The sequence below is a fragment of the Diuraphis noxia genome, unplaced genomic scaffold (genome assembly GCF_037042655.1).
Source record: "Diuraphis noxia isolate RWA-SAM2 unplaced genomic scaffold, SU_Dnox_SAM2 contig0001, whole genome shotgun sequence".
In the NCBI taxonomy this organism is placed as follows: Eukaryota; Metazoa; Arthropoda; class Insecta; order Hemiptera; family Aphididae; genus Diuraphis; species Diuraphis noxia.
The window spans coordinates 36402044-36546222 of NW_028301711.1; the positions used below are offsets into that span (position 1 = coordinate 36402044).

Below are 144179 nucleotides of genomic sequence, written 5' to 3' on the forward strand. Positions count from 1 at the left end.
TCGACTGTATAAAGTTTGATTAAAAAAAAAAATCATATTATAAATCTTAAATTTATATTCCTGTTAAGAGTGTTAAGACATTTCGTTATTTGAGTTCAGGCAAATTTAACAAATGGTACATTTACACATAACATGATACATACATACAAAGCATATATTACCGCTATGTTTCTATGACTTATGTATGTAATATACAATATTTGAGTACCTACCTAAGTATTAGATTGTAGTTAAGTAAAATAAATATATTAATCTAAAAAAAAAAACGATAAGGATTTTATAAAACCTATTAAAAAGAAATACTACTTATCACTCATCCTTCCCCTTTAAATTTCCATTTCAAATAATTTCGTGTGCTTAATTTTTGGTAACAGATAAGGCTCCAAAGTTTATAATATATTAGTTAAACAAACAATATTACACGCATATATTACTTATTCTATACCTCTGCGAGTTATGATTAAATGTTTTATAACCAGGTAGATGTTGGACATGGTAATATTATTATGTAGTGAACTGATCGTGTAATACAATTTAGATAAAAAAGTATTATATAACACATTGATTAGCATATAATAATATACAGGTGTGTGCCGTTACCCGGGCCACGAGTCATTTTTATAACTTGTTTAGCTAGTTCAATAATTATAATGGTTCTGGTCCAGTTATCAGATACTATCTGTTATTGTTACTTAGGCAGTAGAAATCACGCATCATGTCACTGGTTATAATATAATAAATATAGTTTAGGAAAAAAAATAAAAAGTGATTTGGTCAGAGTATGCCAGATTTGAGGTCACCTTCACTTAAATGCGGAAAACCAATGATAATTACAGTTTTACCCGTTTGCCTAGACATCACATTATGTATATAATATATGATTCATAATATTCTGAGATAAAAAATGGTTTTTAAGAGAAGAGGACCACGATTACCAAGAATACTGATTGTATAAAATATTATCAAAACAGTTAGTTATAATAATTATATTATATTAACAACAAAATCATAAAAAAAAATATATATATATATATTTTATAAAAAGTCTACATATAATTATGATAATAATATTTCGTATATTACGATTTACATAAATGATAATTATAATATTTCATATGTTATGATTTAAAAATTATAAACAATAAATAACGAGTTTTCGTAAGACCTTTACTTTTTCATATAATACAGTTAAATAAATTATCATGACTATGCTTGGTTAAAATTTAATACAAAAATTTAAGTGGGTACCTAATAATAACATACAAGATTGACTAATTTCCGGTCTTGGGGATTTAAAACTGTTACCTATAGTTTATACGGTATTGTAATTGAATAAAAGCGTATGGTGATTTAAATGTGATTGCGCGTATGTCAATTCGTTTGTCGTCGTGGTCGCATAAATAGTATTATAATATGCTGTATTAAAGTCAGGAAAGTTGGATACAAATATAGGAAATATATATGCAACCATGTATACCACCACGGCTGTATTGAAAAATATACGATATTTAGATGTTTTAACCTTAGATCATCGTCATATAGACGAAAATCGTTTTTAAATAATATCGAGTGTGTGTTAAAAAGTGTTAAGCAAAGCCCGATAACCAATATTAACCATATTGAAATTTCTAACCTGTGTAGACAAATGATTTTTAATAAAAAATATTCCAAAGACGGCGCTTATAGTAGGTATCTAATCTCGAATGTTTAGTGTAATATTATATATATTACCTACGGAAATTGACTATTACTGTTCGATAGTGGTTTAAAAAGCAAAACGTAAGTTACATAATTACAATTAAATAATTCTGGTATATTGGAGATAATAAAGAATTCTACTTCAAAATAGTAAATATTTATTAAAAAAAAGAATTAAAACTGACATATAATTATTCCACGATAAAAAAATATTAATGTCTTATAATACTCTAGTATTCTAAACTGATCCAATATTGAACGCTGATCGTGAACGTAGTCTTTTCTAGTTTATAAATTTCCACCGTGTCATCACCAAAAAAGAATCAAGCAATATAATAATTATTCCGTGTCAATCGTGTCATCGTTAGTTTCGGTGCAATTTTGTTACCTAAGACCTAAGTAATATATTTTTATTTTTATCAAAAACCGTTAATATTTCTATTTTTAATCCCGTCGAAATAGTTTTTGATAATTTACCTACACTTAGATGATAATTTCTTTGATTCGTATATTATATATCATTATGTGTATAGTATATTGCAGGGATTTGAAACCCATTGACTACACTTTAAATGTTCATATTTTATTTTTGCACAGTTATATTTTTCATATAATTTTCAATATAATTTAGCTATTTTGGCTAAATAAATAAAATAAAATGTAATCGTTTATTAATAGTTTTATAATAGGTATGTTCTATACAATTATTATTATTATCTGGTCGGATTTTCTCTTAAAAGCATATTTTTTTTGGATATTTTAAAATTTTTTACTCATATTTCCATGTAAGATAAACAATAATAATAGCAATATACTAATCAACTCGATTAGTATTATATCAAATCTAAATTATTATTTTTAATTTGAAAAATTGTATGGATGTAATTGAAAAAGTTATTAACCCCTAACAAACAGTATGAAGATTATAGCAAATTGTTTAATATGTAAACGTTAAAATTTCAAAAATAACATTAAATAATGTATTTAACATATGAATTTTAGTGTAAAACAAAGTCTAGGCGTACTGTTTGAGTTTCCGAAGACTGTGAGTGATTTAATTCATGTCGCATACGAGCTATAGAAGATGAGTATAGTTATAAATAGAAAAATTATGGACAATTAAGTATAATTATACTGGGCAGTTCAAAAGTGTAAATCCGAAAACTGCTCAGCAAACATAATTCACAGGTAAACGACCCTTATATAATTATTGTAAGCATTAGACAGTCGAGTTTATTAAATATTTTTTTGATTCTTAGCTAATAAACAGTATATTACTATTAGCGTTTGTAATGATTGATGAATTGTCGACGGTTGATGACGGGATAGACGTAAGAGAAAAATACTGCATTTATATTTATATACCTATCGGAATAATACAAAACACTTGATCAAACTCGATTATTTATTACTACTAATAATTTATCCTAATATCTTCATTTTTGAAAACAGACGAAGACTATTGAATGACTCTGTACAATTAAATATGACCACGTCTATATTTCATGCAATAGTGACGAGTAAACTTAGAGACCATATTACATTTTGTCATGGGAAGAGGAATGAACATATAATAATAATATATCCCTAAATTATCATGCATCATGCTGCAACCCTGATCCAGACCGTACGATATATGCCTACGAGTATACCGTCCTCCAAAACCACCCTAAATCTCCATCGATGTCATTGTCCTTATATGGACACCCGTTTCATGGACAGCAGGGGTTGTTCGGTCGGCGGACTGTTGTATACTACGGCGGCCGCTGCTGCGGCATTTGCGGCCGCCCTTTCCGCCGGCCGTATGTCCCGGTTGTAGTCGTACTGCACTGGCCCCACGCACGTACATGAACAGACGGACACCTGGTCCACGTCGTCACCCGCGTCCCGACCAACTGTGTGCCCGGCCAAAAGTTTTCCATTGACGGACGTCACCGCTTCTCCGTCAACGGTGATGACGTGTTGTGACACGCCTTGCAGCTCATTGTCTTCACGCCTCACCTCTTCTGCGTTCCTGAAAAACATAACAATTATTATTATTTATCAGGTATGCCTCTATATAACATTATATTGTTTTAACACAGTAAAGGCTGGGTTTACTATCATAGTTCCTCGGTTACGCTTAACCCATTGATTTTACCAGCCGAATTCCGTGGTTTTAATCTTATTTCAACTATTTTAAATCGAGCTCTAAGATGGACAATAAAATAATATTAAATTTTATTTTTGAATATTATTTTATTTTTTAATTTCAATAAAGGGAGGCTTTGAATTAGGGACGAAGATTACAAGGGAGTAAATGCCTCATTATATCATAATAATTATACAAAAAATATTTAAATATATATAAATAAATTAAATTCTTTGCGGTAAATATTGCAATAATTATAATTACATACATTTTGAACTGCAAGAAGGATCTGGATATACAACTACAAGTGGCAAAATTATTAATCTGATGGGATGAAGCATCAATCTCCAGACCGTGTTGATTAGATATTGATTAGAATTAGACATAACGTGACATATTCGAGTCACAAGTTCCATTTTACAGAATGTACCTATTTCATGTTTAGAGCGAACCATATGACAAAATTGTTAAATTGATAAAATTGTCTCGTTTAGTCACATAACACTATATTATTATAACCTATTATTTATAGTATCATACATTTTTAAAGAAATGCCTTACTTTATTTATTTACAATTTAAATGCTTTTTACACTTCGAAGTAAAAGAATAAATAAATAAAACTGTACCTATAATACTGGATAAAAAAATTGTATTGAAATAATGGTATATATTCAGGTATAATATTATATTAAATTTGAATTTTGGCGAAATACCTTCAATCACGGTTCTAAATATTTATGAATAAATCAACCTGCGTTGACCATCATATTATATTAATAGGAAATAAAGTTTATGTTTACATATAATAAGTGTATAAACTTATGCTCTTTTGCTAGGTTATTATTTTATATTTTTAAAACATCCAGATATCTCTAAAAATAACGAAAAGTGTATGTTATTAAAATGTTGGGAGTTTGTAATTTGCATCAAATTAAAGATATGTAATTTGCACCACTGCAGGTAGTCAAAAATAGTGTTTGTAATTTGCACCAAAATAAGGGTATGTAATTTGCGCCACCCACAGGTAGTCGAAAATAGAATTTGTAATTTGCACCAAAATGATTATTTATTTGTTCGATTATCGTTTATCAAATATTCGATTATTTAATTTCACTTATAATTTTTTAATTGGCTAACTTTTTATATTTATACTAATTCGATATCAATTATATATATAATTTTTTTAATTAGCTAACTTTGTTTTATTTTCATAATAATATGACTTTAATCATGCATATTTTTTTTTTGACCAACTTTTTTTATATTCAAAATTATACGATTTTATATAAATTTATTATGACAATTATATGTGCATAAGCTCAGCTATTTTATAAATAAAAACTAAGCTACATTTATATGAGGATATAAAAATTTGTAAGTTTATACTATCGAAATACTATCGAAAAAATAATCGATTTTAATTTTGGTGCAAATTACAATTCCTATTTCTTACTACCTGAGGATGGGGCAAATTACATATCTTTATTTTGGTGCAAATTACAAATGCATTTTAAAAAAATGGTACGAATTATACATGTTGTAAATATTTTGGGTCAATTTTGGTGCAAATTGACTAGGTACAGGCAAAATGTTTAGTATATTTTACAAAATGTATATGCTTTAGAAGACTGTCGATATTAACATTTATTTTATTTTAATATTCAAACAAGACAGCTGGTGTATGTGTTTACATCCATACTACCAGTAGATCTAATATGCTGGTGATAAAAATTAATTCTCGAATGAAAATGTAATTTAAAAATATGAAAGGCAAGTGGTATTCTTTATGTGTTTTGAATTAATTGTGTTTTGTTTTTATATAATATATCAGACCCTTAACCAAATAGTACCTTTTCTGCCGCAACCGCTTGAATATTTATGTTCCTAATATAGCCGAATGCGCATTATCCGATATTTACACAGATGACGATACTATGCTAATGACTACCAGGACCATTATATGATTCTCACCTTCTTCTGACCGTTGCAATAAGTGTATTTTATAGTTATTAATGCATTAATACATATTATATACGAAAATATTGAATGTTAAAAATATCAAATATCTACCCACACAAAAATTTATACAATGACATGATGCATGTCTATAAAAAAAGTACGGTTATTTGTTTTATATCTACCATTTTGATGTAGTTTTATAGGGATATGAGAATTGATTGAAATCATAGCGAAACGTTTAAGTTCGATTAAATGGTACCTAAGGATAATATTATTGTTGTAATGGAAATCGGCGTGGTGGGCTGATGCGGTCTAAAATTGTCAATCAGGGGAGGAAATTAAACCTTCCCCGAGTAATATGCTTTATACATATACATATAAACACATACACATATCGATCCCTGTATTTAGAAGATATACCGAGTCGCCGAATTTATATTATAATTATTATTTACTCAATTGCGCAATGTAACGTTGATTGACGACTCACAAAATTGTTTGTGACATCAATTCGATTATAAAGTTGGTCTCGGCCATTCTCACAGTATATATTAGATAAATTGTTTTGTAGTTATTTGGACACGTTTAGACACGTGAACAACATAATACGATAAAACACAGCAGTGTCGTCCCTTTAAACATTTGTATAGGAAAAGTGTATGTGTGAGTCTGTGAGTGTGTGAGTGTTCAAATAAATAACTCTATATGACAATAAAGATTTAATTTTTTTTATAATATTGACGGAATTCACACTAAAATATATACACTCATTTTTAGAGGCGAAAAGAAATAAATTACCGATATAATTTTCTATTATTATAAATAGAATCCTAAAAATGACTAAATCTGAATATTGGTAGGATGTTTATGCGCACATTTTTACACAAAGCTTAAAATTGTTTATCATAATACAATATAAACGAATGCATTTTTTAAGGTGTGTTTTGAGAGAACTTTGTACCCAAATGTGCTATCTTTGTCTTACTAATAGATAACTATTAGCATATTAGAAGTGTCTGCAGAATAATCCATTTAAATATCTATTTTTTTTTATATATATAAGTCAATTTAACTATAATCAGATTTAAAGGTAAGAATATTATATAGGCCTCATCTTTTCTCGGCTTTTTGATATTTTCATTTTGAAGCAAGTCACGAGTATTTAAAATGTTGATAACTTCTTTTATAATTAAAATATAAAAATATATTTACGTAGTATCCTTAAAAATGTTCTTACCTTTAATTTTCCTAACGATCAGGTGAATTTTATTTTAAAAATAAAAATCTTAAATAAGCTATATTACGCGATAGTTTGACGGACATATTACATAACGGGTACCAAGTCCTCTCGAGAGGTTAAAAGGAAGGTTAATTAATTAAATTTATAATGTCTATAGTGGTTTTTTATGCTTTCTCCGCGCTAAAATAACAAAACATAAAATTCTGTCTCGGAGTATCAAGTCTTAATTTTTTCGTATTCAAAATGCATTATTTTGAATACACTCCACCAAAACATTTAGGATTAATATTCAAATATAGATTAACATTTAACATAAAAATAATCAGAAATTCTTAGGATATCTCAAAGGATTTGAGGATATTACTTTTACATTTTATATAGTCAATTTTAATTTTTCTATGTAAGACTTTTGTAAATTTATATTAGACGCTTTGCGATATAATATTATAAATATGTATGTTATTACATAAATATAATAAAGACGGCTTGTATACATACTTTATAAGAAATGTAATTATGTTATATTAGTTTTAAAATATATTACACAATTAAATTATTTTATTTTCCATATTTGAAGGATTTAAAAAATATTACTAAAAAAATCTTATATTTTTTTTAGTTGAAGGAGGAAAATAAATTTAATATTTACAAATTATAATATTCATATTCGCTTTAAACGATTCATGTTTAAAATGTTTTGAACAAACGGCTTTTATGTATAACAATATAATATTATAATATTATCAATTCAGTGAGTACCGGACGTTAAGGTTATCAACAAAATATAGAAATCTTAACTTATGTTGTTGATCGATGTATTTTTTTCTTTTTGACTTAATTTTATCATCAAACCTTAAATGTATTATGTTAATCATTTTTTTTTTATATTGAAATTCTCGGAATGATACTTTGTATACCTATTTAGTATTTATACTATCATAACCGGTCAGACAATCAGCTGCAGAAATGAGTGTATAATATATTATGATATAATATTATATTAGGTATGATATAATATTATATTAAATTATAATATATTATGGACACGTGTAAGGAACTGGTACACGAGTAAACCATGATAATAACAAACACTACAATTCCGGTCAATGAACTATATACACTTTTAGGACCGAAAAAAGAGGAGTAACCTTTTACATTACACAACACATATAGTGGGTGATACGAGATTTATACAGAGTGTGATATCATACAATGGCCCATACACAAAATCACAAAATAACTGACGTATACTTATAACATTGTGTTTGTGGCCATGCAAAACGTGTGATTATTTTTAATTTAAATGTAGTATTATAATTATTATTATGATGATGATGATGTATACATTCCAAATCAGCGTTGGTTTCAGAGTCATAGTGGAAGAAACCATGAAATATATTTTGAGAGGACACTATTTAATTTTTGCTAAAATGTTGTTCTTTCTTTAACAATAATTTATAGCATTATTTCCTATGGAATATATAGGACGCAAGTATAGTATTCTCCCAAGAATAATTTTATTTTAAAATTTAATTGTAATTTTTTTCTTATATAAATATAAGAAAAAGTAGTTACTATTAATTTTGTATTTTATAAAAGGATTTGATCCTATGTGGCAAAAAATATACAGTTAAACTTCTAAATAGCGGACACTCACTGGACCATAAACATTGTCCGCTTTTGTTATGTGTTCATTATTAGCAAACATAAATTACCTAATAAAAATATAATTTTTAATGACTTTTCGAAAAAACACTTTTATCAAGATATATTATGTAGGTTTTGATTATAATTAGGTATAGATACAAACGGTAAGACTGACGATACCTAAATTTCAATTCGGGAATTCATGTAATGTGTATTTTCGTCATTATCTATCGTTCGTTTAAGTTTTTTGATTGTATAAAGATATTCTACTCGTATCCATTAAATTGTAAAGCTAAGTTTTTATTGGAAGTACAAAAATAGCATTTGTTATTAATTTATTATTAATTTATTTTTACAAACAAAAAAATTTTTTACATTATTTTATATAACACAAATTATATAATCATCTAATCTCCTTCTTTAAGCTTAAGATTGTAAATTGCTTATAAATATATAAAACATATTATGCACTATTCGAGTAGGTTAGGTAGATTACCTAAATAAATATGTTATTATTATATTATTATTTCAGTTATCTTTTTCTTTTGAGCATTTTATTTTCAGAACCGTTGATATTACCTACTGTTTTAAATACCAAACCTTGCGAAAATGTAAACTATTGTACGATTCAATATCTTACTGCTCAAAAACATTGATAGGTACTATTTATCATTTTTAGATACCTATTATTGTATATTATTTTACATTCATACCTACTAGAATACACTGTACGGATTACGAGTTTATTTGAACGTGTGTGCGATATGATTATTAATATTTAATAACAATAATCAATGATGATAATAAATAATAATAATAATAATAATATAGGACTGCAGCCGAGTTGCAAACAATAATTATTTTCTAAGTATTTATTTAGGTAATTAGAGCCTTTAGAGGTTGTGTGGCTATTTCTATGAACAAACGTATCAATACGCGTCATAACAAATTTGAGTACACTAGTCTCATCTGATTGGTCGTCTAAAATCATTCTAATATTTAACAAAAATAAGATAATATTCTAGAGTTATTATCATAAATTACCTGGATAACTAGATAAATGGTGTGAATAAATCTGACGTAAATTTACATTGCTATCTACTATGATATGCAACTTCAACTTATTCCAATATGAACATAGTATCAAATTAGCTGCTGTTTATTCAAGTATTATAAAAGTTAGAATTAATGTTAATAATTTTAAAATGACAATGCGCATATAAAAAATAATTTACATTATGTCAGCTGGCTACGAGGTTTCATGTCTTTACGAGAAATATTTTTTGGAATAACAAAAATCGTGTGGTAAAAAGCGATTTTCGTTTAAACATCTATTTTTTAAATTATTTTACTGCGCATTGTAGTAGTGCAGTATATATTATTATTTTACGCTAATGTTTTTACGTATTATTTAAAAGTCGTTTATGATACTAACAAATAATTATAAAATAAAATGTAAATACATTTTAAAGAGAAAAGTGAAAAGAAACAACAATAATGTTGACTTTTTCATTTCTTGTTTTTAACCACGTAGGTATTCATTTTAATTTAATTTGACAGTGATAATAATATTCCATCGTGAAAATAACGAAATTATTATTAAAAAGGATACAAGGATATGCATTGAAACTTTGAAACACAAAAAAAAACCTTTAGAAAAATGTGAGTATAAATGCTTTACAATAGCATAACAATATAACGAATAATGTTCGTCGTAAGAACTAAATTTCGATGGAATGTCACTTATAGGGCTTCGTTTTAATTAAACGCTTGCGATATAAAATAAACAAATGTCAAATTTGGGACGTTTACCTACAGACAATTTCAGTGGCGCAACCAGGATTTTTTTAAAGGGGGGGGGGGTCCAAAAATATAATTATTTTAAATTAACATGCAAATTTAATTATTATTTTATTCTTTGTTTAATGTAAATATTGTTATTATAATGTAAAATTGAATGATAGTTAAATGTAAAAATAAAGGCAGGTATGTACAATGTTGTAGAGTTTATAAAATGAAATATAAGCGATGTTTTGTACTTGCTTAAATGATTTATTATTTCCTCAGGTGTTACACTGACTTCGTATTGGACATTGAGAGCAGCTAACTCATTGAGTCTTTTTTTTTGATGTGGTATTTCTCAAGTAACTTTTGATTCTTTTAAGTGTGGAAAATGATCTCTCCGCCTCACATAAAGTAATTGGAAGTGTGATAAGTATTTCAATAGCTTATATACATTTGGGAAGAAATCGAGATTGTATTCATTAAGTATTTGAATTACACTATTATATTGGATAATACTGTCAGTCAAATAACGATTCCATAAAATGGTTTCTGATTTAACTCGATCAAAATCATCAACATCGTTAGCATAAAACTCAACAAGTTCTCTAAGTTTTTCTTCATCAAACGCTGATCTTTTAAGTAACATTTGAAATCCACATATTATATTTTGATGATTAACAAAACGATCATTTAATTGTTGAACAAACAAATCAAGAAATGGTAGAAACAAAGTAATTCTAAAATATACTTCGGGATCTTTTGTTGGAATATTAGCTCGGATTTGTTGACGGTTAGGTATCATAGGCATTTCTATAGAAAGTTCATAATCATTTAATATTTTATTAATCTCAACATATAGTTTGTTAAATTCAGTAGTGGCGTTTACCCTAATAAAACTCAATAGATATTTTACTAGATTAATGTGTCCAACAGCTTCCACCAAATCAATATTTTTATTTTGTAAATATAGTATAATATAGATTTTCTAGATGTTGAATTTTTTCAGCATCAGTTAATTTTTTACCAACCAACAGCTTTATGTCAAAAACACTATGCATATTTGAAGTGTCTAGACCCGATTGTATTTCTGAAGTTTGGATTTCCAGTAGTTCTTCGGGTTCTTCCACCCTAGGGAGCTTATCCGGTACATTTGATGTTATGAAATCACTACTTATGCTTCGTTTACTCATATTGTATTTAATTAGTAAAGTTAAATTTTTATATAATATTATGCCAAAAAAAAATATGAAAATAACGTAGTGTACTTGAGTGGTAGACGACAACCGAGCAATAATGTGGCAATAACATCAATTATTATCTATGCAAGCATGTGATTGGTGAATGGTGATACTCAGAAAGTCAGAACAGGTACATGGTATAATGGTAATCATCTGTAACGGTGACTTCTCGATCCGAGCTTGCACGTTCTTTATTCTTATCAACTACCTATCATGCGTTTTTATTATCACAATATCACAGAAGCTCAGTACTGAATCGAATCAATTATTCATTTTTGTCAAACATTTTTATTATTTTAGAAAGATACGAGACGGTTCAAGTGGGGTCCAGACACCCCCCTCCCACCGGTTGCGCCACTGGACAATTTCAACCCCGTCGTCCTGTTATAGTGTCCAATTAACAGTGACATTTATATAAGCACACACACACGAATTCAGCATAATAGTTGGTTCATTCGTATAATAATATAATTTAAAAATACACACACAAATACATAATCACAGATAAATTTGATTTTATACGCGCGCGCGCGAGTACTTTCGGAAATCGTTCTTTTTCTTATTTCAACAGCGATTCACGCGTTCACCATATTTTCTTTTTCCGTCCCAATAGGTAGGTAACGTACCATAACTACGTATTTGTTTTTTTTCTACGACGTCTCCTCTTCGTCCATGAATAATACATAGCATACATTACACTCACTATTTTTGTAAACGCGAAAAGCGGCGGTTCCACTTCGAGTGACCTAACAGTTTCGGTAGTAGGTATATTGCGGTGTCATGTAAAAAAATTACATACGAGTGTTATAAATGATAATACCACAAGAAGTGTGCAAATATTTTTTACGATAAATTTCAGAGCTCCCGAAAGAATCGAATGCCCTAAGTTTGAGCTCTGACAGTGTGATGATGGTACAGGTAACCTGATTAATACCGTTATCGATTTGGATTTACGCGGTATTTTACTGAAAATCAATTGAACGCTAAATTCAAAAACTTGTTCTGTCTTCTGTTTTTGTCACTTAAATATTAAAACATGTCAAGGTTATTTAATATAATAGATCAAAGTGCCTACTTAAAATTTTTCATTCAATGTACCAAATACGTTTTATACCAAAAATAAATAACTCTTTATACCAATTACTGACGAAGCATTCAGAAAAACCGCTTTAAACATTTTATTATAATGAAAATAAAGCAAAATAATAATATATAAACAGATATTGAAATTAGATTTTTATGAAAATATATTATATGTAGATTAAGCAGTTGCTACGTCTGAGTGACATTATTTTATCGCATTTAGAATAGATATAACATTAATAAATATTATTATTATATTAGGTATGTAATAAAATTAAGAAATAATGAAAACGAAATATCTCTCAAAACGCTCCGTTGTATATATATAATTGAATGATTTTTTCTTTTATAATAATCCGAAATTAATGAATAGTCATCGAACACACCGACATTTGGTAGTTTATAAAGGGTTAAAACAGGTTTGAAAGCATCTAAAGATTATACATATTATTTTTAAAATATCTTTAGATTGGTGCTGGCGTTGTGGATTTTTTTGAATAAATATAGTTGTCCTGTTGTTTGATTTATGTATTGTATATACATAATAATAGGTGTTTAGGTAAAATATGACTAGCCTTTTTTGGATAAGCCATTTCTCTGAAAACTTTGATTTTTTTTTTCGTATGGCGCTATGTCCGGGAATAGGCATGAAGGCCTAGTTCGGACGCCTATTTGGCAGAATTTTTATTGGGGCACCCGTTGGTTTCTGCCATGCCCCGGAGTGGGAGATGATGGAACTTGTTCTCCACCGTGACCTACCCGGAAAAAATGTCGCCCGATGGTCCCGGTGAAGCCGGTCCGGCTGAGCTACAGCCGACGCGTTAGACCGCTCGGCAACCTCGTCCCCCTTTGATTTTTAATCAAACAATAAAAATATGTTACATGTTACGTATATATTTATTTATTACGTTCACCATTCATGTGCAACATTCTACAGTATAATGTATTTTTTAATATTAAACAAATATATAGTGCCGCATAAGTCTCAAATACCTTACATTCTGATGCAAACGCATGGTATAATGATCTAAGATTTGTACCACTTAAATATTTTGATAGCTATATAATCTATCAACTTTGTTTAGTTATATTTATATCTAGCTGAATTATCTGTTTTTTTTCTGATAAAAAAAGTTTTAAGATATTTCTGGGGCAAAAATAAACTTTTTATTATGTTATATATTTCATAATGTTTCTAAAAATGTCAATATACTGCTACCAATTATTAATACTACGACCCGTTACATTAGAATTTTTAAGATTAAAAGATGTGTAAAAGGTGTAGTGGGTACAATTTTTCGGTAAAATACGATTGCGCGAATTTTACCTTTTTCATAACACGATTGCGCACGTTTTAATGGGACAATAGAATATACATTTTGGGTGAAATCTATGTACAATTTGCTCGCACAATGTCATGCGACGTTGACAAATCAGATATAATTTAATTTAGTGCTTGTAGCTTATATTAGAAAAAATTGAAAGTAATTTAATTTTGCTTAAGCTAAGAGTTTTTAATAATTTAGTCCAAATTCATACAGATTCAATGCAATTAATAATAAAATAGACGAACAAATCATAAAATACATAAAAGAATTACATTGATATGTTAATTAATGTATACCTACCATCAACAGTCAAAAAATAAAACGAGATTATAATATTATTTTAACAATTACTTAAGTTTAAAAAGCTGGATAAGTTCACTTAAATAAATAATTAATTCGTCAGGGGTCTTGTTATTTTTATAATATTGTTATATAAACGAATAGTTTTATTATTAAATAGCTTATCTTTTTTTGCTATTTTATTAATAGAACCTTTTTGGACGATCAAATACAATTTTGTGGACGTTTCGGCTTGCGTTCGAATTAAAACAGAAATTACTACTGGAACAGTAAAAACTTTTCGGGCCATTTGTAGTTCTTAAATTAAAAGTGAAAATGTAAATTTCAGTTTGAAAAAAAAATTTCTTCATTCAGAACGCACTTTGTTTAATGGTTCCATGATGATAAATGATATTATTACAGCAGATATTAGTTGGTAACTCAACTACATTCATGTGATTATATGATGGGAATTCAAAATTATGATAAAAGATGAGATAATCAGATAAATACGACATTAATTATCTTAGAATTTGTATCATCGTGTTATTAAATTTGGCAATATTGCACAATCGTGTAATCGTATTAATAACACGCGCAATCGTAAACCAAAAGCGTACGTGCGCAATAGTAATGCGCGTAATCGTATTCTACCCCAATTTTTTGGGGAACTCGTGTGCTTTCACTGTTCTATACTATACAAGTTTATTGAAATTTCCAAACAGGCTTTCAGTTGATGATACACAATTAATGAAAGCCACAGCTTGCTGAAAATGGATTTAAATGTAGCATGTTTAAAATTCTATAACCGTCACATTAAAAAATATGGTATTGGTTTTTATTCAAAGTCTATAGAATATATTAGTACACTCATGAACCATACATTGTATGCTACCTCTGACCCATGAAAAGCGGTTTAGGCGGGACCCCTATTCATACTTATAATAATGCGTGTGTAGATCTAGACGCATGTACCGCCCTTCTCCCACCCTGATCTTAATCAAACTTGTATATCTTGATGCTTTGCCGTTTCACGGTTTTCAATAGATAGAATCACATTAAAATCCTCGGACCCTCGAGCAGGACGCGTCCGTAACAGTCACCCCGGGGGACAGGTGGTTTCGTATATTATTACAGCTGAAATGTGGGGTTTTGATGCGATGAGTTTTATATGTGCCGTTCAGATAAGTACATGCCGCGTCTATAATGTGGGCCTACAAAATATATTTATAGTATTAGTGGCAATCGACCATGAACGTAATACATTGTATTCTGTAAATACAAATGTGTTTCTAAAGGTCTGTATAATATTGTTTCGCACAGTTGATATTAAAGGCACATTGGTAGTAACAATAAACAAATAATAAATCCCAACAAAATATGCTGCGCATGTTACAGTAAATAATTAAATTCAAAACATAATAAAACTATATTTATATAAATGTTGTTTTTCAATATTTAAATCGCTTATTTAAAATCTTCAACGTTTAAACTTTTTATTTTACTACAAAATCATCAAGTACAGGTTTACTGTTTAGACAAGAAATAGTTATCAGAAACTGATGAGGTTTGTCTAGAATTAGGGATAATCTCATCTTTCTATCGGAAATCGTTTTTCTTAGGAAAATCTAGAAGGTATTAATTATTAACAAAATAGTGGGAATAAGTATGTTACTATTCTGAAATTGCATGTGTCGAGTGTACCTCGTCAATAATATTTTTAAATCACAACAATAAAATAACTAAAATCGTTATTATTAGTTTGAATGTATAATTATACCGTATTTTAACTTAGTCTATAAAAAATAATTGTGGAAGAAAATTCTATGAACTTTTAACTATAGTTACTAAATAATTTGTATATATTTCGATATTAAAATTTCTAAATGTACTTTTGATATTTTTAAACGATGTATGAATTACTTATACTGAGACCAAAAATCGAAATTAATAGAAAAAATGGTTTTAAAAAATCAAAAATATGTATTTTGTTATACGAATTTAAAACTTTTTTGAATAGGTTCGGAATAAAAACTTTTTTTAACGAATGAAAAATTATTATTAATTATAAAAAAAATATTACATTTTTATTTGAATACTAATTAAGTTATAACACAGTAGCTGATATGAATAGGATGTCATACACAATGATTTATATTTTTATCATTATAAACATCCGAAGACGGTTGTAATCGATTCTGATTATCTGAATACCTGTATTTAAAATATTTATATTTAATATTGTATAGACTCCACAATACATGTGTTCAGAAAAAAATCTTTGGTCTAAGCTCTCAAGGACACCATGTATAGTATACCAGTGGTATATGTATTCAAATTGTTTTGTGAGAGATCGTATCTACGACCTGTAATGTATGACGTCATCAGCTGCGGTGTCATAGTTTTTCGACCGCTGCATAATGTAGGTAGTTTATATATCCTAAATCCTTTATATGTTTACTGATCAATAAGGTAAATTTATAATCAATAGTTTTGACTTTTGACCTTATAATGTTAATATGTTTAAGATTTTACAAGCATCGTCAATTTTAATATCAATAGCTGGTTGATTGTAAAACAAAATAATATTAATATTTAATAGAACCAGCTACTTTCGTTCAGTTAGTTTTTTCTCGTGACTACAGTAACATAATTAGTGAGCAAAAAGGAAGGGGGTGATGTGGGAATAATCTCACAGTTAATTGTGAATTTAACCGTACTCACGAATGAATCGATTTTTTTTAGTTCGTTAATAATTTGATTTTTTAGTCCCTAAAATGATGAGTTTAACATCCCTATGATATTTTTAGTTTTTTTTACGTTTGAGTTCAAAAAAAAAAAAATATTTGTGTAATTCATGAACTTTTCCTACAATACTCTTTCCTCACAGAATATATCTTGTCTCCTTTTAAATATTTTTTTTTACTATTCTTCACTAAATTCAATTGTAAATTTTTATATTTTTAATTATTATTATTAAAAATGTAAGCATAAAGTACTATTATTAAATAGTTTTTTCAATTGGCCAACCAAGCCCTTTTATGTATTCCTGCATAAAAAAAGTTCTTGCGTAAAAATATTTTATACAAATTGCACAAATTAAAATAAACAAAACAAAAAAAAAAAAAAACGCGGACCGTTTTTTTTATAGAATTTATGTATTAGAATTTTTAATATAATTATTCTATTTGGCCCTTCCTAAAATCCTAGTGAGCTGCTATTTAGTGTAGGCAGCACTATAATATTAGTTATGTCCCAAACAATATCACTACACCACTGATTGTAAAAATGGTATCCTCCCGTGACCTTTCTTATGTAACAAAATTATATTTGAAATAATTCAGTATTATATTTTTTTAAATATACTTTTTTAAATTAAAATAAAATTACAAATATGCATCTAAATAAGACAAAATCACAAACTAGTATAATATTGAGATATTTTTAAACGTATCTTTTCATTTAACAATTTATGTCTTCATATATTTTGAAACTTTTATGATACTATTATTTTAAGATCGTTTTTTAACAATTAACATTTTTTTCTCCGATTCCCTTTAAAAAAAAATACGAAGTGGTACGAGATAAAAACAAAAACACATATACCAATAACAGCCGTCTCCAATTACCATATTATACAAAAGTAGGTATGTATTGATTTTAGATTTTTTCGTTAAGACTTACAAAATAATAAAACAGATCTCTAATATAACTAATTTTTACCTAAATGGTTTTATCTAAAGCTGATTATTATTGATACACACTGATCTGATTTATTATTGATTACAAAATATACTATACATTTATAAGTAATTGTAAAATTGTATGATCAAGCATTTAGTGGTATGCCTCTGCATTCCGAATAATTACTACATTATTGTATTTTAATACAATATTATACAAGTAAGGTCCAAAAAAAAAACTATAAATACAATGGATTAAACATTTAACAACATTTAATCAAAAATATTTTAAAACGATAAAGAAAATAAATATATTTTTTTAAATATTTATTTGTTTATTAATTTATTAATTATAAGTTATAACTAATCGGGAAATGTTAACAGGAGTACAATAAGACATTTTCAACAATACAATAATGACAAAATTATTATTCATAATAATTTACAGCCTTATAAAATAATAAGATAATATGGAAGGTGAAAGAGACTATTGGGTTAATCTTAGATATAATTATATAGGGACTAATTAATTATAATTATAGGGACTCAGTTGAGGTTAAAGGTTCGTATATGCACGATGCATAGGTACAGCCCCTTCCTCACCACCATGGGCAATTTGTTTGTAATTCAATCGTTAGAATACGTTATGACGAATTTTTTCACAAAAACGTTTTTACACATACATGCAGTCATGTACAATGCTGCGAAAACTTTTAATCCGTATTTTAAAAGTTTCCAGCACTACACAACATAATATAATACACAAAAGCGGATACGTAGGTAGTTAGTTAGTAGTTACATAATATACATGATTATATATAGGTATATATTTTATAACTATCATAATAAAAAGTTACTATAGCTTAACAATTAATTGAATGTAGATACCAAATAAGGATATAATAATATTAAATATAGTTGTGACTATATTAATAATAATAATGAGATGTATTATGTACTTTAAAATATAAATAATGCATATTATATATACTAGATTTTAAATTTATAAATTGAAATATTAAATATGTATGGCTAGAAACCAGGAAGAATAGTACCTTTAGATATAAATGTATTCATAACAGAAGAAAGATGGAAAATTAGAGGAATAATGATTGAAATTAATTGTGAAAACATAATATGATTATATTAGATATTATAATATGGTTAGGTAGTTAAAACATCTGTAAGAATGTAAAAAAATACAAAGTTTGATACTTAATTAAATTCATATATCGACCTTTTAGATTTGTGATTTGATAACAAAAACACACCTACCCCTTGTTATATTTATATTAAAAAAGGTAATATTGTATACACACACACACTTGTACTGCATACGTTTACATTGAAGACGATTTACTTTTATCACAATCATCATTTTTTTGTTATTTGTGGATCATGTATTCACCAACAAGTTTTTTTTTATGTATCTTTAGTTTGAGCAACATTTTCGTCCAATGACTTAGAGACGTTTTTTAGATTTCATTATTATTTGTGTTTTGAACAAAAAACGTTATTGTAACATTTCAAAGATAACCAACTTATCCAATTAGTTACCTAGGTACATTATTCAAATGTTTTCCAGTAAATAAAACTTATTTTTGTACAAAAAAATTTCACTTAAATGACATTTAAACTTTAATTAAAGCGTTTCTGCAATCTAATATAACTTATTTTACCGATTGAAAATCAATAAATTATACACACACGCAAATATGGAATAGAAAAATAGCAGGGAGAAATAATTATCGGGTATTTTGTACAGGTTTTGCAGGTGGTTACAGTGAAAAGGATAAACGTACATCCCATAGACATAGAAGATTCTTTAAATCTTACAGATGCAATTTAATGTATAAAAATCTACAACATACACAGGTACATACAATCTGGGCGTTGGTATCTTCGGGTAGATGGCAAAATTGTAATTATATATATATAAGGGTGGAGATGGAGCGAGCACACATAATGTATAAAATATTTGTTATTTAGTTGTTTTCTGTACGATTCGATAAAATGCCTCAAATTATTATTTATAATAATATTCAAATGTGTATCGCGCTTATATTCGAGACAACATTTCGGGTTGCAATCGTCTCATATTAAATGGATTAATTTTTTTTTTATCGTGAGATTTATAGTTATTATCGCTTATATCAATTAGAAGATTATGTAATATAATTTATCGTACCATAGCAAAGTACGGTATGCTTGTGGGTATGCTAATGAAAAATAAGATAAAAGGTAAATGAATATCATTTTAAATGGTTTTAGATCATTAATAAGTGTATTTTATAGGTGATTCTAAACTTTTAAAGCGGATTCCTTTACTATATGTATATTTTATACTTATATTAATATTGCTCTTCTAATTTTTAATTTTTTTTAAACACAATCCTACATAATTAAAACGTATAATATGAATTACCTACTTAACTTATTAGGTAGTTCAATACCTACATTCTGCAATTAAGTAGTCTGGTAGATGCCAATGTTGTTACTTTTTAATGTTGATTATTGGCTTACCCTTATACACGTTAAGTAAATTTAATTGTTAATATATAGTTAAGATCAGTACTGGAATTGGGAAAAATTAAGTAGTAAATCTTAATCCAATAGTTTAAAACTACGTTCCTAGTAAACAATTATTTAACACAGACCCGTGTGGGGCCTCAATCTTACGTATATATTTTTGAGTATCACTTTTAGCTACACAGATATTTAAATTCTAATTCTATTGTATTTTGATCACATTCTAGTCCACAGATATTATGTACAATAAATTATAGAAAAAGAACAGTGTCATATATTATTATAATTCAATGATAAGAAAATAATAAAAATAAAGTTTAGGACCATAGAAATGATAATAAATTAATACCTAAATTATTTTCAAAAATAATTTTGATACTAAAAATTATGAAATTCGTTATCGTTACATAATTGACGTAGGTACATCGAAATCCATATTTTAATAAAAAAAATATTTTTGACATAAGTTCGTGTTGAAAGGTATACAAAAAAAATATTAGTAGAGCACCCACCCCGATTCGAGCATTGGTTAAGATCAATATTTTAAAAATATGACTAACTCAAGTAAACATTTTATTATTGTTGAAAATTATAGTCTACTTTCATGATAAATTTGAATATAATACATAAAACAATATAAATTTAATAAGGATTATGATTATACGGTTTTAATAAATTATCTTAGCTTCAAATACATTCCTCGTAAAAATTTGCGGGCACGTGCTCGGAAAACTGCAACTTAATGCTAAACCTAATAGGTGCGGATTCAGGTCAATTGTAATTTGGTGCATGGCCCCACAGCTATGTGGCGTCGATGAAACCGATATTACTTTAGGAATAATATATAAAATCAAAACACTCAGAACACCGGTCATAGCTGTATTACTTTATAGTGGCGCATTTATTTGTTAGGTGTTATAAATTAGTAGAGATCAATGAATAAATAAAATATATTATGATAAAATGTATAAATTATTTATTGATAAAGGAATTTCATATCAACATAAAAGTGAACAAAATTAATGTCGTAGTCATAATAAACAGTAAACATGAGTATTTATTCAGAGTTTATGAACCCCAGAAACTAGTTGACTATTTAGATACGTTCATTATTAATTGTGTTAATTAGTATCCGACATTTTATACATAATTGTATTTCGGAGAAACATTAATTATTCTTATTCATTAAACAGACGGTATAAATTTCCAAGAGTACTAAAACACAAATTTAATATTCTAAATTATTATGCACTATATAGTGATGTAACACATACAAATTATACAGAACCATTTTTGAAGACTAGTACCGTTATATCGTTTAGAAATAGGTACATTTTGATTACTAAAAATTAAAATCTAATAACGTAAAAAAAAAAGCGGGTAAGTCGTGGATGTCGCTCTGCTGTACAGTAGGTTACTGTAATGGATGGGATTAAATTTGAATGCAATGATAGGTATCATTGTATACGAAAAACGATTCTGAACGGAGATGATTTGTCAGTCTAGGATATATTATATTTAAATATTGTCATATATTCTATTTTGAAACAAATATTTTATTTTTCAATTAAACGCATTTTGAATAAGACATGGTTAATCAATTAATGTAGTTATCATAATTCATAATACCTTATATATACGAATACCTGGTTTGAAGATAAATCGTTATCATTACGCGATTTCATAAAAATTTAAAACTTGAACGCTAAAACATTTTTCCTATAATGACGCTTCAAATTTTCTCTATAGCTATTTGAAGCAAAACTTGTGGAAAACTTGGTGTTAAAATTTATAACCTTAGATATAAATACAAATAATATTATATGAATTTTGAACTACAAAATAATTTGCAAATATTCATGGTTTTGACGAATTTTTGTCAATATTTGAAATTCAAATGCTAATAAAAATTTAATTTGAAATTCCGGTGGACATTTTTTTTGTGATAAAGATTGAAAAATTTGTAAGGAATCTTTCATTAAATTTTCAAATCTTACATTTAAAAAGAAAATTTTTTATGGATTTCTAGCTTATAATAATTTGCGAATTTACGTGATTTTTACGTATGTTGTCAAAATTAAAATTTAAATGCTTGTAAAAAAAAATGTGACTATACATTTCTTGTATTTTTCAAATGCTATTGTGAAAATATTTTAGGAGCCTTGTATTAAATTTTCAAATCTTAGGTATAAAAGGAAAATTTTTTATGAATTTCGATTTAAGATGATTTGAACATTGCCGTAATTTTTATGTATTTAGTCAAAATTTGAACTATAAATGCTTATAAAAAAAAATGTGTGACTATATATTTATTTTATTTTTCAAATGCTATTGTAAAACTATTTTAGGAGCCTTGTATTAAATTTTCAAATCTTAGGTATAAAACGAAAGTTTTTTATGAATTTCTAGGATAAAATAATTTATGAATTTTTGTGATTTTTACGTATGTTGTCAAAATTAAAATTTGAATACATGTAAAAAAAAAATTGTGGCTATAAATTTATTTTATTTTTCAACTGCTATTGTAAAAATATATTATGAGCCTTGTATTAAATTCTCAAATCTTAGAATTAAAAAGAAAAACTTTTATGAATTTCTATCTAAGATAATTTGAACATTGCCGTAATTTTTATGTATTTAGTCAAAATTTGAACTATAAATGCTTATAAAAAAAAATGAGTGACTATATATTTATTTTATTTTTCAAATGCTATTGTAAAACTATTTTAGGAGCCTTGTATTAAATTTTCAAATCTTAGGTATAAAAGGAAATTTTTTTATGAATTTCTAGGATAAAATAATTTACGAATTTTTGTGATTTTTACGTATGTTGTCAAAATTAGGTGTGTTACCCTGGCACCCCAAGTTCAAAATTTCGACTTGAAAACTATTTGGTATTATGTTATTTATTATGTAACATTTTGTAACCGAAAAAAAAAATTTTGTAACCCCATCGGTGCCCCGGAAAACGGCGATACATGTTCCGGGTGCCAGGGTAACGTTACCCCAGCACCCCAAACATTAAATAATTAAAATTTCGACTTGAAAACTGTTTGGTATTATGTTATTTATTATGTAACATTTTGTAACCACAAAAAAAAATTTTGTAACCCCATCGGTGCCCCGGAAAACGGCGATACATGTTCCGGGTGCCAGGGTAACGTTACCCCAGCACCCCAAACATTAAATAATTAAAATTTCGACTTGAAAACTGTTTGGTATTATGTTATTTATTATGTAACATTTTGTAACCGAAAAAAAAAATTTTGTAACCCCATCGGTGCCCCGGAAAACGGCGATACATGTTCCGGGTGCCAGGGTAACGTTACCCCAGCACCCCAAACATTAAATAATTAAAATTTCGACTTGAAAACTGTTTGATATTATGTTATTTATTATGTAACATTTTGTAACCACAAAAAAAAATTTTGTAACCCCATCGGTGCCCCGGAAAACGGCGATACATGTTCCGGGTGCCAGGGTAACGTTACCCCAGCACCCCAAACATTAAATAATTAAAATTTCGACTTGAAAACTGTTTGGTATTATGTTATTTATTATGTAACATTTTGTAACCACAAAAAAAAATTTTGTAACCCCATCGGTGCCCCGGAAAACGGCGATACATGTTCCGGGTGCCAGGGTAACGTTACCCCAGCACCCCAAACATTAAATAATTAAAATTTCGACTTGAAAACTGTTTGGTATTATGTTATTTATTATGTAACATTTTGTAACCGAAAAAAAAAATTTTGTAACCCCATCGGTGCCCCGGAAAACGGCGATACATGTTCCGGGTGCCAGGGTAACGTTACCCCAGCACCCCAAACATTAAATAATTAAAATTTCGACTTGAAAACTGTTTGATATTATGTTATTTATTATGTAACATTTTGTAACCACAAAAAAAAATTTTGTAACCCCATCGGTGCCCCGGAAAACGGCGATACATGTTCCGGGTGCCAGGGTAACGTTACCCCAGCACCCCAAACATTAAATAATTAAAATTTCGACTTGAAAACTGTTTGGTATTATGTTATTTATTATGTAACATTTTGTAACCACAAAAAAAAATTTTGTAACCCCATCGGTGCCCCGGAAAACGGCGATACATGTTCCGGGTGCCAGGGTAACGTTACCCCAGCACCCCAAACATTAAATAATTAAAATTTCGACTTGAAAACTGTTTGGTATTATGTTATTTATTATGTAACATTTTGTAACCACAAAAAAAAATTTTGTAACCCCATCGGTGCCCCGGAAAACGGCGATACATGTTCCGGGTGCCAGGTGCTTGATCTTATACTATGCGACCATGCAGATAAAAAATAGGGCTCGGAAATTTTAGGATTTCGAATGTTTTTAAATAATCATTAAAAACATAGTCAAGTAATATATAAATTTGTTTACTTATAATACGAGTTTATACTTAAAATGTATAGTTGCATATTTTGCATATTTGACAATTATTTATATGAATGAGTAAGTTTTTAATTCCCAACTTAAGAAAATATCTAATAGTTCAATGTAATGCTCAAGTTAATTAGTACTGTATTAAAAATAAACAAATATATTCAATTTAAGTTGTTTTTTATTTAAAAAATTCACATCGACACAGCGCATGGAGCTTTCACAGTGCTTCGCTAAAATTTATTTTTGATTCATAAGTAAGCCAGTTAATATTTGTGTTACGCGTTATGAAAACAAGTGTTTCGAATCACAAAACGATTTTATTTAACGTTTATATTTTATAACTAATAACAATATGTGCTATATTAATTAAATAATTTTTACATTTAAGAACAAAGAAAAAGAGAAGGACGACCGAATACGTCCGTTACGCCGGTTACGTATACCGACGATTATCGAATTTCGTGCGAAATGATCGCCGATCTGAAATTATACCTTATCGCATACGACCGATAGGTACGTACCGAACAATTTGTTCATAAGACTTGCACTACATTTTTATGTTTATTTGACGTTTTATGTGGGACGTATTAAAAAATAATAATAATAAATAATATAAACGATAAAGCCATGATAGATTTGTATACTTAAACATTTTAATTAATTTAATCACAATTTTCCAGGGTACGTTACACATTTTTTTTTGTGGTTACAAAATGTTACATAATAAATAACATAATTCCAAACAGTTTTCAAGTCGAAATTTTAATTATTTAATGTTTGGGGTGCTGGGGTAACGTTACCCTGGCACCCGGAACATGTATCGCCGTTTTCCGGGGCACCGATGGGGTTACAAAATTTTTTTTTTCGGTTACAAAATGTTACATAATAAATAACATAATACCAAACAGTTTTCAAGTCGAAATTTTAATTATTTAATGTTTGGGGTGCTGGGGTAACGTTACCCTGGCACCCGGAACATGTATCGCCGTTTTCCGGGGCACCGATGGGGTTACAAAATTTTTTTTTGTGGTTACAAAATGTTACATAATAAATAACATAATACCAAACAGTTTTCAAGTCGAAATTTTGAACTTGGGGTGCCAGGGTAACACACCTGTCAAAATTAAAATTTGAATACATGTAAAAAAAAAATTGTGGCTATACATTTATTTTATTTTTCAACTGCTATTGTAAAAATATATTATGAGCCTTGTATTAAATTCTCAAATCTTAGAATTAAAAAGAAAAACTTTTATAAATTTCTATCTAAGATAATTTGAACATTGCCATAATTTTTATGTATTTAGTCAAAATTTGAACTATAAATGCTTATAAAAAAAAATGAGTGACTATATATTTATTTTATTTTTCAAATGCTATTGTAAAACTATTTTAGGAGCCTTGTATTAAATTTTCAAATCTTAGGTATAAAAGGAAAATTTTTTATGAATTTCTAGGATAAAATAATTTACGAATTTTTGTGATTTTTACGTATGTTGTCAAAATTAAAATTTGAATACATGTAAAAAAAAAATTGTGGCTATACATTTATTTTATTTTTCAACTGCTATTGTAAAAATATATTATGAGCCTTGTATTAAATTCTCAAATCTTAGAATTAAAAAGAAAAACTTTTATGAATTTCTATCTAAGATAATTTGAACATTGCCGTAATTTTTATGTATTTAGTCAAAATTTGAATTTTAAATGCTTATAAAAAAAATTGTGCCTATTAAATTTTTCCTATAATGACGCTTCGAGTTTTCTCTATAGCTACTTGAAGTAAAACTTATGGAAAACTTATTGATGTATTCTTAATCATTAGTTATAAACACAAAAAATTTTATGATTTTTCAGCTTCAAAATTACTTGCAAATTTTCACATTTTCGACAGATTTCGTAAAAATTTGAACTATAAACGCTTATAAAAAAAAATTGTGCCTATGTATTCTTATAATTTTTTAATCACTTTAAGAATAACTTATGAGGAACTTTGTATTAAATTTTCAAGTATTTTGATAGGGCCAAAAAAATTTTATCGACACTTCAAAAAAAAATTTTCAGACAAATTGAAAATTTCAGTCGTCTATAAATATCTCAAAAAAAGTCAAAATATTTTGAAAATTTAATCATGTAAAGAAAATACCAATCCTAATAACTGGTAAAATTTTCAAGTATCTAGGACTTATACTTTTTGAATAATAACAAATATTTAAAATCGTTTCAGGATAAATCGTTATCGTTACGCTATTTCGTAAAAATTTAAAATTCAAACGCACTTAAAATTTTTTCTATAATGATACTTCGAGTTTTCTCTATAGCTACTTGAAGGAAAACTTATGGAGAACTTAGTGTTGTATTTTTAATCCTTAGTTATAAACGCAAAAAATTTTATGATTTTTCAACTTCAAAATTACTTGCAAATTTTCGCGTTTTCGACAGATTTCGTAAAATTTTGAACTATAAAAGCTTATTAAAAAAAATTGTGACTTACGATTTTTAATTTTTTTTAGCTACAATAAGAAAAACTCATAAGGAACCTTGTATTAAATTTTCAAGTTTTTTTGGTCGTCCAACATTTTTTTACCGACACTTCAAAAAAAAATTCTCAAAAAAAGTGTAAATTTCAGTGGTCTATAAATAACTCAAAAAAAGTCAACAATTTTTGAAAATTAAACTGTATATAGAGAACACTAACATAAACATTTGGTGAAAATTTCAAGTATTTAAAGTGATTATTTTTTGAATTACAACCATATAAAAAAATCGATTTGGTCGAAAACTGATTTTGCGTAAAAATTCACGTTTTTCTGTCATTTTTTTTTTTGTTTTTCTCGATTTTTTTGAAAACTGTTGGAAAATGTTTACTTTTGACCTCTATAATGCACCAAGGATCTTCAATTTTACATCGGAAACCACCCCCAAAGTTTGAAATCGAAGCATTATTTCGACTAGTTATGCTGTACACAGACACAAAAAAAAAAAAAAAAAAAAAAAACACACATCAATGTAAAATCAATACATTCATCACTTCGTTCAGAATCTAAAATAAAACGGAGTTTCAACAGCATATTTTTATGTTTTTGAGATTATAATATAATAAACGCATATTATATTCCATTGAGACTTACAGCCGCTCACGGTTTGTTCATATGTTTTGAAATGTGAGTACTATGTAGTTCATGGTCCTTGTTTGCATACATTTAAAAAAAATGCTCAGTACGTTTGTATATTAATTGAGAAAATCATTCCAAAAAATAAATCCACCTATCATTTCGACCAATTAAAGGAAAATGATTGATTTGGCAATATTAAATTATTTATTTATTTTTTTATAGGTACGCAATCATTGGAATTAAATAATATTGTTTTGCATTGTTCAAATCAATAGGCAAACACATACACCCAATAATAATTATTAAGATATATATAAATTACGACGTAAATAAACCGTATAGATTAAGGTAATTTATAGACCACGACTGCTGACTTATCACTTACGACGAAAATTTACCTAAGATCTCGGAATTAAAATAAGGAATAGAAAAAAAACGATTATTTTTCCATAGGAATATAATTAATTTTGCCTTTTTACTGTATCGTAATATATCAATATTACTTGAGCTTACGATAATATATTGAAGAAATGGAAAATCAGAATCTATGGAAAATTATTAGTTCATTCATTTTTATAACGAGTTATTTTGACATACGACTAGTATTTTCTTATATTTTATTTTAAAACAAAAACATTTTAGTTTTTGCTATTTTGTAATAACTAATTAAAGTATGCGAATCGATAATTCTATGGACAATTGTTATACACCCATTATTTATTTATTTTTTCATAATTTTTAACCTCAATGTTCATGAGTTACAAGAAGATATTACTATAAATGTGCGTCACCCCTTTTTATGGAATGTAGAGCTATGCACAAATTTTAACGTTACGGACTTAAAGTATGCCAATCTGAAAGCTATGAATTTGTTGTGTACGCCATAATGCAGATTTCAATGGGTTAGTTCCAGTCGTTTTCTCATTTTACTGGCTTATATTATTATGGTTGATGTGATCCCCACTAAAAAATCTACAGGTGCACCCCCGTAGTCCGGCATTGCAAAAGTTTTCTATATGCGCTAACATAATTTTTCATAAAGCGACGCAAGGTAACTGTAAAATATAAATTTTTTGAGATACAAGTGATAGCAACCACTATGGAGACAAAAAATACAAAGCCAGACATAGAGAACCGGTTACCTACCCCAAAGGTTTTTCTTGGAACAAATCGATTTTATCTGTGTAAGTGTTTTTCTGTCTCGTTTAGTGACGGTTGTCGATGATTTATTGCTTTATGGGCGTAAGGTCTACCTAAATGTATATTAACATTGAAGTATGTACCAACCATAATACACTGCATTTAAAATAATTGCTAGAGGATTTGATAGAAACCGTATTGTGTGCAAAATAAATTGGTCCTAAAAATTTTTATGACTTATTGAATCTGGTTTCATCTGATTCCTTGACACTGTAGATGCTGTATTATTGTTACAATGGTGCATACGAATCACATTCCAAAAAAATGCATACAATTCAAAGCATTTGAATCACCTGCCACTTATCAGAGTGGTCGATCTGAGTTGTATTTTATATATAGGTACTACAATAACCATTGATGTGTTTTATTTACAAAAAACGATTTTTAGTAGGAGCGGCTCATCAGCAATGTTACCTCGTAGTAATTTTTATTTTTATTTTAGGAGTAACGGAGGTTGAACAAATCGCTTCGGAAAACAAATCATATAATATATTAGTATAGTATTTAAAACTGTTAGCTATAGTATTACTATCCTTTGCTAAAATATCCGTTATTAACTTGTAGGTAGGTACATTAATTATGACGAACCATACATTTGTGTGAAAAAATGCATTATATAATTAGCTGAAGATGAATATAAACATAAATTAATATATTTTTAAATTACTATAAAATTTAATTAAGACCATTCAATAAAAAATGATTATTTTTCTCAAAAATGTCCAACTACGCTAAAATTTGATTTTCAAATGCTGAAGCAATGAACAAATTTAATGTGGCGTTACATTACTTTTGTAATTTGTCATATATTTTTAACAACAATTTATAAAAATTGTATGATTAATCAATTTTATCAACATCAATTGATAAAAAGGTAATATTTAAGTATCAGCCCTGCATTATTTTATTTATTATTATTTTTTATTATTTTATTTTTAATTTAGTATTTATTTACATTATTTGTGTAGACAATCTAAGAGACGGAAGAGGTAATATTATGGGGAATCGTAAGTTCCTACACGAGAGTAACAGGTAGACAATTACATACGTTAATTCCTACATATGTGATGTGTAAGTTCTTACACGAAAAAAGAAAGGTACGTATGTTAGTTCCTACACGGCGGAAGACAGGTACCTATGTTAGTTCCTACACGACGAAAAAAGGTATACGTGTAAGTTCCTACACTAGGAATATTATAAGTTATCAATCTAATAACAGTTATATCATATTATAATACTGTCATACGTATTAACTCTTTATTCTATATAATATATAATTTATATGAAGCTGTCTATCTAATTTAATTTAATAATTTTAAAAATAATAATAATTGTAATAATTCATAATTGTAAAAAAAAATATAAGGAATGCATTCTATATAATGATAATTCATAATTGTAAGAACACAATAGTGTGGAGTAAGTGATGAAATAATGTTATCGCATTCGTTTAAATCTATATATGGTGATGCCTATATAAAATAATAGGATATATAAAGATAGATTATAACGATAGTTTATCGATGAAGCTGACAAAGTGACTTTTTATTATATTATTACAATCATTATTTTTAAAATTATTAAATATTTTATAGAATGGATAATGTATATTTTTATTTTTTTCAATAAATGATGAATTATTATTACATTATTACAATATTTTTAAAATTATTAAATTGATAATATTTATAAGGTAAATTATTAAATATTATAAAGAATTATATATTATATAGAATAAAGGGTTAAAATGTATGACAGTATTATAATATGATATATCATTATAACTAATATCATATTGATAACTTATAATATACTTAGTGTAGGAACTTACACATGTACCTATTTTTTACTGTGTAGGAACTTACACATGTACCTGCTTTTTACTGTGTAGGAACTTACACATGTACCTTATTTTATCGTGTAGGAACTAACATATGTATCTTGTTTACCTGCTAGGTCTCGTGTAGGAACTTACATTCGCCCAATATTATTACTATAATGTTTAATACATATACACACATTTATATACACACCCCATAACTATTATAAAGACAAGACTCAAACGCAAACAAGAGAGTTTGCAGTTAAATTGAATGCAGACCCTCGCATCATGGCCCTCACCACGGGACGCTCATGTGGCCTGTTGATGTTGGGGATGGACAAAAAGTTTAGGATCCGAGGGGTATGAAAAGACCATATTTATATCACACGTAAATACACATTCCATTGTATAATAGATGTGTATATTTGTTGTTCACATACGTTGAGATACGAGCATAATGATTAGGGGTTGTTAGCAGGTGTTTGTTATAATAATACGTGTATATGTTATATTATTATGTGTAGACGGCGTCGTCAGTTCTTAAAATTTCGTCCCGCCAGTCGGGCGCCGCGCACCGGTATGCGATTGGGTGACTATGTCGAGACCCGAAAATGACACAAAGAAATTCCTGAGGAGTGACGTTTTTAAAAATGTTCATCGTATCGCGTTACCTACGATTTATTACACCAGTACGCAGTATATTGTTAGGATATATACTACCATACGCGATGCGTATATATACGAGTATGCAGGTACCTATACCGTATGTCAAAATATAAAATATGTTAAAAAACTGAATATTTAGTTTTCATTTTGACAATTATAGATGAGTCCTAGGTACTTTATTGTTTTTCGTTGGCCAAATCTAAACAATAATCCACATGTTTATGACGTCACACGTCAGTAGCACTATTTTCCGTCCTGTGACAAAGACCGATACCACATAGTTCTTAAGTCACCGAGTTGACATTTTTCACCGGTTTTAAAATTCTTATAATATGTTATAGACAATAAAATATATTTTTTGTGAGTATCTCGACAAATATCTCGATTTTTTTTTATACACTTCATAGTTACATATAATATCTGTCGTAGTTTTCATAAAAGTTTTATAATTATGTTCAATTTAAACTGTCTGACTGTGAGTGATAGGTTGTATGTATACACATCTATAAGTTCTGAAGTTTTGCGAAAAAATCTTTAACCTAACAATATATTTTTAACATTTTATAAAAAATGTATGCTTAAATCACGAATATAATGTTATCAGTCACTGGAATCTTTGTGATTTTTAAGCTTCAATTTCTGTTTGAAAGTTATGAAATTGAACATTTTGATAAATCTATTTAAAATTTAATTTTACATCCGATGGTCACAGACCCACTGATAGTTAGTTTATTTATTAATAACAAAAAAGACAATTAAATCTAAAAAAACATTGTACCTAATATAAATTTAATCAAAATATATGTATTTATTTTTTACTCATATTACTGTATTTATCTTTTTGTGTTTATAAAATTGTTTTTAAAAATCCGAACATTTAACAAAAATATAGAATTAAAAATTTCCAAATTTTAAAATAATTCATACTGTAAAGAAAATATTATAATATCTTTTTAACGTTAGATGGTTTATAATATATTATATTAAATAAATGTATATATATATATATATATATGATAAATAAGTACTCACATAGTCATGAAACGCAGTACCAACAAATTGATGCTGGCAGCAACGACAGCTAGTCCAAACAAAATGAACACCAAACTAAGTGCAACGTACCCTGGCATTGTCGTCAAGGCTTGATCGTTCTGAAACAAAAAATATAAGTACGTGTAATATTAATAGTTGTATTAAAGCAACAATAATATCATACTATACTGGTATGAAATACTTTCAGGTCTTCAGGATATCTATCATATAATAATATTGCAGTCATGCACTCATACACAATATACATACTACGTAAAAATTTTGAAGTAACAAATCAAATTATTTGTAAAAAATAATCAAATTTTTACTGAGTAAACGTGTGTAAAATTATTGTAGAGATAAGATGTATTGTATATAAGTATACTTATACAGCGGTGGCCGTTTAGTAATCACTTCGGTACAGGATAAAATATATATCATAAAAGCAACTGAAAATCCTACCAAAAAATAAAATATGTATCTATGTCATACAGCCTGTAATTACACTTTTCAATAATAATAATATACGATTGATAACATTAACCGTGATTATTATAATCGGTGAGCCGGTGACTACTGTATATTATACATCTGATAATATATATCATATATTATACATCTGAATTTTAATTATATAGTAATTTTAGTCAATGTGATAGATAAAGTTAATATATTGTTTTATGAAAGATAATATTTTGTGTTTGATGATTGAAGATTTTGTTTCAATGAATAGCAAAGCGCGTTTGATTAAATCGCGCATAATCAATGTAATATTATAATTTTAGCGAGTTTAATGTAGGTATAATTAATAATATGTAACAATATAATATTATTATGATCCTCAAAGCGATACAACGCTATTCCACGATATATGATATAATAATATAAATTACTGACAACTTAATATACCGCGATATAAAACATCGTTACAGAATCAATGTATTCACTTACACGGCATGTCACAATGAGTAGTAAGTCGGGAAAAAAAATTATTATTTTTATTATTTGTCCCAGTCGAATAATCTGTCTGACGGATCACAGGTGTCACTTATATATGCATGGCCACGATGTGGGGTAAGGCACGTCTAGCGGCCGAGAACCACGCTAAAATGACAACAATAATAATAATAGATTCATCATCGGTCGGCATCCATTGAATGGAACGTGTGCGTCTGAATATTACTATTTCGTTTGACATTATTTTTTGGTAGTGTTATTATAGGATCCACTCTGACCCCAACGGTATAGACACCATAAAATATAATGTATTCCATGAATGTTCCATCGTATATTATTATCTTGCCGTGTGGACTTTGAGGTATTACACGACGACGGATTTAAGTGATCGGTCACTGGCATTGGATTTTGCTCCAATGCACAATAAACAGAATACGAATACTCAAATACATACTATCATATTATTATTATATACCTACTGACTACTGTGCACATAAAAGGATGACCTAAGATTACCTATAATACTATTAAAAAATAAAACAAATAATTTATAACGATATGATTTATCATAAACTAACAATTGCCTTTATTTACAACCCTGCGAGCAGGGTTGCGAAGTGTTTAAAACAATTGGTTTTAAACGTGTGTTTTAAACGTTTTAAACATGACTCCTTGTTTTAAACATTTAATACATCAACGTTTAAAACATGTTTTTTTTATAGTCTTTTAAAACAAAATTATTTATCTTATTTTCAAAAATTAATCTCGGATGTTGGTCACACTGTCATAAAAATGTTCAAGATACAAACTACGGTATATTGCCAGTTAGTATCTAAATGTCATAATGATAATTATTGATAACTAAATTACGGTTAACGATGATAATGATTCAATTTTTTTTCGTTAAATCCATGTTCATTGTTCGTGTTTATTATAATCTATAATAATATTATCATTATCTATTATAACTATTATTAACTATTATATAAGTTTATGTCATGCACTCATGCAGTCATGCCTCATTATGGTATAGTCGTATAGTCTACAATCTACATTTTACATTGACATTCGTTTTATACTTTTATACATAATGTCTTCAACGGGTAGAAGAAAAGATCCTGTTTGGAATTATTTTCTAGAAATAAAACCAAATGGTACTACTAAAGGTACTCGAGCGAAGTGTATAAAATGCAATTTTGAAATGTCTGGGCTAGTAGATCGAATGAAAACACATCTAAATAAATGTAATGTAGCTTCAATATCAAATGAAGTTCAAATCGATGAAGAACCAAGAAGTTATGATAATAATGGTATGTAAATAATACATGACTCTTTTGGCTTAAATGACAATTGATAATGTTGATATTATTAGTAGACAGTAAGTCACCAAAATTGTATTAACTTGTTATTAATATCTGTTTTACTAATATTAATATAGATTCTAGTAGTTTAAGATTGCATACTACTACTCATACCAATGATAGTTCAATGAATGTTGAAACTCGCGTAAAGCGTTTTTGTGCTGATACACCATCTACGGGATCACAAATATCTACATCAATCAGTAAGTTTGTTATACGAACTAGTGATAAAGATAAAAAAATCATTTGATGTACAAATTGCCAAATATATATATGCGACAAATTCGTCATTTACTTTTGTTGAACATAAGGAGTTTAAAAAAATGATTGAGTTAATTCGTCCTGGCTACAAACCTCCCAATCGTGATCAAATTAGCAATAAGTTGTTAGATCAAGTGTTTAACGAGGTGAATGAAGACATTAAAAAAATTCTTAAAGGTAAAATTGTATGTATGGCAATGGACGGGTGGAGCAACATACACAATGAACCAATAATATGCATATCGGTGTACAATTTAGAAGATGAAATAGTATGTTTAATTGATACAATTGAGACAAAAGCTGAAAGTCATAATGCAGAGTATTTATTAAAATTGGCTGTTGAATCGATAAAAAAATGTAAGTCATATGGTTGTGATGTTCGCAGTATGGTTACAGATAATGCTGCCAATATGAGGAAAATGCGATTAGAACTTAGTACATCAGATTTGAGCTCTAATGAATATTCACATTTAGACATAATAACCTATGGTTGTTCATCACACATTTTAAATTTGCTAGCTCATGATTTAGAAGATACAGTTATTAAAAATAAGGTAAAACAAATTATTAAATATTTCAAGTTTCACCATTTTCCTGCTGCTAAATATAAAGAACTTGGTGGTTCATCTTTGGTACTTCCTTTTGATGTTCGTTGGAATACAATGTTTGACTGTCTGCAATCCTACATCGATAATTGGCCAATTTTATACAAAGTATGTGTTGATCATAGAGCAGCAATTGATTCTAAGATAACTTCTATGGTAATAGATATGAATTTGAAAACCAATACAGAAGCATTTATAGTCAAGTTAAAAAAATTGTCTTGGGCTTTAGATGTATCACAAAAAGATAATTGTACAATAGCAGATGTGGTTGAAATGTGGATTGATCTCAAAGATTTTTTTAAAAACGAGTTTAGTACTGAAAGTGATGAAATAAAAATATTTGAGAAAAGGTATGATATGGCTATTCAAGATGTTCATTATTTAGCTAATATATTACATCCAAAATATAGAGGACAGAAATTAAATGAAGATCAACATGATTCAGCTTTAGAATATGCTAATCTTTATTTTCCAACTGCTATGTCAGAAATTATATCATTTCAAGCTCAAACTAGCCCATTTAAAGGATACTTATTCAGTGACAATGCATTAAAAAATATTTCAGCTCTTATATGGTGGAAAGCATTAATAAAACAAAATAAAATTTCCAAAGATTTAACATATTTAGTAGAGCAACTTTTTACATCAATTTGCAGCTCTGCCGGTATAGAGAGACTTTTTTCAACCTTTGGTTATGTCCATTCAAAAACTAGAAACCGTCTTGGAGTGGAAAAAGCTTCAAAACTTGTAACAATTTTCAAACATTTAAATAAACCAAACAAAGAATAAGCTGCTGCCATTTCCCAGCTATACATTTTATTATTTGTTTAAGATTTTTATTTAAGAATTTGTTGTTTTGTTTTATTTTTTATTATAAGTTTAAATTTTAAAACTATTGTTATATAATACCTATACAAATACTAAGTCAGTATCTAATTTACTAAAGACTGAATTGACACTTAAGAAAAAAATAAAACTTAGGTTGTCTCCTATTCCTATTTTAGTATTTATTATATTGTTTTTAAAAGAACTAATTGTTTATTTTGTAATATTTTACCTTACATTGTACTAAGAAATAAGTTTTCAATAATTTTTATTTTTATATGTTTTTATTTTACTTATTATAAAGCTTGTAAGAATAAAATAAAACAGATTTATTGATGTTATTAGTTGTTACTTGTTAGTTTGTTACCTAATATTATAAATTATTTGTAATATTATTGATGTTGAATAATTATTTATATGTTGACTCTTTTTATGTACTGGTAGTTGGTACTCACTACTCATAAAGTTTTAAGTCATAAACTCATAACTCATACTGAACGTTATTATCTATTTAATAGTCGATGAATATTTTCTTCTTATTATAATTAATTTATACTTATTTTTTATATTACTCATTACTCAATAGTCAATAGTCATTAGTTATTGACACTTATATCTGCAATAAAAGTCTGTAAATTATAATCCTCTTTAGTTCTGTTAATGTCACAGAAAATACCGTTTTAAAAAAACAAAATATTTTTTAAAATAACCTAGGTTTAAACAAAAAAAAACAGTTTTAAACAATGTTTAAAACAAACAAACTAACTAACACTAAAAAACTGTTTAAATCATAAAAAACATTGTTTTAAACAAAAAAAACGGTTTTTTTTGTTTTTTTTAAAAAAAACTGTTTTTTTTGCAACCCTGCCTGCGAGAGTATTGCAAAACCAACGACACTGTATATCAATGTGTGTGTGCGTGTGAGGAATATGGGTCTAAGTGTTTCATAAATATTTTTATACCTAATTTCAGTGGCGTATTTTCAAAATTATTTTTTTAATTTTTTTTAGGGGGGGGGGGGTGTCATAATAGTGAAATAATTTTATAAATTAGTATAAAATGCTTTTTAATCTTTATTAAACCTATTAGTGATTAGTCCTTAATGTTAAAGAAATAAAATACCGATTAAAACTATTACTATTACTAGGTATCACTATTTATTAAAAAATCCTGATAAAAAAAAATTACATAATAATATTATATTATATCTTTTTGTTAGGAGCCCGTGTCCCGATGCTCAAATATAGAGTAAATTGTGTTAGGTTAGGTTAGGTTACGTTATATATTATACGTTATATATCATTATAATTATAATCCAGATTAGTTTAACACTATATTATACTACGCTTGGATCTAATATATAAAATACACTTTAGAAAGAGTGAAAAATGGTCTGATAAACCAATGTATTACGAAACGTGATAGAAAACGTAATATCTTATTATTCTCTTTACTTATACTTATTAGTCAGTCTGATGTTTAAATTTCAAAAATAAAAATAAATTGTCTTTTGAACGTATGTAAAATATATTATTTGCATTTAATAAAATTATATAACATACTACAAATCTATAAGAAATCATGCACTTGAATAGCAGTGCATGTAATTGTCATTCCATATATTTGTCAAAATATGAATATAACATTATTATTATGATAATCACGGGTAGTGCCGCATTGTATATTTGCAGAACGCAGGTAGAAATGTATTAGGCATTCAGGTACCTATTTGTGTGACTCATTATATGAATAATTGGGTTAAATTAATGCATGATTCATATTTTAAAATTAATGTAATTTAGGCTATGGATATTTTTCCCCGTAGAAATAATTTATGAATTATTATGATTAAATTCCAAACACAATGACAACAATAAAAATTTTAAATGCCAAAAAATAATATATAATATAGATAAGGCTAAGTACTACATAACATCACATATTCGGGAGGGGGGATTGGAATCTTTTAAAATCAATTTTTTAGTATCAAAATAAATATCAATATCCGTATCACTAGCAGTAAGAATAGAATACTTTAATTACGTATTTCTAAAATCTATTAGCTTATTGGTAGATAATTGTAAAAAAACAAAATCTATTGAATTTAAACAATACTTATAGGTAAATTATAGTGGTTTTAAAATGTTTACGTTTCGATAAAATAAACAATAATCATGCATTGTACAGGCAAGTGCCTATTATAGGAATTAACTACCAAATTTAAAAATATATGATACTCCCCTAGTTGTAGGTTAAGTTAGTATATCGTAAATTAAATTATAAATATGGATAATCAATGGAGATTTTTGAATAGTATCTATTTGTATTACGATTTACAAGAAGAATAAATGTTTGTAATGGTTGAAAAAGATACCTATAAGAAACCCTATGCCTTCATGGATCAGTCCCAAACTTTTTATTACAGTAAAACTTCTCTATAACGGACCCTCTATTAAACAGAATCCTCTTTATAACGGAAAATGTCAATAGCCCCGGTGCAAATAATATATGTAATTTCTACCAATCTACGTCGGAATACTCTTTATAACGGAAAAATGTTTGGTCCCATGTGATTCCGTTATATAGAGGTTTCACTGTATTAGCTATTGTTAAATAATATTTAACTTCATATGGAATATATTTTTATATTTTATTTCAATTGTTGGATTTGTGGGAATGTCGCTATAAAACCGTTGGGTTCAAATGCAAACTCTGATAGTTTTCAATTTAATAACATTTAAGCGTAAATAATAATGAAAAAACTATATTATTGATTTTTTGAAAACGTTTTTATTAATATTTTGTTCATGATGGATTTATCAAATAGAAATATATATATAATATAATATATAAAATGACGAAGAGTGGTGAGTTACAGTCAATGGGGTTGGCACTTAGATGTATGCAAGGTGAAGTGGTGGAGTGGAGGCGTCGGACCGTAATAAAAATATAGGACTTTATCAACATAAACAACCTGGTCAAGTTAAGTGTGGGATTTTATAATAATAATAAATAAATAAATTGTAATAAAATATGACAAATATGGAAGTAAAAAATAAAAAACTAACCATCTTCCCTCGAGATTAATACAGAGAAAAACTGATTTTCATGAACGGAATATATATTAATTCGTCATAGATGGATATATGGCATGTATGACCTTATTAGGTATCAAATATACCTATATTCAAAATATAAAGGTATCTATGATATCTAGAAATATATTCAATAAAAAAAATATATAATAATATTATATACATTGCATTATACACATATGCATGTTAATGTTATACTTATAAGTTATAACATTTGATTATGGAGCATAAAAAAACTCTTTTTGGGAAAATCATATGAATGATCAGTTGCAATCTATATACGCTTATGACTTGGATAACTGCGATATGTCATCATAATGACAAATTCAAATATCAATATTCATAACTAAAAATGTTATTCATTCCTTATATTCCAATTATATTTAAAAAAAAAATATTTATAATGATACACTCAATGTTTCATAATAAAAAACATTTAATTTTATACTAGACTATGAAAATAGTAAATATTTGGTGAAAATTGTATTTATTATTATTTTGATAACCCAACATGTGAGGAATTATTTTCGACTCATTACCTTTTAATATAATGTTTATTAAGGATCCAAAAGTTGAAGGCAATATAATATGATCAAAGTTATATTATCCAGGTCAAGTTATAAGTTGGCTTCTATTAAACCAAATCTCCTAATATCATTCTAGTCATAATATGGAATATTACACTGAGAACCATTTAGTAATCTTTATAATTATGTCAAGAGCCCGCTATATTCACGTATGTTGTCTCGGCTCTACAAATCTATGACAAAAACTGTTTTCAGTGAAAAAGTCCTTATTAATTAAAAATTCATTATATTTGAATTTTTCAAACTTGAATAATTTTTTCGTGTTTGTGATACCGAAAAAATTAAAAAAACGTTGCACAGTTCTCTTAATAGTGCAAAAATATTGGTTGTTTAGGATAAACTACTCCCTGAGGGGTCCTATTCCATGCAAAATAGTTTTTACTTTTTCATACATATGTAAGACAGAGACAATACATGGGTGCGTAGTACCTACTATTCCTGCTCAATTAGATCACACTCCCTTTTTCATATTCTCAGTAAACAAATGTCAAAACATAACATATTTTCTTATTTACAGTTGACCTGGGATAAAAAATGTATATATTAACTTTTGTGTGATGTTACAAATTAAAACAACTAATATTTTCAATGTTTGTCTCAATAATGTGTCGACTTCGAAGATATTGGCCTAAAAAAAGTAACACGGAAACTTTGTAACTGTAACAACTTAATGAAATTTTCAGCAGGTGCGAAAGACACTTGTGAGATATGCTTTAGCACCGAATTGGCCGTGTTGATTTTATTTTTGTTTAGTAAAAAATTATATTATTTATAATTAATGGATAATAAATGTGTCAAATACTAATAATTATAAAATAAAATATTAAAGGATCGCTAATAAAATAATTCTAAATCCACCCATCGAATATAATTATGATAACACTAAATTTTGTAAAAGAAACACAAGGCAAGCGTATGAAATGTTACTGTCGTCTGTCATTGTACTTAAAAAAGACTCAAGTTTAAAATTTGCTAAAAATAAAAATCTTTCAATTGATTATATTATTTTACGTCTCCGTACGCATTTAAAATAATCATTTTAATGCTAATAAATTCATAAAATTGTAATAAAATAAAAATAAAACTCGATGTGATATTTTTGGTTGACTATATCATATTCCTCAGACCCTCCAGTTATGTATCCCTTCCCTTTAATTTGGGCTATAAGCAATAACGGCGACAACAACTTTAACGTTGTTAGCGTCCACCGTCTCGTTTTACCCCCACATCAAAAGTTCTTCGTCCACCCCCTAACCATGGAAACAAGGCGCACGCACCCTCACGCATGTACACACGTCGGCGCACGCACGCTCTTAGAGAGCGCTACAGTACGCGACTAACTTGATATTCTGATGTTATTATTCTCGCTTATCGGTTTCATCCGTCGTTATTGCTACTGATCTGCTATTACAAAACTATCCTTGTCACGCGAACATCCAGTTACACGATTGTTATTATTTATTAATATTTTTAATAATATTATCATTATCATCAGAACCAAGATCATAATTGGTTTCTACATCGACGATTTTGATTCCGATTAAATGATTCGTATTGTTTTTGTCGGAAATGTTCGTTTCCGATTGTCTTATCTATCACATCACATCTTAACGTTCAACCGGTCCATCATAGTTCGTATATCATTATACCCTCCATATCCCGGTCCCACTCTTTCGAGGCTTCTTAGCAGTCTAAATAATTATGATTTACGTTACCTGTTACAATTTGTAGTATACTTCTAATCTACACAATATCGAAACTGTCTCTACGATTAACATGCAGCCAAGATCACTTTTGTCGTAAGTAACCGCATGGTCATGTAACTAATATTCAATATTGTAACACATTAATACGACAATTGTGTGTTTGTCATAATTATTTTTAACTGCGATTAATGAGCTTGTAATTTATTTACAAAAAATCATGAGTTTTCAATGTAAATATTAGCGAATAATTGTTTTTTTTTTTTTTATATAGATATTCGAGTAGCCAAAGTATCAAAATGAAGACGTCCGTGATCATTTTTCTACTCAGACTCGATAACATTCAACGTCACTCGGGTATGTCAATCGTTTTAATTAAAATATATGAAATAAATTTGGATAGATTAGGTTAAATATGTCAATTAATTATACTTAAATTATTCTGGGCCCTATACGAATTCTCTTAGTGGGACTAGTATTGATATACATATTAAAATTATTATTATTATCAAAAAATTATGAAATAAAAAAATTAAAGTGGCAAATGTTTAAACGCAATACTTATTAGTGCTTCTGTGAAAAGCTTTGCTCTCCACCATGAATTCTATTATATTTCTAAACTACCTACCTATAGTTTATAATACATTAAAATACAAAATTATAAAAAAAATTAATATAGGACATAGGTATATAGGAATGTTTTATATTTTGTGATGTTTTGATGATAACGTTTGTCTGTCACACGAGGTAGTTTATCTATGGTTGATTTTTATATTTTTTAATTTTATTATATTGTGAAATATGCCAATAGGCCTCATGCTTATCGCTGATGACTTTTATCATCACATGGCGATTGATATACAAAAACTATTGTTAAGTATTATATATCTATTAACTTAAGCGTGACTCAATATAAAATAGTAAAAATAATGTTTGAAGTTTAGAGTTTTTTTTAGTAAAGGGGTATGATGTTAAAAAAAAAAAAAAAAAAACAATCCCATTTTAAATAGGAAGTATGGCCATTATAATGTATATCGAATTGTACTAAATAAATTAAGTGATTCTACTATTACATATTAATATATATCTATTGGATAATCGGTTAAAAGCATCATGGGTATTGTGACGATGGCTTTTGAGTGGAATTATCCTTTTAACACTCCCCAAATTACTAATTATTGCTCAGATATTTCGTTCATTTAAACGAGTTGAATTTTAATTGCAGTAACAATAATATCAAATACTTACAAACATCTTGGAATGTGCTAGGTACCTATCAAAATGTTAAAAAATAGTTCACTTTCATTTATTGACAATTATGTAAGCTTATAAAACTGATATAAATATTGCTTAATTTCTAAATGCCATATAACAAATACATATGTAAGTCGTTATCTATAATATATGAAGTCATTTCTTCATGTTTGTAAAGACCACATAAAAAGTTATCGTTTGAACTATCTGAAATTATCAGCTAGTGGATTGAATTATATAGAATTTAGATATGGAAATATGATTTAAAATCATTTCTACTTAAAGTACTAACATTATTATTCGTAAACTAATAAAAATAATATGTTCATATATTATTTTAACTACCATCATAAAAATATTAAGCAGTTTAATATCTATGATTTCGAGTGTCAGTGAAATACATCTGTTAGAAGACCAATTTTTATATTATTATTTAAATTTTAGAAAATGTTTAACTTTACTAAGAGTTATCATTGTATATATTATATAATAAATAATAAAAAAAGAATTGAATTATTGATTTTCTTAAACTAAAGAAAGATCTTTCCATATATTATTTTGTATACATATTACATATCGTATTATTTTATGGGATATTATGAGGTAGTTTTGAAATCTCAGCTAGATCAAAGCATCTTAAACTTCCAGCCAAAAATTATCTTCCCATTCGAATCAAAAGTTAAGGAATATTATATTATATACAATAGTAGGTCCTTAGGCCAGTGATATTACTACCACACAAGTACAGTCCTGTCCATCCTCTCATGCTTATAATATTAGCAGATTGATGAAGTCAGGCAATATGCCTTATTTTAAAAACAATAAACAATGATATTATATTAACGAATGAAATCAATGCATGTTAATTTTTTGTACAATTCTTTAAATATAAATGAAAATATGTTTATAATATATTTAATATATTTAATATTTTATTATTCTAAATACCTATACCTATCGTTAGTAATGTTAGCATGTACCTGAAGATTTTGTTATGATTTTTATTTCACAACTTTAAAAGAGATACGTTTTTGCACGTCTACTATGATAAAATTTATAATGTCATTTCAATATGACAATTAATATAATATACACGTTGAGTCTAGGGTCCACCTTGTAGAAATATAAACAATAATATCGTTTAAAGTTTATCTGTGTATACTATACCTACAACATTGGTGGCCAACTTGAATACGTCCACGAGCCACATGTATAATTTAAATAATATCAAGAGTCAAAATGTTAGTAAATACATTTTATAATTTTTATAATTTTATCGCATTTTATCTTAAATAAGTAAATATTGATTTTTTTAATAAGACGCGAGCCGTATAGGAATATTACGACAGCCACAAGTTGGCCACCACTGCTATATATAGTATGACACATTAACCAGTAGGTAAACATATGAGTATAAATATATTAAATTGTATAAATGCGTTTACATATGTTATGTTTGGTTTATTCTTTAATTTACATTTATTTGACGAAATATACGAAGTCAGATATTTATATGTACCTTTTTTATATTTGGTTGTTCTACTGTATTTTATTTAAAATTTTTTTGAGCAATTTTTTTAAATTCATACTATAATGGTGATTTAAGAAATTTATTCTTTTTTCATTTTTATAATATACCAATTTTTTTTTTTATTCATACTTATAAATAGTTCGAGTAAAAGCTTTTAACATTTTATTACCAGTTTCCCCACATAATTCTCCCACGCACCGTAACTTCATACTGTATAGTGTAGTTAGAGAGAAATCCCCCCACCCATCTATAATTTGAACTTGTCTTAAATATTTTATCCTTTATCATTATTTGCAATTTATTAAATATGATCTTGAGAAAACGATGTTAGTAAGATTTCACACACCACGTTATTATTAAATTACTAAGGAAACGATGTTGTGTTTAATAAGACTCAAGGTATTCCAGGCATTTGATAATATGATTTTTCGTTGACAAGTTACATAACACAAGAATAAAATTCCAAGATCAAAAAAGTCCTCTCTAATTTAAACTTTAACTAATAGTCCATATTTCTTAATTATAACATCAAATTAATCTGAAAATGTAATTAAAATGATTTTTTCGTGTGTTTTTTGTACCCATTGAATCGTTCACGTTTAAATAAATTGTTTAAAAACACTGCACTTTCTTCTTAAGACTTTCTTTTATTCGATTGTGAATCAAATGTTTATGTGCAATGAATATATTTTAGTTTCAAATTAATTTTTGTATAGTGTTGTTAATATACATGTTTTAATATTTTTAAATAAAAATATTTTTCACTTATCAATAATTGGACGGTTTTAGTGAGAAGGGGCCCAAGTTAAAAATTGGTACTTTTCAGGAAAAGGAATAAACTAATTTTTGCTTTCTTTTTATCACATATTTATGTTTGAATACTTTATTATAATTTAGTACGACTCATATAATTACTTCTAACATTAATGCAAAATGTTGTAATTTGAATTGACTTGATATCTTTGACACTAAAATAATTATTATATTTTCGATTTGTGACCTTTTGCACTATGAAGCATATCTATTTTAAAATAAGACAATAAATTATTAATATTGTGATACATTCAATATGTAATAAAGTTTTATGTGAATAATGTTATATTAAGCCCAGTGGCGTATTTTCAATATATATTTATATATATATTTTTTTTGGGAGGGTGAAGGGGGATGGTTACATTTTTAAAAATCGTATGAGCTTATTTTGAAACGCAGCAATACTCCACACCAAAATAACGCAACTGTCTGCATCGTCCAATTATCAGAAAACTAGGTTTGAACTCTCGACCTCCCACCTAAGTAGGCCACTGATTAAGCCATGTGCATCCCCAGACATTTTTCTAGGGAGAAGTTAAATTAATTTTAAAAATGAATGAAGATTTTTTTATATATTTTATGTTTACCGACATTTTAAATGTAGTCTATGTAGTCTATTAATCTATGCTTACTAAATTAGAGCATACAGATAATGCCTTGGAAAACAAATTTAAAATTCTAGGGGTGCAAGTACTCCGCCTTGCCACTTTGAGTCGTTCGTGTATTAAGCATATACAATTATTTTAATTAATAGAATATAAATCTATGGTAAATAATAAACAATACTTATGAAATGGAAGTAATAAATTACGTATTTTATAAAATTTAGTATTTTTATTTAGGTAGGTATAGCTTATTATTATAATACATAATAATAAACTTTAAAGTATTTTTTCAAACTAAAATAAAAATTATTGTTAAATATAGGTATGTACCTATAAGTTCATACATAATATAACAGTACAAAATATTGACTTAAAATGTCAACACTTCTGTTTATAAAACTATTAACATAACCTATATGAAAAATAACTTGAATTATTATAGCTTAAATAGGTAAGTACTTTTCCATGTGTCCCCAACTAAAAAAGTTATTATTTTAAAAGAATTGTATAAAAATGTTTTGTGGAACTCAGTCTCTTAGTCAATCCAGTAGGTACCCACCAATATTAGAATTATTTTGTTATTTATAATAGCTTATGAAATTGAATATAATAATTAATAGTATAATAAAATTAGGTTTATAATAATAATAGGCCAATGATTATTAATAATAAAAACAGTGGCGGCGTATTTTAAATATTTTTTTATTTTTTTTTTTTTTGGGGGGGGGAGGGTTTAAACATTTTTCAAAATCATATAATAAATCAATTCTGGGTAAAATAAATTTCAATTAAGAGAATGCAGCAATCCTCACACCACAATAATGCAACTATCTATAATCTATATCGTCTAATTATCAGAAAACCAAAACAAAATATTGATTTAACATTGATTAACTATTTTTTCTCTCTGGGAGGGGGAGGAGTTTGAATCCGGGACTCCCATAAATGATTAACTCGAACTTTTAACTTAAACTTTGAGTTTACTACTTCTACTGTATTTTTAACGTGTATCGGGTAAAGACCAATATTTATAAGGCCGAGACATATATTTCACGGAGCGCAATCGTGTTGCCTTTTTTGAAGGTAAAAATGTAAAACAGGCGCAATCGTGTTACGTTTTTTGCATGTAGAAAACTAGAAAGGTAGAACGGGCGCAATCGTGTTTCACCGCCCATAAATACGCCACTGGATATAGAATAGGTGGCAGGTAGGCACTTTCTAGTTGCCATTGTTAAGAGTCGATTGCTTCTACTAGATATCATCGTGAGATGGTGGTTTAAATATTAAATTATAAATTTAAAACGAATTGCTAAATGTTTGTAAACAATATAAAAGTACGGAAAAATATTACAATCATCCATACTACCTATTGGATAAACAATCTTTTAATGTAATGAGGTAGCATTTTGCATTTACATTCATGACTTGGTTCATTTAAAACGCATACAATATTGCATTGCTCTATACTGTACTGACATGAACAATTTAGCGGAATATGCCGATTTTAATTCATTTGTTGGGACTTGAAACTTTAACGTATCAATTATATTTTATTATTAATACATTTGATAAGCACAATTACATTTTCAATAAATATTAAGATTAATTTAGAGCTATTTCCTATTTATACCACAAGTCTATTCACACCGTTCAACAATAAGTCAATATTTACTCAAAAATTAATAATAATATACTATTATAATTTATAACAGAAAAGCACTATTGATAAATTAAATGGTAAAAATAAAATACTGTTATATTAATAGTAGGTAAAATGAATTATTTTAATAGTAATATCAAAAAACATATTCTGAAATATCGAAAATGCGTACTCCGTAATGAAATTGGTTGACATACCACCTCTTCTTAGAATCATTTTTTCATATAAATACATACAATAATAAACTTTAATGAATTCAAGTTAAACAGGTCATCTATAACAGTGACACGCTTGACAACAATATTGTACAGCAGAGTGATAACCATTAAAAAACTTTTTGTTATATACCATTTTTAACTCATTATTGTGGCAATTAAATAAGTCTGCAAAGAACGTAAATTATAGAGCGCCTTCAGGTATATTCCGTTTAATAGAGTTATTAATTATATTAATTAATTTTTAAAAAAGCGGGAAAGTGGATGTCGCTCTGCTGTAGGTACAGTAGGTTACAAGTGGGTTACTGTAATGGATGGAATTAATTCTGATATTATATCATTGTATACGAAAAACGATTCTGAGCTAAGACGGATTATCTGTCTAGGATATTATATTATAGATTATTAAAAATTTTCAAATCTTAGATTTCAAATAAAATTTTTTATTAATTACTAGCTTAAAATAATTTACGAGTTTTCGTGATTTTTACGTATGTTGTCAAAATTAAAATTTGAATGATTGTAAAAAAAAATTGTGACTATGCATTTCTTTTATTTTTCAACTGCTATTGTAAAAATATGTTAGGAGCCTTGTATTTAATTTTTAAATCTTAGATTAAAAAAGAAAAAACTTTTATGAATTTTCTAGCATAAAATAATTTACGAATTTTCGTGACTTTTACATAATATGTTCAGGGCCGACGTTAATGTTGGGTGCGGGGGGGGGGGGGGGGGGGGTGATACCCCCACTTGGTGTTTTTATGTAAATTAGTCGGTAAAGTATTAATTGTATAGGAAGTCGGAAAATTTAGAAATAAAGATAAAAAGTAGAAAAAGTACTAATCTTATTGTTTAGTTAATAAAAAAAATAAATTCATATCATATTTTGAGGCACACTGAAACTATAACAGCGCAATCAGTTTAATTTGTAATGATACTCATAGATTCGCCTTGCCTATAGACTATTAAATACTGCCACTATAGTACTAAAATAACGCGTCGTGAGCTGTGATAGAGGGCGCGATTAATTGACTGAGCGTCTGAGCTGAATAATTAATGCCCTATGCACGCACGCAATTTCTGCGAACGTGTGACAACAACAATAATATTGTTACATCGCCCATAGACTATCATAGCACAGCCAGCGCCCTCTATCACGTTACAGATTTTAATTCAGAGGGCCATCATCGAGCGTTTTACGGATATAAATAGATTATTAATAACATTGGTTGTATTTTCGTATTTTGTATTTTCACCACACGTTAGTCACCTCACTTGGAATATAGTATACAGAAAGATGCAGCATTTTGTTTTATTTGTTCTCTATTTCCTAATGGGCCTAAAAGAAATTGTGCCGATCCAGCATGGATTGTAAGTAGTGTTCGAAGTTGGCATCAAATGAAGGGGAAGGGAACAAATAAAACATATTATATGTTGTCAAAATTCAAACTTATAATTATATATGCTATTATAATTATATATTATATATGCTTATAAAAAATAATTGTAAATATGTATTTCTTTTATTTTTAACTGCTATTGTAAAAATATTTTAGGAGCCTTGTATTAAATTTTCAAATCTTAGATCTAAAAAGAAAAACTTTTATGAATTTCTATCTAAGATAATTTGAACATTGTCGTAATTTTTACGTATTAAGTCAAAATTTGAACTTTAAATGCTTATCAAAAAAAATCATACCTATGTATTTTTAATATTTTTTAACTTCTATTGTTACAATGTGTTAGAAACCTTGTATTAAATTTTCAAGCTTTTCCACCCAACAAATACATTTTAGATTCTGAACGAAGTGATGAATGTATTGATTTTACAATGATGTGTGTTTTTTTTTTTTTTGTGTCTGTGTACAGCATAACTAGTCGAAATAATGCTTCGATTTCAAACTTTGGGGGTGGTTTCCGATGTAAAAGATAAGATCCTTGGTGCATTATACAGGTCAAAAGTAAACATTTTCCAACAATTTTCAAAAAAATCGAGAAAAACAAAAAAAAAAATGACAGAAAAACGGGAATTTTTACGCAAAATCAGTTTTCGACTAAATCGATTTTTTTATATGATTGTAATTCAAAAACTAATCACTGTAAATACTTGAAATTTTCACCAAATGTTTATGGTAGTGCTATCTATATATTATATATATAAATTTTTGACTTTTTTTGAGTTATTTATAGACCACTGAAATTTTCGACTTTTTTGAGAATTTTTTTTTGAAGTGTCGGTAAAAAAATGTCGGACGACCAAAAAAACTTGAAAATTTAATACAAGGTTCCTTATGAGTTGTTCTTATTGTAGCTAAAAAAAATTAAAAATCGTAAGTCACGATTTTTTTTAATAAGCGTTTATAGTTCAAAATTTTACGAAATCTGTCGAAAACGCGAAAATTTGCATGTAATTTTGAAGTTGAAATATCATAAAATTTTTTGCATTTATAACTAAGGATTAAAAATACAACACTAAGTTTTCCATAAGTTTTACTTCAAGTAGCTATAAAGAAAACTCGAAACATCATCATAGGAAAAATTTTAAGTGCGTTTGAATTTTAAATTTTTACGAAATAGCGTACCGATAACGATATATCTTCAAACGATTTTAAATATTTGTTATTATTCAAAAAGTATAAGTCGTAGATACTTGAAAATTTTACCAGTTATTAGGATTGGCATTTTATTTACATTATTTAATTTTCAAAACATTTTGACTTTTTTTGAGATATTTATAGACGACTGAAATTTTCAATTTGTCTGAAAATTTTTTTTTGAAGTGTCGATAAAAACTTTTTGGCCCTATCAAAATACTTGAAAATTTAATACAAAGTTCCTCGTAGGTTATTCTTATAGTGATTAAAAAATTACAAAAATACATAGGCACGATTGTTTTTTATTAGCATTTGAAGTTCAAATTTTGACTAAATACATAAAAATTACGGCAATGTTCAAATGATCTTAGATCGAAATTCATAAAAGATTTTCCTTTTATACCTAAGATTTGAAAATTTTATACAAGGCGCATAATATAGTTTTGCAATAGCAGTTGAAAAATAAAAGAAATATATAGCCACATTTTTTTTTACATGCATTCAAATTTTAATTTTGACAACACACGTAAAAATCACAAAAATTCGTAAACTATTTTATCCTAGAAATTCATAAAAAATTTTCCTTTTATACCTAAGATTTGAAAATTTAATAAAAGGCTCCTTACAAGTTTTTCAATCTTTATCACAAAAAAAATGTCCACCGGAAATTCAAATTAAATTTTTATTAGCATTTGAATTTCAAATATTGACAAAAATTCGTCAAAACCATGAATATTTGCAAATTATTTTGTAGCTCAAAATTCATAATATTGTTTGTATTTATATCTAAGGTTATACAATTTAACACCAAGTTTTCCATAAGTTTTGCTTCAAATAGCTATAGAGAAAATTTGAAGCGTCATTATAGGAAAAATATTTTGAGCGTTTGAGTTTTAAATTTTTATGAAATCGCGTAATGATAACGATTTATCCTCAAACCAGGTATTCGTATATCTATGATAATATAAGGTATTATGAATTATGATAACTACATGATAACTACACTAATTGATTAACCATGCCTTATAAAAAATAGCAAAATGCGACTTAATAGAAAAATAAAATATTTGTTTCAAAATAGAATATATATGACAATATTTAAATATAATATATCCTAGACTGACAAATCATCTCCGTTCAGAATCGTTTTTCGTATACAATGATACCTATCATTGCATTAAAATTTAATCCCATCCATTACAGTAACCTACTGTACAGCATAGCGACATCCACGACTTATCCGCTTTTTTATCGATATTTATAGAAAAAAAAACTAAAAAGTTGAAAAATTAAAATGTCATTAAACAGCTCAAAACAAATCAAAATATTTTGAAAATTTTATAAAATATATAAAATATTATATATAAAATTTCTAGTATCTGCGTCATTTGTTTTAGAGTTACACCAAAATAAGAAAATCGCTAAATGTGAAATCCAGTGAAAATCCAATATTGTACGTAAAAATTTAAATTTAAAATTCTCATAAAAATTTAATTTGAATTTTTGGTGGACTTTTTATTTGTGATAAAGATTGAAAAACTTGTAAGGAATCTTGTATTACATTTTTAATTCTTAGATTTAAAAAGAAAATGTTTTATGAATTTCTAGCTTAAAATAATTTACGAATTTTCGTGATTTTTACGTATGTTGTCAAAATTAAAATTTGAATGATAGTAAAAAAAAATTGTGACTATGTATTTCTTTTATTTTTCAACTGCTATTGTAAAAATATGTTAGGAGCCTTGTATTAAATTTTCAAAGTTTTTCCACCAAACAAATACATTTTTATCGATATTAATTTTAAAAAAACTAATTATCATTGAAAATTGCATATGCCTATAAAAAGTTCAACTTAAAATTTTGAAAATTGCATGGCGGATAGAATATACTTATATAAACATTCGGTGAAAATTGCATGTATCTATGGTCGTTTGTTTTAAAGTTACATCAAAAACCAAAATCTATTTTGTCGAAAACTGATTGTGCGTAAAATTTCCCATTTTTCCCTTAATTTTTAGTTTGTTTTTCTCAATTATTTAGAAAATCATGAAGAATTTTTTACCTTTGACCCCCTCCCCCTCTCAAAGTACCTACTATATTCACTTTCTGATCGAACGAGGTACTGAAATCAAAAATCGAAGCACTTTTACTGCCCCAAAACGTGATGACAGACACAAAAAAAAAATAATAATAAAAACACACATCATGGTAAAATCAATACATTCATCGCGCCGCTCCGCTTCCCAATTTAAAATTCAAACAAATTATGTGGAGTATACCGCCGGTTCATCCATAGTCTATAGAGAATTTCTATTACTGATTTGTTTTTATTACCGCTGTCACAACTGGTACCTATTAAAATTAATTATTTTTATTTAGCAGATAGTTATTTCCAGTATTAATCATTCTGTTTTATTAATATATATATATATAAATTTATATATTATCTTTAAATAAATTGTTTGCCATTTTAATCTGAAAAAAAAATGGATAATAGGTACACATTATTATAATTGGATATTTCGAGAAAATAATTTTCTGCTCTATAATAATGCTGTATTTTCTCAGTGGTTGTTGTACATTAGTTTGCTAATTTTTTATGGGATGAATTGAATAAAAACTATTGTATATAAAATTAATATTTCCTCCCAACGAGAAGTCAGGGTAATATTATCAGATTGTATGTAATGTATTTCACCGATATTTCGTATACATTTTGCTATAAGTAAAGTGCATTTGAATGTATATGATAATATTAGTAGAAACTATATTTACGAGCGTATTAAGTTTCAATAGGTAGGTAGCAAAATTAATTTATTAGAAAAAGTAAAATAACCAATATAAAACAATATTTATATATTTCGATTTCGAATCGGTAGATTTTTCTTTCCACCAGGACGCATTTTATTAATCTGCTTTCCCAATTGGTAGTGAATATAAATTAAATGAGTTTTTAATTTAGTTGTTGTTGACATTTTTAATGTTTGATACTTTAAAAATCCAAGTACCCACCTGACTATTAGTTTTAATTAATTTTTATACACAAATATAATTTCCAGTTATATACATAAAAATAAGATTATTAAAATATATTACTATGTACCATATCAACACAATTATTTTATATTAGTCAATAACCACATGGGCACATGGCATATAATAAATTATTTAATTTAATTATTTCAAAATAATAAAAATAATTTTATTGTACCATCATGCTTTTAATGAAAATTTGTTGACCAAATAATGATTTTGATACAATTCTTAAAAATTGAAACTTCTATTGTTGATAATAATCAATATATTGTGATTATGTATAACGATAAGAAAAACTCGTGAAAAAATTTGTATTATACTTTTAAGTTTGCTTAATCACAAACAAAAATTGTGTCATTCACGTCATATTAACTAAAAAGATAACAATTTCAATTATGTATAAATTGTAAAAATAGAGCCAAATACTTTGAGAATTATTATATTATTTAAACTAAATTAGATTTAATAAACGTTGATATGAATATTTATTGAAAATTTGGATTTTAAATTTTCAACAATTATTCATTTTTCATAGTATCTACCAAATATAAGACACCTCCCGACCCAAAATACAAACTAGATCTAATTTACTCTTATAAATCAGTAAAAATCAGTATTCTTACTGTTAAACGGTAAAGGCAGACACATAAAAGAAAAAAAGAAATAAATAAATAAAACAATAAAATTTAAGATTTAATATTCCAAATTAATGTTTCATTATGATGTGTTCATTGTGCGTTTTGAAAATATAAAACTTTTTAATTTTTTCTAGACAAAGCACTGTTGATGATAAATTTATGATTTATGATTTCATATATATTATTTTTTTATGATTTTTTAAGTAAAGTTTACGTAGTTGATGCATTCGAGAAGTTAAAAATTAGAATTTTCCGCCCGAAAAACTAAGATTTTTAGACAAAATTAGTTTTCAATTAAACCTATTAACAAAAACCAATTTCGGCGTAACTTTAAAAGAAATAACAGTAGATAAATTAAATTTTCTCTGAATATGTATACCAACATTTTCTATACATCATAACTTATTCAAAATATTTTGACTCATTTTGAGCAATTTAAATGCATATAAAATTCTTGATAAATATCGTGTTTCAATTAATGCCACCAAAAAAAATGTGCTCTATCAAAAAACTTGAAAATGTAACACAAAATTCTTCATAAGTTATCGTTTATCAAAATCAAAAAACAAAATGAGCATAAATCTAATAATTTTTTATGAGCTTCTGAAGTTTGAATTTTGACAAAATACTGGTCAGTTAAATTAAATTTTTATGAACGTTTGAAATCTTTAACACTGAATAATTTTAAAGAATCGTTTTTCTTAATTTGTTGTAATTAAAAAAAAAAAAATAAACAAATAACCGAAGATACTTTAAATTTACATCATAAGTTTATTTTATGATTTTCTATTTTTTATATAATTTCTAAAATATTTTGACTCATCTTGAGCTGTTAACCAACATATATATTATAGTTTTTTTTTCTATAAATGTCAATAATTGTATTAGTTGAATCGAAAATCTTGAAAAGTAACACAAGGCTCCTCACATTTTTTATTATTAGTTGAAAATATTAAAAATACATAGGCAGCATTTTTTTTATACGTTTAATGTTATAAAAATAACATAACGTAAATAGTTATTTTAAGTTCATATTTGAATGAAATAACATATTAAAAATGTGAAGCAAAGAATAACGATTTTAGTTATTTTGTTAAAATTTAAAACTATTATTAGTGGGTACTTGAATCTTTTAGAGTAGGTATATTATGATATTTTACACACATAATGACATTCTTCAATAATTACATTTTTTCGATGAAAATGAATTTAACCTACTGTAGCGTAATAATTTATTTTAGCAACAATAGTAATATAAATGGCTATTCACAATAATACCATGGAATTTACTTATTTAGTAATATTTTAAGCTGTCAGATCGTCTTTGCTCAGAAACTTTTTTATCGTATACGATGATTTTATATCATTAAATTCAAATTTAAAACATTCATTGCCGATTACAGTGACTCAATAGCACCTGATGTACGGCAGAGCGTCAACACTTACTCACTTTTTTATTTTGTACTTTATTTATACTTATTTATACAAAAGAAAGTCATATGTACCTAGTTATTTATCTAAGACAAAAAATTCTAAAACTCAATACATTATTATAACATTTTTTTATTTCATGCCAACAACATATTTTTTGATTCAATGACGGACCAAGGAGACTTCTAATTCCATAATACAGCTAACAATAATAAAAATAAATACTACAATTATTGCACATACATATTACAACAAAAATATTTCCAAATAAAAATGCCCCAATATTCGACATCAGAATCTAGTTGATGCTTTTAAGAAATAAATCTTTTTTTTTTAATTTTCAAAAGCGTCAGGAAAAAAAGTGAAAATATTTTTTATGCAAAACAAAAAAAAATTAAGAGCTGTTCTAATATTATCAATTTCAAAATATGTCAAAATTTTGATTTTTTCTGCAATTTATAGCAGGAACCATTGCATATTTTTTTAAAATTATTTTTCAGTCAGACATTTATGAAAGTTTTTCTTTTCATAGCTAACACAAGAATTTTTAATAGAAGATTCTCAACAAGTTTTTCTACCTGTATCAAAATAAAAAGTTCACTGGAAAGTTACGTTATATATAGCTATTAAATTTTTATGTGTACAATTATGTGAGGATGATATAATGACTTCGCTCAGAATTATTTTTTGCATATGCAATATTTATCATTGAATTCAAATTTAATACATCCATAATAACAATATTCTCGAAAACTACTGTACACTAGAGTGTCAGAGTGATACACACTTGTCAACCTTTTTTAATAATACATTTATCGAAAACACAAATCTTTAGCATTGGTAATACTGGATGGGAATGGGTGATTAAATTATCCAACACGGCAACACCTTTAGGTAATATAGTTTATGTACCTACCATAAAATATATAAGGAAAGATGAATATAAAATTCTAAAGTATTCAAAGTCTGAAGTTGATTAAATTTAGTAATTTATTGTATTATAATCAAATCCATCTAGCAAAAATAATATTATTAAAAACGTAAAAGTAGATTAATTAGATTTAATCATTCCAAAAACCTATTTCATTTTATCTGGTGTTACATAATATTGTTACTATAACTATATACTATGGTATTAATAATCTTAATCAAATAAATAAAATATCAATCCTATAAATGCATCGTGAAGGTATACTTACATTTCTTTTTTTTATACATACCTAATAAGTATATCAATAATATATACATTTTTAGTTTTAAAATCAATAACTATTTGTCATTCAATACTAATTAAGTATTTTAAAAGTAATTTATATGAGTATTAATATGTGTTTGGAAATTTTAGTTTGCGAAACGATAAAATATACTAGTTTTACAATGACATATATTTTTTCTTTTATCTGATTTCACCTTTTAAAGCTGTAAACATTTCCCGATCTTACATTGTATAAAGCTTTAGGTAGAATATTGGTTCTGGCTGGTACTTTAAGTATTATATAAGCAAGCAATTTCCAATACATATTAAAATAACTGATGGGGGGGGGGGGGGTCACAGAGGTTATATATATGGGCATTATTTTGTAATTAAAAATTCATATATTTTTTTTTTTTTTATTTTAATACCTGAGGCTTAATTATAAATTGTATAGCTCAAATTTTTCACATATTTGTTTACTGAAAATTAAAAAAAAAAATTTGAATCGTTATGAATAGTATGATTATTGCCACATATAATACTTGTTATGAGTCATTGCAGATTTAATTATGGCATTAGTCGTAATTAACATGATAACAAATTTAAATGTGTGTTAATAAAATCCATTAAGTATTATTTCAATATTATTATTGACCGTGTAATATGTACATCTTTCCGTAGCTATACATATAAATTCATAAATTAACAATTTGATCATATATTTTAAACTTAAAACAATCCGCAATCATTTGTAAATTAGAAATTTAGAAACTATTGCAGGTTATGCCTAATTGTTTCCATTGCTAACTTATAAGTAAATATATATATAATTTATATTATTGACCCGTTAAATTGTTGAAAAGAGTTGATATAATCAATAAAGCGGTCTGTGTGACTGCATGTGTAGACACATTTAATTTTATAGTGTATAATATGTTTTTAATAGCTTACAATTTAGTAGGACCAAAAAGTTTCAATTTTAATTTCAAATATCTTAACAAAATACTGAATGTGCAGAAAATATGTAGGTCTAACACATCCCTACGGTCTATACAAAACTAAATGTAATCAAGCAATTCAAAATAACAACTATTAAATGAAACAATTATTAAAGAAATAATATTAGTATTGTGTAAATTAATATTAATCAAGACTGAAATTATTTTACTAAAATAATAAAAACTGATTAAGTATTTTTCAAATGTTAGACATAAAATAAAGAACAATAAGTGTGGACGTTTTTGGAAACAAACATTGTGTGTGTAAGATAACCAAGTTAATAAATAAAATTCCTAGTATTAATAAAATAATTTTTTTCTAAAAATAATAGCCGAATTGCAATTTGACAAAAACATTTAAATTCATATGTATGTGTTTTTTATTATTTTTATTTATCATGAGCCTGCCAGCTATGATCATTAGTTATAGTAGGGGGTAGCGATTGGCTTAAAATACTAAATAGTCTTGTAGGCAAGGATTTGTCGCTAATAACTCAATTGGTCACCCATTCGGGAATTAGTGACACTGACTAGTGCTAGCACTCAGATTTACGCTGAACTACGCTACATCAAGCAATATCAAATTTATATTTGTTACTATAGAATAGTTCATTTATTCAACGTAAACGCTATCTTATATGTTTATTTTTTCAAATGAAAAAAATGTTTAATGGTCTATTGTGATTTTATAATAAAATTTAAAAAACTACATTTTTAGTAAATTTCATTCCAAAAATAAGCAATAATAGGTACCTACATGATAACATGTCTACATAAGTAAAACAATTTACGATTTGCAATGTGAATTTTAAAAATTCTAAAAAAGAGTTTTTTGGAAAGCAATCTAAAATGTTGCATTTGTGTAGACTCTATATAATCAGTTTACATGACTTCAAAAATAAAATGACTTTACCATATTAAAATCATTAACTTGTAAGACTACGAACAAATGACAAAATTAAAGATGTAACAAGCTGGGAGTTTCTCAGACAGCGATGCAAAGCATGTGAGATGTATGAGTAACACACCACGAAACAGCAAAACTTCAAACAATTTTAACTACTTCACTTATTTATTATAATTTCGTGTTGGGTTAGAATATAATTAAGCATTTCAATGATATTTTAAACAAAATATAAAGGTTGAATAATTTAGAATAAAGTACATAATATTTACATAAGTACCAACATACATTATTACTAACCAAATTCATAAAATTTCTATAAATTATTCTGTTTATTTTTACTTGCGGTTAATTGTCACGCCATGCTATGATGGTATACAGGAGTGACTTATTGTTGGCGAGGGAAGCGATCGCCTACCCAACAAGGTAGACAGAATTACTTAGTAATTGTAGAAATTGATCAATTTTATAATTTATATTAAATTATTTAACATTTTTTTCCGATTATCTTATTATCATAAACACTTATTCGTGGACATTGTAGTAAAATAGGCTTATAGAAAATAAAATTATGTGCTAATAATTGCGATTCACAGCTCAAACAAATACAGACAATGAGACAACCATCGTTGACACACTCTTCGTAGAGGTAACAATTATTATTATTAGAAATTTCCGGCCGCATTCCTGATAATATATTCCAAATTTTGATTTTAATCAACAGAATTTAATATTTTTTAAATATTGTTATTTTATTTTTTGTTTAATTGACAATTGTATAACTTAGACTTTTAGACTCGTGACATTTCATAACAACTACTCACCATGAACAATGACAAACAGAAAAACATTCGATTATAGCTTAGCTAGGAAAAATGATTTAAGCCAAATATGAATGATCCAATTCCTAATGTTGCTACTGATGTAACACAGGCAAATTCTGATGAATATTTCCTAACCTTATCCACAGATCTTGTTCATTAAAATGAGTAACCACCAAATGAACCTATTATACCTCCTTTTTCAACTGACTTAAGTAACGATATTGGTGATTATTTTCTTTTTTAAAGGCTGTTAACTGACTATGTATTTTTGTTTTTAATATCATCTAATATTTCTGATAAAAATCTTCTGTTCCCTAATATTAGTTTATATGATAAAAAAGGTAAACAAGAAAAAAGATAGGTACCTCAAAAGAGTTCAACATAAAATGTTTGTATATTCACAAAAATGTTTTTTTTTATATTATTGAGGTTTTTTTGTGAATAACATATAAAAAGATAAAAATATAGTTTTAAAAAGTCTGGTTACTGTACCTTTAAATGAATATGAGAACAAAACTGGTAATTTTAGCAAATACAGTAAAAATTAATAACATTTAAATGAAACAAAAGCAGTCAATACTGTTATAATTTGAAATAAAAATCCAACAAAAGAAATTATTTATGTAATCAATAATACTAGATTAAAGCAAGTTATTAGATGCCAATAAACCAGATTAGACCTCATTGTTGAATTAGTGATTTTTATTTGACGTCAAAATATTGTTTTTCGTAGCGATTGTGACCAAGGCAATGTGAAGGCATTTTGTTAGGTAATAAGCTTAATAAAAATAATTTATGTGTAGTAAATGAAGGCAATTTTCGTGAGTTATACTTATGTTTCGAATACTATCAAAAGATACAGTTTTAAAAAAATATTTGGAAACAATTAGTTCAAAAGCAACATACATCTCACACACATCTATTGACTATTATACAGAGCCACTAAAAATACATTTTATTTCAAATTATGGAAAATATAAGAGAAAGCAATTATTTTTTCAATAATAATAAATACGACTACAGATATATCTCAGAGACTAGTTTTAAATTCTGAAATATAAAAAAATGGTTCTAAAATCTGTATCTGAATTCCATGAAAAATAATATACATTTTTTTTATTATTCCACCCTCCTCCTCATAACCAAGGTCTGAAGACGCATCTTATAGCATAGCAATCATGATTTTTAAGTTATATGATACGATGAATTCTACGAACGCCATAACTAAGTTTCTGCAGGATTTATTATAATGCAGTCATGACCGGCATTGAGTTAAAAATATTATAAAACATTTTTTATATGATTTTATCCTACCACTATCTTATAATTGTACGATCTAAAAGTTGAGATCATCAAACAAATCAAATAATAATGTTTTTTTTTATAATTAATTGAAATTTCTAACCTACATACTTGGTAAACTTGAACAAAATGTTCTAAAATACCTATATTAAAATATCGATACTTTTATATTTGTTTTGATTTAATATTAAAGCCATTAATCTTAAAAACTATATTACGAGTAGGTTAATACATGTTGATATTGTACTATATAATACATTATTATTGTTATTATAAGTACTTAGCTACTCCGTAATAAACACTTATGCCTATCTCAGAATATAATTTAAAAATGTAAGGCCTTAACTGTTTATTAATATTTTAAGTTAAGTACCTATTATTACATCACATATTAATTCATTACAATTTATAAAATTATTCTGTGAATACGATGTTTTTCATTATCGTGAGGTATAGGTAAACATATGATTTGTTATAAAATTCTATTTTATTCGGAAAATAACTCCGTACTCACGAAAATAATCTTAGGATACCCATGTAAGAAGAACTTGAAAAATAACTAGCCTGCACTGCAAGGTCATATCACATATCTAATATTACTTCGACTATACGAATTGAAAAGCTTTCCAAAAATCGATAATTAAGATTTTTTACACGATCGTATGTACAGTTTGAAAAACAACAATACATATTATATTATACAGCAAGATGCCTAGACGTACTGCAGTAACCTGATCATTTCTATCGCATTAGTCGCCAGGGAATGGCACACATTCATAAATTATTTATGAAAACTATTTCACGTAATAAATAACCAAAATTAATAATATTCATGCTACAGTTACAGTTGAGAAAACAAATTTTTACACCATACGTGTTTATCATAGTTATAAAATAAGGTTGTCATTTTAGTTTGAATAACATAAAAATAAAAGATTTTTAAAAAAAAAACAACAAATATCTCAAATAAATAATATAATATAGCAAATATATTGTCTTATCTTATTTTTTGTATAAACATTTGGTTTATGAACTATGATTGTAGGTTAAGACGTTAACGTTAAGTGGTTCATGTTTGCATGAATCCGTTTTTTTATATTATCTATAACTTTGTTATCACGCCACAAATAACAATGGTAAGTACATGGTTAGAATAAGTAGCTAGATATTAAAACCGAGAAATCTCATATCTGATGTTTTAAATTTATGGTTTTAATCAAAATTTAGATTTAAAATTGTAGTTTTTCTTAAAATATTATAAAAATTACTTATATAAACCTTAAAAATTGCATGCGTGGCGTTCTCTTAATAACATCGCTTCGGATATAACAATGTACAGATTTCACTTTATAGTAGGTGGGTTATGATAAACCACAAGTCTAAATATTAGAATGATAGAAGAAAATTGTATAGATGATCAAAAAAATAAATAAATAATATTCAATGAATAAATCAGTATCATGTTTTCATGTACTATAGTAAAAAAAACCATTATTTTAATCAAATTTGAAAAAATAGAATATGAATAGGTACCTAATCAAGTTTTAAAATGTCCAAGCAATGAATGCAGAAGAGTGTGTGTAATATTTTTTACTTTTTACTCAGCTAACAAAAATAATATATGCTGTACTATAATGTATGTGTTAAATTTAAATTAAATAATCATTCTATACAAAAAACTATTATTAGCGAAACCCATCTATCAACTAAGGTACCTATAATTTTATTGTAATTAAAATAATTTATTTATAATGTATACAACCTAATAATATACTCTAAAAGTCTCAAGTAGGTACCACTAATAATATTTTATAAGCTACAACAAAATAACTAAAATCATTATTTTTGGTTTTAATATACAATTTCGTCCTAATTCGAACTTTAAATGCCCTAAAAAAATAACTGTTTATAGTTTTTTAGACATTTTGTTTACAGGTATGAAACATTTTTGAGAATTCGTGTTTTGAATTCTTAGCTATAAAAATTGAACATTTTATGATTTATCAATTACAAAATAATTTGAAAACTTTCAAATGTTTAATAAATTTTGTGAAAGTTTAAAATTTAAATACTTATTTAAATCGTACCTATGGATCTTTAATATTTATCTACTACTATTATAACAACTTATAAGAAACCTTGTATTAAATTTCAAGCTTTTCGACATTAATGACAATAACATTTTATTGACATTTAAAAAAAAAAATAAATAAATTGCAAATTAGAAATATCCGTTAACAGATCAAAACAAGTTATGGCACATACGGTTAAGAAAACTTGAAATGCGTGGCAAGGATTCGCCATTAAGAACCCGACAAGTGTTCGACTAGTAGTATTGAATGATATGCTGGCACTCAGCGCAAATCAATGACTGAAGCTACCTATTATAATTTAATCGACGATGTCTAATTTCCCGAGTTTTCGTCTCAACTCATCGCAATGACCTCTTCTGGAGTTAAAGCCCACTATACCAACAACCTGCAGGTCAATCGATTTAATCTGTTCTGTGTAAATAATAATTTTTCAACATAAATGTAATAGGTACCTAAATAAATACGGGTTAAAAATAAATATGACACAAAACTGTTTACCTCTTTGTCCTCTTTCTTAGTATTTGTCAAATAAATGTTTACTCTTTTTAAAATAGGTTAGGTTTAATATAGCTGTTCAAATCTTATAGTTCGATAATTGAAAAGTACTTAACGTACCGATATGACGGTATAATACAGATGTATAAATATTCATTGATTTCCGATCCTTATATAATATGTGTTTCAAGTGTTTCAACAATTTCACTCACTTATTTGTCATCAGTAAACTGTACAATAAAATGCGTCTTTTGTATTATTATGGAATCACGTTTCGAATATCCGATATATAATAATAACTTCAGTGGTACACTGTAGTTCGTGTATCTTTAATTTTCGTTTTACAACAAATACACTATGAAAAAAAATTATGGACAATTTTTAAATGTTATTTATTTTATTTTATATTTATTTGCGTATAATGAAAAAAATTACCAAGAAGAACAACCAACCTCCTACCCATGTGTACGCCACTGCATCACACTAAGCCACCCTGATTAATTTTTGACTACATTAATTTTTTCGTAAAATTATATTATCGTCTTGTATTAAAATAATTATTAATAATAAATATAAATAATTGTATTATTAGAATAATCCTAATTTCTAATAAATTTAGGTGAACCTGTACCCTCTTTGAAAAATTGTTATTTTTATTTATTTCATTAATTATCCAATACAAATAAAAAGTATTTTTTGTGTTAACGTTTTATTCTGCCCGATCGCATTAAAATCGAGTAAGAACAATTAATTCGTAATATTCGTATACACATTACACACGTATTGCACCATACATATTTGAAACACAATTTTGACCTAAACTCCTCCGTCCACCATCTGCAAAATTTTATCGAGTATCTACAACTATTTGTGTATGTACTATTTTATACTATATGTTCCGATTATTGCGAAACACGTCAAAGCACACATAAAACCAAAATACCTACCCTTTTTACTTGTTTACGAGTATAGTAATTAGTAGCATATAGCTTTGTCTTATATCAAGCCTACTGCTATAGTACTTTCAGCTTTCTCAGATACAAGATATAATTTAATTTGGTTTATATTACAAACATAGGATTCTCACAAACATTGTTGTATAAAAACCACGACATTTTAAAGGATCACTATGATCAACATATAACCATTACGTCAAAAAATAATTGTGCGAGGCATTTTGATTTTTAATTAAATATAATCAATTTATATTTAAATACCTTCGGCCGTGTTTCGTCACCATGTTCAATACATTATAGTTAATAATCATACTAGTTTTAGTATTACTATATTAAAAAATATAGTTAAAAATTATTTTATTTTAATTATTTGAGGGCGCCTACGGAATACCTACAGCTCATCGTTATTGATACAATATCAGATTTTTTCAGAAACAAGTAGTTCGGTTAAATGAATTAACAAAAAGTTGAGACGTTACGTCATGGAAAGTTACAGCTGGAAGAACAACTCTATACACGAGAGTGAGCATTAATTAAAAAGTTTAGTTCAGTAGTCAGTAGTCAGTACCTACCTACTAACTGGTTTATTATAGCTTTCGAAAAATATTCTTTAATTATTAATTAGTAAACATAAAGTTTATTAACTACTACCACCTGTACCAAGTGAAACACTAATTTAATTTTGTTTTACTCAGATCCACGTTATAAATTGCATTATATATAATAATATTGTATTCTACTTAATTGTATGCATTGCGTTCGTATGAATTGCTTATTACGTGAAAATATTAGATTTATTTCAACCGTTATTTTTGAATAACTATGATTAGGTAGCAGAAAATTCCTTAAATAATAAATAAAATAAAATTACGGACATTTTATAATTTACATCTCGATTATAGAGAAGTTTTCTCAAATTCTAGAGACATCACTTATTTTTTAATATAAAATAAGTCGTTTAACAGTAAAGTTATTATGAATAGGTAAAGAATGGCAAAAAAATATCATCACATTTGATAAATGATTTCTAACGGATCACTAGGTTCTCCAAACTTCTTCACACTATAAAAAAATAAAAATTCTAATAACATTAGGTAATTATTGAGATCACCCTACCTTTTCATAACTGCCTAGTGCATACAAGTGCTTAATAATGTATATTATATCGTTCACGTATGTTTTTTTTTATTTGTGGACTGACTGGACTTTTAAGTCCTACCTAAAACAAATTCGTATAAAATTACATACAAGTATACAACAGTTGCTGTTATTGCCTGTCTATCCATATTTTACTAAAAACAATTATCAACGAAGGAAGAAAAAATGTTAGTTATCGTCTTAAATCGTGTACTATGGATTTAACCATACCTTTATATGCATGTGTAATATATTTGATGCTAAAATGACTGGAAAACTAGAGCCTTGGTTATTGTTGTGCATGCCCGAATGACTAATGAAAACTCAATCTAAATTACGTGCATGCGTGCAAATAGTCGAGGATCATTCTCATTCATATAATATCATCTATTCATTATGGCATAATGAATTAGCCTGACAACTACATCCATAGAACGTAATCTAAGGTTATCATAGTAAAAACACATTTTGCATTTTTTATACTCTATCTTAGGAGTTATAGAAAAAAAATTAAATGGCCAAAAAATTTTGAAAGTTTTTAAATTTTAACAGTAGTAATTTTTTCATCACACTGGTGTTGATAATAAATATAATTATAGTATCATTAATATTATTATATAATAATATATTATTTTTAAATTAATATTATCATATCAAAATATATTATTATGTCTTTTTTTAAATTCATTCTTAAAAGCTCAATTATTTTGGCTCACATTCCATTTCATAAATATCAAATATGGCGTAGGCATACATTTGCACATTTGGATTAACGTATGAAATTCGCTAACTTCACATTGAGAATTCTTCGATATAACTATTTTGAACTTAAAAGTATGCATTAATTGAAATTGTTCTCATATCAAAATCTTATAATTAACTGTATAAAAACACTAAAACCTATTTTTTAGTATCGCTTAGAATTTTAATTTGGGCAATAATACATTTATTTATATTATTTACTAAAACTTGTGTATTTATACTACTTTTTTCAATATCAAATTTTGTCTAATACTTGAGTTACCTACATGAAAAAAATTATTGCATTTTTTCTCGTGCAAAAATAATTTACTCTGGATTATGGTTAAGAGATTTAAATAAAAATAAAAATAGCCAGTGTTAATTTATCTGCTAACAATTATTTTTAAAATATTCCGAATTTATCCAATTTATAATTCACAGAAAATGAACGAGCCAATTTCATTACATTTCTCTGGTTGCTTTTGAAAACTGCTAAAGATTTAAAAATTTTACCTCCCCAATGCACCAACTAGATTCAATTTCTCACCGGAAAAGCAACTGAATTGAAAATCAAAGCATTATTTCGACAACTTATTGTGTACACAAACTTGTAAACAGACACAAAAAATAAATAAATAACTAAAAAAAAAATTGTGTCACTCTGCTGCACAGAAGGTTACAAGTGGGTTACTGTAATGGAATGAAATTTGAATTCAATGATATAACATCATTATATACGAACAACGATTCTGAGCGGAAACAGTTTATCAGTCTAGAATATATTATAGTTTTATACTAGGTAGGTATATTAATTATATTACTATTGTTTCAAAGAAAAAAAAATATATGTTAGTTCATAATATAAAATAAATTCAAAATTAATCAAATCAGATTCATTACGGGCCCGACTCACTCAGTTATTCATATAGTAACAACAATATATATAAGTATACAATATATATACAACATATACTCTAAAGTATTAGTATAATAATTATTCATTAATGAAATTAAAATTAAAATTGGTATATAAAGTATATTCTAGACATTGTAAGAACCCACAAATAATATTTTTGAATTACCAACAATATACCTAACTAAAATTGTTATTCTTGGTTATTTAATATTTATAATTTCATCTAAATTTTAACTTAAAGTAAGTATAGAAAAAAACTGTGATGATAAACATTTAAATTATTTTTGTTGCAGAATTAATTAATAATGTGAATGAAACCTTGCTTTAAATTTTCAATCCTTAGCTATAAAAATTGAATGTTTTATAAATTGTTAACAACTAAATAATTTGTAAAATCAATTTAATAAATGCTGTCAAAATTTAAACTGTAAACGGTTAGGTTAAAAATTTAAAAAACGTGCATATATATTTTTTAATATTTTTCAACTATTATATAAGGAGATTAAGAACCTTGTATTCAATCTTCTAGCTCTTTGACCCAACGAATAAAATAGTATTGATATTTATAGAATAAAAAACTAAAAAATTGAAAATTGAAAATGTCTATAAGTGACTAAAAAAAAGTGGATATATTTTGAATATTTTTTTCAATTGTAGGAACGGATAAAATAAACATTTAGTATAAATATTAAGTTTCTACAGTTATTCGTTTTTGAATAACAAAAATATGAGAATATCGATACAAGAGAAATCGAGTGAATATTCAATATTGAAAAAATTTGAAATTCAAACGATAGAATCTTGACAAGCTTAGAATCATGTATTAAATTGTTAATTTTAGATTTAAAAAACATAAATTTTCTTTCTAACTCATATAAATTGTCGGAGAGAATAGAATTATGTTTGAACTACCAATCTAATCGATTCTTTAATATAAATTCCATGATTTTGCATAACGCTGAGAACAATGCAATGAGCCTGAATGCGTTGGTAGAGTTGGCTTTGGGAATAGGTATGACTTTGAAATCTTTCTACAAGTCAGGAATTTTATGGAGGAAAAGAATTTTGTTAAGTATATTCAAAAGGTACTCGACGGCATTGGTAGGAAGGTGTTTGAGCATAACGAGGGAAATATTATCTAGGCCGGAAGCAGTTGATTTACGGGAGTCAATCGCCGCGTTTAGCTCACTTAAGGTTAGGTTATTAGGATATTATTATTAGGAGATTAATAAGTGAATTTGAGGCAGGCGAAATTGATTGATGTAAGGCTTCGGATAAAGAAGGGACGTAATATGGTGCTACTTTATGCAGAAATCATCAAACCAACTGTCATTCTAGGGACGAGAGTGTGAGTTAGAATACTATTACGAAAGCATTTAGCAGTGTTCCAGGTAGATTGAATGGATGATGAAAGGTTGAGATTTATACAAATTTATTTCCAAGCTAGCCTTTTAGATTCTTTTAGGAGACGCTTGGTTGCAGCGCTGGCATTGCGATAAATAAGATAATCTTGAATAGAGCCTGAACGAATAAAGGTTTTATATAAGGATTTGCGGTTGTAAACGGGTTTGGAGCAAAAGGAATTCCACCACGGGGGAGAGGGAAGAAATTTTTAAGGTTACTGTGTTTGATAAGAATAGTTTTCTTAGAAATGCCTAAGATCAAAAGAGTAAGTTGTTCATAATCTTTTATTGGACAAGAGTTGAGAAAAGGGATTGAGAAATTAATGAGTTGAGAAAAAAAGGGGCAGTCAGCTTTATTGAGGTTGAATTTAAAGTTGGAGGAGAGATCACTGTGTAAGGTAGGTCTGTTATTTGATGAGAAGTTGGGATTTATAGAGTTGAGAGATATAATGATAAGTAAATGATCGCTACCGTTGGAATCATCTATAATGCGCCAGGTGGTGAGTCAGAATAAATTTGGAGTGGTTAGATTACGAATTCGTTGAGTTGGGTCTACCTACATGCGTAGGTGAGCCGTTATTAAGTATATTAAGATTATCGGAATTTAACACGTAGTAAATTAAATTACCCCGTCTGGAGGACATAATGGAGCCCCAGGCAGAGTAATGGGCATTAAGGTCACCTTTAAAGAAAGAGTTGTGATAAGTGAGTTGGAAGAGAGATTACCATACTTCAAAAGGGGTAGGGGAATTCATTTGGACTGTAACAGGACCAGAATGATGTTTTGGGTAAACCGTCAATGTTTGTTATTTTTAGACCTATTAAATCAATATTGTTTTCCAAAAGTAGTTGTTTTAAAGAGGGATTGATCTCTATTAAAGATACATTAAGTGAAGTATGGGCTACAATTGCGACGCCTCCATAGCCATTGGCTTGATCTTGTCTGAATAAATTAAAGTGGGGAATAAATCAATTTCGGGATGGAAGTAACCAAGTCTCAGAAATGAGTATTATGGAGCATTTATAGGAGGATACGAGGTGTTGGATAGAAGAGGGAGTCTTGCAGGAAGACTAAGAACATTTCATTGTAGAATATTGACCATCAGAAGAGATAACAGAGGTTAGGCTAGTAACTAAAATTCACATCCCCCCATTCGGCTCTATAAACCTACGCTTCACTTTCCCAGGTCTATCCTAAGTTAGCTGCTTAAGTCTCATTCTATTTAATTTGTATATAAACTTCATTATTAAACAACTTAATACATTTAGCCATGAGAGCCTAGTGTATGCAGATGATCTAATCATATTCTCCTATCTCAATCTCACTATAGACTCATTAAACAATTAGCTCAACCTTCTACAAAACTTCCTATCCCCTTCCTTTTTTTCTATAGCTGCTGAAAAGTGTAAGGACATAATTTTCACCAGAAGACGATACTTTCTTTCTTCAGAAATCACTATAAACGATTTTCCAATTCCAATTGTCCAAAACTTAAAGTAGGTATTTAGGACTAACACTAGACTCTAAACTCCGCTGGGCTTCCCAACTTCAACACCTCACCAAATTTACCTCTCTCTGGGCCAATTTCCTTAGATCAATAATACGTGGTGGGGATTTCACACCTCCACGCTCTTAATTATTTACAAAGCAGTAATTAGGTCCAAACTAGAGTACGGGTGCATTTTGTCAGGCTCTGCTTCCTATTCAAATTTGAAAATAATAATCATCTCCAAAACTTCTTACCTAAAGTCAATTATTGATGCCCTAACATCTACCCCCTAATGCTGCCGTAGAGATTGAAACAGCATGCCCCTATTTCAACATCTGAAACAGATGGTTGACTTGTAAATTTCTACTGAAAAATTTCTCTCTTCGTTATCCCAAAATATTTAATTTATTTCTTGACATATACTACTCTTGGTGTTATGTTAAAAAATCACTCCCAATTCTTGTCTCTATGGCTTACTCCTTAACCTCAATTCGTGAATTTATTATCAATTCCAAAAAATTACCCTTATATGAAATTAATTATATGGCACTCTCCTCCCCGCCCCAAAGTTCACACTAACATACTTTTTCTTAACGTTACCTTCAAATCATTTAAATCTATATCACACATAATCGTCAAGTCTAAGAAAAGATTTAGACTACATCCAAAATAATTTCCCCAACTCTACCTTAACTTTAACCGTTTCCTCTTTTTCGCCTGGTTGTGCTTTTTTCATTCCCAGTTCACACATCTCCATGTCCAATCTTCTTCTTCTTATCGTGTCCGGTTAGTTTAGGTTTGGACTTAATAAATACTAATTTCATTCAATTATAAACAAACATTAAGATATAAAATATAAAATATAAAAGTGCTAAATATTTTGCTTCAGCCAGTAGGTGGCTATTGATATAGCGTTTTCATTGGCAATTGCTAAATCGTCAGTTTTGCATTCTGTCGGGGCAAGGGCATATTTTAGTAGGTGTTCATCGGATTGCTTCTCGTCGCATTCACAAATGTCAGATCCTTCTTGCGGACATGAACTTATTCTTTTAGATTTTATAGTTGAATTCCTTTGGGTGCCCAGCTACTCTGGCATAAAAGGTAATGAAATAACGAACTCCATTGAAAATTCTACCTCCTCATACTGCTGTCCTCCAATTCTAATTCCCTGGACCGATTTCTATCCCTTATTAAAATCCCATACTTCTAATTTATGGCTCAACTAATGAAACAAACTAGCCTCCAATTATTCATCTTGCCAAGGTTGGGCAAGATACTCGAAAAGGAATATTGAGATGAGATACTAGATACAAGATACTTTGCTTTGGAGTATCGTGATACTAGATACTCGATACTTGGCTTTGGAATATCGCGATACTAGATACTCGATACTTAATACTCGATACATTTAATAAAATAAGTCACTAGATTTTTTAAAAATCATGGAAATGAGCACTTCATTAAGTAATTAGAATGACAAATAAAATAATAAAACTGACACTTATTCAGTAATAATAATACATTAGTAATAAAACAAAATAAAACAAATCAATCGTGTTCATTACATACTTTATCGTGAAAGGTACTACATAAAGTAGTAACTATTAGGTACACTATTATACAAAATTATGGATACCTAATAAGGTACAGACGTTAAGTCCAATTCAATGTGCGTGTGTCACAGATATTATATATATATATATATACAATATACATCACACATATAACTATATTTTATGATTTATCGTTACTGGGTTGAACAATTATTTTTAACAACCTACAATATTAAATAAGAATATTAATTTCTGGATCATTAATTATTATTTTTATAATAAAACCAGAATTGTATCGTATCTTGTATCGCATCATAAATTATTTTATGAAATACTAGATACATTGACTAAAAATGTATCGCGATACAAGATTCTCGATACTTCATATAACTGTATCGAGATACAAGATACAATTGTATCTAAGATACGTATCTACGATACTTGTATCGAAGATACTGTCCAACCCTGCATCTTGGTACAAAAGTATTTCACCAACTATACCCTCTCAATCTTGGTTTCACAACCTCAAATTAAATTGTAACATAATTACTTCTTTTTCACGCCTAATATTTGGACACACTCTATTACCTTCACACTCTTAAAAACTTTCTCTCAAGGAATCTCCTTTATGCATGTCACATATCCACGACCCCACCATCTGCAATATTTCTCATATACTTTTTAACTATCCCTCACTGGCTCCCCAACGCAATATCCTTTTCATCCTAACTCACTCTTTTAATGTGCCTTACGACAACCTATCCATTCTCTACTCATCAATTGTTCCAATTATTACTTCACTTATATACTTCTTCAACCAGGCTGGCTTAAAAATTTAAATTATTTGTGATATATTTTCTATCATTACCTAATTTAAATTCTTTTATGTACCATTATTGTAATCATATAATTGCCGAAACTGATTGTTAACAAAGTTTCCTTTAAAAAAAAAAAAAAAACATTTCATGTATCAACTGCGATTTGTTTTAGTTACACAAATAGGAATACCAAGACCAAAATTGATTTTGTCGAAAACCAATGATTAAAACAATTATCCATTAAAATAAGTAATAAAAAACTAATCTTATTAAATAAATAGCATATATTGGTATATCTAGTAAGTAGATATATTATGAAATATAAGCAACATCTATTAAATACTAAAAAAAATTACATTTATGAAAAATTATACGTGGCGCTTCCTCCCCAAGTAAGTTGTATCACAGATTGTGACTTAATTACTTGATATTCTTGCAGAAATAACAAGACTACTAAAAACTGATATCAACATTTGTTTTTCAATTATATAATCTATCAACATGGACCTCTTAGTCGATGCATCCAGTTTTTATAATAACATGCTATAATGTGCTCTGTTCTCTTGCATTTTAATCCCGCCTAAGTTAGGTCAGGTATATTTTAACACAAGACAGATGTAGGTAAGTTTTCATTAGACATCCCCAACAGAATTAAAAATGAGTTTTTAGAACGTGAATTTCTGTTTAAGATTCTGAGATAAACGAAAAATATATTGGATTTATCAACTTTACCGATTTAATGTACAGTTTATTACACTGTGTTTTTCGTATCAAATATTCATAGTCCATATATGGCAGTATAATTACAAAATCTACGCAAGTACAAAATGTTATGTGATGATTATTATTCTTAATCATTACTTATGAATTTGGTCTTATAATAAAAAATCGTGGAGATCACTGATCGAGGAATCAAATTTATAATTTGTTTTTTATCGAATTCACTAGGTAATGCTAACTACATCAAGATTCTATTGGTAAGCTTCTTCAGTCATGTTCACATAGCAAGCTGTCCACAATACGGGCTGAATTCTCACCCTAACAAATGGAGACTTCAACGTGATCGTTCCACTCGTCCCAAAAACGCCGTTTTAACAATCTGAATAATTTTTTCTTATTATTGTAAATATAAAATAATTTATATAATTGGATAATTATTTTGTATCACATAGTAGTCTCATGTAAAATTGTATATTGGATTCTATTAAATTTATAACTTATTAATCTTACTATATATCTGATATTCAAATTTTAAGAAATACAAATCTATATATAAAACCTATAAGTTAAATCATTTAAAATCAGAAAAACTTTTTTTTTTTAAACAAACTAGGTTATGTAATAATTGTAAAATATTCTAATTCTAAATATAATATGGTAATAAAATTAATTTAAAATATTTTCTAAATGTTTAATTTAGATCGATTTCAAGTAATTAATTCAGAATGATATCTCCACTATCCAGAATGCATTGGTTCAATATGTTGCATTTTTATACCCAAAAACACATTTAGAAATCAATTTTTCAACAATTTTAGATTTCAGTTACTCGAGAGGCCCCTATTTTCACTGTAAACATATACGTCAAATAATATGATATTAATTATTATTAACCACTTTAAAGATTGATAACAGATAATATTTTTGGCGAAAACAGTGAAAATAAAAACTTAGAATTATGTTTTATTATTTGTTTGTAGTTCAGTATATTTTAATGTTAGTAAAATTAAAATTTATAATATTTTAGGGTACTAACATCTCATAATTTAAATTAAATCAATTTTCGAAAAATTGAATAATATTTTTATAAGATTAAGTTTTGTATTTATGTGTATTAAAACTAAAAATTATAAAAGTTTTATCATATTATAATAGTATTTTATGTTTAAAATGTATTTATAACGTACATGATGGAATTTATAACACGATGAATAATAATTTAACTATTTCATCCCTAAAATAGTAATTTAGTTCAAAGTATTTCAAATTATTTATTATTTTAATCTTTATAAATTATAAATGCGTCTATTCTATATATATTAAAAATATTATATACTCATATTATATAATCCTGTGTCAGAATATAAATAATTTATGTACATTTTTTAAATTTCCAAATAATTTCAAGACTATATGAAGCTGGTCTAATGTCAAATAAAATAATTAATATCACAATATTACAATAAGAAAAACAAAATCCCAATACCAGTACCTATTTTGCATCGTGTCATATTTGTAAAAATATTTTTTTTTTTTTAATATTATATTTATGTTAATTTTTAAATAATTCTCTAATTGTATTCATTTTATATTTGATATTTAATAGTTACTGAATATTTTAAATAGTATTTAATTTTTTTATAAATCATCATAAACAGAGTAATGCTAGGTACTTATTGTAAACAGAGTCGGATCTGTGTATATGGAAGTCGGGATGCAACTATTAATATTGGAAGCCCTTTAAAATTTGATATTTATAATAATTAGTCATATTATGTCTACATTACAATTTTTTTTTCTAATATTGAAGATGGATTTAAAAAACAATACTTATCAATCAGGTATTTCTAGGCCCAATTAGTTCCTAAAAATGTGTTCCTTTAAATTGAGTCACAAGTATGTAAAACTGAGTCCATAAGTTACAATTTATAATAAACAGTTATTAGTAGTAATTCCATAAAAAATATTTTGCCTGAATATTGTTCAAAATTCTTAATAATTGATTAACTTACAAGGTTGTAAAATCCAGAGCAAAACCTGAGGTGCCTAAAATAACCATGGAATTAAATGCCTGTTGTATTACATCCCCGCAATCCACTAAATCCACTGTTAATTATAAGTGCATTTAAACAATACTAATAATACTAAAAAATTTTCATTAATATCATTGTATAGTTATCGATTCGTCATAATAAATGTTTTGATATAACATAGGTATATTTAAAATAAAGACTTTATCTTAATCAAAATAATCTTAGATAGGTTAATAATAAAGTCTTAGTATATATTGAGTGATAAATTATAAAATAGTTTAAGATAGTAAAAGTCATGATCAATTTCATAAATTTACATTGTGTTCTGAATTGTTATTAATATATAATAATAAATTTAATCATTATTGTTTTTGTTATTTATTTTGTTTTGTTCTAATAACGTTACGTTGCAACGTTACTACTCATGGCATGAAAATTCTCAAATGGAGATGTAAGTATTGCGATAAAATCAAGATTTTATGTAGGTAATATCACAATATTATTTGTTGTAAACGTTATACAATGCAATTATATTAATTTCAGTTGGCACGAAAATAAATATAATATATCATGGATTCTGAATAGTACGTTTTCAAAGGTTAACTTTGAATACTTAATTTAAAATTTATTTAAGTCTCTAATGATCGATTCAGATTTAGTTTTTTTGTAGGCACTTACCTATTTTTATAAGTTACAGAAAAAATTAAACTTCATAACAAATTTGAATAATAAATTATAGGTCATATAAAAATTTAGATAAAACCAAATCAATTAAAACTGTAGTTAGTACCTATAGTCGATAAATTTCATCTTATTAAACAATACAATTCATAAAATATGATAAAAACAATACATGTCTTTTATAGAATTTTTAATATGTCTTTTATCTGTAGACTTTTTAATTAAAAACAATCCATATACTTAAATTCTTCTTAGTACTTATACAAATTATAAATGTTGAAAATCACGACAGTCGGATTAATACATATATAGGTACATATCATAGCAATGATAAAACAATAAATATAATAACCATAACCATAGAGTAGAATTAAATTTTATTATTTAAATCCCCGAAATTAATGTCATACATTTTTATTATAATATCATATAATATATTTTTCATATAACCCATGTTTGTAAAAATCACAATTCAATTAACAAACTTAATAACATAATGTGTATCATATAGGTTATAATATATATTAGAGAGTACCTACTACCAAGACCAACATAATATTATACTTATAATTTATAATTTATTACCTGATTTATTAAACTTTTTTTTATCAATATTGGAAATATACAATCTGCGCCCTAGGATACAATCAGAATACAATTTAATTTAATATAGTAAATTATAACTAATAGTGCATGTAAAATTATAAAATTGTGATTTTTGTTTATTTTGGATGGTAAAAATGTTTTGATACACTACATCAAAGCAAAGATAAAATTTAAAACTGATACTGGTCCAATATACTAAATACAAAACAAATGTTTACTGCATGATTAATGATTATTTGGTCTCTGTGATGTACAGAACTTATTTACATTTTGTTCCTATTCATCGATCATTTTATGTTATTGGCTCATAATTGTTATTATTTTGTCGAATACGACAATATTGTAATTACCTCCTCCTTAAATTATAAATTAAAATCAATGATAGTTATACTTTAAAACAATATTTATTAAAACGTAATAATTTAAAACAATTTAATGCTGTCTAACCAGTTGTCGTGGTTTCAGTTTTGGTTTTCAAATACATGAACCTAATTTATTATTATTATTTTTAGTATCATTATTATTATTTATTATTCAGTGAAAAACTAAAACAAAAATATTATTACATCGATCACAAAATGTGACAACCACAATGTCTAAATTAAAACAATGTTTTTGCATTAAACTCGGTGTCTCGTAAACAAAAAAAAATTGTTGAATAATAGAACTTAGCCAATGCATAAATAGGTCAATTCACCCATGAATTGTTATTATAATTTATAAATTTATTGTTATTCATTATATAAACCAATTTCTCGCACATCGTTTGAAAGATGATTTTATAGTAAGGTAGATCATAATATCATATAATATCAAGTATATCCTTATTATGTTCTTTATTGATACATTTATTAATTATTATGACGCATTAAAACACTCCAGAAATAAGATGTTAAGATATTAAAATTTGGAAGAAGATGAATGTCAGACGATAAGAGACGTATAGGACTAGTATCGACAATTTATTACGTGAAAAGCATTTGATAAGTACCTGTAGTGCGACATAATCTCCGAAACCGATGGTGGTGAGCGTAACAAAGCAATAATAAAAACTATCGAAATAGCTCCATCCTTCGTATTTTGAAAACACGGCCGCACCAGTGGTGATGATGACCGACGAAAGAAGTCCAGTGGCGAACATTAGATTCATTTCCGTAGCTTCTTCCTTTTTACATTTTAAATACTGTTTGGCCCTGTATATGAATAATTAAAAATTTTTATATCATGTTAGTCAAGAACGTTGTTGGATATTGAAATATTGAGTGAAATCATGGTAATAGAATGTCTGTTGCTTCTTTAACTAGGTTATATAGTACGGTATAATAAAATATTTTAATTAGTGAAATACCAATCTTAGTCGTGAAAAATCTTATATCTATGAATATTTAAATTCCATTAAACTATGACTGAGTTTTGATAATACATGATATGGCTAAAAATTCAGTCTAGTAAAGCGTATTCATCATGAAACAATTTTGTATTCAAATACTTACTACAACATAGTTATATTTTTAAATTTTTAATATTTATACCCAAATATTTTCCAGTTCCATATACATAAAACAAAATAGTAAAAATATTTGTGTTTCTAAAAAAACTGTTCCCTATTTCCCTAATAAGAATTTGAAAATATAGTTATGATGATTATTGACTACGTATCATTTGAATGTACGAAGAACAATTTTATATTCGTAATATAGCATTAAAAACATTAAATATTATAAGAATATTTGGTATAAAATATTCAAAAACAAATAATAGGTATATATTTTTAGTTTTTACCATTTTAAATGAATATAAATAAAATATTAATATTAAGTATAAGACTGTGTCTATATTGTAGTCACCGACTATCTATAGTTATGATGCATTAATAAGATAATATAAATGAAATATTTAGGTAAGGATACTCATAATGCATTAAAAAAATTTACTTTTACTTTTTTAGAACTTAATTAAAGTGAATGGAAATACGATTTAAATGGTTAAATACTGAATACAACATTACAACTATGCTATTTTACAATACCAATGTGATATTATAAATCATGGTAAATTGCACATAATAGAAACCAAAATTATTTAAGTGATATGCAATATTTAAAAGAATTGATTTATTGAATAATTGTAATATAATATTTATCATGTACAGTACAATAATATGCTATACCTATTAAATATTGTTAACGATCTAATTCGTGACCTAAAATCCCTATTTTTAACCCAATATATAAATATATTTACTATTTACAGGTTTTAAAACTATATGCATTTAATATATGTTAAAATTGAGTTGTAAAATTAAAAAGTCGTAAAACATATGTTTTTCTTTTCAGTTTAAAAATCTAGTAGAATATTTTACTCACAAAAAACATTATTAGAAACTAATTTGTCAAAATTCAAAATAAAATACTTACATAAAAATTAAATTTTTTAAATTACACATTTATATTATATACCTATACATATTTAAAATATTATATAGATATCAGTACATTAACAAAACTATCAACCATTCAAAATAATAAATATTTTTTGTTTATCGTGAAACAGGAGATCACAAATGCACATAAAAACTATAGATAACTATTAGATTTAGATTTAATAAGTACCATTAATATTCATTTAAAAATAATAATTTATCTACATTTGGTCTATTAGTATATCTAAATCAACTAAGTTCTAAATCATAAATTTCAACGGTAGAAATCTTGGCGTCCGTCAACTAAAACGTAACTATTTTCAACGATATTTTGAACTGTCGTCACAATTATATATTTTAAAGGAAGTTTAAATTGTTATACATTTAAAATTTAGTATTAAAAAAATCGATTTATGTTTTCCGTTTTCCAAAACAAGATCCTTTTGTATAAGCACATCCATAAGATAAAAAATTTCAAAAATCATTTTTAGTGAGAAATTATTATAGTATGGAACGAAGGTAGGTCCTACTGTCAAAACTACAAGTCACTTTTTAATTTAGACTGTAGGTACGTAGATTCAAGTAAGTTCCAAAGATTTATAATTTCAATATAGTTTTTAATTTTTCTATTACTTATCGGTAAGTTGAATTAATATGTTTGCCAAAAACACTACATTATAACTACTTCAAATACTAAAAAAAAGGGAGAAAACATAAAATTGTATGCAAAACAAGTTTTCAACAAAATCTATTTTGTTTTATTAGTACTAATTAAAAAATATAGTTGCGAACTTGTGCAGGATATTCTTAATATAATTTACTAGATTTGATGTAATTAATTTTCAAAATATTATTTTCTTTTTTTATGGTAAACCATACTTGAAAATTTTTACTTTTTAAAATTAATGCATGATATAAATTTTGGTTTTTAGTAACGTACCAATTACATTTGAAAATGTTATACAAGATTCATCATAAGTTTCTTTTAATTAAAACAAATTCAGTGTAAATTTGAATAAATATTTAATTCAGATTTAAATTTTAATAATATCGGATATTTTAAAATTATATAATGTCTTATCCTCTAACAGTTTTTGTTATTTTGTTTTTAACTAAAAAAATATGAACTGTAGTACGTAATATTCCGATATTGCCTACTTAAATTAAAATTGTTAATACCTACACATTAAAATTATGTGGTTATAATCTAAAACGTTATATTTTCATACTTAGTTTATTTTTCAAGAATGCTACTTTAGTCATTTATGTTTCATTTGAGTAATGTGTAATAAAAAATAAATCGGACATAGGTGCAATCTAATTTAAGAAGATATTTTGAGGAATTTCATACAACTTTTTGTGCTAAAATTTGATATTGCCAACCAATAGCATATTTTGACGTGAACAATAAAATTCGTAGCAAACACGATTTATTTCAGCGAAATTTTTTCCTAAACCTGATAAAACGAAATTTCAAAAATAATAACATAAAATAAATATTTTAAATTTTAAGAATAATATATACAATTTCAAAGTACTTCATCTGCAATACATTTAAATGTAAACAATTAATTATTTGTTACTCTGATATTAGCGAACCTTTTTTGGCACAATTTTAAGCGATATTAAAATCACAATAGTTGATAACGTCATATCATATATCACAATATCACCATTTCTTTAGTATGAAAAGATGCATAACTCGGTTTAGATGAAAAAAAATGTAAATAGGAAATAGCACGTTTTGGATTGTAACCAAATAACTAACGATTTTTTTTACGAAATTGAACTCCATATATTATATTAAAGTAAAACACACTAATTCATTAATATGACACAGTAACGTATGATTATTACATTATACCAACTACCTACCTATCTAGTATCATTAGAACATGGATGTAATTTATCAGTTTAGTTTAGGTCCATTACTGATATATTTTATTTTAGAATATTCAACTCTTTACTCGTTTTCCATCAAAATTTTACTTCTAATATAACATTATTGAAACTTAAAAAAATGGGAAATTCTTAAAATGATTTATCACCTCCTAATAACTACGGACGCAAATTTATTTAAACGTTCACCAATACTCTGGAACATAATAAGTCCTAATGGTATGCCCACCATAGCGTATGCCATACAAAATGCTTTGCCACCAATTGTTACTGGTGTTGAGTGACCATAACCTGTGAACAAATAGAATACTTTTAGAAATCATATTATATTATACAATAGATTGTGTTATTATGTAACTCTATAATTTTTTATCAAAATGTTCATTTTGTTAATATTATTTTAATTATTATTATTCATTATTAAATATTACAGTAGTAATGTTATTTTTAGAAATTGTAATTTGTATAAGTGATGAAACGAGTTAGTGAATACTCCCTTCTTCTAGTGAATGAGCAAACTTTACGTTTTTATTATTTTAAGAATTGGGAAACAAAAGAATAAAATTAGGAGTCTATATGATTGTCATTAAAAAAAACTTCAAATAATAGTTTTGCTCGAACTGTAAATACGAGTATTTGATAATAATTTGAATTACCGATAGTAATATTATTATATCAATGGTGAAACACACACAGCTGAACGGTTTGGATGACATAGACAAGATAAAGTTGTGTGTAATACCTAACAAATTATATTTTATCTTTGATTTTATATTGATACCTATATACTTAAATTAATTATGTTTATTTTTTTCTATCAAACTATTCACTATTTTATCGTATATTTTACCATAGAATAGTATTTATAAAAATAAAATTTATGTTTGACAATAAATTCAAGTTATATGCTTTAATGAGATTAATTATTACCAGCTTAAATACAATTAATACGCTAATACTAAATAATATATAAAATATACATTAAGCTCAACATAAGCAAAAAAATATACAACATAAAAATATTTCCGTTTTCATAATTATATTAATATATAGAAATATAAATCGTGGACATTTCTCAGTAAAACTCTATTTGAATGTAACAAAAAAAAAACATGCTGTTGCTTATAAATCCAAGCTTTGCTATTGAATTAGAACTTCCGTTATAAGAAAACACTATTATCTGTTTTTACAATTTTTAACGTAAAACCGTATACCTATCATTGCCAAAACGACTGTGGAGAAATAAAATGCGCCTGCAAATTTCCACTGTGGTCCAGCTTTATGAGGTTTGTTCTCGATGATGGCAACCTCCATCATCCTGTAATCATCTTCGCTTATGCTGTATTTTCTCACCAAAGCTGCTTTTAGTTCTACAATCATCGTTAAATATATATATATATATAGGTAGGTATGTATAACCATGTTAATCATAACTATCAACCAACCGACAACTAATAATATATTATAAAATGTTATGTTACCATCATAATAATTACTCAAATTAATTAGTAATATACCTATAACCTATTTCATCTATTATATTTATTGATGATTGAGTTTTAAATTTTTAATTAATCTATGTTAAATTGTTATTACAATTCAAAAAAAAAAAAAAATACAATAATTTAAAGGGTAATGACATAACTATTTTAATTTTTAGTCCTCAAGAATTTATAAAAATAAGTAACAGAACTACGTATCTATTAGAATTTTAATAATAAATAAAACTATTTTAAAAACAAAATGGATTGAATCTATAATAATTACTAATCATTTTAAAATATTATATTCGAATTATGATTAAGATCATTGAATATACGAACTACATACCTGCAGTCTATATTTATTTTTATAGAAACGAATACCTACCTAGTAAACTTAAACCTGTTTTGGAAAACTTAAATGGTTCTTTTATTTTAACAAGTTCAAAATTGAACTACAGTTATAACCACAACAAAAGATGTACCTAATTAGGTATTACATTTTAGTAAAAAAATAATAAATTTATCTAAATATCAACTAGATTCATTTTCCTACCAGAAAAGATATTAATATTAAATATCCCAGCATTTTTACTGCATTAAAATATGATAATAGATAAAAAAAAAACACATAATTGTGAAAGCAAAACATTCATTGCTCCATTCAGTCTATTAAAAACTTTGAAAATTGTATCACTACATAATATCATTGATATGCAAAATTATTATATTCTTATGATATAATAAATAATAATTATTATAATTATACCTATATTTTGCAAAATTTAGATCACCATAATGTACAAAAATATATTACTAAATGATTAACTTAAATTATTAATAAAATATTGTTAGTATAATCGAGACTGTCATAGTGTCTTAGCTTATAATAGATATGTGTATGCAATTATCTGCTAGTATATTTGAATTTAAATTTTAAAAATTTCAATTCTGTAAATGATTATACATCTATTCAAAGACGAACATACCTACTAGAAATCGTTTCTAAACCGACAGTAGTGCGACTTTTCCAACTTAAACGAATTTTTTTTGTGTTCAACTTTTTATTTTAACTTTACATCATGTAAAGCCTTCAATCAACTAGTAAATTTAAACTAATAAACAACTGATTTATACCTAAAAGGTGATTCCATCTTTTTCTCTCGGTTTCCGATTCTAATGCATCGAATACTGCTGCGCCTACTAGTAAGTACGTGAATGTGCAAACTACCAGGGACAGCGTGCGCACGTTTTGCCGTTTCATGTTTCTTGTTTATTCGATTCGTGTCACTGAAATAAACACAATCTAATTAAACTCATATATACGTATAGTGTATTAATGTATTATTGTGTGTTTATATGACCGTACACAATAATATTTCAGCTTGATAAATTATATTGTGGTCGAAATGAATATGTTAATATTTGTTTGTAGAGTTGTACGTTTTTCTTTCAATTAAACATTTCATTTAAAAAACAAAAATTATAATAATTATAATAATTACGCATGCGTGAACTGACTAAAATACCTAACAATGTAGTACTTACCTACTATGAGTGTAAGAAATTATTCACGACACGATATATTTATCAAGCTATTTGCAGAGTGCTAATTTTTTTAAATTTCCTTACATTCGTCGCCTACTATAATTTCGTAATGTGCCTACCTACATATTATAATTTATAATATTATGACACATGATTATTAAATTAAACTGGCGTCAGTCTATGGTGAATTCTTCACAAATGATATATGAATATAAATGATATAATAATAATACGGTGTCGTGATTATCCTTTTTTATGAAAATAATTTAACGTGTTATATGTACAATAATAGTACAATATGAAAGATAACGTTTGTCTGAAGAACAGACATATGGTTTTATAATGCATTATATTGTTTTTAATTGTTAAATCTTAAATGTAATAACAAATTCTTTAGATAAATATACACGTTGCCACATATAATACTCTAATGGAATATGTAATCTGAAGTGAGTTAAAATACGATTACGATATGATAAAAATGATAATTTTACGATTAGGCGTGCATTCATGTGGCTATTACATGTTATTATAATAATATAATCCGATATCGCAACTATTGTATCAATAATCGTATGAATAAAGGGAAAAAATATTATGGTAAATTCGGCCGTAACTCTGTGTTAAATATCATGACATCGTTGTATTCCAAATATTCCAAATTATAGAAAACCAATAGATTTCACAACCCATAATATTACATTTACTTATTCTAAAATAGTTTGTACTATATAGTGGTAGAATGAATATATATAAATAAACTGATAATTATTATAATTCGGACCGTTCGTACCGTGCCATCATGCATATTATGCTACGTATTCGTTTAACCATCCATTTTAAATAATTTTAATATTGCACTACCTACAAGAAGTCTGACGAACTAACGAATTTTTTTCCGGACGGCGCTGCATGAAATTAGTTATGCACATTATCGATATACGAATACGACGGCCCTAATAATTATCTACAAATTTAAGTAAAGTAGTAGAAGAACAAGTAAATGACAAGTAGTCTTGTACATTGCATGTAATAACACATAGTAATATTTTTAGATATACTAATATTGAATTCAAGAATTTGGTGTGAGTATGATATATTATATTTTGTCATTATTAAAAAATCTACACGATAGAATATATTTTTAAAAAATGAATATCAAAATCGTAAAAAACATACAGTAGATTATTGTCAAATAAACATAGATGTGTGTAATTTGAAAATTAAAAAATTAAAAAAAATTATAACCCCCTCCCCCATAAAAATACAAAGAACAGTTTTTATATAGATGTATAGACAAATAATGCTTGGGGTTAAAATAAAATACACTCGTTCTAATCGTGATTCTTGCCTCCAGGCGTACGTTGTAGATGGAATTCAGTTAGATCTTAGATCAGTACAGATGTATCCCAATGCAGCAAATAGAAAGATAATACGATAAAGAGGGCGTAAAAGGTTATTCCGAGGGATAATACGTGTATATCATTTTACTGAGTCAGTTGTCATCTGAAATGTAAAACGGAAATGAAAACGGTATACCAATATCATGAGTTACCTATAACAATGACGAATGGATAGTGCCAACTCTTAAATAGTGCTGTTTTCGTTGATTGAGATTATTGTTCACGACTTTGATAGAAGAACGTGATTGTGCTGCAAAATTTATTTAGTGGAGGAGGTGCTGAGTACTCATACAAAGAATGTGTCAGACACCCACTATATAATTTGAATTCAGTACTGCGTCGTTTTGACTCGTAGCTCTCTGCTCTGATGACCAATTTATACTGAAAAGTAATTTATTTCGTTATAAAAACTTTAAATAAATACTGAACTAGGCTGTCAAAAATGACAATTTTAGTACCTAATTAATTTTTTGAAATAAAATAATATAACTCTATAGACTAAGTAATGTAACAAATATCGTTGAAATGCTAGAAAATATCCTACGACCATAAAAAACACTAGTTTAAAGAAATTAATTTAAAAATAATATTACGTTCGATTTATTAATTAAAATATGTATTTGCATTTCAACCGCAACAAAAACTATACGCACCGTTCACCACAGATTAGAGGTGCCTCTTAATAAGTTCTGCCCATCCCTTCCACACCCCCCCCCCCCCCCCACACACACACACACACAAAAACGTGTATTTTAGCAATGCGATGATCAATCGATGTCGAATGTAAGATATTTTACCTATAAATTATAAATACATCATACAGTTTTTCTAATGGTATGAACTAATTAATAGTTTAATACAACTATTTGAAAATCATTAATTAATAGAAAATATTATATAAATAGGCCAAATTCAGATTCTTAACTCTCCGAGTGATGTATGTGCCAGTAAAACAACAGTGAAAAAATCTTAGTTGAGCGCATAGGGTATGAAAATGGTAACCGATGCTTTACTCGTATTATACATATGATGAAAAATTGAAAACATTCTCGACCGCTGGTTATTGAATCGAACACGAAAAACAAAAAGATATTATTCCATATTGTATTAGATGAAATCCGATGACTGAAAAACTAAACATTTCGATATTCCCGCTATAATAATACGATACGACATTGCATTCAACAATTATTTCCCACGAAACGACGATTGAACACAATTTATTATTTGATTGAGCGTGTTGTACATGATATTATTAATTTTGTACATTCGCTCGCCGTCAAATCGCAGGTGTCGATACCGTTCACGGAGCATCATCAGTAACATTTGTGGGCCTAGCACGATTCGTCGGTCGTTTACGTATTATAGCAGATACCTACGCCATGACTCACGGTACAATATATTATTTATTATTAATAATATTATAATGCACGCGCGTTTCGGAAACTTTTTCCGCGGAGAACAAACTCACGATCGATTGCCGTCTCATCCTGCTATTATAACAGCTGAACGCGTCATTTTAAAATACCGTCATATGATTAAGCCAGCTCTACATTTTATATTAGAAAATAATATAAATAGGTTTACTTACATCCGATGCGGTCTCGTCCGTATTGTTTTCCTCGTTTTTGTCGTCGCCGAAAAGCGTTTCCACATAATATTATTACGGCGATATCATATTCGCTGTGTGTCCGTCGGCCGAAGTGTGCCGGTCGACGCCACCATCGCCGTACGAGAGCGCCGCCGCCGGACCGTTTATCGCACCCACCCTGGGTAGGACGGAGAAAATAATCGATTTTCCCGCGCGAAGCTGCGGCGTGCAGTGTCGCCGGCCATGCGACGCGACATATATACCACGAATGTCCCGCCATTCGACTGTAATGATAATAATAATAAGTTATTATCGTGTCGCTCTCACAATATATATGCGACGTCATGTTAAAAACATCGTTACATAATATTAATAAATTATCTGTAGGATTCCACGTGCGTTTCGTTCAAAATTCAAATTGTCGATCCCTGCTTTAACAGTGTGATGTTGTTTAAACTTGTGGATCCCAAATGGCAAAAACAACCAATCGATATGGCATTATACTACTATGGACTTATGGTGTTTACACTAATCACACCTACCTAACTTTCCTACTTGTCGATTGACACTAGAAGTCAAGTGTCCACAAACGCATATTATAATAGCATTAATAAAATAATAACATACTAACGCCACCAATTCGCAAACGACCTTGCCACAGAGACAATGAACACTAACTTAAACCAAACTCAACAGATAATTATTAACAATTTGTTTATAAAAATACACATTTTTGGCTAAATTTTTTACGCATAGGTATATTTTAATTTTCACGTATTTTTTAGTGTTTAAATGTTATGCATATCTAAGACATTTTTTTAGCAAATATTTGGTTGGTTTTTTAATGCATATAAATCCGTGCTATAGCTATAATTTGTACATTATACATTGTAATAATATACGTTGTAAATGTATAATTAATAAACTCTCTTAAAAGTACATTCAAATGCCTTATTATCGTGTTTAACGTATAATATAAGTACCTACATTGTATACCTACCTAAACTTATATTATAAAATAGACTTAAACGTTTTCACACACACACACACACAAAGTATGAATTAGCACGCCATGGAACTTTCTTTAATTCCAACCTGTAGAGTATAAGTATAGCAGGTGTTTAATGTGCATAATATAGTATATGTATATACAGTGACAGCGCTACATATTATGAGGCCCGGGGAAATTTTTATTTGGGGGGGGGGGCTAATTCAGTATTCAGTATTTATACTAATTTTTTTTTTTAATCACTCACAACGTGAAAACCAATATAAATTACTTTTGATTGGTTAGGAAAAAATTTATAATAAAGCATAATTCAAAAGATCAAAATTAAAATAATTAAAATAAATATAAAAAATATAGTTATACAACTGAGTAGTAGGTACTAGTATTAATATATTATTCTAGTAAAAATTAGATAGATCATAAGCAGGCACAACAGATATAATTAAAAATATAATACATATATAATAAACATACTATAATATACAATATATAATATGTATTAAGTATTTAATATACAATATAAAATATAAAATATAATAAAATGTATAAACAAAAATTGACATATAATTTTCAAATTAAAATAATTTTTTTCTTGACTTTTTGGCCGCAAATTCATTTATAATATCGTCATAATCTATTGTATCTGATATTGACCTTTCAATAGATATCATAGACAACCCGGAAAGCTTTTCTTGACTGATCCCATTGCGAAGATAATTTTTTATTTCGAAAAACTTCTTTCTGCACAGGCCGAAGTGACAGGAATGGTTAAAAGTATTCGAAGAGCAACACTAATATTAGGAAATGAACCATTGGAATTTTTAATAATTGAAAGTACTTCGAGAGGAGTTTGATTTTTATTAACAAGAGATCTGAATATTATATTGATAATGCATGTAAATCTATAGCTTCAATATCTTTGGAGTCTCATCCATTTGTCAAACGGTTTTGAAGGTCCATACAATGTTTTAAAATATCTGTATCTGCCATTTCTTTTAACTTCCCTATTCGAAATAAAAATCCAAAGTAATCATTGTAAGATTCTAGTTGTTTAAAGCGGGTTTCCATTGAGCTTATAGCTTGATCAACAATATAAACAAAATATTCTTGTCGAAAAATTGTTTCAGCATCACTACTTCTTTCATCATCCACTTCATAATTGAACATTCTCTTTTTTTTTCTTAAACGAAGAGTTTAAAAAATGGCAAATTACAACAATTTAGTATAGTATTTACAGTATAACAAATAAACAAACATACTAACCTCAACTTCATTTATATCAACTACAGGAGTACTCGAGGAGTCAAGATATTTATTTAATGATCCACGTTGTGTGTTCAAAAATCATATTTTTTTTGTTTTATTGCTCGTTTGAGGTTACCAGACATATATTTTCTCTACTTATTTCTACTGGTCATTGAGTATAGGTTCTTAAAACTCTAATAGGTATATGGTTATTTAATAAGTTATAATCACTAGAAGACTTATTGTGATTAATTTAAATTTCTAAAACATAATATGCAATTTAAAATTATTAATTAATATTGTTCTATATTAATTATTTAGGTAACCAGGTAGGTAATTTTATAATTATTCATAAGTTTTTAACATAATTACAAACAATTATATTTATTTCATATATGAAAATAATTAATATTCACCAATAATTTTAAATATGGATTATGGGTATTAATAAAATAAAATAAGAGAAAAATTACCCTTTGAGTATGCGTGAAGAACTTCTCGGCTTATAATCAAATGTTATTAATTTAACATTTATAAATTATTATGTTAATATAATAATTAATAATATATTATTTCATATTTGATAGATTGTTAAATTAAAAATTATTAATTAATTAAATTATATTAAATTTTAATACATACACTGATACACACTACAGAGTATAAACACGAGGCACGACGGCACAAAGCATAGTACTAGTACAGTACATTAAAATCGCTCAAAACATGTGGCAATATTAGCAATATTGCAATAACATAATATTTTGACGTCCCGACATTTAAGGTTTTTTTTCTATTTTTAGACACGAATGTGTATAATATAACAGACTATAATGTCCTAATATGTGATATTGGTTGTTATCGTTCTGAATGCGACTGCGGTTAATACTTAATAGGTACTTTTATTTCTACACCATCATAATATTTCCAATAATGAATGTTGTATACAACTTATATACTTGAATATACCAACATAAATAAACTTAAACAATAACTAAATTACTTATACCTATAAGAAAAATGTTCTAGCCCTTAATTACGGTATTTTCAAATGTAATAAAATTTAATTACCTATAATTATTACATTTTAATATTGATAGTTAAGGAAATTTTTTTTTTAATTGTGGAGGTGTTTCTCTTAAAACAGTGAAGATATGGGGCCCCACCGAGTATGGGGCACCGGGCAATTGCCCGGAATGCCCCCCTAGCACCGTCACTATGTACAAATAAGTAACTAAATAATGTTGTTACCAGAAATTAAAACAATATGCGTTTATTTTTAATAACTCCAACATATGTTTATGTTACATGCGCTTGATGAAATTATCCATTTCATGAACTGGATAACTTTTCACGAAATGGATACTAAAATTTCATTTGTAATTTTTTCAATAAATGGTCATCCACTTGGTGAAACAAAATATAGTGTAATATTTCACGTAATTTGTAAAACGACAATCCGGAGACAATTATATTATTTTTTATCATATTTAATCTGATATGTTGATATGTATAATCTGCTTTACGACCAGACTTTTATAATTGTATTGATGTAGACACCCGTATTATTCTAGTGTACACGGTTTTTGTTTCAGTACATTATACTTACAATTATGTGGTTATAACATAATAGTATATTATTATAATACATAGCATATAATATATTAATATTATTAAAATAATATCATGTGTGTTTTTTAAAACAGATTTTGACGAAAAACTACATTTTACAAAAAACTGGTTTAAAAAACAGATTTTTATTTTGTAGTGTCAAAAAAATAATATTATATTAGGTTAGGTAATTTAGTAACCTAGGGGGATAATTGCAGTACAAATTCGAGAGAAATATTATTTTTTAAATACTTATTATAATATATACTCGTTAGTCGTTCGCAATGTTCACAGTATGAAAAATCATCTAGTGGCTATCATCTAGAATCGAGTTAAACTTAACATATATTTTTATTTAATTTGTTTTCCAACATAATATTTTAACCTTTATGATAATTAAAACAAGAAAGCGTTAAAAAAAAAATAATTCGATCACCTATATAGGCTATCAGTATATAGTATACCTATAATATGTATCAAGATTGGCACGTCATTAAAATATAAAAATGTAAAGAGGTGCAAAAAGATTATTCATACCTATAAATCTTATTTATTATTACAAGTGCACAGTAAATATCATAATTGTGAAACAAGAATAAGTCGTTAATATTTACTTTATTTTTTAATTAATATTATTTCTTTTTTTTAATTACCTAACTGAAATGATTTCAAATAAAAAAATAAATTTAGCTAGTCATATCGATTATTAACAAAAAGTACAAATAATTACTTCGATATATTATATTTCATTAATTATGTATAAGATAATATTTCGTTAGAGATCAATGGCAAAGTTTCTGATGAAATAAATATGATTTTCTATTAATATGCTAATAATAGGTATACAGAATGTAACAGAAAGATATAACAGATTTACATGTAAATCTTACACAAATCTGCCATATCTTTCTGTTACACTCTGTATATTTTTTTAAATGTTGGAGGAATAGTAATAATAAATCTGAAATCATGGTCTAGTTGGTTTAAATCATTAGGTATTTATAAGGTTATGCATGATATTATTGAAAAACTTTCTCAGCAACCTATATAATAATATTTTAAAAGACTTGTTAAAAAATTTAAAAAATAGATATATGATTATTATTATTTAGTACCTAATACAAAAACTAGGGAACTCACTTAAACTGTATAATAAGCTTCGAGATAGTTTATATTATACTATATTATTTTATACTATTATTAGTACCAATAAATCCTTAATTCTGAAGGTTGAACTAATTATCACGGAAACTAATGAATCAATGATATCATAACCTATACGTAGATTGGAGTTATAGATAGAACATTAAATATAACTGTATAAGGAATACGCCCTGTACAAATATAGTGAATTACAGTACGTATATTATGTACTTACCTATAATTAAATGTATGGCAAGCATTATATTATACCAAACTTAATACATGTTATTACTTTTAACAGCACACAGACGTTTTCAATTTTAAGCTTCCTAACCTTTGCGATAAATACCCGATGGAATAAAAGAACAGTCCCTCGTTCAGGTGGTTCTTCACTATCACTGCGTAGTAGTATCCACATACTCGATGTGCGATATTTGTGTGCACTTGTACGCATTACGTTAGTGTCGTTTTTGCAATACAAAATTAATAGATTATAATATTTAGGTTGTAAGTATTATATTATTAGTATACTAGAATCCAGAATTCGATGCATCAAACAACCACTGTCTGAAAAGAAAAGAATTATGATAGATTTTTATAAATCGATAATCAATGTCCGTAAAGTTACCTCTCAATCATTGTCCCCCCAAATTCATATTTAGTCATTCTTCAGTAAGTCATTAGTAAGTATTTTGTAAGCACAAAAAAAAAATGTGTAAGTTAACAATTCCCGATTATCCCTGTAAGTTTTTCCAGCCGGGTCACATCTACATTTTGAAATTGTTTTCCAGCCCTGAATAGTAATATTACACTAATTAGTAAGTGCTTTTTTTTTTTTAAATCAATCAAGTTTTTTTTTTTATTCAATTCATATTTTCTAATTAAATAATATTTCTTATTCAACTCAGAATTTTTTCATTCAATTAATATTTTTAATCAAATTATATTTTTTAATCTGTTGTAAAATTTGCAAAGAAATAGGTATCCAGGTATGGGGTGCTGTCGTTTCCATAGCATCCTCAGTCCTCATCTTTGATTTTGGAATAATTTGAAAACCATTGTGATGTAAACGATTTTATGTGAAGTACAATCAGGTATAAACGAAATACAACTAGAAATTCGAGTGTGGAAGTGCTGGGGAAATGGACATGGTTATAGTACTCAGCCCTTTTTATTTATTGAATAGGTAGATACATATATTCATGGATTTTAAAAATTTAAACCTTGATTCTGAAATTTAATGATATACTATTCAAGAGTGGGAAAACAATTTTAAAATATTGAAGTGACCCGGCTGGCAAACTTTCAGGGATAATTCGAAAGTTGTTAACTTACAAATTCTGATTTTGTGCTTACAAATAATAACAAATAATACTTACTAATGACTTACTAAAAAATGACTAAATATGAATTTGGTGAGACAATATTGGGTAGCTAACTTCACGGACATCAATATTAATAATATTGTTACTCAGTATAACACTTATATAAAAAATTTAAAAATGCTAACTTTATCGAAATTTCGCTTACATAGTTATCGATTTAAAAATTCCGAATTCGATTTTAGATATCAAATAAGTAATGAAACATGGCCAGTCTGTGATAATTTTTAATTAGGTAAATTAAGTTTTAAAATTAATTACAGATTGGTACTAATGTCATGAAGTAAAATTAAATTAAACATGTTTGAACAAATAATATTAGATAACTCAACTCACTATATTATTTTCACTTCTTTATCTATATTTATCTAGACGTAATGGATATTTGTATAACATTTATAAGAAATGATGTATGAATGAATTGTTAAAGTATTTATTGAATCGTTTAAAACTATAAATTTACTATAGGAATCATAAGGTTAAAAAAAAAATTGTATGTATGCCACAAAAAAATAATTTTTAATAAATTTATGATTCATTATAGGTACTCAGTACATTAAATACATAAGTCGTAAATGATTTGAAGCTTTGGTGAAAGTCTTCGATAAAGGTTATGTATCAATACATCTTTTTTATTTTATAGTTTTACTATAATATAACTGTGTCTTCAAGTCAATTCATTATAACGATAATACGATATAATACTGTACCTACATAACACCAGTAGTTACGGAATGGTCTCCGCGTCACAATCATTATAAGAAGAAAATGTCAACTTCGTATCTAACGCACACAATTTACCGAGAACTCAGCAGCGATCTAAAATAAGGGCTGGTTTGTGCCTTTATTTTATTATGATTCGTCCCTAAGTATATAATATATATCACGATGTGTACGTGCTTTCAGTCCTCGATTTCTCTCCTCAGAGACTTCTTGCTTTTGTGTATAAAAGAGGAAATAGTAAAAGCAAATAATATTAACTGTACAAGAGTCTCGTTAGGGAGAATGTAACAAGGAATTATATTATCAACAGTATAAAACTTTTGTCTACTATATGTGATGAACATTTTGTTAAAATTATTCAAGGTAGGCAATAATTAATGAGATGAATTATTATTATTCATAGAATTAATTTAAAAACATAATCCGTCAGCAGATAGATATAAAAATAAAGCTAATTTAAAATTATTGCAATATTTAAATAATAAAAATAAGTTTTTGGCTTCTTTAAATAAATACTATGTAAACAAAAAATTATTTGTAAAGTACAATAAATTCAGATGTGTGTTTTTCTGCACTAGTTGAAAGATTATTTTAATTTACTGGTTTTATGATGTCCCCTACAAGATCTTGTTTATGTGATAGTAATGTTGAAAAGCTTGTACCCTTAAAATGAAATTATAAAATTTAATATAAATATTTTACTATTTTAGATAATATTAAGTTTATAGTTTAATTATGTCGTTTATAATTAAAATTTCATAATTTATTTCAACACTCATAATTTTTATTCTTAATGTTGTACTCATTTCTGCGATCATAATACTTTATATATATAATATAAATTGAACATTACAATAATACGTTTATATTAATTGACTTAATATTAATTACTAATCATTATTAACCATAATAAAAGTATAGGTAATAGGTATGAGGTCTACAGTATACATTTCATAAGATTATAATTGATTCGACGTAAAATAAATAATTATTAAAGTAAAAATGAAATTAATTTTTATTGTTAAAAATGGATACAGTTTTTATTCATAAATTTTTTATTTAATTGTTGATTCTCCAATTGGAAAAAAATTATACTAAACTTGTTATTTTTTACAAGTATTTTAAATAGTTAATTGGAATCTTCTATACATTCTATTGTAGGTACTATAGTCAGAGTAATTTACAACAATACACTACAAACTCACTAGGCCAACTAGAATGATGCTTTATATAATATATATTTATAAAATAATAGCGTTAATTCTATAATTTCTAAATTAATGTGTATCACTGAGAGATTTAAAAATAAAACATACAGAGTAAGTATAAACTGTAAATATATAATATATATAATAAAAGGTTTAAAATAATGAATAATACGATAGTCATAATGATGCTTGGATATCCCGGACTTAACAGTCTGCTATTACCTATTATTGAAACACAAACCAACGGTATAGATCACATACCACACACGTAAGCAGTTATACGAGTAGTTAGTACACGAAACAGCGGTAATTGGGAAATCACCAAATACTTTGTCGTTTAAAAGTCAGCCGTATCCAATATAGTCGAATTCGGACCGAACTATTGAAAGTTCTAATAGATCATGTGCGTAGTAAATGACACTATGGTTGAAATGGCCACTCAGAATACGATAAAATGCACACGACACCATACGGGTGTAAACCCGGCGTAATAATATGTTCGTATGTAAACGGGGTAATATTATTGTAATAAATATTATAGTTAGGTTGGTACATAAACTGCGAATTAAAAAAAAAAAAAGTGATCGGTCGGGTAGAATGTGTAGCACGGATCGAGGTGGAAAAAAATAAAACGGAAAAACATTCAGAGAGAGGAGGGATGGAATTTGAATCGCATGGATCAGATGTCCACGTCCACAGCTATTTCAACTACAAGAACACCGTCAGCTTGACGACGAGCGCGTCACCAGCCGTGTAACGTCTGTACGTCAGCACGTCGTGCCGGAACTCCATGGACGCGCAGACGATTTCGGTGGGCGGCTGGTTCTGCAGGCGGTAGTGTTGTGGGCTGTGGTGCGGCGTCGGCGACGGAGGTGGTGCGGCGTTGCATCGAACGTCGTCCCAGACGCGGGACACGATATCCTCTGGCCCGATGTCCGTCTGGTCGAGCACACTGAGCCGAAGCCTATAGGCGAACGGCCACCTGAGCTGGGCGTCGTACTCGCCGGCGGCCGGCACGGCGGCCACTCGGACGGTCCGGGCCGTCACATCTGAGCGGACGGTCAGCAAGATCCGGTAGCTGCGCGGTGACACATAAAACGGTGGGCTGTGCGCCAGGCCGTCCGCGGCGAACGACAACCGCCAGAACGCGTCCACGCGCCAGTAGTAAACGAACGCGGTGGTCGCGCCCCGTGGCCGATCACTGCCGAATGCGTGGCCATCATCAGTGGTGAACACTGTACCGTTGTACGTACCGATTTCCCGGAGTCTGCCAGTATCTAACGCGTCACTGTCACCGGCTTTGCTAATAATATAAAATTAACAGAATATTAATTTATCGGCGGGTTGTGATTCAATATAGGTGTATTATAATTATAGGTTCTACGACAATTGCAAAAAAGCGAAAGAAAAAGAGCGAACGTAAATGAGCGAATGAAAAAGAGTGAGTACAAAATGAGCGGATAAAAATATGAGCGAAAACATATAGAGCGAAAAAATATATAATATAAACGTTTTCTTCTTTAAATATTTTATACCAGCTATGTACTAATTATGTGAAACTACAGTGAAATATTTTAGGATTCGTAAAATCCACGATAACTATTCGATAAGATTACGTTTATGATAATTTGTCTCATCTGAGTCACTGTGGTCGTACCTAGGTTGATTTTGTCATTTTAGTCGTCCGCCGGAGTTCTTATATTAATGTGTTCGATTTATTGATGTGTATGATGTATGATAATGCTATATATTCAGTCACAACAAGGAAAACTTTTACTACAGTTAAATAGTTTCTTATATCGGAAAGAAAAAATACATAAATATGTCGAATATTGGCGATGTATAGACAAACTAGTATCGTGTATAATTTTTTATTGCAAATATAAATGTATCAATTCAATTTTCAATAAGTCTGACAAATATGAAATATTTTATATTATTATATTTTTTATTATATGTGCAAATAATTCATTTTAATTATATTATAATATTATATTTTTTTCGCTCATTTTGTATTCGCTCTTTTTCATTCACTCATTTGCGTTCGCTCTTTTTCTTTCGCTCAATTGTTGGGATACCAAAAATAATACCAATTTGACTGTCAAATGAACTGTAATTTTTTTCATTAGGTGCATATTTTCTACATCTTTAAACATATACTTTGGACATGTGACATTAAATGGATTAAACTGATAAAGTGACATCACTCTTAATTATATTGTAAAAGAGTATTGCACAAATGTATAAATAATAATGGAAAAAAATGATGTCATGTTACATAATATGAGTTAGTTAGTAGTTTATAATGTAGTTGTTTTAAATTGAAATTCAATTTTAATAGTTTATTTCTATATTATGAATGAGATAAGTATCCAGTATTATCGGCCTCTGTAAAGACTATTACAATATGACAAATAATTATACCTATTTATCGTTATATTATTTTTTTGTTCAATATTTTTTAATGCACCTTATGATTTGTCCTTTTAGCAAAACACGTTCCATGTAAAACAATCGTTGTTTTATATTTTCTGCATCTGCTGTTAATAACGATTCGATGCGGTGCAACCTTGTGTTTGTCTCGTCTGAAATAATAATTTCAATGATAATACATTCATCGACAATTAACTTTAATCGTTAGTTACAAAAGATTTTATGATATAGTACCTATAATATGTTTCATAACTATTGTTGACTATGCACGAACTTTCATCGTATTTATAAAAACATAAAATAAATCTACACAAAAGTACCTATAATTAAAAGTTATAAAAAATTGTAATTCAACTGTTGATCTAAAAACATTATTTAAAATATAATACTGTTTTTATGCTATTAAATACAAAAGATTATTAATAAACTAATAAAATTAAAAATTTTTCTTGTGAAGGTCAGCCTGCACATTAAAGTAAAATATTTAGATATGTAAAGTGTTCGAGGACCTTACATTTAAAATTAAATTATAACCACACATCCTGTCTTGTGATGAATGTCGAAAGAGAATATTTAAATACAGTTTCAATTATAGATATAAGAGAATAGAAATTTTATTTTTTATATAAAATACTGATTACACTGATGCGTGAATATTCGTGTACCTATATGTATGTATATTTTCATTATCTTTTGCGTCAAACATAGCTTGACAGTTAGATTACAGTAATTACTATTTTAATTATATGTGCTCAGCTTTACAATAATATTATTATGATACTTATGATGTTATTTTTCACTGCGTTTTAACCATGCAGGCTAAAGTAATAATTTTTCGAAATATAGTATAAGTAGTGAAAATATTATAGTCATAATTTTAGTTTCAACTTTATCACTGAAAGCAACTACAAAAAAAATATAACTGAAATAGCGTATTATAAAAATAAATATAAGTTATATCATTTAAATTATAATTTAGTCGTCCATATGAAGCAATATCGACGTGCATAGGCTAAACCTCCAACCCAAAGCCCCTAATTTCCGACGTGTTTAATGAATAAATCTTGTGTAGGTTTATAATATATTATCATACTTATGTTGCAAATGCCATGACAAAAACGTGAAAACTTTCCCTCGGCGGTTGCTACAATACGGTCGGTGATGACTTTGCACGACGTGTACTGCACATCGATGGCGCCATCCGACGTGAAGTTTTCCGGAAGTCCATTCAGAAATGAGACGTTCTGTTGGGCTGTGATCAAGGTCATCAATAATAAGCCGACGATAAATCCTACAGCGGCGGCAGTGCTCATCGCGACAAACTGTTTAAATCATACGAACGAGTTACTTAAACGTATTATATATTAAATTATGGATTATAGCGGGTGATAAACCTGTGTATTAATATATAATATGGCTGTTGTGGCGTAACGATTCGGTCGTGTACTGTGTCGGTTAAAATAACCGTTGAGAGTATACTAGCAGTGCTCGTAGTGGATTGCGTCGATTTGGAACTTAACGAGAAACAAAAAAATCTCAGCCAAAACAGTCCATTTCTACTTCGTTACGAGTTCGACACACAAGTGAATATTACTACCTATACGAGCTATATAAGACTATTCATAATTTATTTATTTCTATGTTTAGATAATAATGGATGGTGTGTATACTCGCATATGGCGAAATTTAGGACCTGGTTGAAGATTTTATTTTATATGCGCCACGTCCATCAATATGGTAAAAATAATATACAACACGCGTTATACACTTGTGAGCTGCCGTGTAATATCATAGATCTTAAAGACGGTAGATATAATAATATAATGCCTATAGGCCTAAGGCCGTTCATATACATAATTATAGGCCATCTACACGCATTGCACTTCGAACTTTTAAAATATTAACGAACTGTATTTTCGTGAACACTATATATAGACCACAGAATCGTGTAGAAATAATATCGTATCCCCCTGTTTGTCTCCAGACTAGGAAGAAAAAAAAACCCTTTTTAAGAATACTTACTTCACGTGATATTATGCGTTCGAGTCGTTCGAGACCAAACAGTCATTATGATGTGTTCGCTTGAACTCATGTAGTCGTATTTATTACTAAAACTACGCTACATATGTGCACATAGAATTTAATCAGTGCGTTCAAGAACGTAATAGGTACTGTAACTTTAATTCCAATGGATCTTTTTTAGATTTTTATCCTAATATTATATACTTATTAATAAAATTTATTTGAAGAATATTGCTCACTGCCTGCCAATGTTCTTAAATAATTATAATATTAAATCATTGTGAAAAATATAGCCGTAGACGCATCTAATAGCTATATAATTGGGAAATATCGTGATTACAAATTTCACAATAATTTATTAAACGATCGTATAATATAATACTATTTATTTTATGTTAATGTGCAGTAATCAAATGTTTTAGTACGTCTAAGAAAATTTTCTTAGAGATACAGCCATAAAATGTGATAATAATTAAATAAACGTTTTTATAAAGATAAACCTAGCTACTGTCACACTCGATGCTCGAATATCTGCTGAATATTATAAAACTGTAATCGTTTTGAAGTCTTAGTTTATTTTTTATTTTTGCTGGAAATTATTGCATTTTTCTTTTAAAAACATGGACAGAACCACCATAAATAATTGTAACTATCCATTTTATATAGAAATCAAAATTTATACGAAAACGTGAAATATTGAATTTTTTTAATACAGATATCAATGATGGTTATTTTTCAATTATTAATAACTTAGTCCAAGAGTTTTAAGTATAATTATCATTGATATTAATGAAATATTCGTGCTGCGGTTGACATATTACTATATCTTGTTTCCAACTATTTAAATAGTAAAACTTGGTCATTTTTCCCAGGAAATGGTTTATCGTCGACGACGAAGCAATGTTTGTACTATTATTGTCAATATGTGACTAAATAATATTTATAGTAAATAAAAATGTTTAATACCAAAGGTTAGGTATGAATATTAGATACCATTAAATTATGATGGTAATTCATGACAATTATATGTAAATAGATAACTTATGTAAAAAAAAAAAAAACAATGTATCAAATTATTCATTTTCATGAAACATTTCACTTTTTTAAATTTTAAGTCATTTTCATACACTATTACTTATACCTACTTATGAATTTTTCATAACTTAATTCCTCTGTCGATGACTCAAATTAATTGTGAGGAAAATACTAAGCCGATACGAGTTTTGCATTATATTTTTTCCACCTTTTTACCTACAGGTCTTTGAAATGATTTGGGAATCAGCTATAATAGGAGTCGATTTGTGTTTGTTTTGGGTGAATAGAAAAAGAGCCGACTTTAGAATATAATTCTGTGATACTATATGGTCAAAACTAAGACCTTTCGTAGTGATTGACATCCCCTCCGTAAAAATAAACAAAAATCTGTAAACATTTAATACCAGTCTTAATTTAAGTTTTCCATTCCCATGCACCCGTTGCATTAGATGACACTTATCCTCTTCAAAATGTTACCCTGTAGGATGCTGTATGTGCTCACTCCCCACACTTTGCCATGCACTAATGTTTACCTATATACTGGTATGCCATTAGGGTGCTTCTCTCAATATAGTATTACACACACATCATGAGTCTTAATTATTAGAAGTTTCAAGCATACGGAAGAAACGGATTACACAGCTAAAAAGAAACGAGTTTAAAACCTGAACTTAACCCGATAATATTTTCAAATTTGATTAAAGTATAGGAATTGGACCGATTTTCATAACTTCATTTAATAAGCGATTACTAAAATAATATTTCAATAGTATAATACGCTGTGTAAAATTATTTATTTTACACTGAAGACGTCATAATATGACTCAAACCCTGTGCCTACATATATGATAAAATCGATTAAAAGCGATAAAACGCAATTACTAATACATTATCGAAATAATTATTTATGATTTTAGCATTATGTTATAATGATACATATATAAAACATAAGTTAATTATATTACTTATATCTCAAAGTATATTCATTAAGAATATAATATTATTCGGAAAAACAAACATTCATAATTATTCATGCGTTATTGTGCCACTGGTTATTAAAAAAAAAAGGCTTATCAATCATCGTAGTAAGATTTAAAAACATTTTCAAATGAAAAAAATAATTTTAATGTTCACAAATTGTAATAATAATAATGGCTATAGGTACACGTGTGTATATATTACAACTTACAAATAACGTGATTTTATCAATGTACTTATTTATCAAACAAATTCATAATATTATATAATGCCTGTTATGATTTAGATACCATACTACCTATATTATACACAGTATATATTATTATACATATCATTACTTATCAATCAATTCATTAAGCCATCAAACTATTGACCTTTGTACATGTCTATGGACCTTTGCCAATGTTTCAGTTAACATTTCTGAAATAAAACGTTGCGAGTTAAACACTATATTCAACACTGGCGTCGGATTTGAATAAAATAATATTCATTAATATTGATATATAAACGACCAAACAATTATTACAATATTGATGATCACGTAAAGCAAATTAGATACTGGCACGATTATAGGTACCTTTGAATTATAACATAATAATAATAATATTGCAGTAACACTCGTCGATCCTATCTTAATAACAATATATTAATTATTAAACGAGGGTTACGATGAGCAATTAACCGGGACCCGTCTTTTTGCGATAAATTGATCGCTCGAATTCGCATACATTGCATATTATTATTACATGCAAATTAAGTAATAAATAAAACAAAACATTAATAAAAAGATATCTAACCAAATCAAAGTAAATATTCAGCTATTATCGTTTGTTTACCGACTCGTCGGAAAATGTAAATAATAATATTGTTGTACAACACAACGGTTGATGACCTTCCATGCGTATGTACAGTGTCATATATTTTACCTAGAACGACTGTTGTAGAAGTCGTATTTTTAATTTCCTGCGGCAAGAGCGTAGTAAAAGCATAATTTTAGTTTTAAAGAAACTAGCTAGCTGTAGGCGTGGTACGTGAGTGACGTGCAGGATGTGGGGTCGCGGAGAGCAGGCAGAGGTGACTTGATTTAGTTGACTGCAGTACCTAGCTGAAGTTCGAGTGCACAAACCGAATGAATATGACGTCATAAATTCATAATATTGTACGGTACATATAATAATAATATGATTTTCTTAAACACACACAAATATAAATGTGTATATATATATATATATATTATGGCTCGTTTTTTGTTGTTGTAAGAATTCGATAGTCGATAGCATAATTGATGATGGTGATAATATATTGTATACTATGATGAGTTTACAGCCAATAGTTATCATGCCAGTATTACTCAACGTCTCACAATTATCGGATTCTATATTATAATATAATATAATATAAATAAAATCGCATTTATACAAAATACCACGCACACACATACACACACACACACACACACACATGCACACGTTTAAGAACGTAGTGTCGTATGTAATGAATCTATACAATGCGCATACTTAGTTCCACATAGAATAGAGGGCATCAATTCATAATCATTTTCTACCTCAATTTTATCGAAAGATATAATATTATAATATTAAAGCCATATAAGTTTATGTTACCAAACTGTATACATTATATATAATATGTATTATAAATTGCTATTGCAATTTACTGAAACTAAGTTAATGTTTTTATGATATTTATTGTGTTATTTGTATCACACTGTTAATTATTAGTGTTGCGTCTAAACATAAAAATGTGCATAATATACGGGAAAATGTTTTCATCTTGTGCTTTTTGTGATTTTTCACTTGACCATTAAAATTTGATAATATTATGTAACAATTTATTAATAGGCTTTCAAATTTACGTAGAAGCCTCAATCTATGTTGCAATCCACATTGCTTATTTTAATTATTTGAACTGTCGAGGTGATTACAAACCATTAGGCATTAAGTCATAGGTATCGTATAATTTCCTTGAATCAAAATAATTAAAAACATTGAATGCTACGTATGAAGACTGAAGACTGAAGACGCATACATTAATTTACTATCTGCGAATTTTTGAATTTATCAAAATACAAAATAATATCAATAATAAAATAATCATAATAAATAATAATCTGCATTAAATATAATATTATAAATTTAATATTAAAATCAATAAAAGTAGACGCCTTATGGACTATAACTGTTTTTAACAAATATTGTTAACATATATAATATTTTTTTGGAAAAGTATACAAAATTATTATATGAAAACAATAAAACATATAGATTTATACCTACGTAAATACTCCACACTTGGTGAGAGTTCTGAGATGAGTGCAATACATTAATTTAAACAAACGCAATATCGTTCATAACCTATTTTATTTTCGTACAATTTGCTTGGGCACACTTAAGTTCAATCTGGTACTCTTAATTTCTCACAGAACGGGTCTTCGACATAAATGTTCTGTTCGAACAGACAAAACGTCTGTAAAACATTGACGTGCAGTGGTAATTGATCAAGCAATCGTGTGCCTATTTGTAATTGTATTTTATTTTTTCGTGCATGTTGATGCACAATGCACACGCTCTATTCGAAATATAAGGGCATACTGGAGAAAATAGTCAACATAGATTAAAACGTACATAATAATTTTAAATTTATATGCGTTTCAAAATCCAAACACGCTTGTGTTGTTTAGGTAGGTATATATGCATGATGCATCAGGTTTATAACCGAACACTGCACGTGTACCTACTGATATTCATATTTTATACAAACAATAACCAGATTGTATAGTACCGATACACATAGGTGCATAGATACTTATTAATATTTATAAACTGCTTTGTGGGATTCAACTAGAAATTGAGAGGGGGGGGGGGGGGGGGTAAACGAGTTTGGTTTTTGAAAATATTATATTCAATAGCATTACCTATATAGCGGGCAAGTATATATTATCTCGGGAAATTATTTTCTATATTTTCTAGGTATTTTACAGGCCAAACACGCGACTGTAAATGGCGGATAGTCGAAAAATATTTTACATCAGTGATCAGTATTCCACATATTATAATATATTATTGATATTTTTTATTACAATATTATTATATATTACCTCGTTAATTAGTTGACCTAACGTTTTGGAACGACGACCGGTTTAGCCTATGAATTTACACCGCAACTGCGTGATGTTTGACTTACATATTATTATATTTATATTATATTATTAGTTATAATTATCATAGTGTGGATCACGGTTCCAAAGATACAGGGTCACTTTTTAGTTTCATTTTGTACGTGAGCGCGTGGACTAAGGTGTGGGTGTCTAGTGTCTACCATCATAACACCATAATACAGCAGTCTGCATGGATACTTTTACCACAGTCACATAATATTATGTTCATAAATATTAAATTTAAAAGTTTTTCGTACAAAATGACTGCAGACATGCAGTATAAAAATTGGATAAATGGGTTACATGTGGGTTCTGCTTTACATTAAATATTTTAATATTTAGGTGTCAAAAGAGTCACACTGTAATGGATATGTTAAATTTGAAATAAATGATATAAAATACAATTTTTGATTACAGAATGAATTACTTACGTCGAACTTTGTTTTAAATTTTCAATTCTTAGCCAAAAAACTTGAACATTCTATACATTTTTAACTGCAAAATAATTTGTAGGTTTTCGATTAAATCGAATATACCAAAATTACGTTATTTAACATTTTTATAAATGTTATAAACATTTTAACTTTAAATACGAGTAAAAAATATTTGATTATACATTTTTAATACTTTTAAACTAATATTGTAACAATATGTGAATAGCATTAAAGTTTAAAGTTGTTTTTTCAAACTAATACTATTTTACTGACATTTATCAATTCAAAATGTCCGTAAAGAGCTTAAAGCGATATTTTGAAAATTGCATAAAGATATAAAGTACGGAAAATTATTAAAAAAACGTATACTGTGTAAATTTCAAGTATCTATTACGGTTATTCGTTTTTAAATTACAAAAAAATAAGAAAATCGCTCCATGAGAAATTGACTTATTATCCAATGTAATAATTTCAAAATCAAACGCTCATAAAAAATCTGTGGATTTAAGCTCAAGTTTCTTTTTTCTACTATCAATAACTCATGAGGAACCTGCATGATCTACATTTTAAAATATTTTAATCGAGAAAATTTATTTATATCGACATTCTTATTAAAAAAATAATTATATTATTCGAAAATTTCATATGTCTATAGCTTAACATGAGACTAAATATTTTGAAAATGTAATGGTGTATAGAAGATACCAACATAAATATACATTTTATGTATCTAAATTAACATTTTTTAGAGTTACACCAAAAATCACCATGAATTTTGAGTGAAAGTTTCCATTTTTCCTCAATTTTAGATTCTGAGCGGTGCGAGGAATGTATTGATTTTACCATGATGTGTGTGATTTTTTTTTGATTTTTTTGTGACTGTCATTACGTTTTGGGGCAGTAAAAATGCTTCGATTTTCGACTTCAGTACCTCGATTGAATAGAGAGTGAATATAGTTGGTACTTTGAGGGGTCAAAAGTAAATTCTCAATATTTTTCTAAGTAATAAAATAAACTTTTTTTTTTATTTTAAACTGTTTCTGACAAACAAGGTCATTGAACTTATTGATATAATAAAAAATTGTTAACATCAAGAAGTTGTTAAGCGTAAATTATAAATAAACTAAAAATTAAAGAAAAAATGGGAATTTTTACGCACAATCAGTTTTCCACAAAATCGATTTTGGTTTTTGATGTAACTTTAAAACAAATGACCATAGATACATGACATTTTCACCGAATGTTTATATAATTATATTCTATCCACCATGCAATTTTAAAAATTTTCGACTTAAGTTGAACTATTTATAGGCATATGCAATTTTCAATGATATTTAGTTTTTTTAGATTCTGAACGAAGTGATGAATGTATTGATTTTACAATGATGTGTGTTTTTTTATTTTTTTTATTTTGTCTGTATAACTAGTCGAAATAATGCTTCGATTTCAAACTTTGGGGGTGGTTTCCGATGTAAAATTGAAGATCTTTGATGCATTATAGAGGTCAAAAGTAAACATTTTCCAACAGTTTTCAAAAAAATCGAGAAAAACAAAAAAAAAAATGACAGAAAAACTGGAATTTTTACGCAAAACCAGTTTTCGACCAAATCAATTTTTTATATGGTTGTAATTCAAAAACTAATCACTGTAAATACTTGAAATTTTCACCAAATGTTTATGTTAGTGTTATCTATATACAGTTTAATTTTCAAAAATTTTCGACTTTTTTTGAGTTATTTATAGACCATTGAAATTTTCAACTTTTTTGAGAATTTTTTTTTAAAGTGTCGATAAAAAAATGTTGGACGACCAAAAAAATTTGAAAATTTAATACACGGTTCCTTATGAGTTGTTCTTATTGTAGCTAAAAAAAATTAAAAATCGTAAGTCATGATTTTTTTTATAAGCGTTTACAGTTCAAAATTTTACGAAATCTGTCGAAAACGCGAAAATTTGCAAGTAATTTTGAAGTTGAAAAATCATAAAATTTTTTGCGTTTATAACTAAGGATTAAAAATACAACACTAAGTTTACCTTAAGTGTTCCTTCAAGTAGCTATAGAGAAAACTCGAAGCATCATTATAGGAAAAATTTTAAGTGCGTTTGAATTTTAAATTTTTACGAAATAGCGTAACGATAACGATTTATCCTCAAACGATTTTAAATATTTGTTATTATTCAAAAAGTATAAGTCGTAGATACTTGAAAATTTTACCAGTTATTTAGATTGGCATTTTCTTTACATAATTTAATTTTCAAAATATTTTGACTTTTTTTGAGATAATTATAGATGACTGAAATTTTCAATTTCTCTGAAAATTTTTTTTTGAAGTGTCGATAAATATTTTTTGGCTCTATCAAAATACTTGAAAATTTAATACAAAGTTCCTCATATGTTATTCTTATAGTGATTAAAAAATTATAAAAATACATAGGCACGATTTTTTTTTACTAGCATTTGAAGTTTAAATATTGACTTAATACGTAAAAATTACGGCAATTTTCAAATTATCTTAGATCGAAATTCATAAAAAATTTTCTTTTTAATTCTAAGATTTGAGAATTTAATACAAGCCTCATAATATAGTTTTGCAATAGCAGTTGAAAAATAAAATAAATATATAGCCACATTTTTTTTTACATGCATTCAAATTTTAATTTTGACAACATACTTAAAAATCACGAAAATTCGCAAATTATTATAAGCTAGAAATTCATAAAAAAATTTCTTTTTAAATCTAAGATTTGAAAATTTAATACAAGATTCCTTACAAATTTGTCAATCTTTAACACAAAAAAAATGTCCACCGGAAATTCAAATTAAATTTTTATTAGCATTTGAATTTCAAATATTGACAAAAATTCGTCAAAACCATGAATATTTGTAAATTATTTTGTAGTTCAAAATTCATAATATTGTTTGTATTTATATCTAAGGTTATACAATTTAACACCAAGTTTTCCATAAGTTTTGCTTCAAATAGCTATAGAGAAAATTTGAAGCGTCATTATAGGAAAAATATTTTGAGCGTTTGAGTTTTAAATTTTTATGAAATCGCGTAATGATAACGATTTATCCTCAAACCAGGTATTCGTATATCTATGATAATATAAGGTATTATGAATTATGATAACTACATGATAACTACACTAATTGATTAACCATGCCTTATACAAAATAGCAAAATGCGTCTTAATTGAAAAATAAAATATTTGTTTCAAAATAGAATATATGACAATATTTAAATATAATATATCCTAGACTGACAAATCATCTCCGTTCAGAATCGTTTTTCGTATACAATGATACCTATCATTGCATTCAAATTTAATCCCATCCATTACAGTTACCTACTGTACATCCACGACTTACCCGCTTTTTTAAATTAATATCGATAAAAATGTGTTCGCTGTGTGAAAAAGTTTAAAAATTTAATAAAAGGCTCCTAAAGTATCGTTAAAATAGCAGTTGAAAAATAAAAGAAATACATAGCCACAATTTTTTTTACAAGCATTCAAATTTTAATTTTTACAACTTACTTAAAAATCACGAAAATTCGCAAATTATTTTAAGCTAGAAATTCATAAAAAATTTTCTTTTTAAATCTAAGATTTGAAAAATTTTAATAATCTATAATATAACCTAGACAGATAAACTGACTCCGCTCAGAATCGTTTTTCGTATACAATAATATAATATCATTGCATTCAAATTTAATTCCATCCATTACAGTAACATATATTATTAATAATATATATAATTGTAACCTACTGCAGTACAGAACAGCGACATCCACGACTTACCCGCTTTTTTTGTTTTGTTTTTCTCAGTGCTTTTGAAAACTACTGGACATTTTTGGTGTCTCAACCAAGATCTCTACTAGAAAAGATAAAAAGATACCTACTGAAGTAGGTTAGGTTAGGTTTCTTATTTCGACTACTTATCGTGTATGGATCGACAAAATAAAAACACACACACACACACACACACACATCGTTCTCCACTGCACATATTATTGTAAAAGCTGCAATACATCTTTTATCGCTCCGCTCAGAATCTAAAAAAGGTCACCAAAGACGACGGTAGTGTTGCAGCTGCAGGTGCACATTATAATAATATAAAATATAGGTCCTCGGTGGCGCAGCGGGAACCGCAACATAATAAAATATAATAAGCATCATAACTATATAATAATAATACTATACATGCTTGTTTGGAAATTGTATAACGAGTAAACGTTTAAAATTCAAATATTATTACTATTATTTTTTTTTTTTAATAACGCGTATGATATAGCATTTGCCGAATATAATAAAAACCCTGTGCACTCGTCGTCACCCATATAACTCAGTACAATAAAGTGGTAACAATAGAACGTTTTTAACTGCAGCCAAACGATGTAGGTACCTATTATTATTATATTATCATGTGTATATTATATGTATATATTATTATGTATACGCAATTTTGCGTTTTTTTAAATCCAGTTAGTCGTTAAACGACAATGACGAAGACTACAGTATTATAATATGTGGTGTTCACCCTTCGCACGTGTACCTGTATAGTTTACGGATTGGTACTGTTCGTGGAACTCACCCTCTTTGCGATTGCTGAATGCTCGTCCTGCAGCCTATACGTTTAACGACCTCGGGAATGGGTACATAAAATTATCTTATGATATTATCATGTCTTGTATGCACATCGTTATAATATACGACGATCCCGACCGCTTCCCTCCGCACTACACATAATAAATACTTGTTATAGGCCGAAATTACGCGCGTACACCCATTATAATATGTTTTGGTATCATCTATACACATATATAATTATGACGTATATGTGACGTATATTAGGACTCTTATTTTATGTGCACTTGTGTCGGCATGGCGATAAACTTTTAACGATCTCGAAATCAGTGTCGTATACACAATAACGTACAGGATCATTATGGCATGTGCAACTCCGTCGAAAATTGATTTGAAGATAATATAGTTTTCTGTGTATATTCGAAATACACTCATCGTTACTGTTTGTAATGTCATATATTTTATCAAGTATACATAGGTAAAAATTGGAAATACATCATAATCATTTCGCAAAGTAGTTTATTTATCGAAATAAATAGTTATGATCGCATTACTGCCGGCCGTTGGGATACATTATTTTCAACATTATAAGATCTCATAAATTATAACGGTAACCAAAACGAGATAAGCAAAAAATAAATCTATTGCATAAAAGCGCTAAAATCCCAAAAGCCTGAAATATTCATTACTATGATAGAGCAACAGTGTTTTTGTATTGTAAGTTATAACTTGTAACATATTATTGTATTGGTATGTACTTAGTATGCATTCAAATTTCGAGAAAGCTCTATCCAAAAAATTAATTTTTGAAAAACAATTAATAAGAGGATTTTTTTCATTTTATATATTTGATGAAAAAAAATATAGATATTTAAGAGAAATGGTTAGTGGTTATATGTATTAGAATTATTAGATTATAAGATTATTACATTGATTCTTGTAAATATCCTTCTGAAATTCGAGCTGAAATTTCTGATGAGGTTATTATGCGAACATTGTGAACTACAAAATATGTAACTGAAACATCGAAATTTACAAGACCAATTCTATGTTGCTCATTATTGTTTATTATATTATAGTAATTGATATCTTACTAAAAATTAAAAAATTAATACATACTTATTTATGGATCTTTTTTCATTTTACTATAATATTAAAACGAAGAAATCAGTAGAATAAAATATTTGTAAAAGGTTGGGTTAAATAATCAACTAGGTAGCTTAAATAGTAAATTCATAAAATAAGGAAAATTATCATTATGTTAGTTTATTTTTATTTATATAATAAAGTATCTTACCTATCTATTTTATCATCGCGATTATAATTATTTTTCTATTTATATTAATTATTGAAGATTTTAAATATGTTTAAAGTGGATTTGGCATGGCGTGGTTGTCGTAAAGCCTTCATGCACCGTGATTGAGTGTATACGTTTAGTTTTGGATTAGGGTTCTTAGTGGCAAAAACCTTGCCTCACATACATGTGTTCCAAGCCAATTGTAGGTACCCTTCCTTAAAGTTTAAAAAAAAACCTACCTACTAAAAATAACCACCCAATGGCCTGTCACAGTGGGTTAGTTAATAACAAAAAAATTAAAATATTTTTAAATACACAAAATATAATAAAAAAATTAACCATAATGTTATTATATAAAATATTAAAATGTCGTTTAAATAATATATTATAATACATATATATTTTATAGCTTTGGCACTTTGGACATGTATTGGGTAAGTTTTATAATAGCACTTATGTTCAACTTATTTTGGTGCAAATTATACAAAATTCTTACAACTATAATGTATAAGCAAATTTATAACGTACAGTAACATAGAACCTAATATAAAAAATACAACTTAATAAAAACTTTATATTAATATGCTGCTATAGTGCAGCAAACTTATAAGTTATAACTAATAAATAAATACATAAATACCATATCATCAAAATTGATATTACTTAGTTTACAAGCATTCAATGTAAAGGGTGATTTTGTCCATAAAATGTATTGAGGGTATAAAGTGTTCGTCAGCATATAATATTACATATATAATATAAAAAATGTTATTATTAATGTAAAAAAAACATATTTTTCTTTCCAGTGTCGACTGATATTTTTTACATTTTATACACACAATAGAAACTAAACTGAATTTTGTTTTTTGCACTTTGAAATGGGTATCAGGTATTCAGGTCCCTAAATACTTATTTTCAGTGGGTGTCCCTAAAATATGTACTTATTAGTTATGTGGAATCTAGTGAATGCAGATTTGTCTGTACATAATATTGAACATTGTCGAGTGAAATTCATGGATGATGTAAATTACAAGAATATCATGATAATTTTATGTGTTTAAATGTTGAGTATTTAGTAACCATAAATGCATAATAATGATCATAATAGACGATCATTTTATAAATTATTATGATTTATAACGATAAGGCTCGTAAACAGTACAATTCCATTACAATAATAGGGTAATCGTGATTTAGTTGGACTAACACGATCAATATACAGTAAATTTAAACCTCAGTGTTCTAGAACTTTTTTTCAATTAACTGTTAGACCAAATAGTTAATAGCCCGCTATATCAGTGGCCAACGCAGTGGAAGGGTTCTATAGGGTTCTAATCACCTCTGGAATTTCTTCCTTCTAAAAAAATCTTATATACCACAATAAGCAATACACAGTGTAGATTAATTTTTGGTAATTTTTAATAGATTTAAAACAAATTGTTTTTTTTTTAAAGCTTCAATTTTTTTCCACTAGTTAATAACATTTTTAAACATCTAACATAATTTTCATATTATGTACTTATCATCGATTATAATCACATGTATTCTAGCTTGTAGACTGCCAGGTTAAGTGCTTTAAACAGAAATTAAATACCAAATTTGATACTAATTTTATAATTTGTTTTGACCAATTTATAGAAACTGTTTAGCAAAAAATTATGGAGATGGAGAACTGCGATTAATATGAGGTAAAACCTTAACCAAACTAAAATCCTGCATATGATATTTGCTATAATTTGAACTACGCAACGTCGATGTATTTTGAAACAGTAACGATCAACTCTCGCAGGTTTTAAATCGTTGAAAACTGTAATAGAATCAATATAGTGTTGTAAAGCGTAATACATATTTGGAGACAGTGCAAATATTAAAGTATATATACAAATTATGAAAATAATACTCTCGCCTGTTTGATTAATTTACAATATGTCTATCGCTATATCATAAGTACTTATATATTATAGCCCATAGGTATACACACACAAGTCATCACTTTAGTTAGTACGCATACAAGTATATGTTCTTTTGCTTTTTTAAAGTTCTCAAGATTTAAGTTTTATTAAATAACATTGGGCGTGTTTTATATAAGGTGATATATATATTTATTTATTTTTATTCTATTAATTCAAACGGGATGAACCCAACAAGAATTTGTATAGTTATTTCATTAGACTTAAATCTATTTAAATGGTAGACAATAGAAGTATATATACAGGGTGATTTTTTTTTATCAATGAACACTCATTATTTAAAAAGTATTGACTTTTTTCAAAATATTTTTTTACATAGTTTCAAGTTGTAAAAAAACCAACGTTTTTATCAAAAAATTATATTTATATTTAAATTTATATTTATTGGCAGAGTGGAGTGGTACGGGGTTACCCCGCAAAATGTTTGTCCACTACTCCACTTGTCTAAACTTTAAATACATATAACTCATAAACTACTCGTCCTAAATTCGATTTTTATGAATCAAAATACTTAGAAAAATATTCTGCTTTGAAATATGAAATTAAAACTCTATGTTGTCATTCAAAAAAGTAAAAACTTAAAAAATGATAAGGATAAAAAACTATGTAAAAAAATATTTTGAAAAAAGTCAATACTTTTTTAAATAGTGAGTGTTCTTTGATAAAAAAAATCACCCTGTATACTAACAAAAATTATAAATTTATGATAAAAATAATGTTTACAATACGATACAAAAATTAGTTTAACATTGAAGACTATATTATATATAGGTAACAAAACAAAAAAGAGAATAAAAAGAGAATAGTTTTTCTCCTTTCAGCAAGACTGGTTATATTTAGTTCGATTAATGCGACGTTGTATAATTTGAGTGTGGTTGACAAGGGATATTACATTTGTACGAAATAAATGGAATAAATCGATTTTGAATAGCTTCCAGGCTCTTTATATGAACAACACTAGAGGAACCATACGACTGAATTGTATTCTAAAGTAGATATATAGTGTCTTCACTTATTCCTAAAAGATTAAATAGGTATTGTTAAAAATAATTTTTACATACTATATATAATAATGACTTGCAAAACTACATTTTTGAAAAAATTTTTATTTTTAAAAATTTTTTATCGTTATATTTTTTACATTTTTTGTTGTATTTTTTCGATTAACATTTTAAATTTAATATTTCGTAGAAATGTATTTTTTGGTGCACTTCAGTACATTTAAACCGAATTTTGAACATGTTGTTAATTATATATAGTTCTTATAACCATTAAAGCCATTTAACTAAAATGATTTCAAAAAAGTTAGGGCTTTTCGACATAATGAGTGTAAAATACTTAATTGAATCACTATAAGTATTCATATTAAATTACGATTTAAACTGAGGAATGATGTTTTTGGTACCGAGCAAAGTATACATATTATGATTAAAATATTTTTAAAGTAATTAATTATGATAAATATTAAAATACTTCAAAATTAAACCCCAGTTAATTTAAACATGTTGAAATATCCGTAAAATACGATAAAATACAAATAAATAATAAATAGTAAATATAATCATACAAATCACAGTATTTTTTACTTAAAAGTATTTAGAATTCCTTGCTAGGTACCCAAAAACTTTTAATTAGATTAGTATTTCTCTCAATTACCCCGTCAAAAGTATTCAAGTTTCAAGAAATAAAATACATTGTAAATTGTAATGTATTATAAATTTGAATAATATTTAAAATGTAATTTATTAATTTGATATAAAAAATATACATAATATAGTACCTATAGTAATAGTAAGCTGTTTTTTTTATTAATCGATGACTACGTACATAATTATTTGAAAACATGTTTTGCCATTTACATGTATACATTTAGTCTTATAATTTGAAATTTAAATAAGAACGACGAGGACTTATCATTGTTTTCTCATACTAACCATTAACGGTTAACTCTAATTAACCATTTCATTGATAATATTATAGGTCGACGATGTTGACCTTTCTTATATAACTTTCTATATTAGAATATTATTCTTAAAGGACATGCAATTTATTAAGTGATATACATTTGTTATTAGCTGTATAAAATTATAGCATCAGTTTTTTAATCAATAGTTTTCGTTCTATGAAGAAGTCAGAACATAATTTGTTTTTCTCTCTCTGACCACGTACAACATAGAAAATTCACGTTTAGCTTTTAGCATAACCAACTATATTTGCTGTTACTCTCCAAATTAGTATAAAATCATAAATTATTAAACTTTAAGTTAAGAAAATTACCTGTTTCATTGCAATGACTTTTTTGTGATATTTTATCATAGAACATTACTTAATAGCGCTACGTCGACTTTTTTATAATATTTTAATTTTCACTCACATAAAAAAATGTGTAAGTACAATTCCAAAAAAGCCAAAATCAATGTACTTAATCGGAAACACCGTTTTACAATATTAATAATATTATTTTATCATGTTCATATATTTAAAAAAGGGATAATTTTTCTGTAGAGATGCACACATTAGCCTATTCCAAAGGTTCTCAACCGATGTGCCGCGAGTTCCACTAGGAACGAAAAATGTCTGATATTTGTAATTATTCTGGTACAAAATATTGTAAACAGTACGTTATTCCATTAAATTTGTGTTGAGTGTGCCATGAAAACTTATGATGTGTAATAGTGTGCCGTGAACAAAAAAGCTTGACAACCACTGGCCTATTCGGACGGCGCAATAATAATCAAAATTTCTGACTTCGAATATGCGCCGTGATAATATTATTACATCATGCAGACGAGGACAGCATGAATATTATGTTGGGCGCACAATATTATAGCGCGCGTGCATCGCCGCCGAAAGAAATGTGTAGGCCGCCGTCGGCATAATATAGTGCGCGCGGCGAGAGTCGTGGTAGCCGCCGTTTTCACGTGAGCGGCTACGGCGGAAGTAGAGGAGACGGCAGTCGCCGTGTCGATGTCGAGTGATGGGCTCGAAGGCGGGTGCGGGGAGCGTAAGGGCGAAAGAGCGTGAGCGGTAATCGGCGGAACGAGTGTGGCGTATGTGTGTAGCGTGTGCGTGTAACGTGCGCGTGGACGAGGGGGGAAGTGGAAGATGGACGAGAAGGAATAAACGGACGACGGCGAGAAACATGTGCGAGTGGAAAATCAAAAATGCGTATGCAGTAGAGGCGACATCAACCGGTGATGCGCGTGCGTCCGTCGATGTACCTAAAACAACTATATACTAGTATCGGAGTCAGCGCCACAGAGTCCACAAAATCTGCATCGTAGCTTACAACAACAATATCCACAACTACAACTACAACAACGACAACTACAATAACAATAATAATAATAATATAAACGGGTGTTCTTCGTCGTGCATTCACACCCGCCGCTTACCACCACCATCGGAGCAGTAGTACGCAGTCGGACCAATGAGAACGGTCGGCGTCGTCTCCCCCCCCCCCTCTCCACAGGTTTCCCGCGATCGGGACTCTTCGGTGGCGATATTGCGCGCGAGTCTGGACAAACATTTGGGCATTCGGCATTCCGTCGTCGAGAGTCCATGAGTGTGGTTGCGCATTGCACAGTGTCACTGTAGACCGAATGCGGCCGAGTTATTTCATTGCCTATTGACGAGAGACAACCATGATTTATGCGGAGTTTGGGGAACGCGGCGACCGGCAGCCGGCGGTGGAAGAGGATGAGCAACCGCGGGTTTTTCAGATACGCGGGCACCTGGTGCACGGCATACCGCGAGTCGGAGACTCAAACTACGACCCAGCGTGTCCCACGTGTAACCCGGGCTCGATCAACGACCTGGGCACACCGACCGCGAACGTGGTAACGACGTCTTCGCCGCCAGCAGCCATGGCCACCGCGGTAGCGCTCCCGGGCCCTATCCCGGCGACCGACGACTACGATTATTATAACGGACAGCAACAGGGCATCGGCTCGCCGGCTTTAATGCGTCCATACGGGGTAAATATTATTAAAAAAAAAAAAAAAAATTATGCATTTTTAAATGCGATATTATGTTTACTATTAACTATAACTTATAAGAATGTACTTATCGTTAGGAGCGTGGTTAATTTCTATTCTGATTTGTCGTCTGGTGTATGCCATGTAAAAGCACAACATATTTTAGATTCTGAGTTGAGCTATTTGTTTCATTGTAATTGACAGTACAAAGGTTTTTGATTTTTCTTCGACCTTAATATGATGTTTTACTAACTTATTTTCCTTAACTTTTATTGCAAGTTGTTATTGTTTTCTAAAAATATTTAAAAACAATTTAAAAATTAATAAATGTAAAAAAAAAATTCTATTTTGCTTGAATTTGAGTTTTATATTTTGTTTAATATCGAAATGAACTTATGTAGTCCATACACGTATATTCGCCTTTCCTGAATATGTTCCGCAGTTATGACATATTTGATGGTATCTTTTTAGCTGTCCATACATATAATACACAGTTATATGTACCTACGTATAGATAACTTTGATATTAAGATAAGAAATTATCGAAAGAATTTGCATCATTAATATTACTTATTTATCAATGATATTAATTTTAATGCTCATCCACGCTCTACTTATTGCTATAAACTTGTACGTTATAAACATTATTATATTTCACAATATTTAATTATAAATCACATTTGATGAACACGGAAGAGACGAGTTATTCACACGCGTTGTTTAGTCCTGTTCACATTAAATTTTATATTTTTTTTATGGATCTATAATGACTATGACTATAAAATAAATAATAGCGATATTAATTGATATTATAAGTTATCGCTAATTTATTTTAGATGAATTATTATTATAATTGGTATTTAATTATTAGACATTATTAGAAATTATTATTGTTAAATGTTTATTATTTTAGCGTGGTTTTATTTCATAGTATGCCAGATATTTTCATGTTTTGATTCGTTTAATTTCTTAATTTTCAATATCCATCGTTATTGTTTTGTTGACGCCACCTATAACACGTCTCATTTTTTAAATATAGTTTTGGAAAATTAATTTGAAATTATCACTATCTTTTAAAATATTTTCTTGAATTATCGTCGATTAACATTTTTCACTATCACAAACATTTAGATTGGTTTCATGTTTTTGAGCTGGAATAAAAATAAAAATCAAAAAAAATTTGTATTATTGTTTTTACATTTTTATTTTTTGGTTTTACCTAAACTAAATATATTATGATTATATATAATTATAAGTGGTACAAGAAAACTGTAAATTTAGGGTTTTTATATTTTTATGTATTTTTTTTTTACGGCATATACGGAAAATTGTATGCAAAACTATAGTTTTAAAATCATACATTTTAATTTTATGCACACCAAACGAATCGTCCCAACATCCCTTTTTCATACACATTATGTTCCAATATCGTATAAGAACCACACATTTGCGTCCGAAGAAATTTAAATGACTATATGCTAATAATATTATACGTCCGATGTAAATAAATTATTTTTCTTCCCGTATAATACAAACTTAGAACTGTCAATAGCATTGAATAATGTACTGCTAAAGGTACGTTAAAAATTTGTTTCATTATTACATAATATAAATAACAATATTATATTATATACAAATTTTGGTTTATGACGTTTATCGTTATTACACGTATACTATATTATATTCTACATTGAATTAAAATATTATTTTTGTCGTTTTATATAAAAATATTTAAAATAAATTTAAAAAACATAGCTATATAAATATAGGTAAGGTTTAGACTTTAGTTGTTATATTATGTTATTATTATTTATTTGTGGACTAAAAACAATTTAAATGAAACAATTTCGTCATTTTTATATTTGACTATTACTACGAATTTTTATGCAAGTATAGTTATTATGTTTATTATTAGTACCTACATAAGTAAATCTATTTCACGAGTTTCAAAGATTTGTTCGATAGATGATAGTCCAATACTCAAATCAATTACGAATTAAAGAAAGTGTAATTTCATAATCAGATAATCAGAACGCAATTAGTATATAGTCGAATTTAAAACCTGGTTGCTAATCGTAGGCTGCAGCCACCAGCCACGTTAAACTGTGAGGAGCTTGTAAAGAGCTTCGATACTCGCTTATTTAAATTGTAGACTGCGGGTACTATAAAGAACCTGAAACATGTTATATTTTCACCATTTATTTTTACTTTTAATGCGGTGAGTCTTTATTATTTAAACGACTCCGGACTCAAAGGTCTTTATAAATATGATTAACAATTTTACTAGATATTAATAAAACATAAAAAATTATTTTTTAACAAGAAATTTATCATATGATTGATATCATTAAAACAATTGTAGAGTCTGCAGTAATTATTATAGTTTAATACGCTATAAATACCTATAAAGTATTCGTAAAATATTTAAACTTATGAATAGGTTAACGTTAAAAATATTCTTCTGCATTTTTTTGAAATAGAATTTCCTCAATTTTAGATTCTAAGCGGAGCGATATATTGATTTTACCATGATGTGTGGTTTTATTTTTGTCTGTCATCACGTTTTAGGGCAGTAAAAATGCTTCGATTTTCGTCTTCAGTTCCTTGTTAGATCAGAAAGTGAATGTAGTTGGTACTTTGAGGAGTCAAAAGTACAAAATTCTAAATATTTTTCTAAAAATTCAGGATATATAAATTAAAAATTAAAGAAAAAACGGGAATTTTTACGCACATCAGTTTTCGACAAAATCGATTTTGGTTTTTGACGTAACATTAAAATAAAAGACCATAGATACATGAAATTTTCTCCGAATGTTCATATAAGTATATTCTATACACTATGCAATTTTCAAAATTTTCAACTTAAGTTGAACTATTAATAGGCATATGCAATTTTCGATGATATTTAATTTTTTTTTTTTGTAAATGAATATCGATAAAAATGAATTTGTTGGGTGGAAGAACTTGAAAATTGAATATAAGACTCCTAACATATGTTTAAAATAGCAGTCGAAGTATAAAAGTAATACATACCTAGGCACACTTTTTTTTTACAAGCATTCAAAGATTTCAAAGTTTGAATTTTAACAAAATACGTAAAAATCACGAAAATTCGCAAATTATTTAAGCTAGAAATTCGTAAAAATTTTCTTTTTAAATCTAAGATTTGAAAATTTAATTCAAGGTTTCTTATAAGTTTGTCTACCTTAATCAAAAATCAAAAAATAAAAATAAAAATGTCCACCGGAAAGTCAAATATTTTAATAAGTAATAATATATCCTAGACAGATAAACCGTCTCCGCTCAGAATCGTTTTTCGTATACAATGATATAATATTATAGGATTAAAATTTAATTCCATCCATTACAGTAACCCATTGTTACTTACTGTACAGCAGAGTGATATCCACTTTTCCGCTTTTTTTCGGTGGAGGGGGGTCTGTAATAATTCTATCTATTTGCACCTTTGTACTAATTACAATATGGATCAACTAAAAACGTGTTGTTGGACTTTCCATAGATTTGCAGTACCTACTTATTAATTATTATAATAACATGGAATAATGCTATACATTATAAATTATAATATATTATATTATAATATTATAGACCTTGAATAAATCAATACAATTTACAAATTTGTTATTTAATAGTGATCTAAATAGCCCATTTTCGTTCTTAACTATAGTCATAAAACTAAAAGGTAACAATAATAACATGATAATACTTATGATATAGTTTTAGGGATATTTATATCGGTGAAACCTGAAAGCGCAAATGCCGCAAATGGACCTTTTTTTCGATAACTCAAAAGCGCAAATTTGTTTTGCGCTTTTGTACCTTGGTAGTGGGATAAAAGCGCAAAATTAAATTGTAAATCTATAGTCATCTCCAATACATAAATTTAGATGGAAAAAAATTTCCAGATCGGAATACTTGAACTTGATGACAGTTGGCTTCAAATTTTACATTTAATTTGGAGGTACCTACTCATTATTATATTAGTTTAATTTTAAAATATTTATGATACTTGTTTAACTAATTTAAAATAATACTCAAAATTATAATTTTTATTTTCACTAATTTTTTAAACTTATTTTAATTTCATTTTAAATGTTTGATTAAATATTAATAATAACGATGATTTTAATAAAACACACATTTTTATGATATTGATTTGCGGCGCTTATGGGTTATTAAAAAGGAATTTTTTTTGCGATTGTGGATTAAGTATTTTTGCACTTTTGGGTCATATTTTGCACTTATGGGCTACAGCCATTTATATCAACTAAATAACAATCCATTCTATAAATAGTATCAGTAGGTACAATAATATATTTTATTTTATTTGACATCACGTGAAAATCGTAAACAATTTTTTTCAATTTTTCTATAAGACCAAATATAGTTCTTAACGACATTATATATTATACCTATACCTACATACATAACGTAAAAAAAATTTTTTTATGATGGGGGAGGATGCGATGATACTATTAACTTTCAAGTATTAATAGTTGGACTTCCATTAATTATCTTACAAACAGTCATAATAATATTATCTTATATCTTATGCATTCATATAATATGAATATTAAATACTAGTTTTAAAATATAATATATAATATATATTTTTGTTTTGTTATATGTTATTAACCAGATGTCAAATCATAAAATATTTCTATTAGCTGTTTTAATGTATTGATTATTGCTTTTATAAGATTTTAATTCTTTTAATTCTTAGCTATTAGAAAAGTAGATTATTCATTAATAATTTTAATTAGTATTAGGATTTAGGATTAAAAAAAAGAAATGAGTGTATAATAAATTTACATACCAACAATTATTTATACATAACATTATATATCAGGTTTCAGTAAGTAATAATATCTATTGGAGTCCGGTAAATTAAAATAATAAATAAATGAGTTCTAAAGAAAAAAATGTTGTCAAATCTTCATATTTTTATTATACCTATTATAATATAAAGAGAAAACAATTGTTAGGTATATTGACGGTCCAGTATTCTATCTTCCATGGTCCAGATTCTGACCGTGGTCTGCCAGTTGCCGATTGTTGTTATATAATATAATATTATGTTAAACGGTCTGGTAAAATGTTGAAAATTGCTTTCCTAAAAGCTCGCATACCTGATGTATATGTACTGAAATGACGCCCCTGGTAAACATTCTTACCTATACGGCTAAACGTCCAAAACATTTTATTATTGCATGGTGAAAACTTTTTAATTTATGAATTTTACAGGAAACGATAACACGCTTTGATGACAACTCTTCTAGTGGATTTATAACCGGTATTGCTGTTGTGTTTATATCAGGTGAAATGGCCGGAATCGGAATGCTCGCCGCTCCATGGGCAGTGGTTAACTTAGGTAAGTCTCTGGTTTTGTATAACGTACCAAAATATGTTTCATGTCTACAGTTGTAATCATTTAAGATAATAGTTTGAAAGTAATAGTAAAATATAATACATTTACCTTTACATACTTGAACTTTGATATGAAAAAATAAATTATTCTATTGTCAAAAATATTTTTTTGGTACATAGGGTACTTGGTAATCATATTTTTTTATGATATAACATAATATAATTATGTTTTACGTTAACATTACATTATTAAGTATAATTGTGATTTTGCCATATTATTAGAAGGATAATATGCTTATATTGTACATTTTGAGACTTTTAAATACTAATAAGCAATACATTTTTCTGCAAACCTATGAATTGGAAACTGAAAAGTTGACTATTCAAAACCCCGGATCAAATTTAAAATGTATAACATAACAATGAAAGTATCGTCAATTATACAACGATATTAGTTCAAGATATTATTTCTATTTTTATCGTAATGTAATAGTTTTATTCTTCATTTAAAATATTTTTGAAAATATAAATTAAGTTATTGATTAACTACTCGCACCTCCCCACACACACACACACACCACAGATCCACATAATATTAGCGATGATATCTATAATAATCTGCAGAAGGTTAGGTATTATACAGACGCATATATTAGTACCTACATGGCCGATAACCCATTATAACTCTATGGATTATTATGACCTGTGTTCAATGTTTCAGGATGGATGGGATTTGTTTTGTTGGTTGCATTTGGTATTGCTACTGCCTACAGTGCGTCTTGTCTTGGGACTTGTTGGTTGATACTCGAGGAGAGATACCATCAATATAGAGTTTACCCAATACCTGACCCATATCCTACGATTGCTCTGCATGCTGTCGGCAGACGGACTAGGTATTTATATAATAATAATTAATATGTTATTCAAAATCTGCATAAAGTTATTTATGCATAAAGTTATTATTTATCGACTACGATGTACAGGTAAATGACTACTTTCCTATAAAAATTAAAATAAAATAAAAGTTTAAGTAGATATTTTCTTCTGCTGTACAGTTATTCAACTACAGTAGCTTTTATCAAGTTTACCTCGTAGTTGAGAGAAAGTTATTGTAATATATGTGTTAAATTTGAATTCAATGATAAATCATCGCATACAAATAATGATTCTGAGCGAAGGCAGCATAAAATCCAATATTTTGGTACCTATTTTATTTTACTATGAATAATATCTGCCACGGTAGATTGAATTAAATTTTTGATTAAAATTTATAAATATTTAAATGCGCGAAAGTCATCGTTTTCCACTGCCAGGGTGATATATTTTTTTCTGTAACGATAAAGCAACCAGGGTAATGTAACTATATGACTATAATATATACTTGTGACCTACCAACTACATGACTGTCGCCTATACTCATAATATTATTATTTAAACTTTTATTAAAAATTGTTGACACTATAAACGTGTAATTATTTTAACTTAGTGTGATTTCTAGTTACCTGACGAAAGCGTGTATTCATGCAACCCTATTCGGCTCCGCAACAGTTTATTTAATGCTGATAGCCCAATCAGCTCAAAAATTGTTTACAGGGTCACATCCTGAAATCGAATTTTCTACGTGGCTGTTTGTATTTTCGGTTTCCTTAAGTTCACTTATGTTCTTGGAATCGCCGAAAGATTATTGGTAAGTACCAACTTATTTCTTAAATAGGTAATGAAAAAAAATATGTATTCAATATGTTTAGTGATATCTGGGCTTTTTTAAAAATGAACAATCAGCAAGGACTTGCATAAACTGATTGGATTTTTGGTTCAAGTTAATGATTTATTTATTTGACTAATTAAATTAATTATTCCATTTATTTTCTTTATTAAACAACACTATTCAGTATATATATATTCATAATAACTCTAAATTGTAGAGTTAAATATATTATTATTATTATTATTTGTTACATTTAACTTTAAAGTTTTGGGCATTAAAATAACTTAAAACTAAACTGTGGTTACTAACTTACTCACCTTTAATTAAGTACCAATATATCAGAAATATATGTGATATTAAAAGCATTATTACATATTATGACAGTTATAATGTACCCGAATATTTTATAAATTCTATGATGAATGTTAAAATATAAAAATTGTGATTGTTGAACGTACAATATTTATTTTTGTCATGAACAGTATAGTGGCTGTCGGTGCGTTGCTCACGACGATGACGTCCTGTTACTTCATCTTAATGCAAATGTTACTCGATGAACGTATCAAAGAAGGCTCGGCGCCTGACACACAAACAATTATGTCAGCCAATCAATTTTTCCTGTCCTTTGGTTCAATACTTTTTTCATATGGTGGAGCTGCATCATTCCCAGTTATACATTTTCAAATGTTTAAACAGGACGAGTTTTCACGCAGCGTGGTAACTTCATTTATCAGTGAGTATATTGGTGCTTGTTTTATTATTAAAAAATTATGTCGTATTATTGGTGTAGCAAATGGGCGCAATTAGTAGACTTGACACGGGTATTTGCAAACGATTTCCGGGTAGGTACGTACCTACTCATGAACATTTATTAAGGAAAGTTCTGGAAATGGAACTTATCGGTTATTGTAAGTTTGATAAACTGTTCTGCTACGATTAAATTGGATAGGAATTTATTTTATTTTTTTGTACAAGACTACATTCATTTCATTTATATAATTATATAACCATCTTTATTTATTGTTTCTTTGATAAAATAGTATATATAGTCAATATTTTATGTAAAAGTCATAGGTCATAGCAATGTTTATTTAATAATAGTAAATCACAGATTTTTTAGGCGAAAATAATCGACGTTTAAACAGGGAATTTGATTTGTTAGTAGTTGTACTTAGTTTTTATATGTATTATTAAGTTTTGTTTTGCTGATCATAAATCTATACTATTTTGTCTTGTTAATTACAAAATTGTATTAAAATTATATAATACAGTAATGGCTACTAGTTACAACTTACAAGTCACAATAACATAATTATGTGCCTCACATCAGTTCCCGAAGAACTGTATGACATTCATACCTGCCTATTTATATGTATTCTTCAATTCTTGTGACAAACATAACTAATTAATTATATGCTGTTCAGTGCATGCATGCGTGTATGGTTATTTATTATTTATCCTTTTTTTCCAGTTTTAACTATTCTGTTTGGGTCGATTGTTGTTGGAGGATACATCGTATACGGTCATACAATTAATCCCAACATTCTCATGTCCCTTGGTGATTCATGGCTATCGTACGCAGCGATTGTTTTGATGGCGGGACATTTAATTTTAGGATTCATCATCATGGTTAAACCAGTGTCTGAACAAGTGGAGTCGTTCCTTAACACACCACTGCGCAGTAAGTACCATTGTTATAATATCCTGACTGGATAAGTTGAATTATTCTATAATGCCTATGACCTATATACAATTTAATAGTTATTTTCAATAAGTTAGTTTGTATATAGGTTTGAGTTTATCTGTACTTACGACTTATTAACACCGCTCATGTGCACATATTCAAAATGTAAATTTTATTTCCAGCTTTCGGTTTTCAACGTATCGTCGTCCGCGTATGCCTATTACTTGTCATGATAGGTTTGGGTGAGAGTGTACCCAACTTCACTAACTTAGTGGCTCTGATCGGATGTTCAACTGTTATACTGGCCACCTTTGTACTACCGTCTATATTCTACTTGAGGTTGTGTTCCATGCAAAGCGCTACTTGGCCTGACAGGTATATTATACATGGTACTTTTAAATCAATGTAATAGTTATATTATCCTACTGCCACTAGCCAACCCTTTATTGTCAACAGTTATTAAGTAATCACATGTTAAAACTAAAATTTATTGAAATTCAAGTGGACATGTAACCACTTGAATCGATTGGGTATAACATTTTAAAATTAATTTGCCATTTTGTCTTAAAAACTGGGAAAGTTGCTTCTTTATATAGTCGGTTTTAGCAGGGAATTAGCCAATTTTTTATTTTTATTTATTTTGTTGTGTGTGTTTAGTGTGGAGGTGGTGGTGAATAAAAAAAAATTTTGACACAAGTATTGTGTTATTTTTTATCCACTCACACGTGATTATTATGTGGTTTGGGAGATTGGTTCTTATGTATATGTATCATTTGGTATTTTTTAAAAGCTATCAATATTTAAAAAAAACGAGGGTTAATTTTTTTATATTGATAATAGTATTTAAAAAAGCGGGTAAGTCGTGGATGTCACTCTGCTGTACAGTAGGTTATAAGTGGGTTACTGTAAGAGATGGTATTTTTTTTTTTTTTTTTTTATTGGTTAAGCATCAACTACATAGGTTATTAGCTTAAATGTGTTAATTTCTACATTAAATGATTATATGCTATTGTACAATTCTATTTTTAAGAGATGGTATTAAATTTGAATCAAATGATATTATATCATTGCATACGAAAAACGATTCTGAGTGGAGACGGTTTATTATCTGTCTAGGATATATTATAGATTATTATTACTTGTTATTAATACTTATTAAAATATTTGACTTTCTGGTAATTATTAATTATTTTTTTGATAAAAGTAGTCAAACTTATAAAGAATCTTGTATTGTATTTTCAAATCTTAGATTTAAAAAAAAAATGTTTATGAATTTCTAGCTTAAAATAATTTGCGAATTTTCGTGATTTTTACATAAGTTGTCAAAATAAAATTTGAATGCTTATAAAAAAAAAATTGTGACTATGTATTTATTTTATTTTTCAACTGCTATTTTAATGATATTTTAGGAGCCTTTCATTAAATTTTTAAGCTTTTCCACCAAACAAATACATTTTTATCGATATTAATTTGAAAAAATACTAATAATGATCGAAAATTGCATATGCCTATAAATAATTCAACTTAAGTCGACAATTTTGAAAATTGCATGGTGGATAGAATATACTTATTTAAACATTCGGTGAAAATTTCATGTATCTATGGTCATTTGTTTTAAAATTACATCAAAAACCAAAATCGATTTTGTCGAAAACTAAAACTATAATAGTGCGTAAAAATTTTCGTTTTTTCCATAGTTATTAGTTTGTTTATCTCGATTATTTAGAAAAATATTGAGAATTTTTTCCTTTCGACTCCTCAAAGTACCAACTACATCCACTTTCTGATCTAACAAGGTACTGAAGACAAAAATCGAAGCGTTTTTACTGCCCAAAAACGTGATGACAGACACAAAAAAAATTTATTAAAACAACACACATCATGGTAAAATCAATACATTTCTCGCCCCACTCAAAATCTAAAATACCAAATGATATCAATGAAACCAAAGCGTTACCCATTAAATTTAAAATCTCATGAATAACTATATACTTATAACGTTATAACATAATTTTAAAATGTGTTAATTGTATTTTTTTTTTTTTTTTAGGAGTCTATCATGGAAATCCAAATTGTACATGTATACAATTATTATTGTTGGACTTACCAGTGGTTTAGTAGCTATGGCTACAGCTCTTTCTGAATTAATCGACCTACGATCTCTCTTTCCTCATTATTATTATTACTACTATGATTTAAATAATACTTATAGCTAATTAGTGGTAAGCATCAATAGCACAGATATAGAAGTTAAATACATTTACTATTATGTTAGGTAAACACATTGTTTTATTTATGCAATAAAGTGTACCTACATTATATTAAGTTATATATTTTTTTTAGGTACCTAGGTATATGTATAAAAGTTATTTTCAGTCCACAATAATTGTTCTTTTGAAATACTTTTTTGTAATTAACCTATTTCTGTAATTTAAGCTACTTAATATATAATATAAATATGAAAGTTAGCTTGAATTCAAAAACTTATGAAATGCATTATTAAGAATTTAATGTCATTTTTTTTTACATACATTTTCCTTAAAATTATATTTTAATACCTTCCAAAAAGAAGCACTATTTGATTTATTTTGATGCCACAATAATATAATATCAAGTTCTTTAATTTCTATAAAAATTAAAAAAAAATTTCTTAATGGGATTATTGGAATAATCTAAGCAAAAAATATTCAGTATTAAGTGTAGGTACAATATTATATATTAAACATTGTCACCGAGTATACGGAGGTGGTGACACGATTGGACTACATGAAATGTAAAAAAAAAATAGAAATTATCATTAAACATATATAAGCATTACTGTTTTAAAATCTTTAATAAAAAAAAGAAAAAAACACTAAAAACACTAAAAACCACTAAGAACTGTTAATACCAATTATAATATCCTTCTTTTATTTCTACAACAATTTGAAATTGAAATAAAATGAAGCTAATTCAAAACATGATGGGATTTTAAAACAGACACAAGATTTTGAGTTTTTTATCATAAATATGATGATTTTTGCTGTTAAAAAATAGAAAATTTAATCGCCGAACTTCAAAAAAAAAAATCATTACTTTTAAGATGTCAGATTAATAATTAATACTATTAAAATAACTTTAGAAGAACAAAGAAAATAAGGTTTATTAATATTGATTTATGTAATTAAAGCGTTGTTAGAATTGGGCTTAATCAAACCAAACGTATTAAAAATAAAAAAGCCAAAATACTAACCTGAAAGTAGCGAAAGAAATTATTATGTTATTTTAAAATAACTATGGATGAATTTAGGGTCATTTTTTATGAATCTCTTTATATAATGCTGAGTGCATTGATAAATCGTTTTCAAAACAAAGTTATTGACAACTTGTTGTATTTGAGAATTTTTTAATTAGTTAAAATAGAATAAATGTATAAGATTTTATGGTTCAGATTTTGATGAAAATAAACTATAATCGTATCATTATTTATTATTAGATATATTAAAAGTTAAAAATGTATTTATTTATCGTAAATATCCGAAACTGTAAAGTACTTTAGGGGAAGAAACATATTTAGAAGGTTTAGTGCCATAAGCAGTGGCGTATCCAGCATTTTTTTTTCAAGGTGGTTGGGTGGGGGGTTTAAAAAAATATAACATTAAATTGTGTTGAATTTTATTTTATTATGTCAATCGATCATTAAATGAATTAAACATTGAATAATTTTCGGGGGGAGGGGGGGGGTACAACCCCATAACCCCCTCCCCCTGGATACGCCACTGGCCATAAGTAGTAATATTATTTAAAACATAGTTAACTGCATCAGTGACATCCTGTACAGCAGAGCGCTCATTTCCTTAGTTTTTTCAACTTATATCCTTTTAGAAGTCAACAATGACACAAATTAACTTATAACAATTTAGCAATAATTGAGGTACATAAGGTAGAATATTACCTAACATCGATGAAATTGTTTATCAGTACATTAGTAGCTACGATTAGGAAATGTACATTTATGATTTATTAGTTAGGTATTGGTATTATTATTTTTTATTGTTAAAACGTTTAGTCAAATTATTTTTTTTTTTTAAGTATAAACTTTAAAGTTAGAATGTATGTGATTAATTTGTTCTGGTTGAAATATTTAAGTAAATTGGTTTTATTTTTAAAGGACGTCAAAAGTCTAATATATTATTATTTTATTATTAAGTATAATTAAAGGCAAAAATGGTAAAAAATTATTCAATATTATATTAAGTTTAAAAGTAAAAAATGTTTTACATTCAATTAATTAATTCTAAAAAATAAATTAATTCAATTAATTCAACTTCATCAGAAAGTGGTTTTATTTTGACTGCTATCTTACCTTTGATTATTAAACTTGTTATTATAACCACATTATTATAGTTGAAAAAATAGGTACTCAATCATTTAACTATTTTTGTACTATGTTATTTGAATTTAATTAATTAATGTAAAAATTGTTTAAATAACTTAAATATATATTTTGTTTTCAGTGCACTGCACACCGACTGATTTAGGATGTACGCTCCACACCGTTTTACCCAGATCACGTGCAAACAAAACTCAAAAAATCAGTCAACTTTAAAGACTAATATTATCCGAAATCCGCTACAACTGCAGCCCAATGTATTCTTTAGTGACGGATCACCGTATTGATAACAACAAATTTAACTATCATTATCGTCTGGTTAGAGCCACTAAACCTTCACAAACGGCATCCTAGCAGTTGTAGATGACAACGGTCATCATCAGTTTCCTTGCAGTACTTACAAAATAATGTTGTGCTTTGGTGCCGCATATCACGCCTTTGTCGATGCAAATCACGTTCTAGTCGAATAGAACAGGCGTAGATATGCTTCCGTTTTTGCTCATTGTGGTGTGATTTATTTTCAAATGATAATATAAATTAATTTTCAAATGCCTAATGTTGTTTCTGAAAAGATAAATATTAGATATTCTAAATGTATATACTACAAATATATTATTAAGTAGGTACAATAGTTGTGGATACAACAATATTATTTTAAAAGCTATATCCTAACTTTCCATATACTATTATTAATTTTTAAATGTAACTTTTATTTATATTTTAAGTATAAATTTAAATAAATTAAAATAAACACCTAATGCATTTATGATCAATGATCATAGTACTTACATTCTTATTTTTATATTTTGACTGAAGCGATTAATGTATCAAATTTAAAATGATGTACATAATATAAGTTTTGTTTTGTTTGTTTTTTTTTTTTTTTTTTTTTTTTTGTGTGTTTGTATCTGAAGATAATTTTTATAGTTGAATAAATGTTTAAATCTTCAACTTCTATGTTTGTTTTGGTAGGGAATTGAATCAATTGATACTTCGAACTTTTCGAGTGTCAAAAGTAAAAATGTACAATACTTCATTAATTAAAAAAAAAAAAAAACATTTTTACCAAACAGAGTTTTTAAAAAAATATTTAAATATATTTATTATTATTTAATACTAAAAATTACAATTCGAGCGTTCAAATTAAACTCGTCTAAAACGCAAACATTTCAAAATTATTTTGATTTCGAATTCGCTAAATTTTGGTGTTTATTAAAATATTTAGGCTTGGTCAAAATACTTTAAAATTGAATGCATTAAAATTTTTAGTACTTTAATTAAAGCATACACTTGTTTAATATAAGACACCACTTATGGTTGATCTTTTAGAAATTTAAAAATATTAAAAATGCCTAAACACGATTTTGTTTTATATGCATTTTTGAAGTCAAATCAATTCAAATTTAGAAAAAATTCGTTGAATTCAATTTTAAATTTGCAAAGCAGCATAGGCTTGATATATTAATACAAGGTCAATTATGATTTATAGTTCTTGCTGAAATATATTAATCTAAAAATATATGAGCACATTTTTTTGTGTATGAATTTAAACATTATATGTTATTTAATAATTAAACGAAGAATAATTGTTGTAGTTATCTTGTTATAATTCAAAAATAGTATTTAGTAAATTGTATAAGTATTCTTTTATATTAATACTTCTGCCTGTTTATATATATATATAAACGCCTGTAATAATGCCCCTTACTGGTTGACCATTTGAATACAGCACATATTTTTGGTTTGGCAAACTGTTTTTTAACATCAATGTTTTTGAAATTTGACTTGATTAACATATAATTTGATAATATAAAAATAGTATTTACCTAACATATACATTTTTTTTTATGTACAACTTTTATTAGATTATACACAATCTGTTAATGTTTTTACAATAAACATATGTGCAAAAAAATATAGGTATATATAAAAGACATGGAGACATGAAGAGAGGAGTCACCCTGCAGGAACACTAAGAACCTAACATATATGAACATTTTTTAACAGAGATAATTAAATATTTTTTAACTTAAAATATATCTTTATGTATGACATTGTATGTTATTTAAAAATGATTAAACAATTTTCGTTAGATTATTGAATTACTATAAAAATAATTAATTTGGTGCTAAAACTTGTAATTTTATAAGTATTTATAGCTGTAGACTGTAGTATATCTATAGCTAAATTATAAGCAATATATAACATAACCCTTAGTCGTTCAGTAGTTAAAGGCGTATTTCAGTGATCTTAAAATGATAAAATACAACAATAAATTATTTAATTAAAATGTTTAATAATTATATAAAATAGAATTTATGATTTATTTTTTTTTTTTTATGAAAATGTAATTTTTGATTTTTAATTTTAATATTGGCTACACGTAAAAAAACCTGTATAGGTTACAAGTTTAGTAAGTATTGTGGTCTAAATCAGAGGTGACCAAGTACCTAACCTACAGCCCACAATAATTTATTAACCAGCTCGCCAGAATAATCAAAATTGAAAATAAATAATGTAATTGAGATTTTCTAAAAATGTAACATTTTTAAAACTTAATATTCAATATTAATATTAGAATTACATTTTATAACAATCAATATGTAATAAATAATTAGATTTATCAGCTTGAGTATACTAAGATGAGTAAGATGTAGGTATCTAAAACAAAATATAATATTAAATGTGAAAAAAAAAATTTTCCTGGCTTATGATAACATACAAACGTTACACTACTAAAAAAATTCTCTATAGGTACAACCATAAACTTTTATAAACATGTTGGTTATTATTTATCATCTTGAATAAATATTAACTTATTAATCAAAAATGCACATGTTAAAATGACAAAAGTTTTAATTCTAAATCAACAATAATATTTATATTAATTATCATTTATTTTGTACAATTTTTTTATAAGCTATAATACCTATTATAAAAATAAAGATATTTTTAAATTTAAATTTTTTTAAATTTTTATTTTTTTAAATATCTATAATTATACTTGGTTCAAGGATGTAGTTTTTCTTTGAACTATTACACATTCACATTTAAGAAAACTTCGTCATATTATCCGCTCAAGGTATTACAATTATGTACATTTGTTTGCCTATATCTTTAGTCTCAGGTATTATTCTTTTTATCATAATAATAATCATATATTTAAAATGATTAGATTTATTAAATTCGAAAATACATTCAACTGCTTAAATAAAATCGAATAATATCAAGTCTTTTTAAAATAGTAAAAATATATTATAAATATTGCAAGCACATTTTTTACAGTTACAACCATTTTGGAACATTGATGACCAGCTACTCCTTGTCCTGCAGCTTCACGAAGAATAATTTTATTTAGCTTCTATTTGTCTTTGATTTTCTCTATGTCACAATTTAATTCTTTTAACTTCTTTTTACAAGACTTGCAACCTGGGTTCTTGTATCTTGTGTTTGTGTTTTAAGCACGCTACAATCTGAACCTGATTCATGCGATTAATGATCAACTCAACTGAGTCCATTTGATTTATATGATTTCAACATTTCAACCTAACCTAATTTTAGTTATTTATTTTTTAAATACGCTATTAATTTTGTAGTAACGATTAATTTCCTTGGACATGCTTTAAAAATCAAAATTCGTTCCTAATCCCACAGTTTTGCTTACCTGTTTTATAAGTGATTATTTTTATCGAGTGCAGCCTCCTTCAGTAAATTAATTTTAAGTTTTCATTAAAATCAAGCTGGTTATTTGAGGGAGACTAAGCCCTCCCTGGGCCCCCAAAATTGCACTTAAGCATAAATATATATTATATTATGTTGTACTATATTATATAATATTATTATACAGTGAAACCTCTCCTAACGGACACAACTAAATGTGAACATCTCCAAATAGTGGAGGTTTTTTTACGGAACAAAATAAAATAATACATCCTTTGAATACCTCCTAGCGGACAAAATTCCAGTGACCAAGAATTTCACTGTAATAATAGTTAAGATAAATGGCCCTCCATACATAACTAAGATATATGTTCTTACTTCTAAGTATTTAAACGATGTTTAATCATGATTATTACTATGTATAATGAAAATTGGTAAGTTATAAACGATTATAAAATAATATAGTTAATTAATACATACCACCTAAGTTAATAAATTATAACTTTAATCTTAGTTACTTTATTATTTGTAAGGCCAGAAAGTTTAAGCATTTACATGTGATTTAAGTACATCAACAAGTTAATGGATCAGCCAAAAATTTAAGTCACAACCTAACAAGTAGGTATGGATTGCTTCCATCAGTAATATTAAGTATTCTTGACAACATAATATGATAAATTATGTTATATTTTCCCATATCAAAAATTGTATAGTGTCAACGTGTCAGATACCACGTTAGGGACAAGAGCATTCTAAGTCTTAAGATCCAAGATTTAGTTGCATTTCTAAGATAGGTGTATACAACATAACTCATACTAATTCAATTTTTATCCGGCTTGACAAAATTACAATAGCAATGACCAATGATACTATATATCGTTAACCACGTAGATACATATAAGTACTACAGTGCATTGTATATTTATTTAATATGGACGATTAGTACGGAATTATCATAATGCAAAACATAAGGCATAAAATATTGTATTGGAGTCATGGAGGTGATAAGTTAATTGCATTAATAAAATCTGACCCTTGCTCTTACAACTATCTCTCCTTATAAAAATCTATCTTTACAACAAAATATATACTTAACATGGACATGACAAAAATGATTGATGGATTGTATGTGTTCATCTGTTGTACCTAGTACATCTTGTATGCTTTTCATTTTTGATTTAATAAATATTTAAATTTAAAATCATTTAAAATAAATATGCGTTGTATAATTGCGGGTACTATATTATATTATAATGTGAAAAGAAACTCCATTTAATTAATAGAAAAATAGAAATACATGCTTTTATATAAATTTAGTATGGACTTTATTCTTAGATAATAAAGACATGACGTCTTATCAGTGATAAATAAAATTATACTAATTGAGGCCAAATAAGTGTGGCTATGTCGAGTATCAAGCTAACTGTATAATGTATAATATATAAAATCGTGCTATATGTCTATATTCCGATATACAGAAATGTAAACAAACGGCCCAAGTTTTTTTTAATCTATTTTGAACCACAAAACTAAAACATAATGAATACATTATGCCTTATCCATGTCTTTATCATCCATGGATTATAACTATATTATACAATATTGTTTTTACTAAAATAACAATTAGATAAATTAGATATTTTCTACGAAGGCGTATTATATTATATTTATTATATTTTATAGTACAAGAAATAAATCGGCAGCAGTGGCCATTATTAGTATAGAGTGCACATAGATACAATGATAAACAACATTTTTCAAATAACTGATTTGGAAACATCAACAAATACGATAAAATTCTTTATATTTTATTAACTATTATATATGTTTTTTCATTATTCTATTGATTGAGTGCCTAAAAATATTCGGCATCTATTGATAGAAAACACATTTTAGATTCTGAGCGTAGCGAAGAATGTTTTGATTTTACCATGATGTTTTTTTTTTTTTGTGCCTGTCATCACGTTTCGGGACAGTAAAAGTGCTTCGATTTTCGACTTCAGTACCTCGTTTGAATAGAGAGTGAATATAGTTGGTACTTTGGGGGAGGGAGGGTCAAAAGTAAATTCTCAATATTTTTCTAAATAATAAAAAAAACTAAAAATTAAAGAAAAAATAGGAATTTTTACGCACAATCAGTTTTCCCCAAAATCGATTTTGGTTTTTGATGTAACTTTAAAACAAATGACCATAGGTTCATGAAATTTTCACCGAATGTTTATATAAGTATATTCTATCCGCCATTAAATTTTCAAAATTTTCTACTTAAGTTGAACTTTTTATAGGCATATGCAATTTTCAATGATAATTAGTTTTTTTTTTAAATTAATATCGATAAAAATGTATTTGTTTGGTGGAAAAACTTGAAAATTTAATAAAAGGCTCCTAACATATCGCTAAAATAGTAGTTGAAAAATAAAAGAAATACATAGTCACAATTTTTTTTTATGAGCATTCAAAGTTTGAATTTTGACAACATACGTAAAAATCGCAAAAAATTCCCAAATTATTTTAAGCTGAAAATTCATAAAAATTTTTTTTTTTAAATCTGAGATTTGAAAATATAATACAAGATTCTTTATAAGTTTGGCTACCTTTATCAAAAAAATAATTAATAATTACCAGAAAGCCAAACATTTTAATAAGTATTTATAATAAGTAATAATAATCTATAATATATCCTAAACAGATAAGATTCCACTCAGAATCGTTTTTCATATGCAATGATATAATATCATTGGATTCAAATTTAATTCCATTCATTACAGTAACCCACTATTGTAACCTACTGTACAGCAGAACGACATCCACGACTTACCCGCTTTTTAAGTTAATATGTACACTGTACATAATACTATAATTCTATCATATATTATAGTAATAATATTTATTATACCTAATATTATGTAAAAATAATAAAAATAACAATAAAATAGGCAAATATGTACCTTAGCTATTTATAATTGTATTTAAAAAAAATATAATTAAAAATAAACATCATTGAAGAAAAGGATTGTCTCTAAATAGTTACTTGATATACAAAATAAATACATTACAATATAATTTATCGATTGGAATTGTTCTTTAAATTATTATACTTTTAGTCTCAAAAAAGTCATATGGAGTGATTTTAATTTTTAAGTATTATTACAACGCATCGTACGTTTTGTTGTACGTCGTAACCACATGACCATGCAGAATTTATAGAAATTGGACACACACGTAGAACACTGCGTAACTGCTTAAGTATACCTTAGCGGCTTAGCGTAATCCATCTACCATAGAGTTTTTAGATAAATATTATGCTATGTCTTTTCATACAAAAATTGAAGAAAATTTAACCGAGGCTGCAATAATTGTTGTTCATCTGATCATAATCTACAAAAAAAAAAAAAAAACCGCCAACTTAAATGATATTCACCAATTCTTATATTATGCTGTGGTTTATACGCGTTAATATTATAAATAATAAATATAATAATAATGTGCGATCGTAAAAATGATCACTTGCGTCATTATATTAGTATATAGGTACATTATTTAATTATTATTAGTAGTAGATAGAAATAACAAGAAATCAAAATGTATTGCTTAAAATAATTGTATACAACTAAAAAATAAATAACTTGTGAAGGCATTGACTTTTGACACATTTTGTATAATATGTATTAAATCGTTAAGTTTATTAACATTAAGATAACTATTGTAAAAACCAATTACACATTTTATTATAAAATGCATAAATAATTTTTGTATAGTATAGTATAGTAGTATACATGATTTGTTTTTAACAAATGTATAACGATATATGGTGTATACATTTAATATTATGTTAATATGAAAAATGCAATTAATCATTTACATATTATCTTATAATCGTATAAAATACGGCGCTCTCTATATGCGATGTGTATAATCAATTGAATTGGCGGAGCGTAAAAAACATTAAACAATTTTTCAAGATAAAATATATTTATTGATTTAAATAATAATGGTTTTTTTTAACACATCAGATGATCTTTGAGGACACCCATCACCCCTCAAACTGAGGCACGTGCCTCAAATATAGTCCTTCGTCGCGCCACTGATACGTATGTTTAATGCAAAGTATAAAGAACATTTTAAAATTATAATAGTTTTTGTAAACTTTCAATTGAAGTCCTAGATCTTTTTATTTTACCATCTGCTTAAAAGTCAATTCATTCTAGTATTGAAAATAACAAAGTAAAATCGATTATTCTGAACGCAAAATTGTTATTGTTATTCGGATCTGTTGTCTTCATAATTTTCTGTATGGGAGATATTATCATCACCTTGTTTATTTTATTCTTCGAAAAAAATGCTTATGAAAACTAACAATTTAATTAAATGAATTAAATTTATCCTGTGTTGATGTTATAATATATTAATCAGTCAATAGAATTTTCTCTAAAATGGAACAAATTATTTTGTATAAACTTAAACTACACTAGGCACATATTATAACATATTGTACCAACTTAATTTCTATAGGCACCTACCTATAGCCTATTACCTAGGATTGTAATGTTTATTAATTGTGTTTAAATTACTAAAGTATATTTACATGGAATATTATAATTTTCAGCGTGAGGTGTGCCAGATGTAAATCATAACCTCTTGAAAAAATTGATTTTAAAATTTAAAAACATTTAATTGGGTGCTGAAATATTATTTATTTTTTATTTAGTATATTAATAACGTTTTACTCGTATTACCTATGTAAATATTTTATAATTTATTATTCGTTTATTTTATTCCGTATTCAAACACCTACAAGAAAAATATTATAAAATGTATAATATAAAATTAACAGTAATTTAGATCAACACATTTTGACTTATTTTTACAGAAAAATAAATTTAAATAATATTTAAAAATATATTTATTGCAATAACTCCTTACGTGATTAATTGGATATTGGGAAAGAAATGTCTAGTTTAAGGCGTAACATAAAATCAAAACCTACGATTAAATCGAATATTTATGTATTGATAATACATTTATATATAGTGACTCGTATTTCCATATAAAATTGCCAAAGGTGGGCAAGTTAATGAAAATAATTAACTCAAGTTAAGTTAAGTTAAGAGGATACAAGATCGATAAGTTAAAAGTTAACAGTTAACAAATTATAAATTTAACTCGATAAGTTAAAAGTTAATATGGAAAAAAATATTAACTTAACTCAGTTTAAAAAAAGTTAATTTTTTTTTTAATAGTATGTAAATCACATAAAGAGTGAATGTATCGTTCTAGTTTTTAATTTATGAATTACACTGTATAGCAACGTATTTTATTAAGATTACGAACAACGTAAGGGTAAACGTATATCCAAAATTATGTTATAAAGAAAAAGAACATACATTTTTGTATTATTATAGACTATAGTATTCGATTATTTTTATTTTATACTAATATAGTAATATTTTCGTATAAACGAAAAATTTCAAAATGTTTTTAACTTGATGGATTTTTTTGAAATAACTGTAAAAAGCTAAGTTATTTCAACATTCAACTGTATATTAAACTAATTAACTTTATAAGTTGATTAGAAAATAAACTAACTAGTTAAGTTAAAAAGTTTAAAAAAAATTAACTTTTTAACTTAACTTTAACTTTTTAACCAGTTAATGGCCACCTTTGAAAATTACCTGCAAAAAGTGTACATCAATTGAAATCCTTTTGTATGTGGAATGCAACACCGACATCAATAAATAGCATGTTGCATATTCGACAATTTAATCAGTTAGAATCGAAACCGTATTAAATAGTAATATATTATACTGGATTTAATTTTCATCAGCTCATACGAATTTTACCATACGACCCCAACAGCTGTATACAGCAACCAAAAAAGTACCTCATAGTTACTCATCTATATAAATACTATATAACAATTTCAGAACTGAAATATTTATTAGGTTATTACCAATTTGTACTTCTAACTTACAAGAAGGTAATAACACAATTCTATGATTGGATTGAATGCCTATCATCTAGAGTTTATTTGATCGTCAATGTACACCATGGGTTCACCATCATGTGAATCTATATATTATATTGAGTATAATTATATAGTAATAATTACGTATGATGTAGATGCATTTACGCATTGGCCATTGTTGAAACAATTTTTATTTAATTTAGTACCTTTTTTTTTTCTTCCTTCTTGAAACCGGGAACGGGTGAGAACTATTTAGCACAATACTGCCACCCGAACCCGTATCGTTTATTCACCATAACAAAAACTTACAACAAAGATATATACATACGTGGGGGCCTCTAACTACCCCAGGTATTTGGCTTTCAGCCCACAAATTCAACCACCATTATATTAATCGTGGTACACCGTCCTTTCATCGTGGCTATTTCATCGCGAGCCTATTCGTTGCGCGTCAATTCATCGCCACTAGTTCATCGCTCTAAACATCCTCGCCAACATTTCATCGTGTAACAGTTTATCGAATACATTATATCGCGTGGCATATCAACGTGTATGACACATCATCGCAATATTCATCATCGTATCAAATAAATTAATTAATTAGATTTTTTTATAGAATGTTTATTAATGTTTATTAAGCTTCATTACTTTAATAATTTAAAAAAAAAAAGTTCAATCGTTAAATACAATAATACAATAATAATATAAAATATAAAATACAATAATAAATAAATAAAAATAAAAATATTCAATGTTTTTGGACATCAAAATTGAAGGCCAATCCTTTCAAATAGAACCAAATTGGTTTATTTCCGTAGTCATCTACAATCCTAATAATTCTTTCTGCTGTGTCGCGGTATGTTTTCTGTCCAACCCGTGGAAGTCGGCCAGCAGTCAACTGTGTTTTGGTCGTTTATCGCAGTTTGGCAGTTAAGATAGGTGCGTTACCTATACAATATATACGTATATAATACGATGATAATCTCACGATAAAGTGAAGCGCGATGAAATTAAACGAGCGACGTAGTGCTCACGATGAAATAACCACGACGAAATATTCGCGATACGATACTACACGATTATTAAGCTTGCGATAAAACGTCAGCGATGATTTTGAGCGCGATAAATTTATGCGCGATGAACTGTCGCGGAATCATTAATCGTGCCTGTCTGGACCGCTCTGCATCCTCCTTTCGCCCGAGAATCATCTCCACGATCCTGCCAAACGCCAACCTCTGCTTCTCCGCCATCGCCTCAATAATTTTATTTGTCATAAGTTAAGTGACTATTTTAAAAAGTTTGCGATGTCCATTTGCCATAAAAATCTAAAATTAAATTTGCTATTTACAGTCAAACACTATACCCCGAAAATTTAGTATACTTAGTTAATTTTTAAATGTTTAATAACTCGTTATTTTTTTTCAATTCATTGCTTAAGGGTACCAACTTAACTTATTTATGTATACAGTATCTTATAAATTCTCGGCGGAAGCGGTGTTTTGCCCCAAGGCCACTGCACTATAAATTTCAGGGAACTCCGATGATATGGATAACAAAATAACCTTAAATAAAATTAAAAAAGGTATTGTTTTTATCAAATAGTGTTTTTGAATTTTGGTTTGAAATCATTTTCCTTTGTTTTCCCTCAAAATGAGAAATTACTGCCTAGATACTATAGGTTAGGTTATATACTATATATATATATATATATACTAATACACTATATATACTATAAACTATTATACTATGTACAATATGTATAATAAAAAAAATATTTTTGTATAATAAAATTATCGTTAAAACGATTCAATTAAGAATTATTATTTAAGAAACCGGTGTGATGAGATATTGACAAGCTGACGACTGACATTTAATTATAAACGTAATGACGAAAAAAATATAAAATTTAAAATATTTCCTTCGTTCATACATAATACATTTTTAATTTATTTTTGATTCATGTAATAATTTTACAATGTGAGTTATCAACTTTTGAAGCAGTTAAAGTGCTTAATTTTTTCCACATGAAAGGTGGTTTCTGGTAGCAAAATAGATCTAGTTGGTAGATACTCCAAAGCATCAGAAGTAAAAAATTTCCATTTTATTTCAAAATAATCATGAAAAACAAAAAAAAAATTATAAAAGGAATAATTTTACGAAAAACCAGTTAATTATCAACAAAATCGATTTTGTTTATTTTTAGGTAATTCAAAAACGAACATCTGTATAAACTCGAAACTTTCACCAAACGTTTATATCATTATTTTCTATGTGCGTTATTAATAATTTAATAACTTGGCTCTTCTTGTTACTTCTAAAAAACTTAATATATTCGATTTTAGATTCTGTTTTATAAATTATAGGATAAAAATATTTTCACTCGGTCAAAAAGCTTGAAAATGTAATAAAATTTATAAGTTGTTATTAAAGCAACTTAAAAATATTACCCATACATTTGCACAGTTATTTTATAAGCATTTAAAACTAAAATTTGGACAAAATCCATCAAAATCAATAAAGTAATGATTTAAGTATTTTTCTACTCCAATGCATTATGGCTAACGCAATACGTATTACGAATAGTAAAAAAATACTAAATATAAAATAAATAGATATAAGACACCTAGTAAATAAATCATGACTTTTTTCAAAATATAAAATAAGGTAAAAAGTTAATATACAAAAAATTTAATTAAATGCATTTCTTTATAATATTGAGTTAAAAAAAAAAAAAAAAAAATAAGAAAAGGAAGGTTTCAAAATATTTTTATCTGGGTGGAAAAATAGTAAATGTAGCACTGCTGGAAGGCAATTTGAAGTGAGACAGTAATTACAAACGGAAGCATGATCTTCGGGTTTTCTGTATAATTCAATTTTCACGTTTTGTGAAACCGTTTTTTATAAACCAGTATGGTGATAATACTATAATAGCAGTATAGAAAAGATTTAAAACATACACTCAAAAACACAGCTGATAGTAAATCGAAACCCGATACCACGAATATTCATCGACGTAAAGTATCACTGGAAAATAAATTACTAAAATATTATGAATTTCATTTATATAGCACAGATAACTAAGTACTATTATACGCAGGTATAATTATTTAAATAATATTGTTGTTGTTGTTACGTACTACATGAATGTATTTAGTATATTATATACTAATATACCATAATAATATAGGTATATTATTGATAGACGCTTCCTAAATACAATATTTATAAATGTATAATATATGTTATAAGTGTCTATTTATTATTATTATAATACGTAATTGAATAAAGTTGTACTATAAGAATCATTTAAATAATTTTATTAATTCAACTAGGTATTCTATAGGTATTCTATTTTAGTAACTTTGACTAACTTTACAGTTCCCATCATACTAACTATATTCATTTTATTAATTTGTAATTAATTCAACAAATTTAATAGTACCACCACTAATATTCAGAAAAATTAAAATATATAATTGCAATAACAATATAAAATATTTATATTACAGTTATAGAAATAATTACATATTTATTAAAATATATTAATATTTATGATGTATCAGAAAATAAACAAATACACGTAAAATAAAAAAAAATGAAATAGAGTTCTAAAATATTAATATTTAGTTGGGTATTTACTACGTACCAAAAACTATATGTCTGCAATATAATAACATAATATAATAGGAAGCACACTTTTTTTTCTCATCGGACTGAAATAAACGTTATAGATATATTTATATTTAATATACTTGAATAATACTTTAACTAAATTCTATAAAATAGATTATTACTTTTTTTTTTAGAATAATATGTCCCGTGCCTTACAAAGCAAGCTGTGTTATGAGTATCACAACTTACAACATAATATGGAATGGAGATCGGTGGAAAACAGGTAAAAACTGTACATATTATATACGAAAATAGGCGTTTTTAAAT

At 27.2% G+C, this 144179-nt stretch overlaps 3 protein-coding genes and 1 pseudogene across 6 annotated transcripts; 1 reads left to right on the forward strand and 3 right to left on the reverse strand.

Moving 5' to 3' along the window:
* Window positions 1-1009: 1009 nt before the first annotated feature.
* Window positions 1010-87395, reverse strand: LOC107169822 (two pore potassium channel protein sup-9-like). 2 transcript variants are annotated; one of them, XM_089216224.1, is made up of 8 exons: window positions 87232-87395; window positions 85793-86021; window positions 83827-83979; window positions 82423-82578; window positions 81358-81499; window positions 77879-78080; window positions 32852-32970; window positions 1010-3712 (listed from the first exon to the last, which is right to left on the reverse strand). In XM_089216224.1, exons 3-8 carry the CDS (start codon window positions 83951-83953, stop codon window positions 3394-3396), a joined length of 1065 nt encoding a protein of 354 aa, XP_089072350.1. In that variant the 5' UTR covers window positions 83954-83979; window positions 85793-86021; window positions 87232-87395; the 3' UTR covers window positions 1010-3393. The 2 variants fall into 2 exon arrangements, with proteins under 2 accessions (XP_089072350.1, XP_089072352.1); XM_089216226.1 differs by lacking the exon at window positions 87232-87395 and adding an exon at window positions 86099-86287.
* A 1512-nt stretch (window positions 87396-88907) lies between these two features.
* On the reverse strand, window positions 88908-89407 carry LOC149060637 (uncharacterized; annotated as a pseudogene).
* A 5934-nt stretch (window positions 89408-95341) lies between these two features.
* On the reverse strand, window positions 95342-99576 carry LOC107169823 (uncharacterized). 2 transcript variants are annotated; one of them, XM_015519708.2, is made up of 4 exons: window positions 99380-99576; window positions 99079-99307; window positions 98023-98137; window positions 95342-96855 (listed from the first exon to the last, which is right to left on the reverse strand). In XM_015519708.2, the coding sequence occupies exons 2-4, from the start codon at window positions 99296-99298 to the stop codon at window positions 96261-96263; spliced, it is 930 nt and encodes a 309-aa protein (XP_015375194.1). In that variant the 5' UTR covers window positions 99299-99307; window positions 99380-99576; the 3' UTR covers window positions 95342-96260. The 2 variants fall into 2 exon arrangements, with proteins under 2 accessions (XP_015375194.1, XP_089072076.1); XM_089215950.1 differs by having other exon boundaries at window positions 99079-99576.
* Window positions 99577-117006: 17430 nt separating this feature from the next.
* On the forward strand, window positions 117007-131469 carry LOC107169821 (uncharacterized). 2 transcript variants are annotated; one of them, XM_089216594.1, is made up of 9 exons: window positions 117007-117463; window positions 122729-122855; window positions 123573-123744; window positions 124338-124538; window positions 125042-125292; window positions 126031-126240; window positions 126426-126618; window positions 128294-128465; window positions 130740-131469. In XM_089216594.1, the coding sequence occupies exons 1-8, from the start codon at window positions 117131-117133 to the stop codon at window positions 128457-128459; spliced, it is 1653 nt and encodes a 550-aa protein (XP_089072720.1). In that variant the 5' UTR covers window positions 117007-117130; the 3' UTR covers window positions 128460-128465; window positions 130740-131469. The 2 variants fall into 2 exon arrangements, with proteins under 2 accessions (XP_089072720.1, XP_089072721.1); XM_089216595.1 differs by having other exon boundaries at window positions 124350-124538; window positions 130740-131468.
* The last annotated feature ends 12710 nt before the right edge of the window (window positions 131470-144179 follow it).

Coding starts and splice junctions, on each gene's coding strand:
- LOC107169822 (XM_089216224.1), bottom strand. CDS start 83,953: ATGAAACGGCAAAACGTGCGCACGCTGTCCCTGGTAGTTTGCACATTC. Junction 81,500..82,422: donor AGTCGTTTTGGCAATGATAG/GTATACGGTTTT, acceptor ATTTGTTCACAG/GTTATGGTCACTCAACACCA. Junction 32,971..77,878: donor GAGATTATGTCGCACTACAG/GTACTTATCAAA, acceptor TTTTTGTTTCAG/AACGATCAAGCCTTGACGAC.
- LOC107169823 (XM_015519708.2), bottom strand. CDS start 99,298: ATGAGCACTGCCGCCGCTGTAGGATTTATCGTCGGCTTATTATTGATG. Junction 98,138..99,078: donor TCATGGCATTTGCAACATAA/GTATGATAATAT, acceptor TTATTATTTCAG/ACGAGACAAACACAAGGTTG. Junction 96,856..98,022: donor CTAAAAGGACAAATCATAAG/GTGCATTAAAAA, acceptor TTATATTATTAG/CAAAGCCGGTGACAGTGACG.
- LOC107169821 (XM_089216594.1), top strand. CDS start 117,131: ATGATTTATGCGGAGTTTGGGGAACGCGGCGACCGGCAGCCGGCGGTG. Junction 123,745..124,337: donor GCTGTCGGCAGACGGACTAG/GTATTTATATAA, acceptor ATTTTAACTTAG/TGTGATTTCTAGTTACCTGA. Junction 125,293..126,030: donor CGTGGTAACTTCATTTATCA/GTGAGTATATTG, acceptor CTTTTTTTCCAG/TTTTAACTATTCTGTTTGGG.